The following is a 144179-nucleotide window of genomic DNA, read 5'->3' on the forward strand; positions in this document are numbered from 1 at the left end:
TCATTCTCTCATCTCTCTCTCTCTCTCTCTCTCTCTCTCTCTCTCTCTCTCTCTCTCTCTCTCTCTATCTCTCTCTCTCTTGCTCTTTTGCTCTCTTCCTCTTTCCCTCTCTCTCTTCTCTCTGGTCCGTTCAGTCTTGGCCATGCACGAGAACGTCCTCAAGTGTCCCACTCCCGGCTGCACGGGAAGAGGCCATGTCAATAGCAACCGCAGCACCCACCGGAGGTAAAAATGGAATATATATATATATATATGTACTCCATCCAAAGGAGAATAAATAATTATATCGCCGCATGGGGAGCCATGAGAGTATCAAGGAGTGGCTTACACCATGTCTGATTGTCTTCCCAGTCTGTCGGGCTGCCCCATCGCCGCTGCGGTGAAAATCTCCAAACCTCAGGACGAGAGCCTGAAAAACAGACAAACGCCCGATCGCTCGCCGAGGTACGCGCCCGCGCCAGCCGGCGTTTAGGGCTGTCAAGTGATTTGCGAAATAATTAGCGTTCACATAGTCTGGACTGAAGAGGAGTTGGGGGTAGGGGAAGATCGTGGTGGAGGGGAGTTAAGGGGTGGTGTCCCCGTGCAAGTTAAGCTCTGCAAAAAAGTGATAAACACTCGTGTTTTTTGAGCGATCCCTGCAGAACGTGCAGTCTGTTGTGAGCTCTATCCCCTCTATTAGAAATGATAAAAGAGCAGAACTCTTTGTTCCCGCTGGTTTTATTGTAGGCAGGATGCCCACTGCCGCTATATTAATTAGTCTGGCAACCTGACTGCCGTATCGACAGCATCAAATCCCAGACTATGTGTACAAAATAAATAAAGAAAAAATAATGATTAAAAATACCAAACAATTCCAAACAATGTTTTTTTTGGTTATCCAAGCCACAGCCATCTTTCATGGCCGTTTAATGATGGATCTGGTCAAAAAGTCTTCACTGATCCAGCTCCACTGGTAAGATCCCAATTATGAAGGAATAAGGTCGTGGGATTCAAAGGGGTTAAATCAGAATTTTAGGAAGACGCACCACAACAGGGGTGTCCTAGCTTTTTGCAAAGGGGGCCAGTGTGTTACAAATCTGGGGGGGGGGGGGGGGGGGGGGGGGGCAATGAACGTTCATTACATATAACAGAAATTAATTTACGGTAAATAAAATTCAGCGAGCCATTCTTTGTTTTAGATTTATTTTTTATTTTAATTTCAGCTATCTTAAATGTGTGTTTTGGTTCATGAGAAACATGCTTATCAAAATTTTATTCACTTAACGTCACTTTTTTAACACAAACTTTTTTGAAACACTTGAACAGAAGTATTTTTTCTTTTGTTGATTATCACCATTTTAGATGTTTTTTACAAATTGAAAATCCCCATTTTATAAAATTGAGGGGCTCATTCAGCCGATTACTCATATATTAATTTGCCTTTCCTAATTGTGCCTGTAGATGGTAGCACTTAGCACACGCAGGTAGCAGCGCTACTGCCCAATTTATTAATTCTTCATGCGGGCCAGGCATGAATTGCTTGAGTTACTGTAATGAGGATTTTAAAATGATTAAAATGTATCTCTTATTTATTACATATGAGAAATTACAATTTTGAGAGAGATTTAGCAAGCTTCAAGGAAGTTGGTTTGCTCTTGTGGTCCACATAAAATGATGTGGTCGATAGCATCGATTCTGAGGCTGTTGACAAAAAAAAAACAAAAGGGGGGTTTCGAAAAAACACTTTTTTTCATAATCAAACCTCTTAAGATGGAGGACACTGATTGGCTGTGGTGACCCATTAAGGGAAAAGCCGAAAGGAAACGTAGATATAACTGTTTGTGTAAACAGCCTCAAGCCCCATTCGTTTTGTGCTCCCTCGCAGGGTTGTGGGCCTGGTCAAGAAGTTTGACCTGAGCCAGCTGAACTACCGCCTGGCTCATCCAATGGCCGCCCTGCAGAGCAGCCTGGCAAAGGACATGGACAAATACAGCAGGATCCGCTTTGACTACGCCAGCTTCGACGCGCAGGTTTTCGGAAAGCAGCCTCTCAATGGCATCAGCCACAATGTGGAAGTCTCACGTTATCCCGACTGTGAGTTGCCTCAGTAACGCGAATGCACTACACTTCTGGCTGTGCCTCCACAACATGAATGCGTCTCAATATACAAGCCGAATCCACCATTCTGCATTCGTAATCGCGAGCCTGCTCACGTTAGTGATTCTTTTATTTATTTATTATCCATCCATCCATCCATCCATCCATCCATCCATCCATCCATCCATCCATCCATCCATACATCCATTCATCCACCCTGAATTGGTTGCCAGCCAATCGCAGGGCACACAGACGAAAACAAGAAGTCACACTCAGACCTTGGGACAATTCAGAGTTCATTCAGCCTGCCATGCATGTTATTTGAACGTGAGCGGAAATTATTCATTCATCCATTCATTCATTGTCACATTATCCAGCTCATAGGAAGGTTAAAAAATAAACAGTCCAGCATTTTTTATGGCAGATTATTAGGATAACCCCCATCCCCATAAAAAAGACCACTGAATCTGCAGTTCTGCTCTTAGTTTTCATGAGTGGCCGAGGATCTTGCATTTTACAATAATACTTAAAGGTATCCATAACTTATTATGAACCTGTGACTGACTAGTAAAGCATAGGGTTCCTTAGTCGACTTGGATAGAAGTGATCGTTAATAACGCCACATGAGCCCGTTTTGGTGGTTTGTCGTCCAGCATCTTATTACTACATTTGCTTGGAACACCTGCTGTCCGCGCAACTGAATTATTCACCGTCCATTCTCACCATTTATTCCTTTATTTATTCCGTTATTTATTCATGTATTTTATTTAAGCACCTCAGCAGTATCATCCTGGCTTCTTGGCAGCTCCAGGCGGCCGCTTGCCGACATCCGGCCGGCACAGCCCACCAACTAGTCACTTTAAGCAAGAAGACGACGGCCCCCCAAGCGCCGCCACAGCTGCCATCCTCAACCTTTCTACTCGCTACCGAGAGAGCGGCGAGACGGTGGCCATGCGGCCCCTGGCAACCTCAACAAAGGTAATCAAATCAGACCACTTGGAAAGGAGGTGTTTAATGTGCTCATTCGAAAGCAACACTGATTTGTGCATAAAACAGCAAGACATCAAGAGAAAGATATTGGCAAACAGTAAGAGAGGGGTGGGGGAGGGGGCCTCAGGTAACAAAAAAAAAAGAAATCAAAAATACATTCGGAAAAAAGGCTTGATTGCACCTCAAGCTTTAATGTACACACATGAAAATTGGTGTCATGGTATCAAAAGAAAATTACAGCCACTCATCATTTCTTGAAAAATAACGTTATTAGGACATCAGCTGGCCTGGCGATGAATACAAGAATCACCAATATCAAGACATTACACACGTACTTTTACAAAGAAATGTGTTGGAAGATATATGTTATTTCGTTAAAAAAACCATCAGGAGATCGAAGTCATTATCATACCATGACAAAGTCAGGATATCATAATCTAAAAGTCTAACTATTCTGAGAATAATATAATACTATTAGAAGATTACATCCATGATATTAAGAGATAAAGGCAGGAATGAAAAGATTTGAGTCCAACGGTTGCATGGAAAAAAAAGTCACAACTATGACTCAATTAAAGCCAGACTGTTTTACATTAACACAAGTTCGGGGGTCATTATTTTATTTAAAAAAAACGTTACAACTGCATTTAACATTCCTTGAAGAAACAAGTAACCTTATTATCAAAAATGCTGAATTTTCTAATATTCAAAAAATAACGTTGCAAATTGCACCAAATTCTGTAATGCAATCCAGTGATAGGATATGAGCGATGTGTCTCAGCTGCAAACCGTAGCTAGGCGGCTTTCAGTAGTCGTCGTGGACGACAGGTAACACTTGGAAAAAGTTGTCTTTTCACACATGAGGGGTAGTTGCGTAACGTCACTGTCACCTTCCATACTGGAGGATATGTTGATGATTCAAAGTTGTTGTTGCACACCTTACCGACACTGCGCGCCACGCACACACGTCCTCGCTTCCCTGGCCTGCTACCCAGTTGACTACAACGTTCCTCCCCCGCTCGCGCTCCCCCATGTAGATGAATAAAACAGTGTGAGCGAGTTGATCATCTGCTCCCATTTTGCAGCTTCGTCGTCTTGTCTGCTGGCGCAGCAAATAAAGAACAGCTTTCCTGTCTGGAAGGTTTGACGAAGAGGAGCAGCCATATTTAGAGCGCGACAATATAGGCGACACCATATCTGCATATGTACGTTACGGCGCGAGAATATGGCGCCGGTACGCTTTGAAGTGCTTTTCAAAAATGATTAATAACACAAATGGTCATGTCATATCATCAAGATGTGATTGAAATGTTCACTTTTCATTCATTCTGATGCAAGGGTGTCAAACTCATTTTTTGTCCCGGGCCACATTGTAGTTACTGTTTACTCTCTTATGAATTTGGGGAAGCCTTTAGAATGTTTAATCCCTTCCACATATTACAAAACAAATTAATGAATAACTAATTTTCAAATTTGAAGTCAAGACCATTGACAGTTATTGTGGTTTACAGCGGACAATTTCAAATTCTGGTTTGGACTTCAGCGAGCATCATGGAAGTTGTGTTAAGTTCATTCTGTTTCCTTATTATCCATTTTCTAACGGATTCATTTATTACTGACAGTGGTATTAAAACCCCTAAAACATCACTGTCTATAATAAAAGAACCCGTTACAAATTAAAAAATAAGCATCATGGAATTTCACAAGTTTGATTTGCTTTCACGGGCCGAATAAAATGATGTGGCGGGCCAGATTTTGCCCCCGGACCTGGACTTTGACACAGTTCTAATGGATGGATATTACAAGAAGTACTGTATCGATATTGTAGAGTGAATTTTGACATGCTTGACATTGTAATTTTGTGAAGTCAGGATGGAGGGCAGGGGGCCAAGTTAAACGAATTCAACTTTACAAGAGAAACATTTTCAGTGTATCATCATTGTGGTAATTTTACAGGATTGACATGTTTTAAAATGGAGGCCAAAGTGGGACGTGAACCGGCGACCTCTGCACTGTGAAGCCGGTGTGCTAACCACTCATCTACCGTGGCGCCTAATGATAATAATAATAATAATAATAATAATAATAATAATAATAATAATAATAATAATAATAATAATAATAATAATAATAATAATAATAATAATAATAATAATAATAACAATAATAATACATTTAATTTACAAGCACTTTCGAAACACCCAAGGACACTTGACAATCAAAAAGAACAATGGAACAATAAACCTCAGAACAATACAACCATAAAAAAATTCTAAATAATAAAAGAGCTGATTAAACTTCAAGGGCAACCGACGTCTCCGGACAAGTTGTGTCCATAATTTGTAAAATGGCTTCAAATGACTTCTACTGAGCGCATTTTACAAAGATTACACCGTATATAGCGAAATTTTACGTTTTAAGACTTGCGCTGAACATTCAGGAAGTCTTGTTTTTGAGTTGGTGACGAGTCCTCACGTGACGTCAGAAAAGGACTGTCTCCTGACGTAAAAATGACGCATTGTAGCGTCTTTTCATCACGTCAATATATTTTGCTGTACTGTTTTTTTTGAAAACCGTGTGTTACATCCAAAAGCCGCCAACAGAGGGAGTCCAAGCTCCATGGAAGGAATCTATCAGCCTGTGGAAACGGGCTGATTCATTCCTCACAGCTTGGTGGCCATTTTGTTGCCTCTTTTTGGGTGAGACGTTGTCCCTGCCCGTTTGCCTGAAAATGACACGGAATAAATTCTTTAATTGATTGCAAACATGTATGCTTTCCTCTTCAGAGCTATTTGAATCATATTCATAACTGGATGTGTAACAAGAAAGCATATTCTCCGAATCTGAAGCCATTGTTTTGATTCTCCAGCAATGCAAGACGTCTTGGCGTGACGTCACGAACTGGGGTGGGACTTTCTGAAAATGACCAATTCGCAGCTCAATTTCTTGCAGATTTTGGACACTTTAAGTCATTTTTATTGGTGTTTTGCATTTTTATAAAAATATCATACTGCGTGTTTTGGGTATTTTAGATGCTATAAAACGTTTTTCTGATGTCGGTTAGGAAACAAAAAAGTGATGTCGGTTGTCCTTTAATTCACACTCTGAAATCATGTGGCGTCACAGGTGTGCACCGCAGCTTTGATTTCTTTCAAGCCTTCTGAGCCCTTTGATGTGCTTCTCAGCCTGACACATTTCCCACATTTGAAAATGGTATAAAAGCGCAGCCGTCGCGGGACGGAAGATCAGAATTCATTCGGACTCAGACTCAGCCACATGCACGACTTGCTCGACTCCACGCCACGATAAAGCTCTGTGCTACATCTGCGTGTCAGTTCCCTCGGAGATTTGACAATTACCAATTTACAAAATAAAGAGAAACATCCAACTCTTAATACACATAAATCTCATCGCTATTTGGCAATATCCATTTTCCGTAGCGCTTATTCCTCATTAGGGTCGCGGGGGTTGCTGGAGCTGTCTTCGGGTACAAGGTGGGGGACACCCCGCATTGGTTGCCAGCCAATCACAGGGCACACAAAGACATACACACACTCTCACACTCACACCTCGGGACAATTTGGAGTGGCCAATCTGCCTGCCATGCATGTTTTTGGAATGTGGAAGGAAACCAGAGGACCCAGAGAAAACCCACGCGGGGAGAACATGCAAACTCCACACAGGGAGGCCGGACCGGGACACGAACCGGCGACCTCTGCACTGTGAAGCTGGCGTGCTAACCACTGGACTACCGGGCCGCCGGCAATAACCTCAACTTATTCTCACCACAATGTGTGTGAAGTTCAGTGATACACATTGGTTTCCTCAAATTGGTTCCTTTTCTGGGGAACGTAATTTTATCTGCTCATCTTTAGCCGCGAACAATTAAATCAACACATCTGTCAGTGGAGATAAATCTTATGTCACATTCAGGCTTTTTCATTTGATCTTTAAGAATGACAACCTACAAACTGACACAATACACACACATGCATATAACCCCCGCCCCCTTCTACTATGTCCTAGAAAACACAATGACACCGATGTACATGTAAACACACGCACACACACACACACACACACACACACACACACACACACACACACACACACACACACACACACACACACTCTCACGCACACGCACACACACGCACACACACACACACACACACACACACACACACACACACACACACACACACACACACACACACACACACACACACACACACACTGATCATTGTTATAATTGTGTGTATGCTGTGTTTGGCTTCCTTTTCTGATTTATTTCTTCCTGCAGGACATGCATATAGAGGTGGATGAAAATGGCACCTTAGACCTGAGCATGAAGAAATGTAAGGAAGGTGTCCATTCCAAAGCGCCTTCAGACGACCCAGTGCTCCCCAAGCAAGTGGCGGCCAAAAGCTGTGGAGGCGTGCTGATAAGCCCCGCCTTCTACCGTCAGTTGTGCGACCGGGACAGCTGGGACAGCTCCGTTCCCATTGACTTTGGTCAAGCTCATGTTTTACATGAGAGTGAGGTAAATTAATACCAACCAGTCTATGAAGCAAGTTTACTCTTAATACATGCTTCCTGAGCTGCACCTGCAAAATGTAATGAGATGCAATACAAATTGTACCTTTCAATCCAAAGTGATTAAATTAAATTAAATACGAACTTAATTGGTTCCCAGAAAGTATGTTTAAGGCGAAAAGTTTGTCTTCCAAACATTAATTTCCCATGGGAATAATCCGATTGCAGGTCCGCATAAAACATAATTTTCCACTAAATAAGCCCTAAAACTAAAAATGTATAACAAATGTGCTATTGGATTGTAATGAAATAAATAAAACTGTACTATATATTAAAGTCATTTTATTTACCTTTGTGATGGTCGTTGATGTAGTTGCCTCCGAGTGAAGTTGCTGGGTCCCCTGCGAGCTGCTTTTCATTAATCCAAATCAACAGAAGTTTTTCAACCTCTTCCATTGCTCGAGACCGTTGCCTAGACAACACAGACTTAGCATACTGGCACTGGGACGCTAAGTCCCACAAACGCACACCTCCTTCTTCTGCTCGACCGTAATTTAGTTTCGTGTCCTCTTCGGCTGAACACGAGCCTGTGGTGGGGTCTTTTTCGGTCCCAAACAAAAGCCCAAAAGTATCCACTCGAGAGCAAACCACGTATGCACTCAGAGAAAGGGTGTGTGGAAAAGTCGTTCGACAGCCTTGGTGGCGCTGTTCTGCCATGTGGTTTGGTGTTCTTCCGCCGAAAACTAGTCTGCCAGCCATTGTGGCGCACCGTGTGTTTCCCAAAAAGTAGTTCGTATGCAAAGATTATATTCTTGCGAATTATTGTTCATAAGGTTAAAAGTAAGTTAGCTAAAGCGATCGTAAGCCGAGGTATCACTGTAGTTGGCGGGCTGGTGGACGACAAGATAGCATGTCAGCCTCATAGTAAAGAGGTGCGGGGTGCAGGCCTTCCTGTATGTAGTTGCTATGTTTTGCATGATACTCCGTTTTCCTCCCACATTCCACGGCAGGTTAATGGAACACTCTAAATTCTTCACAGGTCTGAGTGTGAGCGTGGATGGTTGTTTGTCTATGCGTGCCCTGCAATTGGATGTAACCAGTTCAGGGTGTCCCCTGCCTGCTCACCAAAAACCGCTGGGATGGACCCTAGCATGTCCGCTACCTTTGTGAAGATTGGAAAAGTGATTGACGGATGGAGAATGTTGACCAGACTCTTCATTAACCCAATCACTGCCAGACATGCAAAAATACATCCACTGTCGTGCCAGGGTTTTTGTCATTTTCACTTAAATTCCAGGACCCGCAGATTATTGAGTTTTAGGACTACATAAACATTGAATGCAATTTAAGAAACCTTGGACTCTCTTCTTTCATCAGAAAAAAATAGTTGATTAATAAGTTATATGAGTTTTGAGTAATATGAGGTACAAGTGGTGGCGGGTGTACGAAAGGCAAATGCTGACCCCTTGTGGAAGGGGAAAAATATTGCCATAGGTCTGACCAGCGCTTCATAAAAACCAAAACCCAAATAAATTCGGGAATGACTGTGTATAAGTGAATTCTTGATAAACAAACAAATGCAAAAATACATAAATAAGTAAAGGAAAATGTCTCTTCCTATTTCAAAAAAATAAAAAGAAAAACAGAGAATATCCAATGCTTTTATTGTCCATTTCATTGTTGAAACTAAAACATTCTAAAAGAACTTCGATGCTCATTGGCCTCAATGTTTCTTAATCTCAGCTTTCAGGCTTTTGTTTCCTTTTAATTTAACTCTTTTGTTGATGATATCAAGCACATGTGACCTGCTTTCTTTCTATACAACATCTGGTGACTTCTGTCTGGAGGGATGGTGGGGCGGGGGGGTACATACGTCATGATAAATATCATGTGGGTTAAGTGTGACTTTAAATGGATGTGTGGTTTGCTGGTGCGCAAGTATCCAAGTACGTAATCTCTTTGCCTTGCACTAACCCAGCGATTTGTCTTTAAAGAGTATTAGAGTGCAAAAAAAGGAGGGGTTGGTGGCTTTGATTAATTAGTGACTTATAGGTCATCACCGAATGACACCGATATCATGTTGTCTTCTGTGAAAAAGCAGGAGGAGTTTGATCAAATCGGCATGGAAGAGCAGCATTACCAAGGAGAGGCGGGCATGATGAAGGCCAAAATGCTCCTGCAGAGAGAGTCCAAGAAAGAGCTTCTGAGGTACGCCCTTGATATCGGCAAACAACTTTAGTCAATTAAGCCGCCATGCCTAGCATGACCTTATCTAACAGATGGCGGCTGGGAATAAATAGGTGACTTCCCAAGCCTCCAACAGCAGAAGACAGATAGACACATAGACACATTTGATATTGTTTGAGGCCACCATGATCTTTTGTTTGAACCCCGTTTTTTTCCCCCTGGCACTCATAATGGCTGCAGTTTGATGAGAGTAGGCGAATTAAGAGCAGAACTCACACAGTTAGCTGTTGAGACAAAAATTGGACAAGCACAAAATTGAGTGATGATCTGGAACGTCAACTAAATAAAACAAAAATTAGGTTACAATTTCTTGTTCTCCTCACATGACAAAGTTCTACTCAAACTCTTCAATCTGCTAAACTCGATTAAAATAAAATGAAATCTTTCATCTTTAAAAACTATATTAATAATAAAATGTTATCTTTTATTTCTTTTTTAATAATTACCGGTATAACTGCTGTTTGTAAGATTCGTGTTTATTTTTGTCATAAATGGAAACTTTTTGATTTTCTCACTATGACATAACTTTCAAATAAATACAAACTCTATATTTTTTTTATTATGACAACTTGGTTATCTTAAAATTCATGTTTCCTAAAATTGGGACTTAATTCTTTATAGTTGGATATTGCTAAATCATTTTTAATTTATAGTGAGAGCAAGCCAACCTCCCCGCTGCCCAAGTCCTGAAAGATTCCCGCAAAATTCTGGTAACTGTAACTTTGGAAACAAATAATTTAAATATCAAATATTGTTTTTAATATGTTAATAACAATAATTGATGATTATATGATTTGAAATGTATTAATAGTAATTCTTCCTTTCTTGTAAAACGTACCATATTTTCCGGTGTAGTATAAGGCACACCCAAAAGCCTTCAATTTCTTCCAAATGTATCTTTGCCGGTGCACCTTCTATGTGAAGTAATATTGAGCCACAACAGGTCTCGCAACTACTGTCAGCAGCCGCCGACTCCATTTCCCCCTGTAGAAGAAGTAGTGCGTTACGCCAGCCTATACTATAGCACAGGGGTCGGGAACCTTTTTGACTAAGAGAGCCATAAAAGTAAAATATTTAGAAATGTTTTTCAGCGAGAGCCACACGCACGCGCGCGCACATACAAACGCTCGCGTGCACGCGCGCACACACACACACACACACACACGCGCGCGCGCGTGCGCGCACACACACACACACACGCGCACGCGCGGCCACTTTTCAACAAAATATCAGAATGTATTATTCAAAATAACTTTGTGATAGTACTCACCGTTAACATGGATGGTTTTCCGTTCCTCGTGTTTGGTAAAAATCCAGGCAAACGATTGGAATGAATTTCAATTTGCCGGTCCAGAGGCGAAGTTACTGCTAGCTAGCCTGCACACGGCTCATAAGCTTCCACACTTGCTATCAGCAATCTACTTCTCGCAGAAGTATGTCGATGCTAACGTTAACATGGGGCTTGTTAAAATGTCACTGACATTCGACTGTTTCATCGATGGTATTGTTTCATTGCAAATTAGAATCAGAACATTTTCTCTCCTCTAATGCTCCGGTGCATTAACGCTGACGTGCACTAGTTGGGCTCATTTAAAGGGGCGTTTACCTGTTTCAACATGACGGCCACTATCATCCAATCAACATGGCGCTTTCGGCCATTCTAGGTCAGTGTCATCCAATCAAAATTGCGCTTTCCGCCAACTGCAGCCCCAACGGGAAATGAATGACGAAAAAAACGACAATATGTATTATAATATGTAATATTTATCGGCAAGCCATATGCAATCATCAAAAGAGCCATATATGGCTCGCGAGCCATAGGTTCCCGACCCCTGCTATAGCACCTTATAATATGGTGTGCTTTATATCTGGAAAACTATTCATATATTATACATGTATTTGGAAGACCTATTTCATTCATTGAAGGTGTGCCTTATAGTCTGGTGCGCCTTATATATGGAAAAAGTTTGAAAATACACCACTCGTTGGGGGTGCGCCTTATACTCCGGTTCTCCTTATAAACCGGAAAATATGGTATATATTTTTGCTAGTGGATTGGATTAGATTTGGATTGGATTGGATATGCCTTTATTAGTCTCACAGTGGAGAAATTTACATTTCACAGCAGCAAAGTGATGAAAGGAATGAAAGTAGAAAAACAAAATACAGGAGCTGCTGGAAAGGCAGCCACTCTCACAGTGCCATCTTGAAGTCAAAAGAACAAACAAATACAGTAAATGATATAAAATAATTGACAACACAAAGACAAAGTTATTCAATCTCAAGCACTTTCTGCACCCTGTTTGTTGTATGAAGCAGTTCTAGATGAATGTCACGTTTTGCGAGGTGGTGATGGCGGGTGCGGATCCCAAAAAGCAGGCAGGAGGGAGCAGGAGGTTGTTTGACAAATTGTATTAAATTAAAGGTCAGCAGGAACAAAATGTAAAACATCAAAATCAACTGAACAGGAAAAATACAAAGTATCAAAAGAAAACCAAGTGTAAAAGTCCGCCAAGGTTAAACAAACACATGCACAGCATACAATGCATGCGATTGCAGACAAAGCATGCAACAAACATGCAGCAAACAAACAGCAAACAATGAACCGACACCGGATGGTCGTGCCGGGTGTCCTTTTAAGTGTCAGTGATTAAAACGACCAGCACCTGCGAGGCTGCAGGCAGGGCTGACGTCGCTACCCGTTGGTCGCCAATCTGATCGGGACGACCAGCACCTGTGCAGGTGCAGACGGGGCCGACAGCGCCCCCCGTTGGTCGCCAACCAGATCATGACAATGAAAGACAAGAGAGGATCAAACGATCATTTACACCAGTGGATCAGGGACGTAATGGTAAAATGTGCACATCTGCGATAGGCGAAATGTTGATAGCAAACATGAAGCTGTACCCTCTATTGACGAAAGAGATTTTCTAACCTCTGCTCCACGTAAATCCGCTTCCATTCCAAGCCGCGACACTTCCACATACGCATTGGCGCTCTGCACTGACGCTCCTTTCTTCTCATCGCGGGCTCCTCAAGCTAACCATCCATTTCAGCGCAAACTGCCCAACAGCACCAACCTTTCCCCTGAACAGAACGGGGCTATGAAAATGCTGCCCACATACTGTAACCAGAATCTTTTGTTGAGACTAGTGGGGCCGTGTACGACATGTTCTTATCAAGAAAATGTTTGAATTGATTTCGAAAATGTCTCCCTTTTCTTTTTTCATGTAGATTTGTGTACAATTGTGACATAATTCTTGACAAATTGCAACTCTTAAATTGGAGCCTTCCAAATTTTGTAAGGGTGCCGGTTATTTCTTCTCCTCAGACTGCATCTTACACTTGATATGATGATTTGACTCCAACAAAACGTTGAGTAAAATCTCCCTGAAAACCGGCAAGAGGCAAATAGGGGGGTAGTGTGGGCCTTGTGGGCCTCACGTCACGTTGTAACTGGTATGTCCGCAGGTTCATGTGGCCTAAGAGGAAATGTGTCACTTTGGGAAGTGAGTTTTTTTTTCTTTGCGCCTCTGCTAGTTGGACTGCATGCTCGGCAGAGCCATGACCAGCGTCAGTAGGACCCTATAGTACCGGACCCTCACTGACACTAGCCAACGCCATTAAACAAACATGAGAAATTTCTTACTAAATGTACTAACCCAGTACGGCACTCCACCAGCCTGCTTCCTTTTCCTCCTCCTCCTCTTCCTCCCCGTTAATGCTCATGGGAAGCTTCTGCCGATCGGCGGGAAGTCATCCTAATCTGTGTATGAAATGTTGTGTGCCCTCCCGCAGCTGTCCGACCCCGGGCTGTGACGGCAGCGGCCACGTGACGGGGAATTATGCATCGCATCGAAGGTAGTGTAATTAATCACGCTCTCATTAGCATTGCCTGCCACCTAGCACGAGACACCGGGCGGCGGCTGCACTTTCAAGAGCAAAAAGAACAAAAAACAAAGGTGGGGGGGGGGACACTTTTTTCAAGTAACAATATTAAAACAACTATTGCATTTTCTTAAAACCATGCAAAATAATTTTAATCTCCCTAAATGTCTCTGGACTTTTTAATGTTTTTATATTTTATTTTTTTTTTGAATAGCCTGACCTTATTTATTCCAAGTTATGAAATTGTAACAAATGCTCTCTCGATAAAAAGTTAGTACGTAGGCTTTATTTATATAGCACCTCTCATAGGTAAAACCACAAGGTGCTACACAAAATTTAAAACAGTCATCATAAAAACAATACACAAAAAAATGCAAGTGGAAAAATATGCAAGAATAGAACATAACAGTTGATGAAACGCCTGTTTGAGTAAAAAAAATCTTGAAATGTTTTTTAAAAGTGTTAACTGACTCCATACAGCATAGTGATAGGGCTCGTGCATTCCATAGCCGACGGGTTCCCGCTTGAAAAGCTCTGTCACCTCAAGTTTTAAATCTGGTATGGGGGACAACCAGCAACCGTTGGTCAGATGATCTCACACTGCGGGTGGGGGAATAAAACTGTATAAAATCAGACAGATAAGAGGGAGCTTGTCCCCAAAAAATCTGCTTTGTCCTTGTGTTCATTTAGTATTACAACTAAAATATCTTGAAATGGTGACTTTGTTCCTCAACTTCTAAGACGTTTTTTTCTGGACTTGACATTTTTTTTGTAGTCATGTGATTATACTAAGAAAAATATTAAAACTATTGTGAAATTCGAACTTTATTATTCTCAAATCAGAAAACTTTTGGACTGTAGCATCAAATCTTTTACCTAATGTCACAAGTACATTGTAGGAAAATTGATTTTAATGTTAATATTATTACTTAAATTAAATAATAATAATTAAATTATTTTAATCTGTTTTAATAATATTTTTCCTGATAGTTTTGAAGAATTAGTCATATTATGACAAATTGCAACATAAAACTCAAAGTTCATCTCGGACTCAATCCGAAATTGAAAATGGTGACTTTTTCCCCGATAGCTGTTAAGGCAATTCACTATACAAACACATTATAAATAAATATTGTTTTATTTTCTTCACATCATTTTATTTTCTCGGACCTCCGTTTTTACTATACATCCGGTCAATGACATCACATCCTGCCGTTTCTTTACAAAAGCTCTCCCAAACAGCTCGGCTATGCACTTCTCCACCATCTGCGAGAGCCGGCCTGCACCCACTGGTGCAGGCCGGCCGAGTATGTGCCAATTAAAGAATCTTTTAGGTCTTACTATTGATTACCGCTTGATTTTTCTATTGTTAAACAAACCTAACAATGGCCCTCACACAATTTTGAATGTGTATGAACCAAAAGAACCCAAATTTAAAAAGATTTGCGTTTTGATGGCTTCAATTTGGTAACACCACAACAATTTTAAAGTCACATTTGACGAATGTGACTTTATTTGCCGCTTTTTTTTTGCTGTTTCCCCATAAAACGTTCAGTTGTTATTCCTTAATAGTGTACATGACTCTTGTAAAATTGCAAGCTTTAATAGCTGACTTTTGTTGTGATTTGACTTAACTTTGGGTAACCTATCAATAGCTTAGTTAATCACGCTTGACTCCAGTTGGTCTTTATTTACTTATTTTTTTCTTTCTTTATTCTTTCTTTATTTTTATTTTTCAATTATTATTTGTTGCTGTAAGACTGCACCGTGTGGCTTTATCTTAAAAGCGGGGCTTTTCTTGCAATATGACTTTAATTAAAACGACAACAAATTTCATAAATAAGGTCTGACTAACATGACTGCCCCTAACACACACACACACACACACACACACACACACACACACACACACACACACGCATGCACACACACACATTTTTTTAAACCTCGCAAATAAGTTATTTCTTGCGAAATTGCACCTTACAATTGTGGACTGTTGTTGAAATAGGATGACTAGGGTAAATTAAAACTTCTCATCGCTGTTGCAATATTGAAACAAAATAAAAAACACAATGAAAACAACTGCAGCAGACTGTGAGCAACGTTACTGCAGGGTTTGGAAAAGAAACAAACACAAAAAAATATGAGGGCTTTGTGCATATGTGCATACAAATAAAATCATGCATATGTGTTTAAGATGCTTTAATGCAGCAAGCAGTGTGATCAAAGTATTCCCTGAGATGACTGTTAGCTCTTTATCCTCACCGCAGTGTGTCTGGATGTCCCCTGGCTGACAAGACACTCAAGTCGCTGATGGCAGCCAACTCTCAGGAACTCAAGTAGGTATTTAAAACATATCCATTGTTGTTCTTGTTGTTGTTGTTGTTCGAGGATTTGACATCCCAGAACAAGCTGGTTCTGCCCCGCCTCTTGCTTCTCCAGGATGCATATTTCCACGTACTTATGGGATGAGTTTCTTTGGCATTTGCAGCGGCGGCGCTGGCTATTTGCATGATGAGCATGATGTGTGTCTCGGCTGTGCAGGTGCCCGACACCTGGTTGTGATGGATCGGGACACGTGACGGGGAACTACGCTTCGCACAGAAGGTAGCCGTGGCTGAGGGGTGGTGGGAACACAAATAGCAACCGCCTCAAAGATTTGTCAGATGCTTGACATTGGAGCAGACGGTGAAAGTCTCGCTCTGTGGTTTGCAAACACGCTGGACTTATTCCATTTCTTGTCTTGGGTTGTTGGTTTTTTTGTTTTATTTTTTTTTCTTTGGTGGAGGACTCTTATAGTCTTGTTTCTCAAAGTATTATAGAAAAAAAGCATTTCTCCTGATGAAGGCCTGACTCTTGTGTGAGGCATATGGCACAACAACTCAAAAACTGGACTGACCAATCAAGCATTTTCCACTTATCAGAAGTCAGCCTTGTTAACTAACACTCGACAGCTGAGCGCAGCTCTGCTTACCATTTGGCTTGGACATGGGTTTGAACGACAATTGGTGTGACGCACACATGGGTGTTGTGGGTGTTGCTTCATGGTAATGTCGCAACCGCTGGAATCCAGCTGTTGCTTGAAAGGAGCTTTGGAGATTTTGCTCAGCCCACCTATCATGATACGGCCCAGGAAGTTAACTGTGGGAATGGTTGTTGTGTACATTTGTATAAATACAGAGACAAAAAAAATATTTAAGCTGAAAAATAAAGAAAGAAAATGCTGTATTTTCTGTACTATAAGGCATAGCTAAAAGCAATCAATATTCATCCGAGCTTTGGAGATTTTGCTCAGCCTACCTATTGTGTTACGGCCCAGGGTGTTAACTGTGGGAATGGTTGTTACGTACATTTGTATGAATCCAGAGAGAAAAAAAATATTTCAGCGGAAAAATTATGGAAAAAAATGATGTATTTTCTGCACTATAAGGCATACCTAAAAGCAGTCAATTATCACATTATTATCTGATACACCTTAAATACGGGTGTATATTTTAATATCCTTGATGAAGTATTTTAAATGTGAAGTAAATCACTTTCTTACAGCTGCATAGGTTGTGAAAATGCAATATTAATAAATCTGTATTGTATTCATTAAGCGTAGCTCCATCTAGCGCACAGGTGTCAAAGTCAAGCCCCGGGGGCCAAATCTTGCCCGACACATCATTTTACTCGGTCTGCGAAAGCAAATCAAACTTGTGGAATTCCATGATGCTAGTTCAAGTCGGAATCAAAATTTCCCCGCCTCCAACAAGATTAAGAACCACTGATCTAGTGGATGGGTAATGCAACTCCAGCCCCTGTTGTAACTTCTATTCTATGCACCTTATAATGCGGTGTGCCATATATCGGAAAAAATAAAATAAACAAGCGATTCTTATATTCCAAAGTGCCTTATAGTGAAAACGATGGCACTTTATTAATTTTACAATTGACGACTTGTCAGATCGGACTGCTTATCTGTACATGAAAAAGTAGCCACTTGCCATAAACCCCCTTTAAATGTTCAAATGTGCTTGGCTGTTCTTTCTTCACAGCTTGTCTGGATGTCCACGTGCCAGAAGAGGAGGTTTAAAGCTCACCCCGAGCAAGGAGGACAAAGATGAGCAAGAGCTTAAGTAAGACATTTCTTTCTTTAGTCCCTCTTATTTTGCTGTCTGTCACAAAATAGCAAAAAAGGCAAAGTAGCAGCCTTCGTATACCTGCAGGCCATCAAGTTGCGTAAAATACAAAAAAAAAAAAATCAGCAGCTTTTGTGCTCACATTAGTGAATTACTTTCTTCGGATTAGTACGCTGTGATGTGTTTTGTGGGATTTGAAAGAGAATATCAGGCTTATCACTCGCTCGCTGGCCCTCCCTCTTTTGCTTTCTCTCTCTCTCCCGCTTTGAGTGCTTTCTTTGTAATTATGTGAAGAAAACGTCGCCACCGGCCTCATCATCCAAAACAATAATGTAATTGACATGTGAGCCTTTGTGGACGTGTACATCTGGATGCTGAGTTTTGGTTTTTTTATGTATTTATTTTTTGTATTATTTTTAATTACTAATGCATCAGCTTATGAGTATGGATCTCATACACTATTAGAGAGGAAGGATGAGGACACAGGGGGCCCAGATGGCATGACCCTTTTGGGTCTACCATTCTTTGGTCAAATACAAAATGTGGACCGTAATTCTCTTTGCTTTACATTTTGTTACATAGTAAAATACTTTGTCTGTACAAATCAATTCATTTTCTAATTTTTCTATCACCGCACTCCCATTAAAGTTCAGCGTGGATTAGTTACTTCTACTTAATGCGATTATTTGAGTTCATTTCCAGTTTTGGCCACTTCTTTTTTTTTAATCAGCATTTGGCTGGATTAATCAACTTAATGGTCAACAAATCTTCCGGTCCAGTTATTGAAAGAGATTGTTTTAATGATGATCTGAGACCCCGTTTCGCTCCAACAAATATAAAAATATAAGAAATGTGATATAGTACTTTATGTATTGATTTATTTTGAACCACAACTTTTCAAGCTTGCAAAGGATTTCTTCAAAAGAAGGTGTTTTCTTTCAATTCTGACATATTGCAAATGTATTCTGTGGAAATAATTTTAGCGAGTGGATTTCTAATTTCATTCATTCTACAATAGTAAATTTATGATTGCTTTTTCTGTCAGATTTTTTTTTTATTGTATTTTTGGTCCAACCTTGTGCCAAGTTGACAAGAAATACGATTTTTTTGGGTTGTCCTTGTACTAAACTTTAGTACTTTAGTACTTTTAGTACTTTGTTTCTTTAGTAACTAAAGAAACAAACAAAGTTGGGATGATAAACTCATTGGATTGGCTTCCAGGTAGACCTTTGGTTGACTTCCTCTTCTCAATCAATAACTCAACTGACATATTTTTAAAAGATGTGGAAAGAAACTGACCAAATGCTTTATCCCACCAATGAAAATAATTCCAACACGGTTGTTTATCTTTCAGGTGTCCAGTTTTTGGCTGTGAGGGGCAGGGCCACATATCGGGCAAGTACACATCTCACCGTAGCGCCAGCAGTTGTCCGCTGGCTGCAAGGAGACAGAAGGAGGCCTCTTCGCTCGACGGGCTCCCCTTTGCCTGGAAGAGCAACAAGCAGGAATTGCCACACTGCCCTCTGCCCGGCTGCAACGGCCTTGGCCATGCCAACAACGTGTTTGCCACGCACAGAAGGTGAGAATCATCTTCACGTCACAATACCACGTGAATCAGCTTCATGCTAAGTTTCCCTGTCTTGAATCAAAAAGCTTATCAGGTTGTCCGCTGAATGCGCAAAGTATCAAGAAAAAGCACTCAGAAGAGGAGATGATGACCATCAAACTGAAGGCCAGTAGCGGTAAGTTTATATATTCTACACTGAAAAAAAAAACATGGTACTGTTGAATTTACTCAACTTTATTTAATCAAGTGGTTGACCAAAATAAAATCCTCTGTATCCAGATACATATTCAAAGTGGATGGATAATCTGACAGCCAGGTTGTTGAGTGGTTAGCACGTTGTTGTCACAGTGCGGTGGTCCTGGGTTCAATTCCAACTCTGGCCTTCCTGTGAGGAGTTTGAATATTCTCCACAGGCCTGTGTGGGTTTTCTCCGGGTCATGTAGTTTCCTTCCAAATTCCAAAAACATGCTTGGAAGGCTGCTTGAATGCTCCAAATCATCCCAAGGTGTGAGTGTGACCATGAATGGTTGTTCGTTTCTCTATACCCTGATTGGCTGGCAACTGGTTCAGGGTGTCCCCTGCCTCCTACCTGACAATGTTTGGGATAGGCTATGACCCTAGCCAATTCACTGAAATTCTCGAATTAAAAAGCATGACGTGACATGCCATTCACGAATTTGTTCAGGTTTTGTTTTCTCTTGGGGGGTTCCTATCTAGCTCTGGTCAGACCTCTGGCAATGTTTTCTCTCCCACGAGGGGGCAGCATTTGCCTTTTGTACAGCCGCCCCCACTTCTACTGCAGATAAGTCAATAACCAAAAAAGCTTGACCTAAACATAAACTTTTTTTTCAGATGAAAGAAGAGAGTCTAAGGTTTCTTAATCTGCATTGAATGTTTATGTTGTCCTAAAAGTATCCTGTATATTCTCTACAATTTGAGTGAAAATGACAAACTCCCTGGCATTGGAGTGGTCACATATTTGCACATCATCTGGCAATGAATGAAGTAGTAAAGATAAAACGCTGCGGAAAATGAAGGAATGAATATATACATATTTTCGTTATTGTACGATTCTGCTACAATGTATCGCTCTATTGTTCTTTTTGATTGTAACGTGTCCTTGGATGCTTTGAAAGGCGCTTGTAAATTAAATTATTATTATTATTATTATTATTATTATTATTATTATTATTATTATTATTATTATTATTATTATTATAACCACTCGACTACCAGGGCGGCCCGGTAGTCGAGTGGTTTGCACACCGGCTTCACAGTGCAGAGGTCGCAGGTTCGCGTCCCGGTCCGGCCTCCCTGTGTGGAGTTTGCATGTTCTCCCCGGACCCGCGTGGGTTTTCTCCGGGTCCTCCGGTTTCCTCCCACACTCCAAAAACATGCATGGCAGGCAGATTGACCACTCCAAATTGTCCCTAGGTGTGAGTGTGAGAGTGACTGTTGTATGTCTTTGTGTGCCCTGCGATTGGCTGGCAACCAATTCAGGGTGTCCTCCGCCTCGTGCCCGAAGACAGCTGAGATAGGCTCCAGCAACCCCCGCGACCCTAATGAGGAATAAGCGGTACGGAAAATGAGATGAGATGAGATTATTATTATTATTATTATTATTATTATTATTATTATTATTATTAAATGATAACTTTCTTTTCAAATATCAACTTTGCTTTTTCATTGCAAAGCAATTTTATTGAAATAACTCCTGGTAACATAACAATTTTATTCTTTCAGCGCTTGCAAAATAAACTTAGCACTCTGACCGACAATAAACACACCTGAACTCTGGCTGACTTATCTTGTGTCTGGTCCACGTAAACCAATAATTTTCCAACACTGTTATAGAAGCAGAGAACTTTGTACATCTGTATTACTATTGACAACAAATTAAGATATGGTTAAAACATTGTAATTGAAATTGTCTACAACCAATCATCATAGCCGGAAGAAAAACGGTTTTGTTTTTTGAAGACGTATTCATAATGTGTGACTGGTAGGCATTGAAAGCAAAGAGGACGGTCAACATTTGGAGCAGGACATTGAGCAACTGAATGAATCCAACATGCAAATGGAGGCGGACATGAAGCAGCTGCAGGCGCAGGTAAGCATCAACTCTTTTGTGGAGAAAGGAAAAAATGACGTCTTTTTAACTGGGCTGTTGTCGTGTTTCTACCTGAAAGCAGATCTCCTCGATGGAGTGCAACCTGAAGAGCATCGAAGAGGAGAACAAGATGATGGAGCAGCACAATGATGGCCTTCTCAAGGAGTTGGCTCGCCTCAGCCAAGCGCTCATCAGCAGCCTCACCGACATCCAGCTGCCTCAAATGGTACCGCGCGCACACACACACACACGCACATACACACGGCCAATTTCATTTCAACAGCAAGCTTTGGTTTTTGCCATGCACAGGGGCCCATCAGCGAGCACAACTTTGAAGCCTACGTGAACACGCTGACGGACATGTACAACAAGTCGCAGCGCGAGTATTCTCCCGAGTGCAAGGCCCTGCTGGATAACATCAAGAAGGCCGTCAAAGGTATCCACGTTTGAGCTTTGCCGACTGGGCGCAAGTGCGACGCGTTAATGTCAAAGGCCTCTTTGAAAGACGGCCACGTTTGTACTGCTTTTCACTTTGTTTCCTTTGATCCTGCTGAGCTTTCCACTTCTCTTGCACTTGGTTTTCTTTTTATGACAGTTATTTATGATGATGATGATTCTTATTATTCCATGATTATCAATATTCTATTTGTCCATCGCTGTATTTATTATTATGATGAGCATTAATATAATTTGGGTCATGTGTATTTATTTCCAGAGATGTAAATGATTCAGAATTCACCCCCTGAATAAAAAAACAATGTTCCAATATTGTGACGTGCATTAGTTAGCTGTCCCTTGAAGAAAAACAATACTAGTTACACCAAAAGTGAACCTATTTTTATGAAGCTTTTGCTTTCTTTATTGGAACGTGAATGTATGCTAGATGATGTGACAATACTGCACTGTACCATTTTCTTTATTTTTTAATTGATTTCAATTTTAACGGCAACAATGCATCACAAAATTCCACTTTTTCCATTCCTATCAAATATAATTATAAAACTGCCTTCTGTGCACACGCACACAAACACACACACACACACACACACACACACACACACACAAACACACACACAGGTGAGGTGTGCATGTCGTACGTGCCTAAATGTATATGGATCAGTTTAAAATATTTAAAAAAGAAAAAAAGACTACAAGTTGTTTTGTTTGTGCTAGGCCAGTATTACGTGAATGATGTTTATTCACAGTATAATTATTTCCGTAAGCAGAGGACTGACGTTCCTGACGACTGTTTCTATAGCTCAGTAGCTGATTGCAATTATTTCTGATGTGATCCTTTTTCAAGCATTGTGAGGTCAAAGCAAACACAAATGGACTCCTGATTCACATTTTTACAAGTGCTTCAAAAAGCCTTAACAATCCTTCCTTAAGACACTTGTGATATTCTTGTACCACTTAGGATAGATTTGAAGCTTACTTTAAGAAAGAAAAAAAACAATCTTGAACGTTCATCAAATTATCCCATAACCCCCAAAATGGGTAGCAAAACAAAATACGGTGCTGATTAATCATTTTTTGCAGTCTTGCAGACTTTACTTTGAAGCAGGTGTACCACAAATGTTCACGAGACTGTACTTCAAAAGATTGATATATTTTGCATCACAAATGTACTGGTTCGTGGAGATTTATAAAAAATGGAAACACTTTACCAGCCTTGCTTTAAATCTTGTTTTTTTTCTCTCACTTCTGATCTCTCACAAACAGCAACGTATATTTCTGTCACCATGTAGCCAAGGTTACTATTTTCATGAAATAAAAGCAAGAGCCAAATTATCTCAGCATCACTCCTATTTTATCCAAATAATGTTTTTTTAAATTAATCCTGAAGAAAATATCCCTCAAATGTAATGTTTTCTTTTTATTTTCTTATATGTAATTCCAACCACACGCATTGTTTGCTCAGGAAGCTCTGGGAATAAAATGTATTTGTCCCCCACCCTACAATCTTCCCGTTAGTATTTGATGTTTTGTAATGTGAAACGCTTCTTTTCGGGGAACGATTATTATTATTATTAGTATCATAAGAAATGGTATTGTTTTTGTTGTTGTTGTTGTTTTTTTTTTTTTTTTTTTTTTGTTTCCATTTTTCTTATTGGACAGGATGGTGTCATGATTTAAATTTCCGTTGAAGTGTGTTTGTACATTCAAGTTTACTTTTACGATTTCATAATTTACAAACACAAACACACAAAAAAGATGTGCGCTGTGTTGTACAGTTTGTGTATGGTAGAAATAAACTTTTCAAGCATTTTTGTGTGTGTTTGCTTTCTGGTGCAATTTGAAACATGTCCATTCTATATCGGCGACCGCCGGCAACGAAGAGGCATCAAATTATAGGAATGGGTGTAAAGTTTGAAAAATCTTCCATCTGACAACCTTATATTCCCCCATATATGGGGAAAGTGTGTCTCACCACACAGTGAAGCGTCTTCAACGAACGAACTCCATTTGCCACCAAATTCAATTTTTGCGTGTTACCTTGTCTGTTAGCCCCCCTACGTGGTCAAAAGCAAGCATTACATTCACAAAGCCGGGAAAACCTGAAGGGCAGAAAAAATACATTAAATATGTAATAATATATATTTAAAATATATAATAATACATAATAATACATACACAAATAAATATAAAATAATAAACAAATACACAAATTGAATGAATATTCTTTTTTTTTTCGATCCCCAGTCGTCTTTGGGCAGTAGTCGGGAGACACCCTGAACCGTATGCCAGACAATCAATCGCAAGGCACACATAGATGAACAACCAACGGGATCCACGGAACAATTTTGTGTTCAATCAACCAGCCATGTATGTTTTTTGGAATGTGGGAGGAACCCGGATTACCAGAGAAAATTCAGGCAAACACCAGGAGAAAAACTGCAAACACTGCACATGTGCGTTGTGAGCTTGACGCGCCAACTACGACGATATTTTTTTTTACTTGTCCGACACAAACATAAAGTGAGAGGTGAAAACTATAAGAGAAATGTTCGAATTAATAATTGACTGAACCTCATTTGGCAGCAATCACCACAAAACAATTCCTGCACAACATCCAGAATCAATTTGGGGTTTCTTTGGACAAAATGTGATCTCTTGAGGCGTGGCTCAGTCTTTCAAATAGGTTGAGGTGTGACTGTGAATCTCTTGCAGTCTAAATATCTTCTGTTAAAGCTATTCCAAGTTGACTTTTGTCATTTTGTTTTTTTAGTGTGATGGGAGAAACTGAGATGTGGAGTGCAGGACAAAGGCCAAGTCTGGCTATGGCAGTAGTATTGATGCGCAAGATGTCTTGTAAGTGAGAGTCCAAGAGCCATGTCCTCACATGGCTTTTACTTAGGTTCATAACCGAGAATGTCTTCTCACACAAATACGTCGACAAGCTTAGCATTTTCTTACCAAATGCTCGAATCTCTGGAAACTTGTCCTTATCCAGCTGTCGGTAAAATTTGGCGAGAGAAAGCTGCTGGTGCTGACCGTGGATGTCTGCGTCACACTGCAGCTCAATGATCTCCAGCTGCAAATGGTCAGGAACGTCATTTGTGTCAATGGAGAAAAGTGAGGATAAAGGAGTGATTTCCTTCCTGCAAAATACTGAAAGCATTGTTTAAACTCTTCAGCCAGAGATTCTTTATCTGATGCGTACCTCCTTGTTTGCGCACTGAAATTTCTCTTTGGGAATCTGGCCATGACTTCTTGCAGCGCTGGAAAGTGTGCAGTGTTGGGCTGGGTCGACAGCAGGTGTCTTTCAAACAGTTGCAGCCTGATTCCAAAGGCTTTGACATGTGAATATAGTTGGCTAATGACTGCATCTGGTCCCTGGAGACTGGTGTTGAGGACGTTTAAAGGACAACCGACGTCACTTTTTTTTTTTTTAACTGACATCAGAAAAACGTTTTATAGCATCTAAAATACCCAAAACACGCAGTGTGATATTTTTAGTCAAATGCAAAACACCAATAAAAATGACTTAAAGTGTCCAAAATCTGAAAAAAATTGAGCTGCGAATTGGGCATTTTCAGAAAGTCCCGCCCCCAGTTCGTGACGTCACGCCAAGACGTCTTGCATTGCTAGTGAATCAAAACAATGGCTTCAGATTCGGAGAATATGCTTTCTTGTTACACATCCAGTTATGAATATGATTCAAATACAGTAAAGTCTCGTTATATCGATATTCTCGGGAGTCGGAAAAAATATCGATATAACCGGACTATCGATATATCCGATCAAGCGGCATGTAAATTTTTCTCCTTGCGTTCATAGAAATAGTATCGTAATAAGCAGTACTATCGATATAACCGATATCGATATAATGAGACTTTACTGTAGTTCTGAAGAGGAAAGCATACATGTTTGCAATCGATTAAGAATTTATTTGTGCCATTTTGAGGCAACATTGGGGGGAAATCTCTCACCCAATAAAAGGGGAACAAAATGGCGACCTCCTGTGGCCACCTCCGTTTACACAGGCTGATAAATTCCTTATGGCGCTTGGACACCCTCTTCTGGCCTTCTGGCTGCTTTTGGGTGCAACACAAGGTCCCCAGACCAAACAAGTACAGCAAAATACAGTGACGTGATGGAAGGACCACTACAATGCGCCTTTTTTTACGGTCAGGGGCGGTCCTTTAGTGACGTCACATACGGACTCGTCACCAACTCAAAAACAAGACAAGTCTTAAAACGTAAAATATAGCTATATACGGTGTAATCTTTGTAAAATACACTCAGTAGAAGTCATTTGAAGCCATTTTACAAATTATGGACACAACTTGTCCGGAGACGTCGGTTGTCCTTTAAGATGCTTTGTAATGTCAACTAGAAACCCCAAATCAGCCAGCCACATAGGGTCACTTAGTTCTCCCGTAGGTTATCCTTTTTCAGCCAAAAACCCACAGATTTCTCACCTAAATGAGTAGAAGCGAGATGCAGAATCGACTAAGTTATCTCACATCATTGTGAAAGACAACATCTCCATATTCCACATGAATCTCACTGAGAAACTGTTGGAACTGACGCTGGCATAGCGTCCTGGAGCGGATATAGTTAATTGACTTCATCAACGGTCCCATAACATGTTCGTATCGGTGCTGTTTCACATACAGAACTTGTTGATCAATGATGCAATGGAGTTTTACAGCTTTCCCTCCTTCTTCACTTACTTTGTTACTTATTCGTGTTGCTAATCCGCTTTGTTTGCAAGTCATCGATGGGGCACTATCCGTAATTATCCCAGAAATTTTATTCCACCAGCGTTTCATGTCATCCATGGCAACAGAAATAGAACAGAATAAATATGTTCCTCTTGTTTGGGTTTTCAGGCTTTTCAGATCAAGTAGTTGCTCAGAAATATTCATTTAGTTGTCCACTCCTCTCAAAAAATAAGTAATTGAGCAGTGTCAGAGTGTGCTTTCGTCGCAAGGTCGTGAAAAAAAGTCAAACTCCTTTCTTCTGACTTCCAATTTGTCATTTGATGAACGATAACACTGCCTCAATCCTGCGTGCCACGGTGTTATGTGCCAGGCAGACTTTGACAAAATCTGCCTGCTTCTCAGGACATATATTTTTTTTACCATTGTCATCATGCAGTCTTTGATGAATTCACCCACGGTGAAAGGTTTGTAATGCTTTGCGATCAGCGCTGCTACCTCGTCACCAGCCTTTGTAGCATTCTCATTTGACTCTCGAGCCCTTGTATAATATTGCTGCTGTGAGATTCACTAGCTTCAAGGTGTTTCAGTTTCTCGCTGCGTTCATCAGCTGTGATCTTGTCATAAACGTCAGCATGTTTTTAGTAATGTTGCTTCACATTGGACTCTTTAAAAAAAACAGTCTCTTTACAAATAAGGCAGACGCAGTTGTTACGTATTACTTACATAACAACTGTGAATTTCCACCCATCCTTGAACCGGCGGCCTTCGCAGTCAACTTTCCTCCTTTTGTTGATTGTCGCCATTTTGAAAGTTGGTGGGCTCATTCAGTCAATTACACATATATTAACTTGCTGTTCCTAATTGAGACTATAGATGTCAGAATTTAACATTGCTACTGCCCAATGTATAGTATTAATTCTACATGCGGGCCAGACGGAGGCTGCTGGCTGGATGAAAATTGGCCACGGCTGCATTTGGCCCCCGGGCCAGACTTTGGACATGCTGGGTGAGAGAAACAGTGGTACACTTTGAGCAAATAAGATCTACCCCCTCAAAGCTGAGGTACTTGGTATACAGTATCTTAATGCAAATCTTTGCCAACGACTGGCTAAAATGTTTACCTGGATGCTGCTTTTTTAATTTTACTAATTTTAATTCTGAATTGGTAATCAAAGTTGTTTCATTGTAAATAGTCAAAAGTTTATAAATATACACAATCGGAGATTGGACATTATTGTTGGCCTTGTTTTGAGATAAGTCTTTGTTTTTGTATTTGTTATTTTTTTGTTGCACTCCATGTGTTACTCCATGTTGAGTATGTTCAGAAGATAGAAATTTAAAAAACGATATATTGTATATTTTTTACATTCAGAATTTGTTTTACTTATGATTATACTGTAGCAATAGAGGAAGGAGCACACACGACTGACTGTAGACATGTCTTTATTTCAACTGCTAACAAGTGGATCTGGTTCCAACATCAATAATGCAGTAAAACATTCTTACTTTATACACGCGCCCCGCGGTATACCTGCTGGGTGAGATGCATGGTCCTAGTGTCCGCTACAATACATTACAGTGATACCTTGGCTTACGAACTTCATTGGTTCCCAGACAGAGTGTATAAGGCGAAAAGTGTGTATACCAAAAAAATAATTTCCCCATGGAAACCATTAAATGAGAATAATCCATTCCCAGGCCCCCATAAAACATAATTTTCTACTTTCTAATTTTTTAAGCCTTAAAACTACACAAAATATACCTTATTTTTTGGATAATAAATGTGCTATGATATTATAATTAAATAAATAAACTGTATAATAAAGTCATTTTATTTACCTTTGTGATGGTCGTTGATGGCTTGCTGGAATGGATACCTTTTTGCATAAAGTGTCTCAAGGAGCTCTAGGTTGTACATCTTGGAAGTTGTGATATTGCAACAGCAACAGATGCAAGCAGACACACTAGAAACATCATTAATAGCTGGTTGCCTTGCTTGTATTTTCATTTCAAATTGAATTGATGGCTAGTGCGGGATATTTGTGGAACCTGATTGATGGGAATTTTAACCTTGCAGTCTACACTCTGCCTTTGAACTATCAAAGTTGAAACGAGTCAAATGTTGTCTGTCTGTCTGTTGTCCACCTCCCCTCACTGCTGCGTTCTTGACCAATCACGGGGCTTTAACTGACGACTGGGGACAGGGAATAGAGGACCAAAACAAGCCGGCTGCCATTTTCTTTTAGGAGAACGGGCTCGTTCGCGAACGACACATCACTCATTGTGGAAGCTCCGTGTGTATCCCGAAAAATAATTCATATGCCAAGGTAAAATTTTCATAAATTTAACGTTCATAAACCAAAAATTTCGTAAGCCAAGGGGTTTGTAAACCGAGGTATCCCTGTATTTTTTGTAATAAATTAGCTTAGCAACAAAAAAACAGAGGAGCCATTTGGCAACCGAAAAAGCCAGAATTTGCATCACGTGATAGAAATAATACGGGAACAAACACATGTGCATGCGCAAAGGGTACTCCCTCCTTTCCCGCCTTTTTGTGACATATGAAACCCTGTGGTTTATATTCCGCCAGTTAAATCAAATGCTCCTCAGGCACCGGAAGAAGAGCAACACCCGAAAGACCACAGAGCGCGTTGTATGTGTTGCGCCAGAAAAAAATGCATTCAGTTGTAAAGTTCAATTGAGTTGTGAACTCACTCGATGTTGTGACACATCTGTGCGTTGCTTTGGTGTATTCGGTTGCACTGTTTCGTGCGTAAGCTTTTTGTTTTTGACATTGTCGCCTTTTGGGGCTCGCCTCTGCTGTTTGCCTCCGGTGCTTATCGAACCGTCAGTTTCGACAGGAAATTGTCATTTTGTGTTTGGTTATTGCATTTGTGTTGTGTTGCATTGTTCATTGAGTTTAGAAAATGTGGACACAGCCATCAGCGTTTGGTTGGCTGTTTTGATGTTGGTAGTTTCAAACGGATAAAGCGTTGTTGAAATAATACGAAGAAAGCACTGTTTTCACTTCAACCTGGTACCTCCACTGTGAGGTCGACGCGCTAGCCACTGGCCCACCAGGCATCGCTTGCCCTGTTGTCATTTTGTATTTTGTGTTTTAAATGTCCTACGGTGAGTGGTCATTGAACGCTCACTGACTTGTTCTTCCGCGACAGGGTAAATACGAAGGGGGCCCAACAGGTAACGAGCATCGCGTTGTTCTCAGTTTTGCGCATGCGGTTTAAAACAATCGGGTGAAGGACCCGCTCGGACCTTCAAGGGTTGTTTGTAAACATGGGCCTTACATGTTTGTTATTTGTGACGATTATTAACTGAGTATGTTTCCATTTTTAGGTGCTGAAATTCGATCTGTTGTCCAGCAACACTTTTGGTGGTAGTTTTTTTAATGGGCTAGACAAATAATAACAATAATACATTTCATTTAGTGCCTTTCAAAACTCTCATGGTCATTTTACATGTATAAATTTAAACATAGACTGTTAATTCTCAATAATCACATGTGAAAAAAAACTGGACACTTGTAAATATGGGTTGATGCAATACCGCTACATATATCAATATGCCTTTCTTGAATGTAGCCACAAGGGGGCACAAGCCAGTGTCTTATTGTGCCGGTCCCAAGCCCGGATAAATACAGAGGGTTGTGTCAGGAAGGGCATCCGACGTAAAAAAATTTGCCAAAACAAATATGCGAATCAAATCTCTGAATCCCATACCGGATCGGTCGAGTCCCGGGTTAACAACGGCCGCCATTGGTACTGTTGACCTTCAGGGTGACAGTGGAAAATGGACTACTGTTGGTCGAAGAAGGAGAGGATGGAGGTGTGCCCAGAGGAAAAAAGAGAGAAATGGAACACCAAGAGTATACAACTAAGAGTAGGAACTTTGAATGTAGGAACAATGACAGGTAAAGGTCGAGAGCTGGTTGACATGATGCAGAGAAGGAAGGTAGACATACTGTGTGTCCAGAAGACCAGGTGGAAAGGGAGCAAGACTAGAAGCTTAGGGTCAGGGTTTAAGTTGTTCTATCATGGTGAAGACAGAAAGAGAAATGGAGTTGGGGTTATCTTAAAAGAGGAGTTTGTTAGGAATGTCTTAGAAGTAAAAAGAGTATCAGATAGAATGATGAGTCTGAAGCTAGAAATTGAAGGTGTGATGTTCAATGTTGTTTGTGGGTATGCCCCACAAGTAGGATGTGAGCTGGCGGAGAAGGAGGAATTTTGGTTGGACTTTGATGAAGTCATACAGAACATCCCGATAAGTGAGAGGGTTGTAATTGGTGGAGACTTCAATGGACATGTTGGCGCAGGAAACAAAGATGATGAGGAGGTGATGGGCAGGTTTGGACTCCAGATGAGGAACGCTGAAGGACAGATGGTGGTTGACTTTGCTAAGAGAATGCAAATGGCTATTGTGAATACTTTCTTTCAGAAGAGACGGGAACATAGGGTGACCTATAAGAGTGGAGGTAGAAGTACACAGGTAGACTACATTTTGTGTCAACGGCGCCATCTAAAGGAAATCAGTGACTACAAAGTAGTGGTTGGTGAGAGTGTAGCCAGACAGCATAGGTTGGTGGTGTGTAGGATGACGCTGGCAGTGAGGAAGATGAAGAAACCAAAGGCTGAAGTGAGGACAAAATGGTGGAAGTTGAAAAAGGAAGTGTTGCATGACATTTAGGAAGGAGGTAAGAAAAGCACTGGGTGGGCAAGAGTTCCTTCCAGATGACTGGCAAACTACAGCGAACATAATCAGAGACACGGGTCGGAAAGTACTTGGTGTATCGAGTGGTAGAAAGGTAGATAAGGAGACTTGGTGGTGGAATGGGGAGGTGCAGGAGTGTATACAGAGAAAGAGGTTAGCAAAGAAGAAGTGGGACACTGAGAGGACGGACAAGAGTAGACAGCAGTACAAGGAGATGCAGCGCACGGTGAAAGTAAAGGTGGCAAAGGCCAAACAAGAGGCCTACGATGACTTGTATGCTCGGCTGGACAGCAAGTAAGGCGTGACTGGTCTTTACAGGCTGGCGAGACAGAGAGACAAAGATGGTAAGGACCTGCAGCAGGTTCGGGTCATTAAGGATAGAGATGGCAATGTATTAACAGGTGCCAGTAGTGTGATGGCAAGATGGAAAGAGTACTTTGACGAATTGATGAATGAGGAAAATGAGAAGGAACAAAAAGTAGAAGACATGAATGTTGTGGACCAAGACGTAGCAAGCATTAGCAAGGATGAAGTGAGGAGGGCGCTGAAGAGGATGAAGGGGGGAAAGGCACTCGGGCCTGATTATTTACCAATCGAGGTATGGAAGTGTGTTGGAGAGGTGGCGGTGGTGTTCCTGACTGGGTTATTCATCAAGATCTTAGATGGTGAACAGATGCCTGAAGAATGGAGACGAAGTGTACTCGTGCCCATTTTTAAGAACACAGGAGATGTGCAGAGTTGTACTAATTACAGAGGAATAAAGTTGATGAGCCATACAATGAAACTCTGGGAAAGAGTAGTTGAAGCTAGACGAAGAGCAGAAGTGAACATTTGTGAGCAGCAGTATGGCTTCATGCCAAAAAAAGAGTACGGCAGATGCAATGTTTGCTTTAAGAATGCTGATAGAGAAGTACAGAGAAGGTCCGAAGGAATTGCATTGCATGAGGAAGTCTGGAGTGACGGAAAGGTATGTCAGAGCGGTGCAAGACATGTATCATGACTGTAAGACAGTTGTGAGGTGTGCTGTCGGTGTGACGGAGGAATTCAAGGTGAAGGTGGGACTCCACCAGGGGTCAGCTCTGAGCCCCTTCTTGTTTGCTATCGTGATGGACAGGCTGACAGACGATATAAGACAAGAATCTCCTTGGACCATGATGTTTGCAGATGACATTGTGATCTGTAGCGAGAACAGGGAACAGGTGGGGGAGAAACTAGAGCTGTGGAGATATGCCCTGGAAAGGAGAGGAATGAAGATCAGTCGCAGCAAGACGGAATATATGTTTGTGAATGAGAGGGATCCAAGTGCAAGAGTGATGCTACAGGGGGAAGAGATGATGAAGGTGTAGGATTTTAAGTACTTGGGGTCAACTGTCCAGAGCAATGGAGAGTGTGGAAAAGAGGTGAAGAAGCGTGTCCAGGCAGGCTGGAGCGGCTGGAGAAAAATGTCAGGTGTGATGTGCGATAGAAGGGTTTCAGCGAGGATGAAAGGAAAAGTGTATAAAACAGTGGTGAGACCAGCCATGATGTTTGGACTGGAGACAGTGCCACTGAAGAAAAGACAGGAAGCAGAGCTGGAGGTTGCAGAGCTGAAGATGTTGAGGTTTTCTTTGGGAGTGACCAGATTGGATAGGATCAGGAATGAGTACATTAGAGGGACAACGCATATTAGAGGCTTTGGAGAGAAAGTCAGAGAGGCCAGACTGAGATGGTTTGGACATGTCCAGAGGAGAGAGAGTGACTATATCGGGAGAAGGATGCTGAGTCTTGAACTGCCAGGCAGGAGACCGAGAGGAAGACCGAAGAGGAGGTTTATGGATGTGGTCAAAGAGGACATGAAGGTAGCTGGTGTGAGAGAAGAGGATGCACAAAACCGGGATAGATGGAGGACATAGATTCGCTGTGGCGACCCCTGAAGGGAAAAGCTGAAAGGAAAAGAAGATATTGATATGCCTTTCTTGATACTTGCACTATATACAGTTTTTTTTGTGAAACAGTTTTGCACATTTACAGTATACAGTTGACATTTTTATTTTGCTATGCTTAGAATATCTTGTTCTCTATCCTTTCACCCCCGCCCACCCCATCCCCTTTCAAATTGCTGCTGTGGACTACAAATTTCCCCGTTGTGGGACGAATAAAGGTTTTCTGATTCTGATTCTGATAAAAAGCCCCCATCTCAATGACCAAAAATTTTTACGCCTGCTGACATTTGTTGATTGCATTTTTTGTTTATTTAATTTATTTTAATTTATTTTTTTATCTACTTTTTATTTGGTTTTATTTTTAACTGCATACTGTACTGGGTGATTGCATCATTGCTGTTTGATTCATGTCTTGTGTATTATTGTTCATGATTTGCTGGTTGTCAAGAGTGGGACAGAAAAAAAAAAAAATTCAGGCTTGATGTGCAGGTAAGTCCTCATTATGTAGGTAAATGCTCACGTATAGATATTGCTTGCATTGAAAGTATTTTATTGTTGCACACACTGTCGGTGGTACATCAGCCAAGGTAAGTTAAACTGTTAGCCTCTTTTAAACCCCCCTCCCCCATCCTTCAATAACCTCAGACCTCATCACCAAATCCAATAACTCTTCCTGTTATTTATTCCACACTATTCACTGGAATAGTCCCTGTCTCCTTCAAAACTGCAGCTATCACCCCAATACAAAAAAAAACAGTATCTTTGCAATAACCTACACCCCGTTGATCAATTTCCTTTCAACTCCAAATTCCTTGGAAAAAATGTTGCCTTTCACAAAATACCCGAGTCCCCTCACCCCATCCCTTCCCACATTAAAGGACAAATGACGCCTCCAAAGTTGTGTCCATAATTTGTAAAATCACTTGAAATTACTTCTGCTGAGCGTATTTTACAAAGATTCCACCGCATATAGCTATATTTTATGTTTTAAGATTGCGCTGAATATTCAGGGAGTCTTGTTTTCGAGTTGGTGACGAGTCCCGACGTGACGTAACGTCTGGAACACCCCTGACGGAGAAAGCGACACACAATGCATTTAACTATAAATGCAAGACGCTTTCTCAACTGCAATAGTTCAGTAATTTTAATTTATTTGACATTTTCATTTCACAGCAGATTTAAATTATTATCTATTATCTGAATCTAATGGTCTCATAAAGCTTACTGATATTGGCTGTTAATGTGTATAGCACACTCAACACACTGGCAACACAGTAAGTGCAGTATTGTGATGATTAAACATTTGAAACTTTCACACTTATTTGAATGGTTCCGACTGCATCAAGTAGTACTGTACTCTGAATGCCCTGAACTCCTGTTTACATGCCAGTGAGCAGTGGGTGCAGTCAAGTAGGACATTTATTCCTCACATTGTACAGTAATTAATTGTACTCTGATAAGACAGGACAAGACAAGACACCGGTCGCTCTCTCTGTCCTGGGCTAAGATGCGACCTGACCATTATACTATGGGAAAATGAATAGCTGAAGCCGTCACAGAGTCATAGAAGGTCTCCAAGAGTGACCCATGAACCCCAAAATATCTCCGTTTTCTGAGTAGGAAGAGACAGTTCTGTCCTTTTCTGATCAAAGCATCTGAGCCCATTTGCAGCTTGTTTGATTCTGCATTATAATGTAATCATATCATTGAAAAGAAAAACTTTGTTCACTTTTTGACAAATGGGACCCAGTAAATATATTAATCACCTTAATAGGACGTGCTTACAAGTGGAAGTAGTCTTTTAAGCTCACGCACAAATCACATTAAGTAAAACAAATGATGACATTGTGCCTTCACACAATAAATGCTGATGATGCCCTTAATGGGTTTGAAAATTAGCTTGAAGCTGACTCTTCAGGATCTTTATGTGGAACAAAAGAGTCGATGGATTATAGTTCCATTATTTTGAAATAGAGGTCGGGAAGCCTCAAGCATGTGGACCATTTTGGGTGTACAAAGTGCATTTCATCAATGCACTTCTGAAAAGGGGAGTAGCTGGAAAAGGTGGTGCGGAAGGTCCAGTAGGATTTTCCGCACCCTTGTTTGGATTCTTGCAGTGTGCAAGTCCTCGAGAGTGGGGAGGGCGGTGCCAACGATTTTTTTCCCGTTGAAGTCGGATTTTGTCCATTTTGTGGCGGCTCCGAACCAAACGGTGATGGAAGAACACAGGATGGATTCGATGACAGCCGTGTAAAAATGTCGCAGCAACTCCTGTGGCAGGCCATGCTTCTTTAGCAGCCTCAGGAAGTACATCCTCTGTTGGGCCTTTCTCAGGATGGAGTTGGTGTTGACCTTCCACTTCATTTCCTGAGAGACTGTGATTCCCAGACTATAAGCCTTGACTCGACTGTACGGCTAAAGTATTCATGTTAAGGGAATGCTAGTCAGACGAGATAGACAGATCATTCGCGAGAGGAATGTTCTTTTTTTAAAGTCACTGAGGTAGCACTGAATGTTGGGCTCACCGTCGGTCGAACAGACTGACAGATAATTTTATTTCAGAATGTACATGAAGGTAACAAACGACAGCGCGTTTTCCATCTCATTAAACAAGGGCACATGCTGTATTTTTGATGTACTGGAAAGAGCCACACACACACAATGCATGCACTCACGAAATGCGCGGACGCGCGCACACACTCTCACAATGCTTTGGCGACCGACCCCCCCACACAAACACACAAATACACGTTCGCACACCAACAAAGGTGAGTTAAACCGAGCTGCTTCACACTTTAATAATCTGAGACCGTTAATGTGTTTGTTTATTTCATTGTGTATTCTTTTTACTATTTTGTGTTTGGCAGCCTTTTGCTGAGCGAGTTGCTTGTTCTGTAGCCACAAAGGGACATATGTCTTCTTGTGCCGGTCCCAAGCCCGGATAAATACAGAGGGTTGTGTCAGGAAGTGCATCCGACGTAAAAGCTTGGCCAAAACAAACATGCGGATCAAACCTCGAAAGATGGAGGACACTGATTTGCTGTGGCGACCCCTTGAAGGGAAAAGCCGAAAGGAAAAGAAGACCTGCTGTATTTTTGCACGAACAAAACTCTCACTGCGCACAGTTCTGCGCTCGATGATAATTGTTTCACTCATTGGCGATGTGCTCTAAAATCTACATCGAGTAAGCCAATAATAGACCATTGTTACTCTGACTCTCACAAAACTGTAGATATGCAACTCGGGACACAAAGAAAAAAACAAAATACGTGACTTCCTATTTCTTGAAAATTGTATCATTTTCACAATGAGAGAGAGAGGGGAAGAGAAAGAGAAATAAAGAGAGAAAGAGAGGTTGAGAGAGAGAGAGAGAGAGAGAGAGAGAGAGAGAGAGAGAGAGAGAGAGAGAGAGAGAGAGAGAGAGAGAGAGAGAGAGAGAGAGAGAGAGAGAGAGAGAGAGAGAGAGAGAGAGAGAGAGAGAGAGAGAGAGAGAGAGAGAGGGAGAGAGAAAATGTAAATATCAACAGTGCGAGCCTCTCTGTGGACTCGACCGCTCACCACGTGACGTGGTGTGTTTACATCTTCTCTCAGCTGTTCTTTCTACCAACACGACAAACCATTGCTCATTTTCACTTTGTTCACCAGTCTACTTTCATCACACATAAAACAACTGTTATGCTGAGCTGTAAATGTTCTAATTGCCTCCATGAACCGCCGCATTGCACCCGGAGATGAGCAGTGACTAAATGCGACACGGCATCGTTGTGAGTATTGTTCCGTTTGTTGACACTCACACAGGTTTTCTGCCTTTAAGTATAAAGTTTGACTATCTTAGCTCTGTCTTCTGTGGTTGTTACATGTGTTATTCGTGGATGAAAAGTGAAAGTGAATGGGGGTGGGGGTATCATCGAAAGCTGCTTTGTGTGTTTTTAGTGATGGCGCACTCAGGCCCTCCGAGCTAACGTTAGCATGCTTGCTACCCCATAATTACCTTGTCATATAACTCCAGGTTAGCCGTCACCGGTCCTAGGCGATCTTTAAATGCCCATTCGCTTCCTTGTTTTTGTCACGGTTTAAAAAATAGGAGCTCAGTTATACCTCCGGGATTACTGATTTTGCAAATATGGTAATGCTTATTAAAGTCTCCGTAGGTGAGATAGCTATATTGATTGCAAACCGATTGATTTCGTCAGTCGCTGCTTACAAAAAGATTTGGGTGACTCGCATTGCCGAGAATTGGCAGTTGTTGCTGCGTTTGTGATCAAACAAAGGGACAAAAGCTACATGAAAATGCAAAACATTTTTTGTATGGCTATTTATGTAACCAACGGCTTGCTCGCCATGCTCATCGCACGGAAATGCTGAAATAAACTATAAAGCAGTGATTAAAAAGTGCTCTAATGTGGATTTGGTGCGACGAATGCTGTTGTTTTGGTTTCGTCGACACACTGTGGAACAACCCTTCGGTGCGATTCGATTGGTCGAATTGTGATTGTTTCCTTGGCAACTGCGCTACGTTATTAACCGGTACACTGATTGGCTAATGATGGTGTCACTCAAAATGAAACCCGGAACATAGTAATATTTAACGTGACAAATTTAACGACATTGAGGAAAATGGCTTAGGATCACATTTGAGTACATCTGTATAGCTTCTACACAACATGGGAAAAATGCTCCATATATTTTTTTAACACCTCTATTGTTATGGTGATGGTCGCTGATGGCGTTGTTTAACATGACAAATAACGTACCTGTGTACGGATATCAGATGTAACACCATCATTTAGTACAGCTTCCACATGTCATGTAGTCTTCCAAGGGTATAAAATTCGCCACTTAACCAACCTGTGCACCGATTAGCTGATGTAGGCCTCACTTGGGCCGGTAATCCTAATCATAAAAGTTAGTGATAAAACAAAGCAAGCTGGTACACTTATCCCTTGCTTGTTTCTGGACAGACCACCGCCATGAAATATGAATTCTGTCAAGTAGCCACCAAATATTAAATTCCATTATTTATATAAAATTTTTGGCGGCTCTGTTTTTCAGTGGTTAATGCATCAACCTCACAGTGCAGAGAGGTCTTGGGCGCAATCCCCACTTCCTGTGTGGAGTTTGCATATTCTGGACAAAACCCGTCTGTGTGGGTTTTGTCCAGGTACTCCGGTTTCCTTCCATATTCCAAAACATGCATGGCAGGGTAATTGAACACTGAAATTGTCCAGAGGTGTGAGCGTGTGCGTGGATGGTTGTGCAAAAATTGTTCTTCCCATATTTTTCATTAGGGTCTTCTAAATATTTTAGATGAACTTTGAGTTATTCAGGAAACATACTTATTTTTTAACTTGTTAAAGTTATTGTTATTATTTTTTTGTTAATGTGTTTACAATTTAAGTCATTGTGTCTTCATCGTTATTTTTGTTTCAATGACTTTGCTTCTGAATAGCTCAGACACTTGAGGAAAATTAAGTTTTAATCTCAATAATGATTTACTGGTTTAAATGAAGGATGAAGGTGTGTGGGGGACGCCGTTAGCGGCTGAGTTTGTAAATGCTTGTTCGTCTTGTGTCTTTGCTTGCGTGAAGCACACTGAGTTGCCTTGTGTATGAAATGTTATATACAAATAAAGCTGCCCTTCTTTTCCTTCAGAACACCTTTGACACACCATTTATTCTACAAACCATTTTAAAACAATGAAACACAACCAAAACATTTAGCCAAGGCAGCTGTCACTCTGGCAACTCTGTAAGGTGAACAGTGGAGGCGTTGATTAGCTGAGTTCTTTTCACTCAGTTGGAACCAGGATTACCTCGTAACCATAGAAACCTAAAATTAACTCGACAAAATGAGTGACAAAATAAGATAAAAACAAACCTTTCTTGTCAAAATCGATTGCATGTCTCGAAATTACACTAATGTACAATATGTGCTTGCCCAGCAACCGTTTCGATGGGAACTTTAAATCTCACATTTTCTCACAGAAGCACACTCATGGTTAATTATAGCTAAATTAAAGACGTGAGAAGGGCTCTATTGGTAATTTAAAATGAACAAACAGGTCTGTACTGCGGTGAGATGTTTCCATAGGGGAAGTACAGACATAATAGGAAACGTAATATACAAACAGCACCTGTCAGCACATGAAGTGGCTCAATAAATGACAATTTGGATAATCTTGGAAAGAAAGGTTTTCTCCCGTCATGAGCTTGTCCCACCTTGTTTTGGTCCACTGACGGCGATGGAATACATACAGAGTACTGTATATATTTTTGAAGCCCATAAAGTTTTGGTTTTAATGGCGGGATAAATTCCCAATTTGATACTTTGGTTGGTTCACCGAGGCCTCGTTGGTACCTGCAATATTGAGTTTTGCACCTCGTTGGGAGCAGGGAAATTGCAGCAAACATATTCATCCGTGCTGTGTCACACTATTGTGATGCCAAAAGAAGAAGGATTTTCCCATCAGGGGGTCGCCAGAGCGAATCTGTCCTCCATCTTCACATGTTAAAATTGGATTGGATTTACCTTTATTCGTCTCACGGTGCAGGCATTGATTCGCATGATTGTTTTGGCCAAGCTTTTATGTCAGATGCCCTTCTTGACACAACCCTCTGTATTGATCCGGGCTTGGGACCAGCATACTTGAATGAATAAATAGTGCTGCAGGTACCAGTTTCGTTAGAATTTTAGCAACACAGGTTTGTCATCTTGTTCAGAACGCATCGTTGAATTCAACACACACTGAGACACCACCGTCTCAGAGCACAGCAGGTACGGACAGATTGGCAAATATAACGGGAGGAAGAGGGCAAAAAGAACATATCTGATGTCATGCATGGCGTTTCAAGCTATAAAAAAGTGAAAAAACAAATATAAGGCGTATTGCTCAGGACACGTACTCCACCAACCAAACCGAATGTCCAGGTGAGACCCAGACATCTCCTGTCCATTGTGAAACTTTGTCATGATTTTAGGATTTCACTCATGATTGGAGCATAAAGACACCTGATGCTCATGCTAACCGGCACATGTGTTATCACGTCAATGATCGGGACGCAATTGCAATTATCGTCTTTGAAAACTACCATGATATGATGCGCAGTCAAAGTCCAGCTAGGCACCACTCGTTTTAAAGGAAATGCCTGTGTATTTAAATAAGACATAACTTGCAACTGGTTGTCACAATTACCACTTTGTTAACGCCAAAATGTGTTAAGCATGAAAGTAAACATTACGTACTTGGGGAAATTGGATCGTATTGAGCATATAAAATAGCTGACATGGACACACTTTGTCAGCGCACGCACGCACACACACACACACACACACACACACACACACACACACACACACACACACACACACACACACACACACACGCACACGCACACACACACACACACACACACACACACACACACACACACACACACACACACACACACACACACACACACACACACACACACACACACACACACACACACACACGCGCGCGCGCGCACACACACACTCACACACCAAAAGTTATGTAAGTAGTGGTAAATTAGATAAGCCTTTTGGATGATCAGTCTTGTGGTGTTAAGTTGTTGTGAAGAGTTCGTGTTTCATAAAGATCGGTTTTCGTAATTCACTGTGGTGTCTCTGTGCGACCCGGCACTGTCAGAGGTGAGGGCAATTCACATCCGATCACCTTCTCCTTACATGGGTCAAATGAGGGTGTTTGATCACCATGTGTTAAGGTTTGTTTCAGGCTTGATTTACACGTCATGGTTTAGAGGACAACCGACGACCCTGGACAAGTTGTGTCCATAATTTGTAAAATCACTTCAAATGACTTCTACTGAGCATATTTTACAAAGATTCCACGGCATATAGCTCTATTTTACATCTTAAGACTCGCGCTGAATATTCAGGAAGTCTTGTTTTCGAGTTGATGACGATGCCTGACGTGATGCCCCTGGAACCTCTGGAACGCCCCTGACCGAGAAAGCGACACACAATGCATTTTGGGTACTTTGTTTGATTTGAAAAATTCGTGTTGTTCCGTGTTGATGGCGAAATTAGAAGGAAAACACATGAATAATGCGATGGTGAATGGTTCTGTGTTGCACTAAGACTACTATTTGATACTACTAGTTGACACAAATTCCCAGCAGACAGATCAGCCCATTTCCAACAGAGCTTGGGGCGCCATCTTGTGTATTTTCCGGGATGCTACATTGGAGTCCAGACGCCTCAAAATGATCGGGAAGGACTTCTTTAATCGATTGCAAACATTTATGCTTTCCTCTTCAGAACTCTCATAACTGGATGAGTAACAAGAAAGCATCCTCTTCAAATCTGAAGCCATTGTTTTGGATCTAGAGCTAGGCGATGACGTGGCACGTCACAAACAAGGGGCGGGACCTTATGAAACTCGCCATCCCGAGCTCATTTTGAAGTAGTTTTGGGACATTTTTACTCATCTTTATTGGTGTTTTGCATTTGACTAAAAATATCAGCCTGCGTGTTTTGGTTTTGGGTATGCTATAAAATGTTTTTCGTTTTTCTGATGTCAGTTGGGAAACAAAAAAATGGTGTCGGTTGTCCTATGAGTGATATAATTGTCATTTGGAAAGTACAATAACCTGTTTCCCCACCAACATGAGAACCATTAACTTTTTGTACCCTACAAATACGTAGCTACAGCTTAAAAGAATAAAACATTTCAATCTTGCTCTTGACTAATGTCACTGGGTTAGAACAGTCTGAGAAAAAAGTTGGGGACAACAACCATCGTATGATTTGCTACTTTCTGAACTCTTGTCACCCCAGGTGGTGTGACAAGAAGCAGTCTGACAAGCTTTGATGCCTGGCAGTACCTTAAGGTGGTTGAATTTTTGTTGAAGTGTTTTCCATATACAGTAGTCTTTAATGATGCTTATCTAACAATGCTTCAAATAATGCATTCCCAAAATTAGTATTTACCAAGACCCGAAGTTTTCTTATGTAATATGGCATAACGAGAAAGGACTTTGAAGTTCTGTTCGATCCCTATTTCAAGGTAAGATCAGAGCATTGTCATTAAATGTGAGCAATTTTATTAATGATGATAATAATACATTTAGGGCGGCCTGGTAGTCGAGTGGTTAGCACACCGGCTTCACAGTGCAGAGGTCGCCGGTTCGCGTCCCGGTCCGGCCTCCCTGTGTGGAGTTTGCATGTTCTCCCCGGACCCGCGTGGTTTTTCTCCGGGTCCTCCGGTTTCCTCCCACACTCCAAAAACATGCATGGCAGGCAGATTGACCAATCCAAATTGTCCCTAGGTGTGAGTGTGAGAGTGACTGTTGTATGTCTTTGTGTGCCCTGGATTGGCTGGCAACCAATTCAGGGTGTCCCCCGCCTCGTGCCCGAAGACAGCTAAGATAGGCTCCAGCAACCCCCGCGACCCTAATGAGGAATAAGCGGTACGGAAAATGAGATGAGATGAGAGAATAATACATTTAATTTACAAGTGCCTTTCAAAAGTCTCAAGGACACTTTTCAGTCACAGGATAAAGTGTTTCTGGGATTATTGTGCTGATGATCATTTTATATTTGAGTTACTTCCGGGTTGAGTGAACGCTGGCGTGTCTGGCTGCCGCTGCTCACCCGCTGTGCACAATGCACATGCATTCAGCCATGCCTATTTAAAAAAAAAGGCACGCCCACAAACCATTGAGTGCTACCATTTCACAGGAAAACATTTCAAGAGCCAAAATAAAAATAAATGATTACAAATATCACTCACCATAGATGCCCTTCAACGAGTTCATGTTTGTATTTCAACGACTATAACGCTGAGTGTGGCGTAATAATGTTTGCTGTCATCCACTCATTCATTTTCTGAACCACTTTTCCTCAATATAAGGGATTAGTTAATTTGTACTGCCATCCAACGTTGACAAAATCCACTCCATCAACAAAAGTACAAGCAGTGTCAAACAGAAAAAGTAATCGGTCTGTGTTGTGGCAATATAATGACAAAGAATCATGGCACAAATCCGTGTCAGCTCCAACCATACATACACACGTTAAACTAACATGGGCTAGAACTCTAAACTTCAGCAAAAACAGTGACAATTAAATCCAGTGAAAATGGGCTTGATCAGGGGTCGTGAACCTATGGCTTGCGATCCATATATGGCTCTTTTGATGATTGCATCTGGCTCGCCAATAAAACTAAATACATGTTCTCGCTTTTTCGCTGTTCATTTCCTGTTTGGCCTGCAGTTGGCGGAAAGCGCAATTTTGATTGGTTTATACTGGCCGTTCATATTTAAACAGGTAAACACCCCTTTTAAATAAGCCCAACGAGTAAAAAAAAGACAAGTATCGTACACTTCAGGTTGAATGGACCGAATAATTCGCCTTGCTAGTGGCACTTTGACAAACCCCGTGCTAACGTTAGCATCAATATACCTCTGCGAGAGACAGCAGAAAGCAAGTGTGGAAGCTAAGGAGCTGTGTGCAGGCTAGTTAGCAGCAATTTCGCATCTAGACCCAGCTAGTTGACTTTCATTCCGATCGTTTGGCTGGATTTTTACCAATCATGTGGAACTAAAAACCATTCATGTCAATGGTGAGTACAATCACAAAGTTATTTAAAATAATACATTTTGACATTTTGATGAAAAGTGGTTGTGCGTGCGTGTTTGCGTGTGTGTGTGTGTGTGTGTGTGTGTGTGTGTGTGTGTGTGTGTGTGTGTGTGTGTGTGTGTGTGTGTGTGTGTGTGTGTGTGTGTGTGTGTGTGTGTGTGTGTGTGGTTCTCACTGAAAAACATTTCTAAATATTATGTATACTTTTATGGCTCTCTTTGCCAACCCCTGGTTCATATTATAGGGGTGGCTCTCAGCTTCTTCTTCTTCTTTTCCTTTCGGTTTTTCCCTTCAAGGGGTCGCCACAGCGAATCAGTAACTTCCATCTTCAGAGGTATGATACGCATGTTTGTTTTGGCCCAGCTTTTACGTCGGATGCCCTTCCTGACACAACCCTCTGTATTTATCCGGGCTTGGGACCGGCACAACTGTATTTACAGCAAAAATGGTAAAAATTACACAATTAAAAACTGACATGATCCAAATGATACACACGATGTACAGCAGAAAGCTCTCATGAAGGGAACAAACTAAACACTGAGCATGGCCACTGGAGAGGATACCTTCATTGAAATTATTGGCGGGAGAATTACCCCTACCAACTGAAAGTGTAATGTAACTGCTGGTAGATATTAAATATAGTGTCAAATGTATTTTTTTGTCACGGGGAATAGGTAACAAGCACTGCTGAGCATATCATGACACATGTGTCATGCCTTGTCAAAAGGTTTATAATTGTCTTAGAATACAACAAGATGGCCGCTAAGCATTACAATGTTGTTGCATGACTTTTCATTTTCAAAGGTCCTCCCTTAATTTTGACATAGTTCCTTGGCGGAAAGATATCCTAAGATGTTGCCAAAACATGACCTTGCCACAAGACATGGCTTCATTAACATATTGAGGCTATTTAGAAGAAGCACCAAAAGATGGAAGGAATGTGACAAATTGACAAATCAGCACCAGCATTGTAGATAAATCCAGCCTTATCGAGTTGCAGCTGTATTAAGACCCCTGTGGAATTAGTCCTGTAAGACTCTACTGCAGTGGGGCAAAGGCGCTTTATTTGTACAAGATTGTCTCTGACCTACTTTATCTTCTTTGGCTTTAAAATGACCAAGCAGGGAAAGCAGGAAGCAAAACTTAAAAATACGCAGCGGCTAGGCTGATGGCAAGGAAAATAGCAATGTGCAAATGTACTGCCGATTGAGGCCCACTAGTATTATTATCCCTGCGATATTGACAAAGTCTTTTTTTGAGAATGTGTTTAGTCTCACCAATGTACTGCTCTTTACAATTTTCATTCTTACAATGTATTGAATAAACTACACTACTTTGTTTTTCATTTGGCATCCTATCTTTTAATAAAGGCATATCCAATCCAATCCAATCTTTTGGATGCACTAATTTTTGCCTTAAAGTGTTTATCAGTTTGAAATAAGTAGGAATTTTGTGTTGCCAAAGGACTCTTTGTAGTTTTTCAGAAACTCCTGCAATATAAGGTACTACTACTCCTCTCCTTTTTGTATCTTCAGAATTTTTGGTTTCATTCCCTATTCTTTCTTTCTGACATTTGTTAAATGACCACTAAGGGTACCCACAGTTTGTGAGTGCTCTCCTGATATTTTTGACTCCTTTTCTCTACCTTCAATGCTTGTTGGTATTAGTTTAACCCTATGTTGGAGGGTTCTGATAACTCCTAGTTTGGGTTGTAAAGGGTGGTTAGAATCGAAAAGTAAGTATTGGTCAGTGTGCGTAGCCTTCCTAAAAGACTTGTGTTTTTAGCGCTCTGTCCTCTTTTATAATTACTTTACAATCCCAAAAGGCTAGTTGGTTCTCTTAAATGTCCTCACGAGTAAATTTAATGTTAGATAAGATAAGATAAGATAAGATAAGATAAGATAAGATAAGATAAGATAAGATAAGATAAGATAAGATAAGAAGTGAAACGTCTGACACCTTCAAAGAAGTACAGATGACGGCTGAAGAAACGTTTTCATCGATCTGGTTCTTTCGATTTTACAACACATTTTTGTGAAGGGCTGCAGCATACAATTATTTTGAGAATTGATCTGTCTATTACAGGGTTGATTATTGATACATTGAATGCAAAAAAAAATATAGCATGTTCAAAAATGGGGACAAATGCCGATCGTCATTTCTTCACGTAAAAGCAGATTTTTACAAAGGTTTTATTTTGATACAATACAAAGACACTCGGTATGCTCTTACGCGGGACAAAAATAATCTGAGAAACACTGATTGTTATTTCAAAAATAATTGATTATTTTGACTTTGACTTAATTAATTTCAGACGTGCCCAGAACTACACAAATAAAAAATTCTAAACAGGGCAGACACTTCTGAATACACTCCCCAATTTCCTGTGCGTCCTGTGGCTGTCATAGGAAGTACATCTTATTTAAAGGACAACCGACATCACTTTTTTGTTTCTTAACTGACATCAGAAAAACGTTTTATAGCATCTAAAATACCCAAAACACGCAGTATGATATTTTTATTCAAATGCAAAACACCAATAAAAATGACGTAAAGTGACCAAAATCTGCAAAAAAAGGAGCTGCGAATTGGGCATTTTCAGAAAGTCCTGCCCCCAGTTCATGACGTCACGCCAAGACGACTTGCATTGCTGGAGAATCAAAACAATGGCTTCAGATTCGGAGAATATGCTTTCTTGTTACACATCCAGTTATGAATATGATTCAAATAGTTCTGAAGAGGAAAGCATACATGTTTGCAATCGATTAAAGAATTTATTCCGTGCCATTATGAGGCAACATTGAGGGGAAATGTCTCATCGAAAAAGAGGCACAAAATGGCGACCTCCTGTGGCCACCTCCGTTTCCACAGGCTGATAAATTCCTTATATGGAGCTTGGACGCCCTCATCTGGCGGCTTTTGGGTGCAACACGAGGTCCCCAGACCAAACAAGTACAGCAAAACACATTGACATGATGGAAGGACCGCTACGATGCGTATTTTTTTGCGTTCCTTTCGTGACGTTACGTACGGACTCGTCACCAACTCAAAAATAAGACTTCCTGAATATTCAGCGCGAGTCTTAAAACGTAAAATATAGATATATGCGGTGGAATATTATTAAAATACGTTCAGGAGAAGTCATTTGAAGCCATTTTACAAATTCTGGACACAACTTGTCCGGAGACATCGGTTGTCCTTTAAGTCTGCCCCTTCTCAGTGTCTGAAACTCATGACAAAGAGTTACCGGACGCCAGGGGATACAACTTTGAAAAGTTGCCTGCCCAGCCATAAAGTTACCTGCCCCATCATTTACAACTTGAAACACAATAAGACGACTAATCGCAAAAAAAAACATTGTTGCAAAGGATTGTTTTTATTAAAGATGTACCTACCACAAATGCTCCCTTGCTTTATTTATCGTATATATTTGTTGCTGATGATTTTGCTCCAGTTTGTCGTTTGTCAATGCACTCTTCGTCATTTTCCACAATGTTGCGTCGTCTGCTACAAGCCACGTGAATTCTTCTTTCTACGATACTTTTAATGTGCGTTCAATTTGTAAGCGGCTTTTAAAACTTCCAAGTACACTTTACAGTCATGGGATAATGTACGTTTAGGTTTTGTAGCGTCACAAATTTTGTTAGCTTCTTTTGAATCTTTTTCTGGGGGTGAGGGTCTGTCCATCTACTTTGGAAAATGATATGCAAATGCACGACCTTATAACACTCGGGAAAGACGGAAGCACGAAGCAGGCTTCTGATTGGCTTCCATGCCAAGTATGCAAATTTCCAAACGAACCGAAGTTCAGAAATTTCCGAACCGAATGAGGATTTCTAAATCGGAATAATTTATTCTGATTTCGGAGTCTTCGTTCAAGTGTTTGCTTATTAAATAAAGCAAACATATGATTTGAAAAAAAAAATACATTTTGCGGGAGGATACATTTTGTAAGTTGTACGCCTTACGGAAAAGTTGCAGATGCTATTTCAGACACTGCCCTTCTCCAGTGTTCATAAATGTGTGTTTTCCCAGCACATGTTGATGTTACCTGTCTGCGATTTGCCTGTCATGAGTCACAAAGACTCCTGTTGATTTTACTGTCCTAGACACAGTTGACATTGAAGTGCAAAGCTTTTATTTCCATTTTCTTCAGCTACCATCAAATGTGGGCGTATTGCGTATAATCATTTGATCTCTTTACCTGTGCTTAATACAATTTGCCACAGGTCACTCGCTACCTGGAGATGACTTTAGTGTGAGGAGACAAAGCAGCTGGATCTTTTTTGGGCACAAAGCAGTTTTTGTCGGAATGGGGGGAGCGGTGAGTGCCGGCGAGGACAACGACGACCTCATCGACAACCTGAAGGAGGCGCAATATATTCGCACGGACAGAGTGGAGCAGGCTTTTCGTGCCATCGACCGCGGTGACTACTACCTGGATGGCTTTCGGGACAGCGCCTACAAAGATTTAGCTTGGAAACATGGCAACATCCACCTGTCGGCACCGTGTATCTACTCGGAAGTGATGGAGGCACTCAAGCTGCAGCCAGGACTTTCCTTCCTCAACCTGGGTAGCGGGACAGGCTACTTGAGCACCATGGTGGGGCTCATCATCGGTAAGTTTGGCATATGGAAAAAAACAATGATAATCTCCATTTCACAGATTGATCAGGATTCATGTTAGGTACAATAGAATCAAATGTATTTCACCACAAATAATGCTAAATATTTAATACCTTTAATTTATCGATGAAAAGGTTTCTTCAGCTGTCATCTGTACTTCTTTGAAGGTATCGGACGTTTCGCTTCTTATCCAAGAAACTAAGTCAGCAAACTAAAGTCTTACTGGTAGTTTAGGCCCTATATATATATATATATATATATATATATATATATATATATATATATATATATATATATATATATATATATATATATATATATAATCCTCATCTCACCCACCATGGGTGGTGTCTGTCCCCCATTTCAGCTCGGGTCCTCTACCAGAGGCCAGGAAGGTTGAGGGTTCTGCGCAGTATACGTGCTGTTCCCAGCACTGCGCTTTTCTGGACCAAGATATCCGATGTTGTTCCCGGGATCTGTTGCAACCACTCGTCGAGTTTGGGGGTCACTGCCCCTAGTGCTCCGACCACCACAGGCACGACTGTCACCTTTACCTTCCAGGCTCTCTCCAGCTCCTCTCTAAGCCCTTGGTATTTCTCCATTTTCTCATGTTCCTTCTTTCTGATGTTTCCATCACTCGGGACCGCTACATCCACGACAACGGCTTTCCTTTCCCCTTTATCTATGACCACGATATCTGGTTGGTTGGCCATTACCATCTTGTCGGTCTGTATCTGGAAGTCCCACAGGATCTTTGCTCGGTCATTCTCCACCACCTTGAGAGGTGATTCCCATTTTGACCTTGGGGTTTCCAGTCCATACTCTGCACAGATGTTTCGGTAGACTATGCCAGCCACCTGGTTATGGCGCTCCATGTAGGCTTTCCCTGCCAGCATCTTACACCCTGCAGTTATGTGTTGGATTGTCTCAGGTGCCTCTTTGCACAACCTACACCTTGGGTCTTGTCTGGTGTGGTATATCCCTGCCTCTATGGCTCTGGTGTTCAGGGCCTGCTCTTGGGCAGCCAGGATGAGTGCCTCTGTGCTGTCCTTTAGGCCAGCCCTCTCTAGCCACTGATAGGACTTCTTGAGATCAGCCACTTCTGCTATGGTTCGGTGGTACATCCCGTGTAGGGGCTTTTCCTCCCATGATTGTCCCTCTTCCAGCACCTCATCCTCTGTTCCCCATTGTCTGAGACATTCTCTGAGTACATCATCCGTTGGAGCCTTTCTGATGCCTTTCTCGACAGACACCACCCATGAGGGGTGAGACGAGGATCTTCTATGATAGGTCCCTGCTCTCAGTTTGGGGGGAGGAGCAGACTACTGTTCGGTTTGAATTCTTGCTTGTTTCCTGGTTCGGTTTTCAAAGAAGTTCAGTGATAAAAATATCAGTAACGACGATAGATGGTGAACAAAAAACTACTTTATTCTAATGAGACAGAAAAAAACACTTCTCGTCTAAGTAGGGAGCGAAGACATGAGCACACGGACAAAGATAGGAAACAAAGAGAGCGAGCTCCCGCTCTGACAAGTTTTTGAATGTCCACAGCAGTGATCTGTTGTCCAATCAGCTACGGACAACTCAGTGTTGGGAGGGTCTTAGATTGAAGTTGGAGCTGTTGCTTCTTTGCAACGACTATTGAACTAATAAGATTGATAATGCTATTAGACTGAAATTAAACGTGCAATAATCATAATGTGTACTAAGCTAAACATGAAATAACCTAATATGTTTACTAATGTGCATAAAACACTCTATCATTCCCTCCTGTTGTACATTTAAACATCAGTTCATACATTTCCAAAAGTTTTCATGCATGCACGTCATACTAACTGCACGGGGAACCATTCTTTATTCTTGCTTTACTCATCTAATCTAATCTATCCTATCTAATATTATTTAACTAACACCATGGAGAAGGCGAAAAACCTCTATCACAACTTTGCTGCTGTGATATGCAACCTCTCCATTTTTTGAGGGTTTTTAAATTTTAATGAGGAAAACTCCTTCTCGGCTCTCCGTTTCTTTTTTTTGCTTTTGTTTGTTGGAGCAACCACACTCTGGCCATGGTGTACTATTCCTAGCTACAACACAGGGTCCCCTTCACGCATTTGTTGATACAAAACCTTTGCGTAATTCACCTGAGAATTAGTTATCATATTCATTAGCATTGCTCTTAAGCATGGAATAATACAACCAATGACTAAGAAAATAAATACAATCACAATTGCGAATGGGATAAACATTCTGAGCAAAGTCCGATACCAAGAGCCCCCAAAGAGCCCGTCAAAGATCCACGGGTGATCAGTCCGTCGATCTTTGGCCATGGCGTCTCTGAGATTCCTGACAACAGACAAAGCATCAGTCATGTTTATGCAATTCGCTTCTTCGGGTATGTACGTACAACAAGTGTCACCCACCATAGCACAGACCCCCCCTTGTGGGGCCGTCAAAAGGTCCAAAACCATTCTATTTTGCAGCACCATTTGTCTAATTGCTGCAATTTCAGTGTTTTGCATTTCATCTACTTCCAAACTGGCATTTACAAACACTTGAAATCTGTAGTCAATTGTTTCAATTCGTAGCATGTTTTTAGCCACTCCAATTTGTGGAAAAAGAGCTAACATTACCTTACTTCCCGTGCTATGGTGTTTGAATTGTTCTGGAACATCAGTTCCCCAGATCGAATCATGGGGCTTAAACGACACTCTTCTTTTCACATGATGGTGCGCTGGACGACTGGTAACGATGAAAGTATTGTCAGTTACAGTAACAGATGCGCACATACCGTAGGCTCTCGGAGGAATAAAATAATATACTTTCCAACCACATAACCACCAAAGATGTGAAGATACGGGTAAGATGGTGACATTGGTGTTTAACGGTAGCACATATAAACATTTATCCTCATCTATAAAACCTTTTGACCTGTACCGTATATTGCAACGCATACTGGTAATCGCAATCCGCTCTCGGTCATAACCTGATTTTCAGTTTCCAAAATGGTATCTAAACTTGGAACAATCTCTCCTCTCGAAGCATTGCGAAGAACTGGAAAATGTTGATCAGGTTTATGCGAAGATATTAACATATATGCAGCTCGAGCCATTTTATCTCCAAATACCTTTGAATGCACTCTCTGTTGCATCACCGAATGTGGCATTTTGGAACAAACGAAGCAATTACTTTTCCTATTTTGTTTAGCAATTAGTGTAGCATAACGATACCACATGTTTGATAACGATGGATTCCAGTCATGTTTTTCTCCTGCAAACGGTTGATATAATGCGTCCATGACACCTGAATTTTGGGCTTTTTTGTCAGGTGTTTCCATCCAGGCTGTCAGTTTGATGTGTGGTTTGCGCTGGAAAGGCGATGTTACGACTGGTGATGTCACAAATGACATCATGCATATAGTTACGGGAAAACCAATGTGATGTTCACGAAAATCAGGACAGAGTCTCAAGTCCATGCATCCTGCAACCTTGTGGGTTACGATAACGAGTTGGATATCTGTCATTGTGCCAGTTCCAGTTCCTAACCAGTTCCCTCAAGTTATCTTTCTGACAATTCGTTTTGCTTCTTGGGCACAGCTATTTTGAACCCATTTTGTTTTGGGCTCAGAATGGACCACAACAGAGTCCCAACCAGTGGTTCAAGCCTTCCCTGACTTGATGCGAGCGTACCAAGAACCATGAGGATAATCACTTCCATTTTGTCGTGCTTCGTTCATGAGGATGTTAAGGGGAAATGAGATGATTCCTGCATCTTGTAGTGGTAAGCAGGCTACAGGATGTGCCATGCTAGGGCACTTTTCTGAATTTGTTGGATGTATTAGTGGAATTTCGCAGGCTGATGGAATGGGAGGTTTTACGTGCATCATCTGGATTGCCTTCACGAATTCGTACAGCAAGATGATGTGGACCAAACCCATGGCTATTGAGTAGTTTGGCTCCGTCTCTCTTCCACCTGCTCAGGATCTGGTTGGTGAGCGATCTTGCAGTGGCTTTGATGCACCCAGGTGGTTCTTTCGGCGATCTTGATCAGCACGGTGAATGGCCTCTCCGACTTTGGTGCAGACCTTGATCAGCGCCTTGCCTCCGGGGCACAGCAGTCTCTGTTCCTGTGGAGGGAACACAGGACTGCGGCAGTACACGTGCTGTGGACCTCTTTCGTTGTAAAAATTTTACACGATTTTGCCAACAAAACGCTTGGATCGAATTCATTCTTTTGCCCAAAGTTCACCTTCCCATAATGGGAGGAAGAATGGTCTTCCATTGCAATATCTCAAAAGGCGTTAAGGTATTATTAGTGGGCATTATTTTCATATATATATAATTTAATCAGAAATAGACGTTCAGGCCATAATTTGACTGTTGCCTCCATCGTTTTTCTGAGTCGATTTTTTTATCATACCATTCGTTCTTTCAACTAATCTTGCACTCTGTGGATGATGTGCACAGTGTTTTTTAATTTAATACCTAAATGTTCAGAAATTTTGGTTATTACGTCATTAACAAAATGTGGCCCATTATCACTCCAAATTATTCTTGGTATGCCATGTTCTGGAATAATATGTGTGCATAATGCTTTTGCAACGGATAATGTATCGGATTTCTTTGAAGGCACAATTTCCCCCATCTGCTGAATGAATCAATTAACACCAAACAGTATTTATACGAATTACTTGTGCTTAGTTCAATGAAATCCATGTGGACCACTTCAAAGGGGTGTGACCCCTGTGGAAATGTTCCTCTTTTTGGTCGCATGTTACCTTGTGGATTGTGTTTACAGCAAATCAAACAACTCAGACAAAAGTTTTTTGCATACGAGTTGAAACCTCTGCTTAAATGGAATACTTTCCCTGCTATAAACACCATGCCCGCTGTTGATACATGTGAACTACCATGGCTCAATCGAGCCACCATAGGGAACATGTTTCTCGGTAAACATGGTTTTTTGTCTATTTTATACAGCTCATCAACGAGCTTAGCACCATCGGCAAGCCACAAATCTTTTTCGGATTTTGTAGCTAACGCTTGCATGTCCTTCAAAACTTGTGTAGGCACTAATTCACGCATTTCTTGATTTACCAAATTGAAAGTAGTCTGAGCAGCCTTCTTGGCGACTGCATCTGCTCTTGCATTACCTGGCCTAATTCTGTCTTTAGCCCTCGTGTGCGCTGCACCTTCGCATACAGCTACACTTTTTGGAAGGAGGCTAGCCTTCAATAAGCCTCTCACGAAATCTGTATGTTCAACAATCTTTCCTTCTATCCATTTACGCTTCAGTCAATGCAACAATTTCTGTTGTTTGTGTTGAATACGTTTTTGGTAATGAACCATCAGCAGTGTGGATGCTGCCAGATAAAGGTATGTCATCCAAATCAGGTTGTAGAAATGTCATCATCTTTTTTCTTTAGAAGTTCAACTTCTTTTTGGAAAACTGTAATTTATCCAAAGAGGCTTTGTTACCTGTATTCGCTAAATATTGGAACAAAGCTATTGACACAGTCTTGTTCTCATCTTCAGTCGGTGAAACAATTAAGATGTCGTCAATGTATAATAGTATTTGAGAAGTCACCGAATTTTTTAAGGTCAGCAATACATGAAGACATTTCTTGTGAGAAAAAAATTGGTGTAACGACTGAGTGTCCCAGTAGGGGACGTGTGTTCCAATCTATTCTCATCCTGACCCACATCTGGTCTACATAAAGCAGTAAGGGGGGGAAGAGTGAATGTGGGGGAACAAGAGAGGGCAACCTTCTCGAGAAAGTGGCGGAGTGGACCCCGCGCGAAGATCCTCCCCACCCCTTTGACCTCTGACTCCCAAGCTCAAATTCCCCATTCCACAGCTCGCCCCGCCTACTGCATCGGTTAATTCTCTGTCTCAGCAATGGCGATTTTAAGAACATTAGCTCCTTTGTCCTTCTAAGGCAGGAGGTACTTCTTCAGCGGCCATCTTTGAAGACATAGCGTTTTCATTCTTTCCAATCTGCTTGAATTGCTCAACATATATGGAATCCTCATCATGTCAGAAAATAATACAGTTGGGGTGTCAGAAAAACACACTGAAAGCGTCCTTTCAGTATATTTTTACTTGTATCCCATTTTTTTTTCTTTGTCTTTTTTTTATGTTGAATTTCCTACTCCGGTGGATTTTTTCCATAATCTCCGGATGTTCTCAGAAACCAATCTTCGTTGGGTTGTCACCTCCTCATACGTCATTTTTGTTCCAGTCGATGTTTTCCCAGAATAACACCTTTTCACCCGATTCCAATGATGTCCCAAGCATCTCCTGAGAACCTTCAGCGTTTCTTGTCCATTCGACTGATAAGAAGCACACGATTCCTTAAAATTCTCAGTCCAACTTTCCACATTCTCAACAAAAATCACCTAGTCCTTTGCATGCTTGAGCGACATCACTGTCACACCACGATGCGACATCACTGTCACACCACGATTGTTTAGTCCTGTATGCTTGAAGAATTAGCCAATTGAACAAGTGGAAAGGCTTCACAATCACTTTCATTATTCATTTGAATTTCATTCAATTCTTCAAGCGGATACAACAGACATTTGGAGTCATCACAGGGGGGGGGGTCTGAGGCGCTCGCCTAGGGACAGCCCACAGCCCCTCCTCATGGTCTCCTATGGGGGTGTTCTGCAGTTTGGATCAATGACTGCATCCGATCTGCCATCTTTTTTAATTCGTTTCACTTCCAATTCATGCTCTCTGATTCGCGCTTGTATAAGTCATCTATCACAAGCTAAACTCTCATCACGGATCTTTTGGAGAGATCTGCCAACCGCAGAGGCCTCTTCAACTGAAACATAATCTCGTCCAATGGCTGAACTTGCAAAGCACCAGAATATTCACCATGTTCCATCCACTTCTAGCAATAAAGTTCGCTTCCTGGAAACTTTTTGGACATGAATTTTTTTTAGAAAAAAAAAATAGCACCCATTTTCAATTTTCCAACAAACAAATTCCTTCAGTGACTATCACTCAGAAAAGAGGCACACTCCGTGATGTTGATTCAAACCCAAGAACAAAGGGCGTTCTCGCCAATCCTCAGTCACGATGCGCGTTCACGCACACACAAGGAATGCACTTACACACACACACACACACACACACACACACACACACACACACACACACACACACACACACACACACACACGCACACACACACTAACGGCTCAAATGACTTCGCCCCCACCTTTTTTCTCCTCTCTGAGACAAAGGACCCTCTCTGTGTCACTATTCTAGCATAGAACAAACCATTTTAAATGCATTAATTTTTCAGATAACCCAGTACTTTTGCAGCTGCTCTTTAAAATAACATATAACGTCTGCATCAGAATTAAAAACCTTTCGGTTTTGTCAACTGAAACGGTCCTCACACACACTGATTTCCAGATTATCACCACCTTGTGATCAATTTCTTTCGCTGGAAAACTTCCCAACCATAAGTCGGCGTGTGGAACAAAACCAGACACTCTAGTCCATAAAAGCACTAGGATGTCGCGTACACAAGTCCTTTGTGCACCACCGGTCCCGTCTTCTTATTGGGCTCACCTTAGTCCAAAGAAAACCGCGTTACACCGGCATGTACATGGGTTAAATGAATAAGATACCTCTGGCCAGGAGGAGTCTCACAATACATTCAAATAATGGCTGCTAGCTAGCGCGTTACTCACCTAGTGAACTTTTGAAAAACAGCCGTGTTGTCCTCCAGCCAGAACGTTAGGAGCCCCCACAGCCACCGGAAAGGAGTGATATTCTTTCCGTCTCTCGTGCGGACTTCACAAGCAGGCTTCAGCGAAGAGGGAAAAAAAACTTTTTCTGCGCTCTTCCGCTCTTTCTGCGTCAGTCAAGAGGCAAGTCCAGTGAAGGAACTACTTTCCTCCGCTCTCACCCGTCGAATTTTTTAACGGGCAAACCACCGGGAACACTCCCTGTCTCCTGTTGACTGGGCAAGCAGGTGGTACTCATCAAACGCTTAGGCTGGCAGACTGGCACGGGTTTCGACGCCAATTAATGTTCGGTTTGAATTCTTGCTTCTTTCCTGGTTCGGTTTTCAAAGAAGTTCAGTGATAAAAATATCAGTAACGACGATAGATGGTGAACAAAAAACTACTTTATTCTAATGAGACAGAAAAAGCACTTCTTGTCTAAGTAGGGAGCGAAGACATGAGCACACGGACAAAGATAGGAAACAAAGAGAGCGAGCTCCTGCTCTGACAAGTTTTTGAATGTCCACAGCAGCGATCTGTTGTCCAATCAGCTACGGACAACTCAGTGTTGGGAGGGTCTTAGATTGAAGTTGGAGCCGTTGCTTCTTTGCAACGACTATTGAACTAATAAGATTGATAATGCTATTAGACTGAAATTAAATGTGCAATAATCATAATGTGTACTAAGATAAACATGAAATAACCTAATATGTTTACTAATGTGCATAAAACACTCTATCAACTACTCCCTGCAGCTCCACTGAGACAATGAGACAGACTGATTGTCTGAGTCAGACAATAGGAGTGTTCCTATTGTCTGACTCACGACTGGCCAGATTATTATAATCAGGCCAGTCATTAGTCAGAACAATAGGAACAATCAGTGGAGCTGCAGGGAGTAGTCCTCTGCTCCCCCCAACCTGAGAGCAGGGACCTATCATAGAAGAGTCCGGCACCGCCATGGCTGGACAATAGGGATATATATATATATATATATAGGGCCTAAACTACCAGTAAGACTTTAGTTTGCTGATGAAGTATCTTAGTTAAGAAGCGAAACGTCCGACACCTTCAAAGAAGTACAGATGACGGCTGAAGAAACTTTTTCATCGATGGACCACTCCTGTACGACTGAGAGTTTACACAGATGTACATTTTATTTAGTGTCTTTGATTTTAATGTGTGGCGATTCAGTGTTCAGTTTGTTGCTCCTGCAGGTCCATTTGGTGTGAACCATGGTGTGGAGCTCCACATGGATGTGGTGGAATACGCCAGGGACAAACTAGAGAGTTTCATCAAGACCAGCGACAGCTTCGATAAGTAAGTGTTGAATTTATACATTGCTATTAGGTGTGTTGTGAAAAACAATTTCATCCGGAAAATTGGTTTTAATTGGAAAGGTGAGCCACATACAGTAAACTAGCGCTGCCATGCCCAATGCTCGTGGCAAAGCATTTTAAAGTTAGGGTGGAATGAAAAATCAGATTTCAGCATTTTGGTACTAAAATGACTCACTCACTCACTCACTCACTCACTCACTCACTCACTCACTCACTCACTCACTCACTCACTCACTCACTCACTCACTCACTCACTCACTCACTCACTCACTCACTCACGTATTTATTCGTTTGTTTGTTCGCCCATTTATTTATTCATTCACCCATTTATATATTCACCCATTTATTAGTTTATTCACCCATTTATTAGTTTATTTAATCGTTTATTCATTTATTTATTTATGTATGTGTTTATTTATTCATGTATTCGTTTGTTTATTTACATGTTTATTCATGCCTTTATTTGTTTATTAATTCATATATTTATTTATTCAGGTATTTATTCATTTGTTTATTTATGTTTTATTCATTTGTTTATTCATTTGTGTATCCATTCGTTTGTTTGTTTATTCATTCATTTATATATTTCATTCATTGATTCATTCATCTAATATTCCTTTATTCATTTGTTTATTCATTCATTTATGTATTCATTTATTTATTTATTTATTTTTTATTTGTCTATTTATGTATTTATTCATCTATTCATTCATTTATTCATTTACTTATTTATTTATATTTATATCTGTATGCCTTTATTTATTTATTTATTTATTTTTTATTTTTTTATTTATTTATTGTTTATTTATCAGTTTATTTAGGTGCTTATTTATTTATGTACAGGTAAGATCTGATTTACAACTGGGTTCCGTTCTGACAAAACGGTCGTAAGTCAAATGGTCGTAAGTCGAAATGCATTAAAAATGGTCGAGGCACGGTTTATATGACAGGATGGCATACAATGTCAATCTGTTGTTTTTAAGCAACATTTTCTATAGAATACTATTATGTATTAACATGTTGACAGTTCATTTATAAATCTTCAAATTTTTAGTGTCATTTTTATCATTTTATATTTCGTATTAGCGATTTTTATTACTGTGTCGGCGCACACACTTTCTGTTGACCCAAATACGCATGACTTACCACGCATGCGCGAAATTGAAAAATTGCTCTCCCTGCTAACGGAGAAGCCAGAAGAGGTCACCCAACACACACGCTTGGACTCAGGCGGATGCCGAAGCAAAAAAGTTTCCCTCTCCCCGGCCGTACCCCGCGCCGACATGCGGCCCGACCCAGGGGCCCTCTCTCCCAACCCGCCACTTCGCTGCGAAGCAGAACAAACTGTTTCAAAGAGGCGGCGGCAACCGTGAGCTCGACGTGGCGTTTGCCGGCGTCGGTGGACACCCCCAACTCCACAATTGCTGTGCAAGTGAGATGCTGTCTGGCTGGAGAAAATTGTTGTACGTGTTTGTTAAGAAACAGTTATTTTGTATCCTCATTTTGTGCAATGCTGTAATATTCTCTGTTAAGATAAACGAGACATAATGCTGAATGTACCCATCCATGCGTACCAAATCCAGCAGACATTTAAACAGCTTCTTCCCCCAAGCCATTAACTCTTTGAACTCTTTCCACAGTAGCCAAAATGGAACTGTATAGTGCCACTTAGCAGTTTTTTTGACGACGATGCTAGTGCAGCGTGTTCGACCGGAAACAAATTCCTTGTGTGTTCTACATACTTGGCAATAAAGATGATTCTGATTCTGATTCTGATGTTGAGCGGATCTGGCAACCGAGCCACAACGCTACATATGGTCCTTTGACAGCAATTAAAAAAATAGTTCTTATATAATGCTGAGAGAAGCGTTTGCTCTCGATGGTCCGGCAAATAGACATCCTTCTTGTTCGATATTGTCACGTTCGGATTGACAGCTGGGGGTGGGGCCTCACCTCCTCGCTTCCACCACCTGCTGTCAATTCCTTCATCAGGAAACCGGGTACTAAAATAGGACGCTGTCAACTTGTATTTGTACTTTGTATTACCCTGGACTTTCTGTATCTTCGGTGCTTGTGTTTTACCCGGTCTGAGGTTCCCCCCACATCCCGTAAGTAATATTATCTTAGTATTATCTTTCGGGATTGTTCTGCACCACCGTGTGCGAGTTGCTTTTCGCCATTGGCGTAGTATGCGGGTCGGGTTTCCATTTGCGCCCCTACTCATCGTTTTTGGTATTTTTTATTTTTTATTATTCTCCTGGTCCTCTTTTTGGGACCAGCACTTTGTTTTTTTCTCTTAATAAATCATCTTGCACAGACCTCTGTCTCTGTTGCTTGCTTGGGGATCCACACATTCAATTTTGTTCCGACGATTCGGCTGCGCTCTGCCTCGTTCGGAACGTGACAGATCTAAACAAGAAGGACCATCTCGAGTCTTTATTTTACCAAATGTATCGCAAACACACTGCAGAGTTCAACAGCGTTGCCGGGCTGCATAGCGGTGGCAGCCATAGAATTTTAAAAAAAAAGGGTCTGGTGGTCGTGGTGGTAAGTCCGAGTGGTCGTAACCCGTGCCGGTCGTAAATCGGATGTTACCTGTATTTGTTTGTTTGTTTATTTTAGTTATGACAAATACCTGTCTTTGTTCAAGTATGTGTACTAGTGGTGTATTGTACCAGCCTGATGAGTTGGCATAAAACATAAAACTTTCGCAACTCACTTATTGTTTTAACTTTGCGAATCACTCTTTTGAGGTCTTCAAAATACTGAACTGAACACCAACTCAAAAACTTTGCACATTTTAAACGTAACTCACTAGTGCCCCGTGAAAAAAAAGTGAGTCTAAAAAAAATTAGATCCAGGATTTCGGAAAAGTCTCAAGAACATATTGCCTGTATGTTCACAGGAAACTATCCATAAGAACATATTGCTTAAATGTTCACAGGAAGCTATCCGTTACCATGGAAAGGGGGCGTTTTTTGTGGATTTTTCTCTATCGAATGCCTCCTACTTTGTTGTTTGTCCTACAACAGATATTATGGTAATTTATTCTTTTTTTCACCATGTTCCTATTCATTGTGGCGTCATAACAGCTTTATCGGGCTCACTATAATTTGGCTTAGTCATTTTGTATGTTTCCATCTGATGTGATGTAACCCCCTCCACTCTCCCCGCAGGTTTGAATTCTGCGAGCCTGTCTTTGTTGTGGGAGATTGCCTGGAAATCTCCACAGACAGCCACCAGTACGATCGCATTTACTGCGGGGCTGGGGTGCAGAAAGTCCATGAATATTACATGAAAGTCCTGCTCAAAGTCGGGGGCATCCTGGTGCTGCCTATCGAGGATCAGGTGAGACTCGTAGACTCTTTTTGCTTCTTTTGAAGACTCTCATGTATATCAATATTTCAGGGGGTGTTGGGGAGCTCACTCAGAGGGGCTTCTGCTCTATTTCCGGATGCTAACAGACAAGGTCACGTTTGAAGTAAATGTGGACAACCATCTTTTGTGTAATACTTAGAGCTAAAACTATTTCAAGCATATTTCAGTTCATATTTTTTTTAATATTTTTTGATACGAATAAAGGTTTTCTGATTCTGATTCTGAACCCAACTAGGTTCATAGTTAGACCCGCAGCAACACAATTAACTCATTCGCTGCTTTCCAGAATTCAGGAATTGAAAAGCATGACGTGTACTGCCATTGCCTAATTTGTTCGGGTTTTGATGTTTTTTCTTGTGCGATGGGGTGTGGGGGTTATAAAGCACTGGTCAAGTCACCAGTAAGGCATTAGACTGTGTTGTTCATTGTCTCGTGAACTGCTCTTTGCCATTGTTATGGAGTTATTCGGCAAAATGCCTCCGTGCTGTGTGGTGATGCACTGCTAATATTCAGGCGGATGGTTTTTCAATTGACCAACAGAAAAGAATAGGGCACATAAATGGACCAGAAAATCTGAACCATACAGTTTGTTCCCACAAAGTGAAAGCATTTCACGCCCCTATCGACGAACATTCTTGTTACATGCACTTAGAAAACTACTTCTGTGTAAGCTCTCAGTCGTACAGGAGTGGTCCATCGATAAGAAGGTTTCTTCAGCCGTCATCTGTACTTCTTTGATGGTGTCGTACATTTCTTATCTTTTTAGTTCGCTGACGAAGCCTCTTGGATAAGAAGCGAAATAATCAGACACCTTCAAAGAAGTACAGATGACTGCTGAAGAAACCTTCTCATCGTTAAAAAAACTACTCTTTTCCCAGCTAGATTTGCAACAAAAGTTAGATATGCCAACCAATGAATAACTCGAGATGTTGTTAATGAAAACGTTGGATTCAAAGTAAAATATGTGGGCAGGGTTATAATCCTGTACAAAAACATTCAAACTATGTGAGTGCATGAATGGAATCCTCTAATGGTTTTCAATTTACAAGACTGCCGACACAATGTCCGGAGTGACCGACAACGCAGCTAAACTTCCTTAGAAATGACAATATCGGGCAGCAAGCAACACATCAAAAGCTGTGGTCTCGGTGCTCGCAGGAATGCAACGACTAAATTTGTAATCTCATCATTCGAAATTTACAGGACGACTCAAATTCTAAACAATAACGCTAGGCTAAGAACCGCAGCCAAAATACAGTAGCTTGCAGTTCTTTCAGTCCCTAATTCCCTGTCCGTCCATTGTCAACATTCTGAGCATCTGGCTCGCACATGGTTGGTCCAACATACGACATATACCTAGCCAAAATCCTCCTCTTCCTCAAACCGTGATCCCTCAGATCAGTTTGAAATGTCGCTTTTCTGAATCGATTTCTGGCTGGCTTTGTGTGGTTAGCATAGAGAGCCCCGTTGTCTCAAAGTGACATCACTCTTCAGAATCAGAATCAGAATCAGAATACCTTTATTCGTCCCGCAATGGGGAAATTTGCAGTCCACAGCAGCAATTGAGGAGGGATGGGGTTGGGGTGGGAGTGAAAGGATAGAAAACAAGATATTCTAAGCATAACAAAATAACACCTTATATCGGGAAAATTATTATTTTGTCAAATTTAAGAAATGTGCATCTATATTTTCCCCATTTTATTCCATATATTTTGTTTCAAAACATTTCATTTGGGATTCTCTAAAATTACTTCACAGTTGACTTTCGTAGATGCACCCACCAACTGACTGGTACATGACACATCAGAATCAGAATCAGAATCAGAATCATCGTTTATTGGCCAGGAATGTAAAACACACAAGGAATTTGTTTCCGGTAGAACATGCTGCTCTCGTATCATAAAAAAAACCATGACAAGTATGGAAGGTAAGTGGTACCTCTCAGGAACAACTGTGCAAAGTATAAAGCAGAGCTCGAGAGATCAGTGGTAGAATGAAATATGATAACAGTTGAACAGTTGGTGCAGAAAATCAGTGAACCATTTTAAAGTGATCAGTCGCTGTATCTGTAGTACAACACGTGTGCAATTGTCCTTGAGCGCCTTAAAGCGTCTGGTGCTGGAGATTATATTGGTCAGTAACTTCAGTTCAAGTTAGTACAGAGCTAGAGCTACAATGATTATCATGGGATGCTGTTCCACAGGGTTGTGCAAAATTGCAAAGAGGCACTACAAAGTTTTATTTGGGTTAGTGTTCAGAGAGTTAATGTCTAGGGGGAAGAAGATGTTTAAATGGCTGCTGGACTTGGTGCGCATTGATCGGATCGGAAAAGGTGGTGGGAAGGGTGCGGAGGTTCCAGTAGGATTTTCCGTGCCCATGTCTTCGTTCTTGCAGTGTGCAAGTCCTCGAGAGTGGGTGGGGCAGCGGCTTTATTTGGGGGTTGTATGAAGGTAGTGTGGCATACACTAGGTTGAGGGAGGAAAATCCCCAGTGTCATTTTGAGCACCTCCAGCATCTACGAGCAAATGCACAGTGCACACAGTTGGATGTATCCATTTTATCACAGTGCTAATTCAATGGAAAATGGCATTCCTTAATTGTGGCACAGCATCAATCTGAGGGAGCAATGAATTTCTCTTGAGTGGAAGGATCACCACCAACTAATTGGCTTTGCCACATATCTCAGGGAGGAGTTTCGTTAGTCGGAGCAGCTGAAACACCTGCCTTTTGAATGAAGCACAACATGTATTTCAAGGACTCCTTTCATTGTCTGAAAAGATATTACCTGTCAGCTAATTAGGCCATGGTGTCTAACTCACTATTTGGGGGAGGGTCTGTTTGAGGGAGATGTTTCATATTCGGAAGTGTAGGAATTCATTTGTCCAAATTGGGGCACAGGTTGTATCACCATTTGAAGAAATAAACGCATGATTACACTCGCTCCTTTAGGTGCCCATTATAATCGATGAAGAGGCCATCTGGCAAAATGCTTAAAGGGCAACCGACGTCATTTTTTTGTTTTTTAACTGACATCAGAAAAACGTTTTATAGCATCTAAAATACCCAAACACGCGGTATGATATTTTTATTCACATGCAAAACACCAATAAAAATGACTTAAAGTGTCCAAAATCTGCAAAAAACGGAGCTGCGAATTGGGCATTTTCAGAAAGTCCCGCCCCCAGTTCGTGACGTCACGCCAAAACGTCTTGCATTGTTGGAGAATCCAAACAATGGCTTCAGATTCGGAGAATATGCTTTCTTGTTACACATCCAGTTAGGAATATGATTCAAATAGTTCTGAAGTGGAAAGCATACATGTTTGCAAACAATTAAAGAATTATATGTGCCATTTTGAGGCAACTTTGGGGGAAAATCTCACCCCCAAAAAAAGAGGCACAAAATGGCGACCTCCAGTGGCCACCTCCGCTTCCACCGGCTGATAAATTCCTTATATGGAGCTTGGACTCCCTTTTCTGGCGGCTTTTGGGTGCAACACGGTTTTCAGACCAAACATATACAGCAAAATACATTGACGTGATGGAAGGATGCTACAATGCGTCTTTTTTACGGGCAGGGGGTGGTCCTTTCATGACGTCACGTACGGACTCGTCACCAACTCAAAAACAAGACTTCCTGAATATTCAGTGAGTCTTAAAACGTAAAATATAGCTATATGAGGTGGAATCTTGGTAAAATACGCTCAGTAGAAGTCATTTGAAGCCATTTTACAAATTATGGACATAACTTGTCCGGAGACGTCGGTTGTCCTTTAAATGGACCCATTATCCACAATTTTTACAGTTCTTTGTTATAACACCCGCTTCAACTGGATGTAACGTTTCCATCCGCGCATGTCAATTCTGGGGACATTCTGAACTGATTACCAGTGAGTCAAAGTGTTCAAAAATGCAAATGTTTAGATTTTCGTGGAGAAGATTTATTGCAAAATAAATGTAATTTGAGAAAAACAAATGAACTGTGTGTGTGCTTCTGCCCCACACCCCGACAGCTGACCCAGATTACCAGGACGGGCCAGTGCACGTGGGACAGCAAAAACATCTTGGCAGTGTCCTTTGCGCCACTGGTCCAGCAGAGCAGAGCTGACGGCGACAAGCCGGACAGTGTCCAGTTGCGTGAGTTCCTCCTAAGTGTCTTCTGAGTTCGAATGTGCAGAGAGCTCATGTGCTCGCGGTGTGCGAGGTCACCTCAATGAGCACTACACCGTGTTCAACATGGAACTGCTTCTTAGTTCACAGGTGTCAAAGTCAAGGCCCGGGGGCCAAATCCGTCCCGCCATGTATTTTTTTCCGGCCCGCGAAAGCAAATCAAACTTGTGAAATTCTATGATGCTTGCTAAAATCCTAACCAAAGTTTCATATTTGTGGATGTAAACCACAATAACAGTCATTATTCTTGACTTCAGATTTGAACACTGGTTATTCATTAATATGTTTTGCGCTCCATATATAATATGTGGAGGGGATTAAACATTCAAATGGCTTCCCCAAATTCATAACGGCCCTCGAGAGGAAACCATCACTACAATGTGGCCCGTGGCAAAAAAAAAATGACTTTGACACCCCTGTCTTAGTTGGTTACGATGTCAATGTCTGATTCACTTAGGCTTTTATTTTTCTTGCTTAGCAGATGCACCTCAGTCGACTAATTGGGACATTGACTCTATTTTGAGGGACGCTTTTACTGCGGCAAACTACTAGCTCGCCCCAAAGGGGTACAGGGTGTATATTTGGGAGACCTGTTCATTCATCTAGAGTGCAGATGTCAAAGTCAAGGCCCGGGGGCCAAATCTGGCCCTCAACGTTATTTTATTCGGCCCGCGAAAGCAAATCAAGCATGTCAAGTTTCAGAATGCTTGCTAAAGTCCGAACCAAAATTCCAAATTGTAAGCCACAATAACAGTCATTATTTTTTACTTGAAATTTGAACATTATTGATTCATTAATTTGTTGTGCACTGTATATGCAATTTATGGAGGGGATTAAACATTCAAATGGCTTCCCTGAGAGGAAACTGTCACGACAATGTGGCCCGTGGCGGTATTTATTTGAGTTTCCAAATAATTGGAGCATGAGTGTCTCAATTGCACCTAATTGAGGCATGGCATTTATTTGTGGGTAGCATCCATATGCCATCAGAGTTTGACTAATTATGACACTGTCACTTGAAGGAGGAGGTTTCTTTGTCCCGTCTTTTTTGGCCATGGCCTTTATTTGACTTGAGCAGATGATGTGCCCGGCAACTTATTGCTGCATGCTTGCGTCTGTTTGGGGGAGGCATTGATTGAAGTTGAAGTCTGGTGGCGACTGTCACAGCTGCCGTGATGGCACACAACAGTTGGTGTCCAAGAATAACCTTGTGCCATGAACCACATGCTTTTCGCCAATTTGCGACATCCTTTTCGCACCTTGCCCCGATCAGCATACAAAACGCGTTTGTGTTTGCGCGTTTCCCCTCTTTGTCCTCAGCCCCTGTGACCGTGCGCACCCTCCAGGACCTGTGCCGCATCTACATCCGCCGTACGCTCCGTGAGTTGTCGGGCGCCGGCGACGGCCAGGCTCTGCGCGCGGGGGCGCAACGTGTGCCGCAGAAACGCAAGCGGCGGCAATGCCGGCGGCGCCGCGTCAACACGTATGTCTTCGTGAGCAACCAGCTCATCCCCCAGATGGTTGAAAGCGAGGAGGAGCGCGGCGATGAGGAGCGCAAGTACGGCGAGGCCAACGCCGAGGAAGAGGAGGAGGAGGACAAGGAGGAGAGGGACCTCGTCGACGTGGAGATCCTCATGCAGGCCAACGTCTTTAGAAACCAGATCATGGCTCTCCCCTTGCCCGAGTCCCTCAAGGAATATTTACTTTACTACCGCAAGAAGTGACTGAGCTGCACACGTAGCATTATTTCCACACTATCTTGATGGCAGAACTCAACGTCACAGATCACACTGGAGAATAATTGTCATTTGTATATGTTGCAATCCTTTTCAGATGTTTTGTTTTTTTAATCGACCCACCATGAAAATGAGAATTTCACATGAGCGAAAATTCAGTGGACACCAGAACCTCCAAAGTGGAATACCATCGATCCCCTTTGAGAGTCATGTTCAACAAAACTATTCTGCCCATTATTGTTAATTAATAGATCGACATTGCAATAGCAGTGTTTATGTCACATTAACGTTGCTGACAAATGTAAGCGTAAACTCTGATACGAAATGTCTAAATTCCAATTAACAGCTATTACTGTAATTATATTTATCTCAAGTGTTATTTCAATTAGATCACCTGCCTCACAGGATGTTGAGTTTGCATGTTCTCCATTAATGAGTACTCTGACCTCCTGCGTTAAATCGACTGACAAACTCATTCCCAAAGGGAGGACTCGCGTTTCAGGGGGGCTATCTTCAACTTATTAGAGAAATTTATGAAAAAAAAAAATAAAAAAAAATGAAGTCCGACTGGCGTTTGGAGATTGTAGGTCAGTTTACTAAATGGCATTATACATTGTGACCTTTTTGTTTCTGTTTTGCACTGAACAAATTCTGTATGTAAAAAAAAAAAAAAAACAATCCTATGACCTCATAAAACCGAAAGTCAAGTTAAGCATTTCCCCAAAAATTATAAGACGGAAAAAGAAACAACAAGCTCTGAAAACTAATTAGAATGAGTGAATTTAAGAAACGAAGCCAACCATCGTGACAAATCCAAAATAGTTGTGGTGCCCTTGAGCAAGTTGCCTATCCCACACCCCATATCGAGAGTTGCAGCACTGTTTGGTGTCCGAATAGCTTTTGAATTACTTTCACAGAGTATCATTTGATAGTGTTCCTTATGTAGTCTTTGGATCTTTGAACATTTAGAGAATAGTTTTGGAAATCTAATTGGACTGATTAATTAATAGGCTGACCGATTTCATTAGACGTTTTTTGTGTCTTTCAAATTGGCAAAAATTGCCCCAATTTATTTTCTTTATTTTAACCGCACATGAATATTACATCAGAAATACACAGTCAAACAATCTCTTCTGCCAAAAAAAAAAAAAAAAAAAAAAAAGAGTAATTCATATTATCGTCACGAATGTTCAGGGGTCAAGCAAGAATGCAATTATTTGACTCATACTGAAATAAAGGTGTGTGCAAAATCCCTGTCATAAAACCATACTTAGCAATTGTTTAGCGGCTAATGTATTATTTATTTTTAGTGTTTTGGCAGCAAATTCCATTTGTTTTTGGTGAGTGTAGCATTACAACACCAAAAAGCCAAAGAAAAAGCATCCTTTTGTTGCTCACTAATACCATTTTTTGTTAACTTGAAATGGTCCCACTTTCTACTTTGGAGGTTCTCCTGTAGAGGAATCGTTATTATACGTAAATGGTTGTTTTTGTAATTATTCATGAGAAGAGACCTGGTGGGTTTTTCTACCTAGGATGTGTCATAACCTTTTTTTTTAACTAAGGGGACATCTTTTAGCACAACCTTTTCTTCTAGGAACCGTAACTTGGCGTGATGTGGGATACTTTGCCGCGAGGAGCCGAGGCTCTTTTGTGGAGCGTTACTGATGCATGATCACACTCTTACATTGAGTCATTCATGCCAATCAATTGAGATGAATCTCAAGTGATTGTTTTACTTTCTTTTGTATGAAAAGCATTGTAAATTTCAAAGCCTTTTTGGATAACAAAGCACCTTAATGTGGTTTGGGGTGAGGGGTGTTTGAACGTGTGGTTGTTTTTTACTGCAGAGTTTCTGATCAAAGTATGATTGGTCTTCGCCACTTGTATAGTGATGATGTTTTTTTTTAAGTGCCAACGTCACATGTAGGAGATGACATTCCACTTTTGTTTGTCACGTATACTCTTGACTTTTACCTTGGTCTTACCTTGAATGCATAATTTAGTGTTTTTTCTTTAAGCTGAAATGAAAATGATACATAAAGACATATAAATATAGTCTGTACAGTTTAATTTGGGGTTTGTTGTAGCACCTTCTTGCTGTACTGTAACTTGACACTGTTGTCCACCAAAATTCCACTGCTGTCTTTTCAATAGATGAATATATACAATAGTCTTCATTTATTGCAAATGTGAAAACAAATTATTTGTTATTTGGGTGTGTGCGCTCATGAGTTGACTTTTTCCCCTGCCTGTGTTTTTACTTTACATTCATCGGGAAACGTTTCACGTGAGCAATAATTACTCGTTACGCAAATATGATTGGCATTAAAACTCTCATGCCTCATCATTTAAGAAAAAAAACGGAACCTTCAAAGCCCAACACAATCCAAACTGTGATGCCGGTTGACTCAACCGCTGTATGATCAAACAAAATCAAATAAAATCCCCCACGCAAGTCAGAGGGTACAGGAAAGTGCAATACAGCACTATCGCCAGTGTTGTTTACATCTTTTGCTGGAATAACTACTGGTGAACAGGGAAACCTTGCATATTTGCAGCTTTGCATTTGGAAATTCATTAGCAGATATTTTCTTGTTTGGAAACCTTTGCTCTGATGCCTGTTAAATTTCACCACTTGTATATTGTTATTCATGGTAAAAACAAGACAGGTGTTGCTTTAACACCACCTTGTGGTAATTGCAGAGAAACCGGGTTGAACCAAGCTGAGCAGCTTGATTTAAATTAAAGTAGTGCTTTCTTGCTATCTCGTGGCATGCCAATACCCTGAAACAAGGTTGAACTGAGTTGAGGAGCTACATTTATACGAAAAAGTGTGAGTTGCCACTATCTCGTGGCCTCCTGGTGCCCAGGCACTATGTGAAAGTGAGGTGAGGAGCTTCAGTTACACAATAAAAGCAGTGCTTCATGGGCATTTTATGGCATCTATAACTAATTGGACATGTAATGTTTTTAAATATTTACTTAAAACTAAAATGCAGTTTAAATTAATTAATCTCACTTTGAAAATAATTGGCATCATTTGTAGAGTGGTACTGTCTCCTCTTGGTGGTTTGTAGATAGGTGGTATGAATGCCGTTTTTGAAAAATTAAAGATTATAATGACGATAATTTATTGATATTACTGCTAATAATAATACTGTGTAATAATACGGAAACTATCCACACTTTGAAGATGCCGTGATGCTCAACATGGTCACTGCTTGGTGTAATTTCACAATTGTTCCCGAACCCTATCACGTATCGTGAAAAATGGCAAATAATTGCCATTGTCTTATTGAGAGTTTCAAACAAAAATATGCTCCAATCTAAGATCCCTGAGCACGTTAAAAATGATCTCAAACTCATCTGACTTGTGGTTTTCACATGATTTTTGAAAACAGTTCTTTGTAATTGAATGTAAATGTGGTGTAGGCTCTCCAACCCTTCCACTGACAACCCAGGCTAAATTTAGACATACAATAACTTTCTTGTTCAAGATGGGTCACTTCAACATATATTTTTGACACAGCTAGCACAACTTTAGTATTTACCTTGTGGAATTTCAGAGCATTTCAGAAAGAACTCTATTCTCCGGCCCTTAAGAAAAAAAAGAAAAATGACGCAACTTGAATACGATTTGGTGACTATGAATACGTTGGGCGGTATAGGGGGAGCAGCTAGACAATGTCGTTGATGGGGAATTAATTCTCATTCCATATTTCACTGAGCAACCATTATTTCCATCATGTTTACCCTTTCAGATCAGTTTTTTTCTCTCACACAAAAGAAAAACAAGAACGACTTGTGCAGCCATTGTTATCTTGCATATTGATAAGTTGACATTCAAAGACCTATTTTTCAATGCGTTTGACTTTGGGGGTTCTGCAGTATTATGAAACAATTGAATCAAGGCAAAAATGGGGTTTGGCAGCAGAGCTAAAATGAATCCACTTCTGGAGGGTGATAGCCTGCTGTTCTTTTTGAAAACGTGTTGTTTCTCTGTGGCGGTTTGGCCCCAGAATAAAGGTCACAATCAGAATCTCCTGCCCCCACTTGTCCCTTTAACTGCGGCATTTCAGTTGGTATTTTAGTGGAGAGAATTGAGAAGGATGGAAAAGATCCTGAACCGGTGCCCTCGATGCAACACACTACAAACAACCATGTGGCGTACGTGTGCGCACAATCCTTGACAAAGAAAGGTACAAAGTGCCTTTGTCACAGAATGTTTTGATGCCTCTGTGTAAATGTTGTCAGTGTTCCTTGAGATTTTTCTCATCTCAAAATGAATCTAATATATGGTATAATATTTAATCAATTTTCATAGTTGAATTCACCTCTGTCGTTTTTGTATCCGTATTCTTCGTATTCGTATTCTTGTTTTATGTAAACATCTGTGTATTTTTGTTTATGATGTGCCCTTCCGACTACAGCTATGAATATATTTTAAAATGTTTTTTCTTTCAATACCAAAAGCCAAATTTACATCATTTTGCTCAGTCACCCAGTAAAAAATGTGGATTTGCTAATCACAGAACAGTAAACCAACTCCAATCCTCACCATAAACACAAGTAGACCCACCAAATATGTATATACCTTTCACTTTCCTAACCCCAAACCCTTACCCAACCTGAACCATAATTTAACCTTAAAAATTGCTCAGACGAAAATGGCAATGTTATGCTTCTAGCATGAGGCTCCCAATATGAAACAATATTCAGATTTTCTTCACCAAGACTAAATGGAGCATGTGAAGACTGTATTTGTGGTAGTGTTTAATTGTTATGTGGATAACATAGCAACTGATTATCTTTATTATTTTTATTTGAGTGCGTAGAGCAGCAAACCCTTCAGTCCTTCACTTGACTAAAATGGCAGTGCCTGTACAATGCAGAAAACCGCTCACCAGAGAGCACTGTTATAAAAGGTCTCTTTTATTGATTCATGACACAGTATAGTTTTGTTAATAAAACATCTGCAAAAAAATAAAATCAACTCCTCTATCTCACATAAATCTTCATTTGTTTGCCAGCACCATGTTTTGTAAAACCCATTAATCTGACTTTGTCTGCCATAGACCGTTCGTGTTATCCCCTTCGAGGTGCCCCCACCGCTGTATTTCATTCACTGCCACAATATCATTTTTCATATTTACAAACTACAACCCAAACTCATGAAACTAAATGAAAACATCGTAGCTTTCTTTATATAGTGTTTTAAATCGGTCCAAAGAGTGAGTTAATAATGGAGAGCAGATGCTATGAGCTAACTTAGCTACAGTACTTTTGAAACGAACCCCGCAAATCATACTGGCATTGTTATTTAGCTCATTTCATGGTTAATGCTTATTTACACAATCATACAAATTTGAAGGAGGCGGAGGGCTGCTGGGTGGATTCAAATTCCTGTAATCCATTTAATACTGCCCTAAAAAATGATATGAATGCAGAATCCTCCTGCGGATCTCATTCTGCTGCTACTGTTGTGTATGTGGACAAAAGCATTGAGACACAACACCTGGAAGTGATTAAAAAGAAGAAAAATGAGTGCGGTGAGCTGCCTACCACCCACTGCCTTGATGACTCACAAGTGAATCCTTCCAAAAATCATTCGTAGAAAAGCTTTTTCAGAATTTGAAGTGTGCAATCCTAAATGACCAATACCATAATTTGTCCTTTTTGTCCATATAGTGGCAGACTGATGGTCTTTGCCAAAACACAGGAAGAGTTTGAAACCCTCAATAAAGGTTCATATAAAATTACCCATATTTTATGTATCAATTATATTAATTTTAATACCGATATCACAGAAGCAGAGTGCCTGCACTTAAAAAATGAATGCACACTTTGTGTCCATAGAGTCTTTTTGTGTGGCGATTCTTCCCAGAAAGGCTGTGAATGAGATTTCAGGCATTTTCCAGAAGCCATGGAGGTTTACTGTCCCTCTCATCCAGCATTTGAGGCTATGTTCACGTCTAAAGCAGAAACCTTGCGTCAAGTGTTCTTGTATTTCAGCATGGGCGTGTGCGAATTGCACGAGATGCTCCCCAGCGAAGGAATGCCAGCATCAGCCGCTGTGGCCCGGCTCTCCACAAACATGGGGTCCAGGCACGCCACCTTGGCGGCGAAGAAAGCATGGATGCAATGAAGAACCGCAAACAGGTTGGAGAACTCCAGCTCCTGCATGCAACAAGAATCAATAAATCGGGGTACACGTACACTCTTACAAACGTTGGCTTGAAAGACAGCCAAGTGCAAACCCAGAAGTGGGCGCCAAAGGTACAAAATTTACTTACCTTTGCTTCAATAGATTTGGAGTCTTGATTTTGGAATAAGAACTTGATTTTGCTTTTTCCATCATCTGATGAGCCTTTCAGCTGAGAGAACTTGTATCTCCAAAGGACAGCCTGGGAATGTACAGGATCACTAGGCACATATCGTTGGTTTTGTGTTTCGAACGGATCATGAATAATGCATGTTGGACTCTGCATGACATTGCGCCATGCATTTTCTATTTTCTTTCCACTTGGCAAATAATAGCAGTGGAGAAAAGAGTATGAATATTTATGAGCAAGGCCAACACAAACTTTATGTTGGTGAATTCATCTGGAGGTGGGGTATCATAATCAGTGCCGTGGTTGACAATAGTACAATACAAATCATAATGGTCATGCCCGAAAAAATGGAATTGCAAAACGAGGAAGGACAGTTTTTATTCAGTTTTTTTTTGCATGTGGATCAAATGGTTTTTATCAATGTTCCTTGCAATTAGCTGGTGACCAGAACGTGGTTAGGACAAAAACACCCTTCAGCCAGAACTTTCCAGATTTACATAAATCATAACATACACTATTGTGACTACTCCAACATATTTGACTGCTCAATGGCCCTCGATTTCCAGTTTTTTTGCAATAGTTTATTGTGACACACAGGCTACGTAGCGTACACTCGTTGATATCATCGTCACACTTCAGTCAGCCAGCGATTCATTTAATCTGACTCAGTCATTTAAGTCCTCAACCTGTCCCTATGGGACATAATAGAAACCTTCAAAAATTAGCAATGATTGAAGAAGAAGATGAATTTGAAGTCATGTTTGGTCTCAAGTTCGCAAACACTGTTTTTTTTTTTTTGAGTGATCATTTGGCCATTGCAACATGACATAATTCAAAATTGCTGCAGTCGATGACGTTGAACTGGCTTTGTAATACCTTTATGAGTTGAGTCACATTTTTACTAAACACGCTCCCATCCGGAATTAAATGGGATGGGATGGACAAGTCCTTGTTTTTGTGCTGATTTGGGAAAACTTCTCAAAGCCAGTGACATTGTTTTTGGCAAGGGCTTGAAAATTCATGTCGGAGGCTGGCTGCTCACATTTTGTGAGATGTACCAGTGTTTTTTTTTTTTTTCAAACAAGGCTAAATCTTTTCTTTTTTTAACCACAATGAATCTAAATGTCATCCATCCATCCAATTTCCCATCCGCTTATCCAGACAAGAATCTGGAGAAATGCTGGAAGATTGGAATATCAATTAAAACCATCCAGATTTTCAGCATATCATGCATTCTCGTTGTCATCATTACATTGCAACAACACACCTACCATGCTTTTGATTTGAGGCAAAATGATTGTCGTCACTTAGCAAAGGACAGAACGTCCTGGTCCTTCCAACACATTTGTTGATTTATTTAAAAGCACAAATTGAACACATCAATACTAAGTGCTCTTGGTCCATTCGGAAGAGTACACTATTGGCATCACACTAGGCCAAGGAAAAAAAAAACTGGATTGCGTTTTGCTTTTATTTGCCATAAATTACAGTGAAATCAATGTGTTGTTGCTTTTTGATTGACGCTCTAAACAGGAAACTGCAGCTGATCATATTGTGATTCTAACGAGATTTTGGTTAAAATCACTAGTGAGTCTTGTTACCTTTGGTGTAAAAGTTAAGTACATCATTAGTTTGTGAGTCCACTATTAGGAATTAAACAGCAATGACTACGTGGAAGCATGGAGGAAGCCATTAGATATAAGTACCCTTGAAGTTGATGGCACGTTGTCAATTGGGCCATGTCCAGTCAGTAAAAAATCTTCTGACACGGTGTACTGTAGCCATGGCCAAGAATTATTCACTCACATAGAATATTTGTACAATTATCTATTTATCTCAGTGACGCACTCTGAGGGCAGCCCGGTGGACGATTGGTTAGCACGTCGTGCTCAGAGTGCAGAATTCGATTTACGCTCCCCATCTTCCCTGTGTGGAGTTTGAATATTCTTCCCCTGTCGGCCTGAGTTTTATCTGGGAACTCAGGTTTACTCCCCCATTTTAAAAACATGCATCATAGGCTGATTAAACTCTCTAAATCAAAGGTGTCAAAGTGATGGCCTGTGGACCAGATCCAGCCTTTTATGTCACGGGAGCAAATTATGTGTGCCAATTGTCATGATCTTTGCTATAATCTGGACTGAAATGTCAAATTGTCATGGATGATAAACTGGCATACCCACGACCCTTATATGGTAAATGGACGACATTTACATGGATGATGATAATAATAATAATACATTTTATTTTAAGCGCCTTTCAAAGCTCTCGAGGACACTTTACAGTCACAGACAAGCATAGGGACTATAGAAACGGACTAATTGTCAATAGTGAGAGAGAAACTGTTAGCTTTGCTCAAGGTGGATTTGGTACCAATGAGGAGAATTTCAGTTTTTTTCACTGTTTGATGAAGTTATGGGTAAACCAGGATTTAATTTCAGAGAGGCAGAGTGAAAGGGAAGAAGGTGGAAGAGAGGCGTCGGGTTTGCTGGAGAGATAGAGCTGGGTGTCATCCGCAAAGCAATGACATTGTATACCAAATTTACGGAAAATATTGCCAAGGGGAAGAAGGTAGGTGATAAAGAGGAGCGGTCCCAGGACAGAGCCTTGAGGCATACCAGAAGATACAGAAGAGGACTGTGAAGTGAAGGAGTTAATTTGGAATAACAGAGCGGCCAGAGAGATGAGAGTGGGACGTGTCGGTCATCCCTATGGAGGAAAGTATGTCAAGGAGGATGGGATGAGAAAGAGTGTCAAAAGCTGCAGTGAGGTCAAGAAGTACGAGGATGGAGAGTAAACCGCCGTCAGCTGCCAAAAGAAGGTCATTCGTGACTTTTAAGAGAGCTGATTCTGTACTGTGGTGGGGGCGGAAACCAGATTGGAACGGTTCGTAGAGATCATTCTGGGAGAGGTGAGAGTGTAGCTGGGAGTACACAACTTTTTCTAGGATTTTGGAAATAAAAGGAAGGTGAGAAATGGGGCGAATATTCTTGAGTCATTGGGATCAGGCTTTTTAAGAATTGGTGTTTTGAGGGGGACAGGGACGATTCCTGAGGACTGTAGGGATGATTCCTGAGGATCTAGCAAACATTAGCAAGGATGAAGTGAGGAGGGCGCTGAGGAGGATAAAAGGGAGGAAAGGCACTCGGGCCTGATGATTTACCAATCGAAGTATGGAAGTGTCTTGGGGAGGTGGCGGTGGTGTTCTTGACTGGGTTATTCGACAAGATCTTACATGGTGAACAGATGCCTGAAGAATGGAGACGAAGTGTACTCGTGCCCATTTTTAAGAACTAAGGAGATGTGCAGAGTTGTACTAACTACAGAGGAATAAAGTTGAGGAGCCATACAATGAAACTCTGGGAAAGAGTAGTTGAAGCTAGACTGAGTGCAGAAGTGAACATTTGTGAGCAGCAGTATGGCTTCATGCCGAAAAAGAGTATGACAGATGCAGTGTTTGCTTTAATCAGAATCAGAATCATCTTTATTGCCAAGTATGTAGAACACACAAGGAATTTGTTTCTGATAGAACACGCTGCACTAGTACCATCGTCAAAAAAAAAAGTGGCACTATACAGTTCCATTTTGGCTACTGTTGAAAGTTCCATTTTGGCTACTGTTGAAAAAGAATGCTGATAGAGAAGTACAGAGAAGGTCAGAAGGAATTGCATTGTGTCTTTGTAGATCTGGAGAAAGCGTACAACAGGGTGCCCAGAGAAGAGCTGTGGTATTGCATGAGGAAGTCTGGAGTGACGGAAAAGTATGTCAGAGCGGTGCAAGACATGTATCATGACTGTAGGACAGTTGTGAGGTGTGCTGTCGGTGTGACTGAGGAATTCTGTCATGAGCCAGTTGACAGCTGGGCGGGGCCTCCGCTCCCGCCGTTCGCCAGCTGCTGTCAATTTCCTCCTCATTGACTGTGGACATTTAAACCCGACGCTGGCACTCACCCAGCGTCGGAAGGTACTTCGCCTCGTGCCATGCCAGTACGTGGAACTTGTAGCCAGTATATAATTTGCTTCGCCCGAGGAATAATTTTAGCCACGAACGCGTTTGTTTATTGCACCGCGTCGTAGGTTATTTTGCACCCCCGTGTGCCACTTTATTTTCTTAGTTAGTGTGGTTGGGTGGATTGCCGCCACTCACCCACTAGCATTGTCAGTTAGTCATTCTTGGTTTTGTCTCACAAACTTTTTACCGGGTCCGCGTCTTTTCGGACCCGCGCTTTATGTTAATAAATCCATTGCCTGCACCAACGCCTCTGTCCTGCTTAGCGATCCACCGCCAATCCCACACGTTCCTGCTCGCCAGCTGCCATTGTCGCCGCCGGATCGTGACAAATTCAAGGTGGAGGTGGGACTCCACCAGGGGTCAGCTCTGAGCCCCTTCTTGTTTGCTATCGTGATGGACAGGTTGACAGATGATGTTAGACAAGAATCTCCTTGGACCATGATGTTTGCAGATGACATTGTGATCTGTAGCGAGAACAGGGAACAGGTGGCGGAGAAAGTAGAGAAGTGGAGATATGCCCTGGAAAGGAGAGGAATGAAGATCAGTCGCAGCAAGACGGAATATATGTGTGTGAATGAGAGGGATCCAAGTGCAAGAGTGATGCTACAGGGAGAATAGATAAAGAAGGTGGAGGATTTTAAGTACTTGGGGTCAACTGTCCAGAGCAATGCAGAGTGTGGAAAAGAAGTGAAGAAGCGTGTCCAGGCAGGCTGGAGCAGCTGGAGAAAAATGTCAGGTGTGATGTGTGATAGAAGGGTTTCAGCTAGGATGAAAGGAAAAGTGTATAAACAGTGGTGAGACCAGCCATGACGTTTGGACTGGAGACAGTGCCACTGAAGAAAAGACAGGAAGCAGAGCTGCAGGTAGCAGAGCTGAAGATGTTGAGGTTTTCTTTGGGAGTGACCAGGTTGGATAGGTTCGGGAATGAGTACATTAGAGGGGCAACTCATATTAGAGGCTATGGAGCGAAAGTCAGAGAGGCCAGACTGAGATGGTTTGGACATGTCCAGAGGACAGAGAGTGACGATATCGGCAGAAGGATGCTGAGCCTTGAACTGCCAGGCAGGAGACCGAGAGGAAGACCAAAGAGGCGGTTTATGGATGTGGTCAAGGACGACATGAAGGTAGCTGGTGTGAGAGAAGAGGATGCACAAAACTGGGATAGATGGAGGACATTGATTCGCTGTGGCGACCCCTGAAGGGAAAAGCCGAAAGGAAAAGAAGAAGAGGAGGGACGATTCCTGAGGACAGTGAGGAGTGAATAATGGCTGAAATGAATCGAAGCAGAGATGGCAAGCAGGATTTGACCAGAACTGTTGGGAGGGGATCTAATTGACAGGAGGATTTTTTGGGATTTAGTTATGAGGTTCGAGATTGTAGAGGGATGAGGGAGATCAAAAGAAGATAAGAGATGAGAGGGGGTAGGAAGGTTGGGGGAGGGGTACAAGGAGACAAGATGCTGGTAGATTTTGTTGACTTTTTCAGAAAAGAATAGAGAGAGAGAATAGCAGGTGTCACAGGAATAAAAGTGATGGGGGGAGAAACAGTCGATGGATATACATTAACTCATTCATCTGTGTAAGCTCTCAGTCGTACAGGAGTGGTCCATCAATGAAAAGGTTTCTTCAGCCGTACTAGAAGTAATCAGTCAGGACAATAGAAGCAATCAGTGTAGCTGCCATTCAGTGCTCTTCTCCCCCCAACCTGAAAGCAGGGACCAATCATCGCAGAGTCTGGCACTGCCACGTCTGGACAGTATGGATATATATAGGGCCGAAACTACCAGCCAAAGACTTTAGTTCGCTGACGAAGCCTCTTGGATAAGAAGCGAAAAGTCAGACGAGAGAAGTACAGATGATAGCTGAAGAACCCTTTTCATCGATTAACTCATACACTGCCATTCCCAAATTTATTCGGGAATTGAAAATATGCCGTAGAGCGCCATTCCCGAATTTGTTGGGGTTTTGTTGTTTCTTGCTGGGGTGCTGATAAAGCGCTGGCATATGTTTTTCCCTTCCTCAAGGGGATAGCATTTACCTTTTTTCCCATGTTAGCGCTTTGTTCCACCTTCAGCTGTTGTTAAAGCGCTATATGAAACAATATGTCAGTATTGCATTGTATTTTGGAAAGCCACCCTCATTTCAGGCTCATATAACTCCAGACCCATTTTATTTAGGAATTAACTTTTTTTCTGATGAAAGAAGAGAGTCTAAGGTTTCTTATGTCACATTGAATGTTTATGTAGTCCTAAAAGTCAAAATTCACTGGAGTGGACACATTACAGTGATCCCTCGCTACTTTGCGGTTCACTTATCGCGTCTTCAGTGCATCGCAGATTTTTTTGCAGTTCACTTGTTTCCATTTCAACAACACTAATCATGAAATGATGAGATACTGTATTTCAGTCAATGTCTTTCGCTTAAAGTGGTGGTAGCTTAGTAAAAGCTGGGAAACACTATGTTGTGTGAATACCAATGTGAATGCTACGTTTCAGGAAATGTATTACTCATGCTACACCCTGTTGAGATGACAATAACAGAACTACAGTGTTGATGTTAGCATCATGACATTCATTTACCTTGGAAGCAGAGTCAAAGCAAACAAAGCCCATGCTGAAGTCCACAGTTAGTCCCATCAGGTGGCTCTCCATGATGCAGGCATATGTTTTACACTGTAAACAAGAGCAAATTGAGTTTAGCAGATAATGTTAATCTCTCTGTCTCTCTTTCTTTGTCACTTCATTCAGTCACATGTGTATCCTCTGACACCGACAGCTCAAATTGTTAATCTACCGTGCAAGGCATCAAAAGAGAATAAGAATAATATCACAAATAATTTTCTTTTCACACATCTTACCAACAAGCAACAGGCCTCCACAAAGACCTGACAATTTGCAATTAGCAGCTTACAGGCTTTCATTGATGTTTTGCTCACACACACACACACACACACACACACACACACACGCACACGCACACGCACACGCACACACACACACACACACACACACACACACACACACACACACACACACACACACACACGCACACGCACTCTCTCTCTCTCTCTCTCTCTCTCTCTCTCTCTCTCTCTCTCTCTCTCTCTCTCTCTCTCTCTCTCTCTCTCTCTCTCTCTCTCTCTCCTCCCTTTCTCGCTCTCCTCATCAGTCTTGGCCACACCTGTATCCGCTCTACTTCCAGATAAGTGGCCATCTGAAAGGCCTTTTCCCAAACGAGCAGCTCAGACTCCAGCTCCACACTAAAGAAGATGTCCTCGCCAGTTTCTGTCTGCACGCTGAAGCAGTGCCTCCTTTTGTCCACCAGCTCATTGTCCTGATCAAAGAAAGTAAACGCCGGGCGTGTTGTTAGCTAGCACAGCATGAGCTATGCCACCGATTTTGGGCCATCTCAAGATTAAAAACCTCTGATATCATGAAAACTGATGATACATAACCACCCATGACCGGGCTATGCAACTCCAGTGTGTCGAGAGCCATACCCTGCCTGTTTTATATCTCCCTCTACTTCAACACACCTGACTCAAACGATCATCCGTCAGCTCTATAGAAGCCCAAAACAATCATGATCAATCGAATCAAGTGTGCAGGATTAGGCAGAGGTCTAAAACAGGCAAGGATATAGCTCTCAAGGAACAGAGTTCGTTACCCCTGACCTATGACCTGTGTGGATGGCCATGATTTTAAATTGATATTGATGTTTCAGAAACAGCAGCACTTTTAAAACTGTACTACAGGAATGGGGAACTAGCACAGTGTGCAAGTGTATATATTTAGCATAAAAGGTTGGTGAATTGTCTTACCTTTAAAGTCTTGCACATAACTTCATAAATGGTAAAACTTTTCTCTGCTCGTGTCCAGTCCCACGTTGTCACCTGTAAATAGAAGACAAATTAATGAGAGTGATTAAAATAAATATTTGTTGTCGTCCGTTGCCTCTAGATCATTCTTTCATCGTGAAGAATCTGAAATAATACAGCAGCTGGTCTCAAAGCCTCCTACTTCATTCCACCATCTGCATTAAAATATTCAATTAACAACTGTCTTTCCGACATTTCAATTACCGTGCTTGTCATGATCATTTTACACAAAAACGTGAGTTTTCTCCTCTTTAAGAAAGCACCTGATAATAACAGTGAAGAAAAAAAAAAAAAACATATATATATATATATATATCAATCCTACCGGGGGAGCGGAAAACTTGAAGAGAGAAGAACCCCTCAAAGCAAGGAACTTTGGCGAATACATTCGGTCCTGGACGCCATCCTGCTCCTTCTCGTCAGCCCAGCCCATGTAGATGATCTGTGCCATTATTGGAAGAAAATGTCATATTTATCAGAGATAAATCATAAGATGCTGCCAACAGTGCAAAACATTGAACTTTTCAATCAAATGGCTGACAGATTTGATTTTGAAAAAAAATGTGAAAGGGCACATCTGTGGCGAAGACTATGTAATTTCAATTTACAACCTATAAGCTTCTGTATTTTCCCTCTCTTTTGTTTTCTGGGAAAAGGGATATTGTCGCTGCGTAATGTTTTGAGCTACTGCACATTAAGCTATTTTTTTCTCACTTTTATTAGCACCAACCTATTTATATTATTTATAATCTCCAGGAAAGCCAGTAAAACCGTCTGAGTGTCATGTCATTTTATGCACACAGTTCTTATTTTTTTACTGTACATTTGGTGGGCCATTGGACAACTTGTTCACGCATCAGCCTCACAGTAGTATTAATAATAATACATTACATTTTAAGCGCCTTTCAAAGCTCTCAAGGACACTTTACAGTCACAGACAAGCATAGGTACTACAGTAAAGTCTCGTTATATCGATATTCAAGGGAGTCCGAAAAAATATCGATATAACCGGGACTATCGATATATCCGACCCTGTTTGCATGTAATTTTCTCCGTGCGTGCATAGAAATAGTATCGATATAACCGGGACTATCGATATATCCGATATCGATATAACGAGACTTTACTGTATAATAAATAAAATACAATCACAAATAGAATACAATAAATAAAATACAATTATAAATAGAAACAAGAAAGCGAGCTACACAGAAAATGCAATTTTAAATAGGTGGGTTTTGAGATGGGACTTGAAGGTGTACAGATGTAGAGTTCAATTCTGGCTCTGGCCTTCCTGTGTGGGTTTTGCCTCTTGTCCCTGTGTGGGTTTCCTCTGGGTACTCCCGTTTCCTTACACATTCCCAAAACATGCGCGAGAGGCTAATGGAACATGCTGAAAAATTATCGCTGAGTGTGAACGCAATTGTTTATTCATCTATGTGTGCCCTACGATTGGCTTGCAACCAGTTCATGGTGTGCCCCACTGTCTGCCCGATGACACACAGCTGCAATAGGCTCCACACCCCTCTTGTGAGTAGAAGTGGATGAAAAGATGGATTTGAGCTGTTTTTTGCACTCTCGCTCTGGAAGAGCCAGCGAACCCGTCCATGTAAAACATCCCCTTTTATGCACACTTTAGAAGATACAACCATTCCGACACATTGGAATAATATATGAACACAACTCAGAGGAAATCACCCCCCTCCCACTTCCTTCTCATGATCACGATTATCCCCATGCAGTGGGGCGACTTCCTAGCCCATGTAATGATGTGTGCCTTCACGGTCTTAATTGGATTCAACAAGTGTGCCAAAGAGCCAAAGATCAGGGTTGCTAGTACCACAGTAAAGGTCACAGTGACACAATGGCCTAGCTGTAGTACTTAACCTGCCCGAAGCCACTAATCATGTATGCTAATGAGGCCTAGTCTAACCCTCATAATTAAGATGTATCACACAACACACTTTCTTGTTATTGTGTAACGCAATTCCCCCATTGACTGGAGGAATTGCTAGACGCAGATTTAACAGGAAAAAATAATATGGATATGTGAATTGTGAATATGTAGAGGATTACTGTATAATGTAGACAAGAATTTGAAAAGTTCTCAAAGTTCAAATAAAAATGGAGCAAAAATGCAACCGGGGCCATGACAGTCACCAAGAGATGACATAGGAAGGTTGCCAGGGAACTCTAGGAGATGTTGATCAGACAAACTATGACAAGTAGAAATGTTAGAAAAAAGGGTGATTTGATTACATCAAATGTTTCTCTGTGGCCGTTAAGCTCACTCACGTGTTGCTGCTGTCGACTGTTTGATGATGACAGATTTTTATCTATCATGTTAGTGAACGCATGTTAGTTTTTTTCCCCATCCCTGCAGTTGATGTAAAAATGTAACTTATATTGCAATAGTTTGGTGCCACTGAAATGTGTCTCTGAATGGCTGACCTGCTTACATTTCTAAATAATACATTCAGAATTTTTTAATTTTTTTATTTTTTTTACCTGCTGGTTGACTGGAAAATTCCGGTTGATCTTCTTTACCTGTAGAAAATAAATGCATCATGAAAAAACTAAGTACAGTGAGACCTCAACTTACAAACACCTCAACTTACAAACTTTTTGTCTTACAAACGTCAAATTTATGAAAATTAAACCTTATAATAAGCACTATTTTCATAATACACACCCACCACGGCTGGCAGAGTGATCTTCGGCGAAAGCACACGACCGAACAGCACCAGAGGTTAAGTTACCAACAGTCCTTATGGAAGGTGACTCTCCTTCCATAAGCCATCAACGACCATCAAAAAGGTAAATAAAACTTTATTTTACAGTACAGTTTATATCTTTAATTACAGTCGTCATGTAATGCGCCTCTCTTTCCAAACAGCAATTCCCTTTGACCTTCGACCTCCAATGCCATTCCATCAAGCCATAAATGACCATCACAAATGTAAATAAAGTGACTTTATGATACAATGCAGTGTATTTCTTTCATTACAATACAATAGCACATTTATTATACATAGAATAAGGTATGTTGTGTGTAGTTTTAAGGCTTATTTAGTTGAAAAGTATATTTTATGGAAACCCGGAAACGGATTATTCCCATTTTAATGGTTTCCTATGGGAATTTTTTTTGAGATACACACTTTTCACCTTACACACTCTGTCTGGGAACCAATTAAGTTCGTAAGTTGAGGTCTCACTGTACAGTATCAAGAGGCTTCAGCACACCATTGTGCGTCTGGAGGAATGCTGTCCTGCTTGTTTTCCAGCTTTCCCAGCTCCAACACACCTAATTCAGGTGATCAGCTCATCAACCAGTTTGGAAGCAGCATGAAAACAATCCTCATTATTTGAATCAGGTGTGGGGGAGCTCTCGGAGATCTGGAAAGTAGGCAGGACATAGACCCTTGAGGGCCAAGGTTGGAGACCCCTTTCGTAAAAGGTAGTTAATGGCACCTTCTAACATCAGTGATTTGATTTAGTCTGTTTTGTCAAGCAAAATGAAACACAAATTCTATGAAACTTTCGCTGAAGGTGGGACCCATGCATATGCACAGGATTCGAAACAACACGTTGGTCAACTGAAGAGGCTCTTCTCACCATTAATGGAACATTGTGATTGTCTAGGAATAATGTAGAACTGATTGAGAAAAATTAATTAACAGATGTGTTAAACTAATACTGATGGTAACTGTTTTACTGGAAATCCCATTCTTAAAATATGTTGCATATAACTGCTCAGATCAAATTAGCTTAAGTATAATGCCAATGCTAACAACACAGATAAAAGTCCAATCAAAAACACCAGAGATAGAGTGAACTTTTTTGAACTCTAATTCTAAAGCTAGCATCTGTACTCAATTGAATCAAGTTGGTGTAAGATGTTGATGTGTAGTTATTTTAAATTTAAAAATCAACAAGTCATTTCATCCATCTACAATGGTACATGGACAATATATGCATGTGCTTTCTTACTTTATATTGGTTTAAATTCAGAAACCCTTATCTGAATAAAATGCTGTGATGATGTATCGTATCGAATTTTGGAGTAAAAATGTACTTCATCTACAAAAAGACAAGATGATATGTCGTATTTCAAAAATGGATGGTAATATATGCTTTCACGTTAAAAGGCGCTTATAAATCATTTTCTAGTCTGATTTCATAACACCACTTTGAATCCACAGAGGAGTGATTCAATGTGTATTTTTTTTCAATGGTATTCATCTGCTTCTCATCTTCTCCAATACTTATTAAATGCTCACTCTCATGCAAATTGCTATCATTGCGGCACAGGGACACCCACTTGCCTTTCCATTGCTCTGATTGTTATCCTTTAGTTCATGCTGCAATATCGACCATACATCAGTGCAAAGGTTTCTTCTGTGTGATGTTTTAATTTTCATGCAGGTGCAGATGACCCCCAGCCCCCAAATTCCATAATCTATGCTACTTTTCATTGTGAACGGAAACACAAAGGAAGTTACTTTTTTACTGTACTGGGCAACCATGCACCTGTATTCACTGGATCGCGATCCACTCCGAAGGCATTCACATATTAATAAAAACCAATGACATCCTTCCTTTGGTACATCTCAAAAATAACATGATAGTGCCGTCAATTACCTCTATACAGATTTCACTCTAAATCAACGGTTCATCCTTTGATAAGGAAGAAAGGGGCAGCTGACTCTCATATTCCATTCAAAATTCTACTCAAATGTTCCCCTTTGGATCCAAATCAAAACGAAAAGTGAACAGGGCTCTTTAACATGGAGCAAACCGACCGTGGTGGTAAACTACAGTGGTGGTCAGATGTCACTCAAACCAAGTCAATGCCATTGGTCATAATCAACTGGGTCTGTCCTTTGATTCAGAACACAACAACCCTGTTATTCAGATAGGGTTGAAAATCAACATGGCTCAAGTACAACAATCAATGACAGCTGAAGGACAACTCTTGTGTTGTCATGGCAACATCGTTTTCATTTAATGAAAGGGTTACAGTGTGTGTCTGCGTGAGTTCAAAATGTCGTCTTCCTCGAATGGACACTATTACCGGACGGTGTTGTCCGTGCTGGTATACGCTCTACACACTGTGCACCTTTTTGGGTTGCAAAAGGCCACACGCTCATCTGTTTGGTGAGTCATCTCCGTTTGTGCCACGTCCACTCCAATTAATCAAGGCTCACTTATTTATCCACTGGACCCATCACACACACACACACACGCACACACACACACACACACACACACACACACACACACACACACACACACACACACACACACACACACACACACACACACACACACACACAGACTCATGATAATTACACATCTCTATTTGTTGACACTCCTGCAGCTCAACCTCCCTTACTCAGTCGCATGTATAAGGCACACGCTGACACATGGAGCATTTGTATTACAGCCCCCCCCCCAAGCCCAATCGCTAGAAGAAATACAATATTCATTTTGTGCCGTCGTGATGTGACGGCAACATAAATAGGCATTGCTGACATTTGCACCATTACCAGTCTCACTGGGAAGGGAGGAGAAAAGGCCAGGAAGCTCACGTTGTGCTTAGTGAGAGCTGAGATGTTGCCACCGACAGCCTGAAGCCAGTCCAAACGGTCCTCATCTGAGGGGAACTGGAGGACACCGCTGTACACTCCGTCCACAGCCACAACCTGGAAAGCATTTTTCCTTAGGAAGGAAAAACATGGGGATGTGAGACAGGATAAAATTGCAGGCACACCAACGAAACGATCCAGTGATGACAATGACAATTAACAGAGAATAAATCCATCCATCCATCCATCCATCCATCCATCCATCCATCCATCCATCCATTCATCCATCCATCCATCCGTAAGACTTGGACTTTGTCCAAAATGATTGCTTCTTTGTTTAGTTTTGAACATGGGTCTATGGCCAGCATCCGGAATAGCTTACAGTTTACAGTTTCAGTGACATCGTGGCTCCGGATTTTATTGTATTTTTTTACGGACTCGGATGCCCTTTTTGATGATGACACACATACTATACTCTGGCAACATGAGATCGCTCAGTGGTTCCTAACTTGGGCTCGATCAAACTCCAGGGGTTTCGTGAATCAGTCTCAGGGGTTTGACGGAAGCTCTACAATGGAGGGTAAGCGACTCATCACATTAGTTGTCCAATCAATACTGTGGGAAATTTTGTTTTCTTTGTAGTCGAGGTGTGGCTGTCCTGCACGTGAAAAAAAGTAGATACAATTTCAAGAGGTCTGCTTTTGTATAAATTGTATTTACTTTTGTGTAAATGTCACACCAGTGATTACACACCAATGGCGACCCGTGGATTTCATCGCAAGGCCTTCAATAATGATACGTCTGAATCAATCTAGAGCCTCGAGTGTGGTGTGATTTACTACGCGTCCACTATAGGGTGCCGATAGCAAGGAAATAACTTGTGATTTGTAGACACTCAAGATATACTGTCATTAAACTGTTTGAATTTTTACTATGAATGTGTGGATTCATGATAACCTCATAAAATTGCAATATTATGTGCTATTTTTGCTAGATTCGGAGTTGTCCACCATTTCTGAATGATGTCCATCTATTTTTGAAAATGGCTTTAACAATAGATCTGCAACCAAATCCATTTCTTCTCTTCCGTCAGCCATTGTGTCTTGACAAAACCTCTATTGTATCAACACAACAACATATTTGCTGATGCAGCGCGCTACAGATACAGTGTGCTAGCTCTGGCCAGTATGCTCTTATCTCTAGCGGCTCGTGATGCTATGATTGGCTTGTTACTTAGCAATCATGTGACTAGCCAATCATAGTTTGAGAAAGCACCTTCCAGCACCTTCCAGCAGGCCTTGAGTGGCCAACTCGAAATCTGATTGGTTAAAGCAACAGTTTCATTGACATTTATTTTCACGTTCCAGGGCCCGCAGAACTCATTGTGAAGGCGTCCAGATAGGTTTCTGATCAAATGATGGCTGAAATGTGATTGGTTAAAGGCTTAAATACAAAACACACATCTGGAAGAGCACATCAGGGGAAAAGCAAAGATAATACGCTGAAAAATAATTTGAAATTATTTAATAAGATTTGATGGACAAAATATAATTAACTTTAGGCTGTGATTCAGATATTTTTAAGCAAGCAGAGAAGGCCTTGCAGGTCCTGACACTCCACAACTGATATACACAAAATTTCTGACGTCAATGGATTTTAACTGTTGCCTTTTTGCAACTGTTCATAGTGAACACAGATAGAAATCATCATGTTTTACACCAACATGAGATATCAGAATACTGTTCATTTTTGGTTTAAAATGTCCTCCTTCAACTTTCAGGATCCCTTGTTGTCACTCTAGCCCATGATAGACTCCGGGATACTTTTCTTACCTTCGTCCAGTAAATCCTTCAATTTTCTACTGTTCCAGCTAACAATCACTACGCTAACCTGTCACCTCTGGTCACTTTTTCTGATAAAGTAACAGTGTTAGAGGCCAACAGAAAAATAACTAAGATGTTGATACACTGACGAGCTGGGCTGTCTTGACTGCTGAGTTAACAGTTGAATTTAATTCCCATTAGCCGGCCAAATATTTTTATTTGGGCGCTGCGCTCGAAAGTGGTGCGATGTCCAGAGGTCACATTGAGGCTTGAGTCAAACATTCCTCTGTGATAAATCACGCGCAACATGCTGTGACCTGTTCTGACTCAAATCCAAATACCCTTGATTCATTTGCAGTGGACAATTTGCAACTCGCTTTCTGTCATCAATTTGTACACAGCCCAAGCGCTAACACTTGCTTGGCATCTGCAACTTGGCAACCCACGCAACACTTTTTCAATCCACATTCGTCAAATAAATACAAAAGTAAATCATTTTTTCTGAAACTGCACACATTTGAGTGACTTACCAAAAAGTCTCTCCAATTTGATTATGAAATTAAGGTTTTGATATCCCTTAACATCTTAACTAATCTCCAACGTAATGGTGGAGTGAGGTTCAATTTGGATCATTCGTACAATAGACTGCTTAGGAAACATAGGATTAGTCATGATGATGAGGTGATACCGGTGGAAGTGGTGCATTCAGGCCAGTCGTTAGTCAGGACAATAGGAACAATCAGTGGAGCCGCAGGGATTATTTCTCTGCTCCACCCAACCTGAGAGCAGGGACCTATCATAGCAGAGCCCGGCACCGCCACGTCTGGACAGTAGGGATATATATATATATATATATAGGGCCGAAACTACCAGTAAGACTTTAGTTTGCTGACGAAGATTCTTGGATGAGAAGCGAAACGTCCGACACCTTCAAAGAAGTACAGATGACGGCTGAAGAAACCCTTTCATCATCTTCAACACTTCTCTGGCAGTGCAATCCTCCTTCATGTTTATTAAACTCTAACCGTCCCTGCAGACTGCTTACTATACGGTGTATTTAGTATTTCAAACAAACAACTGTGCTCGATTAAGAGTCAAGACACATTCCTGCTGCAGTGTATCACAGATAAAAGTGTATTCCAAGGACAGCTTAATGGAATCGTAAATCAAGCAGCCTGCATTTAATACATCCATCCAGCAGCAGATGGTCACGGTCGATGTGACATTAGCTCGCTGTTTAAAGGCACATACAGTAACACGTGCAAAGCAGACCAGAGTGAACGCCCCAACGCCCACCTGCACTCATCAGAGCCCGGCATGTGTTGGGAGAGGCGAGAGTGCAGCAATGGTAGAAGGCGCAGGTCCACCCATCTTTTTTCCCAGCGGAGGCTCGGGGAAGTGGGCCACGATGAACAGGACAGTGTGTCCTGCAAGGGACGAGGGCCAAAATAAAGCGCAGAAGATGATTTGATGACATTTTAGTGTGTATTAGTGGCAAAATAAATCGCTTTATTTGAGTCATCATCGTTGGTGTTTGGCATGTGAACTGAGCCCTTATTTTCACTTGTTCAGAGGATGTAGACATCATTTGATATTTGAGTTATGTCCATTTGATGAATTCATGAGGACAAAAAATAGTCATTATATATTGTCAATATATGTAGAATTTTAAAGCCAATTTTAAATGTAATTCAGTGTCAATGAGGTTGTAATATACATCACGAAAAAGGACTTTAACTTATAATAGATAGATTGTTGGTTAAAAAAATTCACAGACTAATTTTAATTACTTTTTGCGTTTGTGGAATATTGAATATTAAAAGAATTTGCTTCAATATACAGCACACACGTGGAACTGCTGGGTCAAAACGAGGACATCTAGCTATATTGCTAGCTATATATTAGCTATCTATCAAGCTAGCTATCTATTAGCTATCTATCTATCTAGCTATCTATTAGCTATCTATCAAGCTAGCTATCTATTAGCTATCTATCTATCTAGCTATTTATTAAATAGCTATTAGTTAGCTAGCTAGCTTTCTATCTATTTGAGTTATTTTGGGTTGAGTGAATGCTGACATGTATAGCTACCGCTGCTCAGCCACAGAAAAAAAAAACTTGTGACTGTAAAGTGATGTTGAGGGTTTTAAAAGGTGCTTATTAATGAAATGTATTATTATTATTATTATTATTATTATTATTATTATTATTATTATTATTATTATTATTATTATTATTATTATTATTGACAAAGTTAAGATACATTTATGCTGGGATAAAAATCATTTTGGGTTGTTTTTAGCACATGGGGGTTTATATTTAATAATACGTATGTTTGAACATTATTTTGGATTATTTTGAAAACCTTTGTGTATTTTATTTTTGTTGGCTTCTTTTTTAAACTTTCTATTGTAATTTACTACTTGGGTAGCAGGGTGTGCTGGAGCCTTTCTTTGGCTTGTTTGGGCAGGAAGTGGGGGCACCCTGAACTGGTTTCAGGCCAATCACAGTGTACATAGAGTTGAAAGACCATCTGAATTTTCACTTACACGTAGGGACAATTTTGAGTGTTCAATCAGCCTGCCGTGCATGTTTTTGACATGTGGATTGGAAATCAAAGTACACGGCGAAAACCCATTAATGCCCGGGGAGAACATGCAAACTCCACACAGGGACGCCAGAGTTGGAATCGAACCCAGGACCTCTCCACTGTCGACGGTCTAGCGGCTAGACCGTCGACAGTGGAGAGGTCCAGGGTTCACTCTAGCCACTGGACAACAGGGCCGCCCAACATTTCAATTATTAACCAAAACATGTTTTTCTAATGAATTTAGAAACACAAATAACCCATTCATACCGTTGATACTTTTTGATTATGGAGAATTTTGTGGTTTCAGGGATATATAACCTATTCAATCCATTTTGGATTATGACTGAGGACATTTTATTTCCACATTTTACTAAGCTTTGATAATGACAATGAATCTTATAAACACGGTTGCGACTTGGAGTTGAAGTGGATTTATGTGGGACAGGAGATGTGAGACAATCTCTTTTCGTCAATGGAGGCTACAACTTTGTGTTTGCTTTCAACATTTAGCTTGTAGTAGCACATTCCACCATGATGTCCCTGATCCACTGCTGAAAAGGATGTTTTGATCCTCTCCTCTTTCATTTAGAACGGCTTCATGTCACAAAGAGGGTACAGCAAGTGCTGAAGAATGAATGACTTTTTATGTCTTTGTGTTGTCATATTATTTGTTACTTAGTTTTTTTTGTTTTTTTGACTGCACTGCCTTTCCAGAAGCTCCTGTATTTTGTTTTTCTACTTCTTTCTTTCCTTTCCTCTTCCTTCCTCCAACTTTGCTGCTGTTTTACTTCCGGGAAGAGTGAACGCTGGCGCGAATGGCTGCAGCTGTTCAATCGCACAAAAAGAATGTTCTTATCCTGTGACTGTCAAGTGTCCTTGAGTTTTGAAATTAAATGTATTATTATTATTTATCACTTACCTTCTTCCCCTTGGCAATATTCGCCGTGAATTTGATATGCAATTTCATTGCTTTGCGGATGACACCCAGCTCTATCTCTGCAGCAAACCCAACGCCTCTCTTCCACCTATACTTCCCTTTCATTCTGCCTCTCTGAAATTAAATCCTGGTTTACCCATAACTCCCTCAAACTTAAAAGCGAAAAACTGAAATTCTCCTCGTTGGTACCAAATGCACCTTGAGCAAAGCTAAAAGTTTCTCTCTCACTATTGACAATTCGACCGTTTCTCTCTCCCATCAGGTCAAAAACCTAGGTGTCATCCTTGACAGCACACTATCTTTCCACTCCCATATAAATAACTCGATCTTCGCCCGTCTCTCACCCCTCTCACCACTGCTCTCCTCGTTCATAGTATTGTCACCTCCCGGATTGGCTCTTGCAATTCACTTCCCCTTGGTGTCCCTCAGAAACTTCTCCACAAACTTCAACTCGTCCAGAATTCTTCAGCCCGGATCATCATCAGAACCTTATCCTTTCACCACATCACCTCTGTCCTCCAAGCGCTCCACTGGCTCCCGGTCAAGTATAGAATCAATGCTAAAATTCTTCTTTATACATTTAAAGTTATCTATAACCTTCCCTCCCCCCATACCTATCTGACCTTCTTCAAATTTATATTCCTTGTCGTTCCCTCAGATCCTCTTCCACCCTCCACCTCTGTGTGCCCCCCCTGCCCGTCTCAGCTCGATGGGGGGCAGGGGTTTCAGTTGCTCTGCCCCCAAACTCTGGAACTCACTTCCTCCCAACATTCGTAACATTGATTCTCTTCCCACCTTCAAATCCCATCTCAAAACCCACCTATTTAAGATTGCATTTTCTGTGTTGCTCTTTCTGTTGTTTGTATTTATAACTGTATTTTATTTATTGCATTCTATTTGTGATTGTATTTTATTTATTATAGTACCTATGCTTATTCTGTGACTGTAAAGTGTCCTTGAGAGATTTGAAAGGCGCTTAAAATGAAATTTACTATTATAATTATTATTATAAACACTATTTCTTACACCTGCATTTTTTTCAAGATTTCTTTTTTATATTGAGATGCAGCACCTGCTACTAGGCTGAAATGATACCCACAAAGAGGTTGCAGATCAAGATAGACAAATACCGTGTTATTTGGATGGTAGTTCAAGTGGAGGCCGCTATCACACAAAGGAGACGAGGTCCCACTGCTCTGGTCACTGGGAATGCCTGCAAGAGATGGGTACAAAAATACAATAAACACACAATGCCATGAACAAAAACTTTTTTTCCCTGCGTCGATTTGTATGCAGTCAAGTGGCCAGTCAACCTGGCCTATATACAATTATGAAATGCATTTGGAAAGGCTCGCATGTCTGATGACAGCCTGAGACTTCATTGTGCAAGAGACAAATCAAGTGCAGCACAATGAGCAGTGTCATTTCCTTTACTTCACAGTTCAGACATTAGTCGCCTTGTGCCAAAAGTGTCTTTTTGACGTTTTGATCCGTGATAGCACAAAATCTACAGGTATATTGCGCTGCATCCCAATGAAAGGCACTTTGGAATCATCAGGTTCTACATTTTTCGTCTGAAAAGAACACATTTCTTTGCTAGTTGTGCATTCAGAAAGGTCAAAACAAAAATGGAATATCTATGTTTTTACCCACGGTGTGCATTAAAGGGTTAACACTGAGCAAAAGTAGTTGTCCTCCTACAGGTTGCTTTGTTGGTTGATCTGCACTTCATTTTTTCCAGTTCTTGGAACTTTTTTTAAATAAATCTATCACAGGCATTTGTTTTCCAATATAATGATGACATCGTCTAAAAATTGGTGTGGACAGCCTGAACCGGTTCCCAGCCAATGTGCAAATTCCACATTGAACCCATGACTTCTGGACTGTGACGTCAATGCGCAAACGACTGGAAGACCGAGTTGCACATGTTTTTTTTTTTTTAAATTAAATTTAAAGAATATGTCTGAATATATTGATTTGGAAAGGTTAACTCCTGACAAATTCTCACAAATTATTAATATAATAGTAATTATTGAAATACTTACACATACAGTCCTCACTCAGAGGCAGTTTAAGGAAAGCCGGAGTCTTTTTGAGAAAAGAGACTGTGAGAGTAACTTCTTCTCCAGCATTCCTCAACACCTGAACCTGCAACATATACTTAATATTTTTATTCATGCTTTTTAAGGTGTTTCCACAAACATCATGATAAAAGCTAAAATAATATTTTAAAAACAGTTTAGCTAATGCGAAAGGTAAATAGAAACAGGAACTGACGGCTTACCACTTCCTCGTGACGATAGCTTCTCACATTGATGCCGTTTATCTGCAAGCAACAGTCGTGTGGAAGTGTTCATATATTTGCGATTGTATTGCTGCTGGCATTAGATATATGATGAATGGAGCCACTAAAATGAATGTATCTTATGGTAGACCTACAATGGAAATTATGTGTAAGAAATGCATGTACATCTTCCACTATGTAATGTTATTTTTTGCCATTGCTATTTTTGCCATCAGGGGGTTGCCACAGCGAATCAGTGTCCTCCATCTCACCCTGTTTTGCGCATCCAATCTCTCTCATCAGCTACTTTGTTATCAAGTTAGATCATTTTAAAGACTAGCATATTGTGTTTGAACTAGTCCTCAGCTTGTTGTCTTGCTAAAACCAACTGTTAACATAATAGCATTTGATTAGCGGTAATTCATGTTTGAAATAGTACCCAAATAACAGGTGTGCTGCATAAGCCTTGATCAAAGTGCCTTTGAACCTTTTCTAAGCAGCTTGCTCTCTTGTTAGCGTGTCAAATGTCATTGTGTTGAGGATATTGAAATATTATCCATCCATCCATTTTCCGTACCACTTATTCCTCATTAGGGTCGCAGGGGGTGCTGGAGCCTATCTCAGCTTTCTTCGGGGACGAGGCGGGGGACACCCTGAATTGGTTGCCAGCCAATCGCAGGGCACACAAAGACGTAGAACAGTCACTCTCACACTCACACCGAGAGACAATTTGGAGTGGTCAATCTGCCTGCCATGCATGTTTTTGGAGTGTGGGAGGAAACCGGAGGACCTGAAGAAAACCCACGCGGGCCCAGGGGGACGGCATCATAATCTGTTCTTTGCGCCCTGTCGTATCAAATGTGTCGATCAAACTGCTGCTCTAACCAATTAGATTTCGAGTTGGCAACCCAAAAGGGGTACCAACGCCTACTTGAAGGCGGTGCATGGTCAACGTTGGAGTTTTGGCAAACTATGATTGGCTAGTCACAAGCCAATCAGAGTTTCCAAAAACTGGTCTAATTACAAACGGCTAGGGACAAGAGCAAACTGGCCAGTGCAAGCTCACTGTTTCTGTAGCGAGCTGCATAAGCAAATACATTGGTGTGTTGATTTAATTGCGGTTTAGTCAACTCACAACAGCTGAAGGAGAAGAAATGGATTTGTTTGGAGATTTACTGTTAAAGACATTTCCAAAGTGTCCTTGAAAGCTTTGAAAGGCGCTTGAAATAAAATGCATAATTATTACAAAATGGACTTTTCGAGAAACAATGGACATCATTCAGAAGAGTCAGTTATTTCCTGGCTAATTGTACCCTCTAGACTCTAGAGAACTTGTAGCAAATGACATCAAACTTTTTTCAGTCTGGATTGATTGAAATGTAGCACTACTGAATGCCCAGAGATGAAATTGATGGCCTCGCCAGTGTTTCAGTGCATGGTATAAATTGGTTTACTCAGATTGAAAACCTTGCTGTGTTAGCATGTCGACTCTTAGCCTTTTAGCAATTCCAATTTAAACTCAATCAGGGCCATCAAACTGGGCACCGGTTCGCCACAAGGATGCTAGCCCACGACTTTGAACCATTTACGAAGCAGATGCAGTAGCAGAAGCAAACGGCAATTAATCTTGAAAGTCACACATTCAAGATGTGAAATATGATTTTCTAAAGCCAACCCACTCAAAGTTATCTTGTTGATTGCTCTAATTTATTTTAATCCGGACGGTTTGTCATACGTTAATAGAATAATCCAGTTAGTTGTTTACTGAGGACAATTACTGGCTAATCATTCAACTATCAGGGTGTTTAATTGTGTTTGATCAAAACAATAAAAAAGGCTTTGGAACTTTCTGCAATTCTTCCTCACTGATCCAACTGACAAGTGACTCACTTTTAGTCAGATGAGCACAATCACATTACCACGTGCCATTAAGTTAGTCAAATGAGATGCCTCTAATTAGTGCCAAGAGTACCTGGAGGATACTATCGCCAATGAAAAGCAGCCCGGAAAGTTCAGCTAGAAAATAGGAAAACACAACTGCAATTAAAAACAGCACTTTCAGAGCAAAATGGCAGAGATCAAAACAACTTTATCTATAAAAACATTACTTACCTTTTTGTTCTTTGGATATTTTGGATACCACCACAGGTATTTTATGCTCGGCACCACCCTGATAAACATGTAATGAGTATCAACAAAAGTCCAAGTGCCCAAGTTAGTTTAATCAATGCATGTCGCCGTTTTTTTAACTTTTCATGCATGCATACAATTCTAATGACACATATCCAACAGTAAACAATAATACAGAAATAACCTTGATGCTGAGGCCAAACCCTCCGATGGTCTGTCTCCGTATTGTTACAGTCCTTTCCTGGAAGACAGGCAGTCGGCAGTGAGACATGGCATATTCATTTAGTCGTGCGTCAGTGACATTTTCACATTCCATTACATCTGTGCCTTGAACATCTCACTGCCTTTATTGTCTTCTAGTTGAGGGCTGCTCGAATAGAACTAAATTTCATATCTCGACATTCATCACAGGTATGTCAAGGACAATATGATAATGGTTTTATGATGGAAACTACGCTTTTTTAAGAAGGCTGACTGAAATGTGGACACCATTCATTTTACACATAAGCAATTGATGAAAAGTGAGGGTACACATTTTCTTGGCCTAACCTCCTGTGACACTTATTCAAGATTTAGTCAGAGCCCATTGTGACACCAACATGAATTTGAAGTATTTTCCCCACTCCTCTACTGTGCGTGTATCATGAGCTCACTCACAAGTATAGATTACACAACTCTATGTATTATTAAAAAAATGCAAAAATAAAATTGTCCTAAATCTGTAAATGCATTGCATGTTTTCACAATTATTTCTTGTTATATACATGTAGATATTTCCAACTGCTGTATTTTAGTTGGAAACTTTATTGGCGCCCGATGAGCAGTTGTCTCTGGCGCACTAAATCTTAACTTTACACAAGCCCGCTCCCTGCAGCTTCTTTGAGATTTACAAATCTCAAATCAGAATCAGAATCATCTTTATTGCCAAGTATGTAGAACACACAAGGAATTTGTTTCCGGAAGAACACGCTGCACTAGTATCGTCGTCAAAAAAAAACTGCTAAGTGGCACTATACAGTTCCATTTTGGCTACTGTAATATAAATATATATAAAGCAAATGTTTGATTTGAAAAAAAAAGCTCCCCGCAGCTTCTTTGAGATTTACAAATCCCATCTTGCACACTGATTATCGTGGAATGCCACTGAGGACATACCACTCCATATTTTGACGGGAATTTTCTGGAAATATATACGTGTCAAGTCATACAGAGTCTGACAGTGCAAACCGTTGTCACGCACTCTATCCAACGCCTCAAGATCTCAGTTCAGCAAGCATCAAGATAGTTGCCTTTCTGTTTTTTTTTCTTTCCCTTGTGTGCGAAAGGACAAATTGAATGAAGCAGAATGCAGTAGAGGACAACGTGACCAAAGCCACAGTGGCTATTTTATCAAAACAGGACAACATAACTGTTTGATACAGTATATTGTCATGAAAAGGTATATTCATCGTCATCTGATCACTGTTGCTAGGGGCAACCATTCATCTCTTCCATTTATTATCTGTCAATCTCATTCTCATTAGAAGCATGCGTGAGCTAGAACCTAACACAGCAGACTTTTACTAGTCCTGGGTCAATAGTAGGCTATATGCACTGCATTCAAATAGTACCCACTTATCATAATACTAATGTAGAATTTATAGCTTTCAAAGGTAGTTAACATATTTTTGAAGAGTATTCAAATGAATGTCATTTATTTTCCTGATGATTAAAATTCAACAAACAACCCCCCAGGACCTATTCACCAGTATTTTTTTAACAAACACAAGCAAAAAAATTAACATGTATTAGAACCAGTGTCCGAAACTCATGACAAAAAGTTCAACTGAAAAGTTAGCTGCCCAGTCATAAAGTTGCCTGCCCCATTTTTCACAACTTGAAACACAATAAGACGACTCATCGCAAAAAAAAAAAACATTGTTGCAAAGTATTAAGGATTGATAATGAGAATATATCACACAACAACACCTTAAAATTAAGTACTAATTGATATACCTACCACAAATGCTCCCTTGCTTAATTTATGGTAAATATCCCTTGCTGATGATTTTGTTGCAGTTGTTATTTGTCCATAAGTTGTTCGGCATGTTGCACATTGCAATGTTTGCGTTGCGTCGTCTGCGACAAAACACGTTAACTCCTCTTTCCACGATGCTTTTAATGTACGTTTACGTTTTGTAGCGTCATAAATTTTGTTAGCTTCTTTTGAATCTTTCTTCTGGGGCTGAGGTTTTGGCTTGTTCTCTGTGCGTCGACTTTGGAAAATGATATGCAAATGGACCTGGGAGCACGAAGTTATTCGATGCAGGCTTCTGATTGGCTGCCGAGTATGCAAATTGCCAAACGAACCGAATTCCGAAATTTCCAAACCAAACGAAGATTTCTAAATCAGAATAAAGCAAATGTTTGATTTGAAAAAAAAATCTTTCTTGTTGTCGGTTGTTCTAGTTGGACGAGTTGGACGCCAGACGTAAAAGTTGCACGGCCCGGGCGTCTGGCCAGACCTTATTTCAGACACTGTTATAACAAACAATACTAGATTTATTACACTGTTATGGAGATCTTATAGGGTACGTTTTTGCGAAAATAACAGCAGATGAACGATGAATGAATGTGGAAAGCGGTTTAATTCCATGCAGTAATGTAATTAGTTGCGAACTTGCAGTCTTTAAAGTTTTCTGAATGATAAATTGGACCCTATTGTTTTACTAACTATTGTGGAACGATTCTAAATCAGTAAAACACAAACACACACACACACACATACACACACACACACACGCGCATACGCACACACACACACACACACACACACACACACACGCACACACACACACACGCACACACACACACACACACACACACACACACACACACGCACACACACACACACACACACACACACACACACACACACACACACACACACACACACACACACACACACACACACACACACACACACACGCATAGCCTTCAGTTATCATTTGGTTGTAGTAGTTGAGTGCATTACGTGTGAGTGTCAGCGGTTACTTACGCTTGAATAGAAAGGTTCTCCCGACACGCAGATGACATCTTGCTCCTGAATGGTCAAAATATCTTTAGCCAAGTGCAGTCGGATATTAAACGGCTCCTCATTACTTTCTTGCATCAAATAAATCCCAGTCTTTGTCTGCGAACATTGGAAAAGATAACATCGTTCATCAGGACTGAATTAAGTGGCTATGAAAGGAAATGTCGGCAAGACCGCTGGTGGCGAAATGAACATTGCAAATTAGACGGCTTTTCCTGTGAGCGTTATTGCCTTTGCTTGGTGACGCGCATACCAAAAAAATCCTGAAAAGAAAAACTTTTCCTTGCCTTCACACACATCAAGAAGCAGTGGAAAGCAAGCAGGCGGCGCTCTCTCATCTCTTAGCATTAATACGAGCAGCAAGACTGTGATTCCAATCACGAATTTAAACACGCTCGTTTGCATCAATTTGCATGGCGACACTGCTTCCCCTCCCCGGCTAATTACGATGCCTGTCTGCCCTTGAATTGAAAAGGTCTAAATAAAGAAGGCACCTTCACCTGACACGACTGCTAAGAGAAAAGGAGCCACCCGTGTCAGCGTGTTTGTCACCCATCATCACTTAACAAGGCTGCACCATGTGCGTGCAATATGTTAGCTCCACTGCAGGTCAGTTAACTTTCACTGCTAATGAGGAACGTCGAGGAATGCGGCCCCCGCTCCTCAGCTCGCAGCTGCGGGGTGACAGATAGAATCAGAGAAAGACGGTGTGTTTTCTTTCGCCTATCTCAAATGCACGCGCGTGTGAGTGTGTGAGAGAGAGGAAAAAGAGGACATGGCTCGACACGGGCGCGGTCAGGGAACGCCGCACGAGGATAATGTCGGTGATCTCTGCCCAGGCTCAGATTGTTCTTAACTGGCCTCATCTCTCCTCCCCTCTCATCGCACGCCTCGCTATTCCGTAACTATTCCATTCAATAATAATAATAATAATAATAATAATAATAATAATAATAATAATAATAATAATTATTATTATTATTATTATTATTATTATTATTATTATTATTACAAAGCAGACAAAGAATGGTAATTGTTCTTCATCTTCTTCTTCTTCTTCTTCTTCTTCTTCTTCTTCTTCTTCTTATTATTATTATTATTATTATTATTATTATTATTATTATTATTATTATTATTATTATTATAACACACTGTGATTGACTGGCAACCCATTCAGGGGGTAACCCACCAACTGCCCAAAGCTGGAATTGGCTCCGACACCCCCCACCATCCCCATGATGAACAAGCAGTTCGGAAGAAGAAGAATTAATTAATGGACGAATGGCACACTGGCAAAAAAAAAAGCTAAAATGTGAGGATATTAGCCAATTTAATACCTACCATTTGATACAGGAGTGATCCTAATCCAACAGTCGCATCTGCCTTACGTTTCTTCTTTTTTTTTCCGGATCCAACAACTATAAATGTATTCAACATAGTTTTAACTACAAAAATGGAATTCAAATTAAAAGGCACTCTGCCCAAATGTGGTTAAACCATTCTTTAAGTGGGACTAATATAATCACAAAAGTCGATGGTACGACTCCTTTCTCACGCCTAGAGGGAGCATCTGTTGAACCACTCACACAAGTTGTTCGTTCAGCAAAACAAACAACATGCTTGCTCAACCCAGTCCCCCTCGGAAGCTCGTTAAAACGCTATTTCAAATCCTTGATTTTTCTTTTCTATTGTTAGTGTCTCTCCCCTTGATGCGTATACCTGAAGCATTGAAGACATCTAGTTGAACAATTTCAGTATGTTCAGGTCAAACCATTCCAGTGAGATGGCCCTCAGAAAAATGCTAATGGATTTTTTTATTAGCTTTGGACTTCGAGAGCTCATCAATATTATTATTACCTGACTTCTGCCCTCCCTTTGTTTCCGTCGATCATCATGCACTGCTAGATGACCTTGTTATTAAAGGCTTAGAACTTCCTTGTTTGAAATCTTATATCTTAGAGACTGTTCACCATGTATTTCATTGTAATGTGTCATCAAAGTACTATATTGTTACCGGAGTGATCGATAATTTACGCTTTGGTGTTCCACTGTAGATGCTGCCACTCGGTGATACAAATCTTGGGGAAATATGACTTCAGCTTTCACTGTCATTCTGATAGGATTCAATTTTGCCTCTGGAGCAAATGACCCATGCAGCAGCGGCATGCCTTGTAGAAATTAAGCCCTGGATGTTTTGAAATGCCTGGCCTCTGGACTCTGACAAAACCAAAACGATTGTTATTGGTCTTTCCAGACCAACTAAGGCTGCGTCTCTGGGCTTGGACAAAAGTACCCAAAAGACTTCAGCAAAACAAAAAGAAATGGTGTTGGATTTGACCCAACTTGCTTCCTTCAACTGCATGTGGAGAGTATTACTTGACATGTGTTTTTGCACCAACACCATATTTTTCAGACACTGCCCATTGTATTCATGAGTGATGAATTTGGCAGCTCGCTTTGACGATTGCATTGTATGTTGCTTGTTGGTCTTTCCATGTTTAGTCATAAAAGCCGCAGTTAGTACGAGATGCAGTAACAATTCACCTCTATTTTTAGAAACATAGACGAGACTTTAGACCTGATGAAACTAGATCTAAACTAGAGTTGTGGCATTGCTGGTGCGACGTCATTTTGGTGAAGGCACAGGCTGACAGACGCTGAGATTTGCAGACATGTCGTGGTGAATGGCATCGGAATTCCTTCATAAATATGACAACGGCATGCATCAACCTCTCTAAATCGTTGCAGGAATTAATTAATGAAACAAAAGATCACATTTATTTAAATTTAAATGTTATCATTTATATATTTTTAAATGCAACCTTCTGAGTCAGTTTATCTTCCATCTTGGGAACCATGTTCCTCTTCTGCAATGAATTTGTAGAAATAAGGGAAGCTCAATCCAAGTTCTAATCGGGCCACAATGTTCAACGGGGTGCTGGAGCTTTTATCCCAGCTGTTTTCGGGCAGTAGGTGGGGGGTACCTTGAACTGCTTGCGAGCCAAATGCATTGACAAACATCCATCCGCCCTCACAGTCATCCCTAGGGACATTTTTGAGTGTTCTATTAATCTGACATGCCTTTTCAATGTGGGAGGAAACCTGAAGAAAATTCACGCAAGCATGGAGACAACATGCAAACTCCAGACAGCATTGCCAGAGCGAGAATCTAACCCTGCACCTCTGAACTGTGCGGCAAATGTGCTACCCAGTGATTTACCGTGCTACGCAGAATCTGCTTCTACTGGTTGGGAAACAAGCAGACTGTGTTCACTTTCATAATGACCAAAGAAAGAAAACTCATGCAGAGAGTTAGACCGTGCTTTGCACCAGACTCGCGGTGGTCATGAAAATAGCACACAAAGATTACAACACTATCCTCGTATGGGACACACTGCAAGGGGTCCCGTTCTACCTATGAAATTATTCTAAAGTTTTCCCTACGTGAAATACAACACGTTAGCAGCTTGTACATCGTGGCACCTCATGCTGCATGTCTGGGCTATATCACTGACCCCACTGAAGGTCACGCTAACAAGAAACAGACTTGCTATTGGGCACCGTAAGGTCCAATATTTTCTCTGGTATACAGTCCCTTAAATGAAAGTGAATATTATTATTTCAAGAATGACACGAAGAGCCCATTTGAACCCAGTTTCCAACACGAATATTTCCACTTGCTGAAGCACATAAACGCGCTTACAGATAAAGTAAATCAGTATTAAACCTGATCCTACATTTGGGCATCTTTACCAAAAATACAGTTGACTGCGATGGGATGTGGTCATGCCACAATATTTTCTCCACACATTTGCTTATTTGTTTTGCCCAATTTAACTGGATTTTGAATACCTTTCTTTATTTCTTCAGCGCAGTCTTTTTCACTGTTACTTGACATGAATTGTAAAAGACCACTAAAATTGTCATTAAATATGATAACGCCATAGTTGAATCAATGAACGCTCCCCCCCCGGCAACTATTTGCAGGAATAAGATATATATTCGCTGCCCTGCATTAGCCGCTTGTAAAAGCAGAAGGGGAAAACAAAATAAATGCTTTCCATTTCCAGAGATTGATGAAATGCTACCAACCTCTTCATTTGAGGTCTTGAAATCCATGTGCTAGCGCGCAGTGAGGGATTCTGCAGAGGGAAGAAACACAACTGAGTTATATAGTGGCAGCAGCAAAAGCCCACAGCCAATTTAAACTGACTTTGTTACGAGCAAAAAGCACTTTCAAGAGGCTAGACCTTCAAAGAAATGCTTTGTAATATCTCAAGAGATGTCTTATTCCAGGAGCAGTGGAGCAAAGGTGGTTAAAAATAGTTAGATGTGACGCAATATCTACAACACTGTATATCAAAGCATTTAAATGCATATAAATTATGCAGATACAGTATATCTAAAAAATAAAATCAGTATGTTTTTTTTAGCTCAACTACAAGTGAAACACATTTCATTATAGAGGTTCAATTGAAATAAATGACAGCATACGGTGAACCAAATTTCCTATCTCAAGATATATAATTATAATTGTATATCACAAATTAGATATTATTATTCTCTGTGTAAAATGTATATTTGGATTTTTGGCTTTTTGGATTAATCTGCCGAACTCAGTTAACTATTCTATTATAGTCAAAATCATTCCAAAGTACCTGTTCAAGAATGGATTGAAAGATTGCCTTTTGAACGAATAACAACGCTTAAAAGATTAACAGTGTAGATAACTACCAAGGGTTTGACACTTTTTTTAAATATTAATATTTTAAAGTGATAAAGTCCTCTTCAACACAGAAATCACTCACATTTTTAAAGGCCCCGTGCTGTTCATCAGTTTAAATGGAATAGCATGCTATGGTAAACTTTCGCCTGAACCACATTATATTTGTTTTGGTTGTAGCACAGCCATTTGTCCATTCATACTCATTTATGAATGAAAATTTAAAACTGAAAAGTGAAAAAGCTAGCACATCTACTAGTCCATCTATACTTTATCCTTTTTTTGAAACTTCACTCTACAGCAGGGGTCGGGAACCTATGGCTTGCGAGCCATATATGGCTCTTTTGATGATTTCATATGGCTCGCCGATAAAACTAAATACATATTGTCGTTTTTTTCGCCGTTCATTTCCCGTTGGGGCTGCAGTTGGCGGAAAGCGCAATTTTGATTGCATGTCACTGACCTAGGTTGGCCGAAAGCGCCATTTTGATTGGATGATAGTGGCCGTCATGTTGAAACAGGTAAACGCCCCTTGAAATGAGCCCAACTAGTGCACGTCAGCGTTAATGCACCGGAGCATTAGAGGAGAGAAAATGTTCTGATTCTAATTTGCAATGAAACAATACCATCGATGAAACAGTCGAATGTCAGTGACATTTTAACAAGCCCCATGTTAACGTTAGCGTCAACATACTTCTGCGAGAAGTAGATTGCAGATAGCAAGTGTGGAAGTTTATGAGCCGTGTGCAGGCTCGCTAGCAGTAACTTCGCCTCTGGACCGGCAACTTGAATTTGATTCCGATCGTTTGCCTGGATTTTTACCAAACACGAGGAACGGAAAAACCATTAATGTTAACGGTGAGTACTATCACAAAGTTATTTTAAATAATACATTCTGATATTTTGTTGAAAAGTGGCCGCGCGTGTGTGTGTGTACGCGCGCACGTGAGCGTTTGTATGTGTGCGCGCGTGCGTGTGGCTCTCACTAAAAAACATTTCTAACTATTTTACTTTTATGGCTCTCTTAGTCAAAAAGGTTCCCGACCCCTGCTCTACAGAATGAGTAACCTCTGGAGTTAAGCAGCAAGAAATAATTGATCATCACAAAAGGTGAGAGTAAGGAGCGCTAATAAATGGTACAATTCACCTCTCCTTTATATAGAGAAGAGCTTTTCTTCTGTACTCCAGTGCGAAAGAAGGCTCCACAGACTCCATATCTGAGCCTTGCCTCATTTGCACAAAAGCAGACTGCTCACTTTTAATCAGACATAACAGCACTTGACTTGGCGGCCAGACGTGGAATACAAAAGGTGGCTCCCGTGACACCAGGTGGAGGGGAGACTCACTTCAACTACAAAGGCCACGGTTGTTGTCATGTGGCGATCAGCCTATCGAACATCCAGCTGATCCCAGATCAGAGTCACAATGGTGCGAGCCGGCCTGTCCGCATCCCCAAAGGACGCAGCAGTCAGGGGCTTGGAGGATGGCAGGAAAGGGCATATCTCAGGGTGTCATCCCGGGGCCACTCGCAGGCGCAGAGCTGCCAGAAAAAGAACAGTGTTGGGAGAAAAGTAAATTCTCCAGTGAGGAAACGAGAGTGAATGTTGCTGATTAAACACTTGAAAGGGGAAGGGATCTGGACCCAGATGCAATTGGCGGCCGTTATTCCTCACATAAACAGGAGATTTGAGAACAAGCTCACATTCTGGAGTACAATGTCTGGCTTGTAATACCCCGTCAATATGCAATTAGCTCATATTCTTGCATGTTGTCAGAACAACTTGCGCCTCTTGTTAAGATGCCTTGCTGGCTGCAGGCCACCTTTCTGATGAGAGAGGCAGTGTTGCCACCATCATACAGTTAGTGCTCTCCAGCATGAAAAAAATTAATTAAACACGAATATACTAGGTGATTCACAGCTGCATTCTCCAGATAAATTACCCACCGCTGATTATCATAAAGAAAAAAAAACTCTTAACAGAATCTGAAAATGTATAAGTCTGAGTCCCATCAGGAAAAGTAGTGAGCCATCCGCGGAGGATCTGAGGAGGATAAAAGCTGAAATGTAACGCAATGACCTTCATGAAATACCCAGGGATGCACTGAAATATTAATGGCGTATTTAAGTCCAACTCAAAAGCTTTCGTTGATGGAGGTTATATATCTGCTCGTCCACTGGAAAAACATTGCTTGCAGTTTCATCAAAGCTTAATTAGGACAAAACAATACCGCAACAAAAGCATGTGACTACTTTTAGTCATCCAGTGTGTTTTCTGACCTACATTCATATACAGTAAAAGCCGGCGGGTTCCATGTTCACTCTTAGCTGTTTAGTTTTTTCGCCAGTTAATAACAATATATAGATAGAACCACATATGGAGGCACAATTATTGAGCTGAAAATGCTATAAAAAAAGAATGAAGAAGTTCAGCATTGTCATTTTGGTTGATCATTATTGAATGTCATCGACCAAAATCCTGCTTTTTTTGCTGTTTTTTTTCCAGTATATATAGAAAATACATGACATTTGTATCAAACCAATCACAAATATGTTTGCGGACCTTTCATTTGATTTCTGGCACAAAGCAGAACCTTCATTTTGCAACCCAAAATTGAAGTTCAAAGTATTGAGCTGAAAATGCTATAAAAAAAACTAAATACATATTCTCACTTTTTCGAATGAAGAAGTTCTTGTTGTGATGCCGGTAGTCATCTTCGCCTCATTTGTGGAGAGAAAAGATTCTGATTCTAATGTGCTATGAAACAATACCATCGATCAAACAGTCAAATGTCAGTAGCACTTTGACAAGCCCCATGCTAACGTTAGCATCAGCAGAAAGCAAGTGTGGAAGATAATGAGCCGTGTGCAGGCTAGCTAGCAGTAACTTTGCGTATGGACCTGGCAAGTTGACTTTCATTCTGATCGTTTGGCTGGATTTTTACCAATCATGAGGAACGGAAAACCATTCATGTTAACGGTGAGTACGATATCAAGTTATTTTAAATAATACATTCTGACATTTTGTTGAAAAGTGGCCACGCATGTGTGTTTGCGTGTGTGTGTGTGTGTGTGTGTGTGTGTGTGTGTGTGTGTGTGTGTGTGTGTGTGTGTGTGTGTGTGTGTGTGTGTGTGGATCTCACTGAAAAACATTTCTTAGGCAAAAATGTTCCCAACCCCTGCCCGAAAGCCAGCCCTATGCCTTAGCTTAATCCTTAGCTGGACCCTACCTTCAACAGGCCTAACCAGTCAACCAGTCAAACTCACATGCTAGCCGCACCCATGAACTCTCGGCCTGAACGCTTATCTATAGCTCTGACCCAAATCGTAGCAGTATAAATAGCCCAAAGCTAAAGATGAAATACGAGCACAAACCCCTTTTGAGCTGGTTGACGAACAGAAAATATGTGTTTCTATTGCCCCATTAATGAGTCACCGTGTGTTCCATTGCTCTATTAAGGGTTAAAAAGTAATTTGTTGTAATCCTGCCAAGACAAAGCTCTCGAATCATTTGACCGTAACTTGGACTCAGCTGCTCAATAATGGGATTGTATTTCGATGCAACAAAACAACAACGGCCCCAAATTAGCATCGGCTGAAGTTTATAATGGTGTATTGATCAAAGTCATAATTATCGGATTGCTGTGGGAATACCTGGCAGACAAATCAATAAGTAACTTCCCACTCTGCTGTACTATAATGTATAGAGAGTGGAAGAGCAACAGTGATGGGGAGAGCCGGTGATGTGTGTTAGTGTGCTTGAAACGATTTGCGCGCAACATCTTAAGATTTGAGACAAAGATCCTATAAAAAGAAATATCCTGTCTGAAAAATGTCACCCATTTCTCAATTTAAAGGTTGAGACCCTTTTAAGATGAGTCAGCAAAAGTGTTTCTGTTTGTGTCTTTTAGTTTATTCATTTTTTTATTGTGTACAGTTACTCCATTATATATTTTTGCATTGCCACCAACTTTGCCAGATCCATGTTGCCTCTGACACAATGAAGAGGAGATTGGCTGAATGAGGCAAAGATGACACACGGGACATTTCCATCTCTAAGACCAGATGACATGTTGCAGCTGCCGGCGGCGTATGCTCCTGAAAATTGAGTTTTACTGGAAAATGGATGGCAGCGTCACATCCATTTCATTTTACTTCCTGGAACACGCACAAGAGAGAACTGACAGAATCTATCTGCTTGTTTGTGTATGATGAACAGGTGACACACATATCTACTTTTTGAGATCAACAAAGGGTAAATAGCAAATAATAGATGAATACATGAGCCCTGGAATACAGAGAGTGTTCATGTAGAGTATTTGTACTGTACTGTCGGAGAGAGATGGGCAAGTTGAACTACGGGTGGCTCAAACTAAGCAATTTTAAAAGTTGACTTTATTTGGGAAGTTGCAAAGACCCGATGGTGACTCCGTTGAGCTGCAGTTGTCCACTTTGTAAGGAGAAACTCCTTCCAGGACCACTATCTCTGCAGACATCTACCAATTAGGGCTTTGGAATACATTTACAATATAATAGGAGTGGGGGGGAGCTTTTTACATTTTTGAAGCACTACGAGTAGACTTTGTGAAATTGATTCTATTTTGGAATATGGCTACAATACAACACTGTAGGGGGAAAGGTGAACACATTCCTTTTGGACTCTGCACAGCCAAATAGTTTATGTATGTATGTATGTATGTATGTATGTATGTATGTATGTATGTATGTATGTATGTATGTATGTATGTATGTATGTATGTATGTATGTATGTATGTATGTATGTATGTATGTATGTGTGTATGTATGTGTGTATGTATGTATGTATGTACGTGTGTGTGTGTGCGTGCGTGTGTGCGTGTATGTATGTATGTATTTATTAATGTATTTATTTATGTATGTATGTATGTATGTATTTATGTATTTATTAATGTATGTATTTATGTATGTATGTAGGTATGTATGTATGTATGTATGTGTGTGTGTGTGTGTGTGTGTGTGTGTGTGTGTGTGTGTGTGTGTGTGTGTGTGTGTGCGCGTGTGTGTGCATGCGTGTGGGTATTTATTTATTTAGTTAGTTTATAGTGCTGCATAGTTTATGTGTGTGTATGTATGTATGTATGTATGTATGTATGTATGTATGTATGTATGTATGTATGTATGTATGTATGTCATTCAGCTCACTTTTGAGACAGCACTTTGAAGGGCATACTGTGTGCCGATCCTTTTGCTGCCTTGATTTGCGTGGACGTGTTTCTCTGCAGACACTCGGATCGATCGATCGCTAGAAATGGCGATGCGGCTCATCGTGTTTTCAGTCCTCTGAGAACATTTGTCCAAATAGGAGCTGCGGGCCCCACGTACACGATGAGTGATCGGCACAGTGGTAAATTAGTGCACTCATTTATAGGCTGTGCTCTTGGCTTTCCTGACTGTGATGCATGTCTTCTGCCAGAAGATATCAACTTGTCGCTCACTGAACACACAAGGTGAGGACACGCCGAGTCAGCATTTTTCCATAAGAAGATGCCCTAACTCCCTTTGATTTTATTGCTCGACGAAACTAGAATGATTTTGCGCGATTCCAAATGGATTCATTCATCTTCCGATGACCTTTTTCTGTACAGCTCCAGCGCTGTTCATCTCTAAATCCGGCCCATTTTATTCAGAGTGGTCAGAATCTGGAATGCTGTGAGTGCAATATCACGCTGATAGTTCCTTGATATTTCCCAGTGATATTTTTAAATTGCAACTCTTATTGATGATAATCCTTTATTATACAATGCTTAGACAATTGCAGTTTTGGAAACTACCTCATTTGTTAAGTGCGTTTGATGAATTGACCAATGACACTTTGATAAACATTTACAGTATTTTCCATAATGTAAGGCGCACCACCAATGAATGTTGTATTTTCAAACTTTGTCCATACACTGCATAACGTGCACCGGACTATAAAACACACCTTAAATTAAATGAACAAAAGTTTTCCGAATATAATATCTAAATAGATACAAGTGTTCCAAATATAAGGCACACAACCTTATCAGGTGCTTCAGTAGAGGCTGGGGTTATGCAGCACTTTTACTACAGGGAGGGGGGGGGGGCAAATGAAATGGCTTGTGCCTCAATATTGCTTCACGTATAAGGGGCACGGGCATATAAGGCACACGGTCATCTTTTAAAGAAAATCTAGGATTTTGGGTGTGTCTTATACACTGGCTAATACGGTTATCAGTAGCTTATCAGTAGTACCGTTTCACTGCCGCGTCACAGGTATTAAAACTTATTGTTATTGTTCATCGACACCAAGATGCCACGAGTAGCACTCAGTGAAGCTCCTCAGATCAGTTCAATACAGTTCATTGCAAGCAAGATTCCAAAAAGCAGCATTCATCAGTAAAACTCCTGCTTTCAGTAAAACTCCTCATCTCACTCCAATATAGGCCCCTGGCAACAAGATGTGACTATCTTTTGGATGCGTCTGTGTAAGCTCTCAGTCGTATAGGAGTGGTCCATCGATGAAAAGGTTTCTTCAGCCGTCATCTGTACTTCTTTGAAAGAAGTACAGATGACGGCTGAAGAAACCTTTTCATCGGTCATCAGTAAATGGACCATCAGGCCAAAAAATATCATAATCACAGACTGATGTTAATTATATGTGAATTCTTATTAAATAACTCCAAATTGTCTTTCGGATTCTTCTCATTGCTTTTCCCCTATTGTGCAGCTTCCAGATGTATGTTTTCTTAAAACCTACCTATTTAAAATCACATTCTCTGTTTAGTTTTATCTCTTGTTATTATTATAATGTTATATGTGTCCCTGTTTTGTGATTGCAAAGTGTCCCTGAGAACTTTGAAAGGCGCTTATAAATAAAATGTATTCTTATTTTATTATATTAATATTTCGTATTTAAGCATTTAACCAATCATTTTTCAGCGGTCATTTGTGATGAGGGTCAGAAATCTACCTGGACACCTTCACAATCTGTTCTGTGGGCCCTGGAGCATAAATCATAAAACTGTTGCTTTAACTAATCGGATTTCGAGTTGGCAACACCAAGTCCTTCTCGCAAGTGTTATTTTCTGTCTAACTTTACACACCACACCTTTTATGAGTCGCAGTTGCAGCTGTAGCTGCAGTAAAGGTTGTATAGTCATAAAATAGTAATTAAGGGTTCAATTGATTCAGACGTATGACAACTGAAGCCTTATACTGTAGTTGTGAAATGGATGGCTCGCGATTGCATTTAACCTTTTGTGCAGCTTCGCTAATGCCAACTGTCATTTTTCCTTTTTCTTCTGAGCTGGTGTTGCCAAAAATGGCTTCTGCCTGTGCTTACTCCGTCAGTGTTTGAAAGCTACCATCAGTTGTCCTTCTACCAGTGAACACAGGAGTCCATCAATGACGGACCTTCCAGTGATCCTTACCGACGGTCGTAAATGACCACCTCTGATATTTTTCCTCGTGTTCAACATACACTGGAAGCGTCTGACATTGTGACAGATGACGATCCATGGCTAAGCGGATTGGGTGTCCTAATCAGACACAAATGAGCACGGAGCCTTGTAATGTCCCACTAAATAGCCATCTAATTAGTACACTGCATCTGTGCAGGCAGATCCTGAGTGTAAATACACGCATGGAGCAATGAGGAGCAACCCGTCCCGGGAGGCGGAAACTCAAAACCTTCCAGGCCACACCCATCCCGCCAATTAGTTATGAAGTGGAACTGTGCAACGGGTTAGCCGACTGACTGGTCTCGTGAAACTAAATGTACATTTTATTGCTGATTAAAGCAGCAAGCGTGAAGTTGAACCCGAAGAGCTAAAGAGCTCAAATATGCAGCAATGAATGGCTGTAACTCTTAACCCTCAGGAGAGCCATTTTAAAGCATCTATATTTTAAAATCCAGCATGAATACTTTATCCTGATTTAGAAATGGGATATAGCACAGTGAAAGCTCTCAAAATGAAAGCTCCTGAGTTCAGTCTGAATTTTTTTTAAGGAAATATACATGTATTCCTCTAGAAGTTCAAGTTTGATTCAGAATTATGTACTTTGTTTTTTCAACCTTTTTGAGACATTTATTCTATAAAAAGTAGCAATCTCAATCGAAGTAAACAGGCTCATCGGGTAATCGGCGTCGGAAACCCTGAACTTATCGCAGGGCACACAGAAACAAGCAACCATCCATGCTCACACTCACAATCACACCAAGGGACAATTTTGAGCCTGCCATGTATGTTTTTTGGTATGTGGGAGGATAATCCACGCAGGACCAAGGAGAACAACAGACTCCACATAGGGAGGCTGGAGCAGGGTTTGAACATTTGCACCGTGTGGTGGACGCGCTAACCACATGACCACCGTCCCTGCATGCTTTGTATTTTACCAATTTAATGAAGCCAACAAAAATAGAATAACATAGATACTGTGCAGACAAAACGCAGACAATCGCTAGAAGTCTATTTCTCCGAGCTGTGCTTGGAAATATAAAAGCTTTACGGCTCTCATCCACCCGAAAGGAAGATCGTGTCAAAGTTGCTCACCTACAATTATCATGTGTGCATGTCAGGGCACAGGTGCGCCGTCTGCCACAGAGGAGGCCAGCAGCACCTGCGGGCACTGGGAAGTAAGGCTGGGCAAAGATCAGTGCTGCAATTCAGTGCTGTAAAAGACTAAAAACCAACATGCATGACTGTTTTTTTTTCTGCAGTCATCTTTTCTCTGTGTGCCTGCTTGGGGGTTCTCCGGCTAATAATAATAATAATAATAATAATAATAATAATAATAATAATAATAATAATAATAATAATACATTACATTTTAAGCGCCTTTCAAAGCTCTCAACACTTTACAGCCACAGACAAGCATAGGTACTATAATAAATAAAATATAATCACAAATACAATGCAATAAATAAAATCCAATTATAAATAGAAACCAGAGAGAGAGCTACACAGAAAATGAAATTTTAAATAGGTGGCTTTTGAGATGGGACTTGAAGGTGGGAAGAGAAGCGATGTACGAATGTTGGGAGAAAGTGAGTTCCAAAGTTTGAGGGCAGAGCAGTTGAAGGCTCTCTCACCCATCGTGCTGAGACAGGCGGGGGGGGGGGGGGCACACAGAGGCGGAGGGAGGAAGATGATCTGAGGGAATGAGAGGGAATATAAATTTGAAGAAGGTCAGATAGGTATGGGGGGGCAAGGTTATGGATAGCTTTAAATGTATAAAGAAGAATTTTAGCATTGATTCTATACTTGACCGGGAGCCAGTGGAGCTCTTGGAAGACATGGGTGATGTGGTGAAAGGATCAGGTTCTGATGATGATCCGAGCTGAAGAATTCTGGAAGAGTTGAAGTTTGTGGAGAGGTTTCTGAGGGGTACTCTGCTTTCTTTCCACATTTCATTATTGATCACGCAAATTTGATTGTGAGTTGTTTGTCACTGCCGTGCGATTGGCTGGCAACAAGTAGAAGATGTATCTTATATGTGTCACACATACACGCACACATACACGCACACACACACACACACGCACGCGCACGCACACGCACACACAAACACATATCTCGAGTATGCGTATGCAACATCAAGCATTAACAAGGCGATCATCAAACAAAGCTTTTACTCAACAGGCCACACGCAGAAGCTGTGTTCTTGTTCTGTCATTATAAGTACAACTACAATCTGGGTTAATTGCCGCTCAGGGCTATTTGACTCTTCACAGGTTGAGTGAATTGGCGAAGTTCCGAGGCAAACAAGCGAGTGAGACAATTTGCAGCACACAATGCTCACCGTCAATCAAGCTGTGAGTGGGTGATGCTACTTTCGCCAGTGAACTCTAAACTCTTGGCCTTCATCGTGAGCCAATTTACTGTAAATTCCGGACTATTAGCCACTACTTTTTCCCCAAACTTTCAACCCTGCGTCTATTTCAGTTATGCGGGCAATTTGTGTAATTTTTCTAACGGCCGCCAGTGGCGCTCGAGTAGAAAAGGTAAAATTAAGACCGGTGGAATATATGCCTCGAGGAAGACTGCAACTTCTCATCGTGTGCATAAATGAAATTAGCGTGAACATACCCTCATCGTGGAAAATTAAAAAAAGAATGGCATATGACGAAGCTTTCAAGCTAAAAGCAATCGAGCTGTCCGATAAAGAAGGAAACAGAGCTGCTGCACGTAAACTTGGCTTAAACGAATCGATGGTGAGACGCTGGAAATGGCAGCGGGAAGAACTGGAGCAACGTAAAAAGGTGAAAAAAGCTTTCAGAGGTAATAAAAGCAGGTGGCCCGAACTTGAAAATATTCTAGAAGACTGGATGAACACACAGAGAGCAGATGGTCGAGGTGTTTCGACTGCTGTGTGTGTGATCAGACTGAAAGCAAAAACAATCGCCACTGAAAAGAAAATTCCGGATTGACAGCAAGAGAGAGGCTGAGGTAGTTAGTGTGTGACGACGTCTATACTACAGTCTCATTCCGACACTGAGGACGATGACTTGGATGGCTTCAGTTCAAAGGAGAAAGATGAACATGGCTTACTGCGATTTTCACCAGTATGTTATTTTACCAGACCTGTGTGGCTATTGTGTTGCTAGCGTGTTGTTACCATGTTGCTACCGTTTCACTGCCGCGTCACAGGTATTAAAACGTATTGTTATTGTTCATCGACACCAAGATGCCACGAGTAGCACTCAGTGAAGCTCCTCAGATCAGTTCAATACAGTTCATTGCAAGGAAGATTCCAAAAAGCAGCACTCATTTTGTTTCAGTAAAACTCCTCATCTCACTCCAATATACGCCCCTGGCAACAAGATGTGACTATCTTTTGGATGCACCTGTGTAAGCTCTCAGTCGTACAGCAGTGGTCCATCGATGAAAAGGTTTCTTTAGCCGTCATCTGTACAAATTTGAAGGTGTCGGACGTTTCGCTTCTTATCCAAGAAACGTACAAAGTTTCTTGGATAAGAAGCGAAACGTCCGACACCTTCAAAAAAGTACAGATGACGGCTGAAGAAACATTTTCATCGATGGACCACTCCTGTACGACTGAGAGCTTACACAAACGTTTAGGATGTAAAAAAAACATTGCATGTGGCCCACTTTAGCAACTGCGTTTAATTGATTTCTTAATTGCTTCCCGCATCGCTGTCACGCACCTCAAAATCAGTGACTCCATGCCAGGCGCATGCAAATGGGACCAGTGCTTTTCAACAGGGTTGCCGCCTTTTCTTTATTTAAGAAAATTTGTCAAATACACCCTGTTCATCTCTCCTGCCTGCCTTTTTGGGGTCCACCACCACCTTGCAAATTGTGACATGTCAACAAGGTCACAATGTCCTGCCTGTTCCACCACTTCATATTGCAGCACACCTGATTCAAATGATAGCTTCTACACAGCTTGCTGACTAGCTGATCCTTTTTTTCTTTACTATTTGTAGCAGAGCTTGGATCTTCTCAATTTTGTATGGGAAACAGGTCAACTGCGGTTTTCCCTTTTTCAGTTTTCCATCCATCCATCTATCTATCCATCCATTTTCCAGACCGCTTTTTTCCTCATTAGGGTCGTGGGGGGTGCTGGAGCCTATCCTATTTGTCTTTCGCTCTCACACTCACACCTTGGGACAATTTGGAGTTTTCGATCAGCCTGCCATGCATGTTTTTGGAATGTGATTGGAAATGTGGCATAAAATCCACATGAACCCAGAGAAAACATTCACACTCCACACATCAATTCAAGCCCCAGCTTGAATTGACGACCTCTGCATTGTGAAGTCGGCATGCTAACCATTTGATACCGGGCCACCCTTTTTCCAGTTTTCTTTATCACTTAAAAGCAAATGTAGCAGTGCACCATTTGAGCCACAGGCGTTCAGTCCATAGAATGATCTCGCCTGAGGTGGGTAACAGTGCATGGGAAGACGCTCCCTCCTACAACTGATGTACAGCAATCAGCATTTGCTCTGACTCTTGCCACCACACAATCTATCATTCTTGTATATTTAGCCAATTAATGTAGTCTCTACTTTAACAAGCCAGTGGGGGGTCCAGGCAAACGAGCAGAGGCAACAAGAGTTTATCGATTCTGTGAGCAGGAAAAGATAAAGTGCGGAGAAGCTCTTTTGTCCATACGAGGCGGTTGATCACGGCAGTCGGCGGGGAAACTGTGGGACTCTCTTTGGGCCAATTACTGTTGAATTCACAATGTGACACATTTTGGCCCATCATCTCATTTTCTACTTATCCAAAGTGCTGATAGGATTTAGATGGGGCGACAATCAGAGATGGGTGTGGAAATGGTCAACTCTCTGCTAGATCACACTGCTGCTACTGACCTATGACCACCCCAGTGCTCAAGCTGCAGTTCGTTGAGGGAAGCACGAAGGGGAGATGGCAGATTTGCGAGTCTAGCAGGGCATCTTAAGGAGCAAACCCAGTCAAAATGGATTACTGAAAGGACAGAATGAGCCTTTTTTCCAGGAGGCAACATACATTGTGTGACATAACACAGAATTCAGCAGCTTTGGACCCCACATCAACCCCTCCATTGAACCTCCCTGCTGCCCTCGACTGTTCCAGCGCATGCAGGAGTGCTAAAGCATTGCTGTACATTGCAAACAGCCCACATCAATGGCAAATTACAAATGCAAAAAAAAAAAAAAAAAAAACTGGAATCTTTTCTATTGGTGCATCAAGAAGACATTGTATAAAATGGATTCATTTTAGACTTAATAATCAGAAAGGGCAATCGAGTGAGCGATTTTACCTGATCGAACAGGTGCTGAAGTCCTACGAAGCTGCTTCCCCTCTTGAAATCAACACATGCAACGGGTGTTACAGAGCATCTCATCCAGCGCCACAATGCATCCCCTGTGACAGCATCGCCCACATGCCGCTCCACTCGTCTCAGTCTCCGAACACAACAGGAGAAATGGAAGGATAGAAGCGGCGGAATAAGTAAAGGCAGGGCAGGAACCTGAGCGCCGCATCCGATTTTAGCGGATATCCGCCGGCTTTTAAAAGCGCTCCCGAGAACTCGCCATCTTCGCTCAGCGCTACCTTCTCGTTGCTCGCGCCGCCGCCAGGCGACTCAAGCCCGGCATCGACGCCTCACCGTCCGTCCACTCGTTTGGCTTGGCCCACGCTGATGCGTAAGCTCAATCGGAAGGAGGTGACATGCGCGGGTCCACTTTTTGCCCCCTCCTATTTCTTCTTGTGGAAAACTGCGCTGTTCGGGGACGTTTGGCGCTCGTCTCGTCCCGCATCACAGACGCACTGAGGGCGCGCAAAGATCTCAGTGCACGCGCGCGCACGCTCGCAAGCACCGCTTGTGCGCACAATGCGGCTATACGATTGTGTGTGCGTGCACGCGCGCGCGTTTGTGTGTGAGTGTGAGCATTTGAAAACATCATGGCTGTCTGTCTGTCGATCTCTCTCTCTCTCTCTCTCTCTCTCTCTCTCTCTCTCTCTCTCTCTCTCTTTCTTTCTCTCCATCCATCCATCCATCCATCTATCTATCTATCTATCTATCTATCTATCTATCTATCTATCTATCTATCTATCTATCTATCTATCTATCTGTCTGTCTGTCTGTCTGTCTGTCTGCCTGTCCGTCCGTCCGTCCGACCGTCCATCCCCCTCTCTCTCTCTCTCTCTCTCTCTCTCTCTCTCTCTTTCTTTCTCTCCATCCATCCATCCATCCATCTATCTATCTATCTATCTATCTATCTATCTATCTATCTATCTATCTATCTATCTATCTATCTATCTATCTATCTATCTATCTATCTATCTATCTATCTATCTATCTATCTATCTATCTGTCTGTCTGTCTGTCTGTCTGTCTGCCTGTCCGTCCGTCCGTCCGACCGTCCATCCCCCTCTCTCTCTCTCTCTCTCTCTCTCTCTCTCTCTCTCTCTCTCTCTCTCTCTCTCTCTCTCTCTCTCTCTCTCTCTCTCTCTATCTATCTATCTATCTATCTATTTCGCTAACTAGCTATCCATCCATCCATCCATTCATCCATCTATCCATCCATCCATCCATCCATCCATCCATCCATCCAATCAACCATTCATCTATCTATCCAAGCAATACATTTAGCAATAATAAAGATTCTTAGCCATGTGTGCACGTGCAATGTTTCAGTGTGTTGAACGCAATTGCTGCACGTTAACCGACACTTTGAAGTCGACAAACACACTGACTTGAAATAATCCCCCAAATCAACAAAAAGCCTGCGGCGCTGTCAGGCACACGCACATGCATCTGGATATGCCATGGCTTTGCTGCCTTTTATTTATCTTTCATTATATTCTGAGTCCATTCGATTTATCCCATGCAAACACAAATCACAAAAATAGGCTGTGTGTTAGGCAGAAGTGAATCCTCTATATATTGATATACATATTCATAATCAATATCGCCTCATTTTATAGAAATAAACTGAACGACTTGAAATAATCCACAAAAAAGTCATTTTATTTGTTCATTAATTCTAGTCAATGTGTTTTTCTTTTTATGTCTCATTTTTTATTAGCCGTGATTGTCTTTACTATCAGTGCAGTCTATGACACAAACACTGAGTAGCTGAGTCTACGGTGATATTTTTTTACTTTGTGGACTGTTTTTCTGTTTGTTCCAATTCATTCTTGTTGTGCAAAGTTGCCTCAGTATGTAAAGGATTTTTTTTATTCTGTTGAATTTGATTTTGTTAATTATTTTGTTGACTTTGTTGATTCTTAACAGTCTATTTTTGTTCCCATTGTGTAAGGCAACAGTCATCACAAAGGTGGGTCAATCACATCATCATTCGAATACATTGGACTGTCGTCTTACCTTGTCAATTATTTATTCAGTGATTGGGTCTTTTCTGATTGTTCATGATGATGTCGTCATGGGTGCCGTGGAATTCCAAGGGACTTTGTGAATTTTCCATATATATTTGTTTTTTTCTATTAGGTTGTCATTTATCCCAAGAAGCTATGACATTATGTCCAAAACATGTGGACATTGAATAATTATATGACTCAAGTGCACTTGACCAGTTTTGATTTTTTTTAGTCATTGTGATTATTTCTATTGTGCAAGGTGACAGTTCGCACGGATCCACTTCCAGCGATGTTAACGTGTCGTACTTGGAGTCCCTATTGGAAATGCAATGGATGATGCCAAGGACGAGGACTCCTCTGTTGTGATGTGTCAAAACATTTGGAGCATTACTGGTCTGACGTGCGGTGCGTACTTGCTCATTTCATTGTCACTCCAACATTTTTACGTCGGAAAACACTGACTCGCCGAGAGATACATGATATTGATTTTGAAACATTAATTTCAATGGAAGCCTGGACTTTTGACAAACAGATAAAGTTCCCAAGCCTATGTTATCCATGCGAGGAAAAGCTCTTGGAATTGTGCAATTATGTCGGAAAGATAAGCAATAAGGGTCACAATAAACGTAACCCGACATCAGAGGGGTTTTGGAAATCTGCCACGAATCGCACTGCTTCACATCAGCCAAGCCGCTTTCGATCACAACTCAGCCACTGCTGTGATGTTCATCAAACGCCCCCACAAGTTGAACACAAGGGGGCGTCGATTGCTAATTTTGCTCCACTTAAATGTTCACTTCCAGCAAGCAGAGTGGGATGGGCAACGAAAGTTATCGTGGTCGACCTTGAAAGGGGAAGGGACTGGGTGATTTTTTTATACATTTGCATTTCAATGCACCTGATTGCATTAGTGGCTGGGGAAAGTGCTCCATTAGCTGAGGGCACACGTCGTTCGAGCAATATTTGAATGGTGGCAATGTATAATGTGGCACTGTGCAGTTGGCATGTCAACAGTTCGCACTTACACTCACAATCGTTGCACAATCCACTGTATGCTGAATGAGCTGAAATAAATAAATAAACACCCCCAAGAAAAATAAATAAAAAGGGGTCCGGGGCCTGGTGGATGACGGTATAGCATGTCACAGTGCAGATGTTGTGGGTTCAACCCTGGCTGTGGCCTTCCTATATTGTATTTGCATGTTCTCACTGTGCTGGTGTGGGTTTTCTCCGGATGCTTCGTTTTACTCCCATGTTCCAAACAAAATGCAGGGCAGGTTGATGGAACACTCTAAATTGTCTCTGGGTGTGACAAGTGTTTCAACATATGGACCCTGTGAGTGGTTGGCAACTGCCCAAAGGCATTGCAATAGGCCTCAGCACCCCCTGCAATCCTTGCGAGGAAAGGCAGATCAGGTAATGGATGGATGGATGGATGGATGGATGGATGGATGGATGGATGGATGGATGGATGGATGGATGGATGGAAAAAATAGATATAAATACCAGAGGCTTTTCATGACAGCAATCATTCAGAGCTGGAGTACTCAAAGATTCCCCTCTCGTGTATTAATAATAAACCCAAAAGTGTTTATAAATATACTGAAGTCAGTTTTCAGGGCAAATGGTATTTTACTTTAGTAGATTTCATTTTTTTACAGTTGTTAAAAAAATGATTATTTTTTTACAGTTGTAAAAAAAAGGAAAAATCTCTCCATTCATCCATTCTCTGAACCGTTTTATCCTCACATGGGTCACGGGGGATTTTGGAGGCTATCCCGGCCAACCGTGTTTGTGAGTGTGCGGACGACACCATTAACCGGTTGTCAGTCAATCACAAGGCACCCACAGCGGAATACACTCACAGCTCGGGACGACAGTTTCAATCAGCCTACCATGTATGTTTATGGAATGTGGGAGGAAATCGGAGTACCCAGAGAAAACCCAGGCAGGCATGGTCTCGAACCCATTATCTCTGCACTGTGAGATCAACCACTCTTCCACGGGCTTGCCCGATAAAAATCTACTTGAACAAAAGTTGATGAACATGAGTGCAAAGGACATAAAAATGACAGCAAAACATTTTTAGACCCTCACATTTAAGTAAATTCTACTCTAAAGTACAATTAATGTGATGAAATCTACTTGGGCACAATTGTATTCATATATTTGTCCTTCCAGAAAATATCAAGAAAGTAATTGTCCTTTGAGTTAAGTACAGTAAAGTCTCGTTATATCGATATTCTCTGCAGTCGGAAAAAATATCGATATAACCGGACTATCGATATATCCGATCCTGCGGCATGTAAATTTGCTCCTACCGTTCATAGAAATAGTATCGTAATAAGCAGTACTATCGATATAACCAATATCGATATAACGAGACTTTACTGTATAAGTAAACGTGTCGAAAAACATAAAATTGCACGGAACTTCAAAAGTGTACTTGCATTGCGATCTATGAATTTCTAGAACGCAAAACCAGTAGATTTTACCGTTACACATTTCCTTGGACTTGTAAAAGTTCAGTAATTGTCTTTTGAACTTCAAAATGCAGACAAATTTAGTTTAATTAAAGCACTTTTAGGGGTGAGTGAATGTGCTGACTTATCAAAGTAAAGGTAAATTATAGAAGTTATATTGAATGAAAAGAGTCATAGACATTCAACCAGACATTTAATTGAACATCGTAATTTAAAAAGTTAACGGATTTCATATTTAGATATTTGAACAAAAATTATTTGTACCGTTTGTACATTTTTAAGGCACATTTACGATATTTTAATTATTTTTTTCTAAACTACTATCAAAATTTTATGAACTTTTGCTTATTACCTCCACTAAGCAATTTATTATTTATTTTTACTTCAAAAGAGTGGCTGCCTTTACAGCAGCTCTTATATTTTGTTCTTGTACATATTCGTTTTCCTTTCATGACTTTGTTGATGTGAATTGTGAATTTCTCCAATGTGAGACCAATAAAGGTTATCTAATCTAATCTCATCAGTCATTTCACTTTTACTCAGTGATGGGCCGACAAGGCAAGCAAGGCATTCTCTGCTGGCCTAGAAATATCTGAATCCCAGGCTAAAATGAATTAGATTTTGTCCATGGATTATTATTAAATAATTCCAAATTGTCTTTCAACCTCCTATCATTGGCACATTGTATTGATTTAATAGGGGTTTTGTCAACCCACAATGGCTGAAGGAGGAGATGAAATGAATTTGGTTGCAGATATACTGTTAAAGCCTGGACGTTTCAAGAATAGATGGACATCGTTAAGAAAGGTTGGACGGCTCAGAAACTAGTTAAAATAGCAAATAATATTGCAATGTTATGGGGTTATCATGAATCCACACACTGATCGTAAAAATTGCAACAATTTAATGACAGTATTTTTTGAGGTTCAAGTCACAAGTTATTTCGTGGCTGACCGCGGACGTGTAGCAGCTATGGATTGATTCAGACATAGCACTCCTGAAGGCGTAAGAGTGACACACACTGCCCGCCACTGCTTTTACTCGAGTACAAGTGAAAGTGCCTGAAAAACCCAAGTGACAGGGGAATGATGTGAATGTGATGAAAATAATTACTTGCATCGAATTTTGTTTTAATTTAAAAACTTTAAAAGTACGTTTTGCTTTTATTTTTGAAGCTTCAGCTCTCCAAGCTTGCACCAAGCAACTTTTTGCTGACACATCGGCTAATAAAAAAGTTGCACCTGTTTCACTTCTCTAGCCCCGCCCATTTCTTCCATATAGAACTCGTCAAACCCTCTTCCACATTACGGCCTTTCAATTGGTTCAACGCCTGCGTCGTATGCAAATGAAAAAAACCCAAAGTTCCAGCCCTCGCACCTGATAGAATGACTATTTACTGCTCTTGAGCGTAACTCTCTGCACTGCACTCGCCTGCCTTCCAATATGACTCTCATCCGCTGGACTTGAGCAAGCAGGATTTCCGTCTTTTCAAAAAAAACTGCCTTTCTCACGTCCGATTCACATTTTTTTTTCGTACAAGTTGGAGGACAAAACAAAAAAGAGTTGTGTTCAAAATGCCTCGCTCCTTTCTGGTCAAGAAGAACATCAACTCCGCCAAGAAGCCCAACTACAGCGAGCTGGAGAGTCCAACAGGTTGGGGGAAATGTTTTGCAGAGCGAGTTAGTGGGAAACTTTCGCTGACTGACTCGTCTTCTTCCGTTTCAGTTCTCATCATGCCGCACTTGTATAAGGGCCTCCCGCTTCCCGTCATCCCCCAGCCAGAGTTCCTGAGCCCGGCCGCGTACAGCCCCATCACAATGTGGACCACCAGCAGCCTTCCGCTCTCCCCTCTGTCCGGATACCCTTCCTCGCTCTCCTCGTCGTCCTCGTCCAAGGACCACAGCGGTTCCGAAAGCCCGCGAAGCGACGACGAGGAGCCCGGCCCGCAGCAGCCGGACCCGGACAAGTTTCAGTGCGTCCAGTGCGCGAAGTCTTACTCGACCTACTCGGGACTCGTCAAGCATAAGCAGTTGCACTGCGACGCGCTGCAGGCCCGCAAGTGCTTCACGTGCAAATACTGCGAGAAGGAGTACGTGAGCCTGGGAGCGCTCAAGATGCACATCAGGACTCACACGTTGCCTTGCGTGTGCAAAATCTGCGGCAAAGCCTTCTCCAGGCCTTGGCTGCTGCAAGGGCACATCAGGACGCACACTGGTGAGTTGGCTTCGGGACACCCGCGGGCGCGAGACAGAGCGTTCGAATGAGGAGGTCTGGGGGGGATAGTGCTGGGGGCCTGTTCTGTTGTTCTAAAATCAAACAACCAGACACTCTAAACGCAGCCAGGCCAAATATTGGCCAAATTAGGTCCAAAGGGGATTAATCAAACTTTTGGATGAATTCATTTAACCCTCAAAATTGGGTAAAATAAAGACCCATCCATTCATTATTCTAATCTGTTTATCTGCACAAGGGTTGCTGGCGTGCTGGAGCCTATGCAAGCGGTCTGGGGCAGTAGGCGGGGTACACCCTCAGCTGGTTGGCAAGCAATCGCAAGAGAGATACGTTGACGAACAACTATTCGCTCGCAATAATACCCACGAAACAATTTAAAGCGTTCAAGCCACCTACCATGCATGCTTTTGGAATATGGGAGGATGCCAGAATACCCGGAGAACACCTGCACAGGCACAAGGAGAACATGCAAACTCCACACTGAAAGGCCGGCGGTGCAATGGAAACCTGCACCTCTGCACTGTGTGACCGTGCCGCAACAAATGAATGAATATGTGAAAAAGAATAACTTAGATAAGCAAACCAATTTGTCCATTATTTTTTTGACGCAACTGTTTTTAGAGTGCAAATCTTTTTTGAAGAAATATTTCAGTTTACATTTAATTAGTTTAATTAATAAACAATGTGGACACACTTCTACTACCAGGCAATTACTTGTTTATAATACACTGTTCAAAGTTCTGGTTCATTAATTTAGCCCATTTGGATTGAAAATTGGACCGATTGATTGAACACAACAAAAATTGGGGATGTTTTATCCAAAACCCAGAAAGAAAGGTCATAGTGTAGCAGTTTTGGGGGATATATAACATATGCTAGGAAGGAACAAATCTGAAACTGTCACGTTTTGCAGGGTGGTGATGGCGGGTGCGGATCCCAAAAAGCAGGCAGGAGGGAGCAGGAGGTTGTTTGACAAATTGTATTAAAATAAAGGTCAGCAGGAACAAAATGTAAAACATCAAAATCATCTGAAAAGAAAAAAAATACAAAGTATCAGAAGAACACCAAGTGTAAAAGTCCGCCAAGGTTAAACAAAAACATGCACAGCATACAATGCATGCAATTGCAGACAAAGCATGCAACAAACAATGAACCGACACCGGATGGTCATGCCGGGAGTCCTTTTAAGCGTCACTGATCAAAACGACCAGCACCTGCGAGGCTGCAGGCAGGGCTGACGTCGCTACCCGTTGGTCGCCAATCCGAACGTGGCAGTCCACCACTGATCGGGATGACCAGCACCTGTGCAGGTGCAGGCGGGGCCGACAGCACCACCCGTTGGTCGCCAACCAGATCATGACAGAAACATTATCCACTGATACTTTTGAAAGATGTCCACCTGCTTTGACAACACATCAGAGATGGTGCTCAGTTTAGGGTCCACGCACAAAATATATTCAAATGAATTTTAGGATTCATATTGTCAAAATGACCCCCCCCCCCCATCCGCCAGACATGCAGTAGTTGGAAGCCACGTTGTCCCTCTCGATTACACATTAATAGCCTTTATGTGGTGTCAAATTGTGTTTTCTTTTAAAATTAAAGTGGTCCACCCCCATCAATATCCAGACAATTCACACCCCTTTCGGGACTATATTTTACTCTGCTTGATTTCAAGATCTATGTTTTTTTTAATGCTGCACCCCTTTGCATACAACTGGAGTTGACATATTGTCTTTTCCAACACTGTACAACATTGTAATTTGTCACACTTTCATTCAAACTCTGGCTTGTTTTAATCCATTACCACCCTTCAACATACTAAAAGTGGGGTACATCCCATATCCATTGCACACAACAGTTTCAAGCCACGTCATGCTTATTGGTCGATGCACTACCATTACCACAATCACACCCTTTTGTCGACAATTCAGGTATTCTTTGAATCGTCATTCGTCATGCATTCATTTTCAAACCTTTTATTTTCAGGATGCACCCCATTAAATAACACCAACAAACTGAATTAATTATTGATGAAAACAAAGCTCATTTTTGATCATCTCACACACTCGCTCAATAAGAATGACTGTAACATCAATAAAATCCTCATTAAATGTATCATGTATGCAGAGCTTCATTTTAAAGCACTTTTGTATTGAAAAAAATGTTTGCAAGCAAATGGTGGACCACAAAAAAGGCGGTCCTGGGCATGTGAATGGCCACGAGCCTTATGTTGCTTTCGCCTGCGACTCTAACAAGGCTTGATGTTTGCATGCATGTGTCACTGTGTGTCTTAACTTTGCCTCCTGTTGTGTCACTTCCTTTCAGGCGAGAAGCCCTTCTCGTGTCCCCACTGCAAGCGGGCGTTCGCCGACCGCTCCAACCTCAGGGCTCACTTGCAGACCCACTCGGATGTGAAAAAGTACCAATGCAAAAATTGCTCCAAAACCTTCTCGCGGATGTCGCTGCTGCACAAACATGAGGAATCCGCTTGCTGCGTAGCACATTGAACAAGCAGGATACTCGCTTCCACCACAGCAAGACTTTTTCTTTCTTTTCTTTTTTTCTATTTGTTTTCGAAAGCAAGTTTCTAAGCAAACCCGGGAGATTCGTCAGGGAAGGGTTTTTTTTTTTGCCTGGATAATGATTCCATTTTGGCTTTTTTTGCAATCGCTTTTTGTTTCACACCTAATGTACTCACCTACCTGTGCTATTCATGCACTTTTTTTGCATGTCCACGAGATCTCCTGTGTCTTCACTTTGCTCGAACACATCAAGTAGAAAAGGACAAGATGGGAATAGCAAAGCCATTGTGACTTAGGGAACTTGATTTTTTTTTTTTTTTGCACAGACATTACAAACAGATTGCCAGCACTCGCGTAGGGATCGTTTGCTCCCACCTGTTAAAGTGCCTCCGTTTTCACACAGCAATAATATGTATATTTTTACCTTTTATATGTATTTTTTATACTATATTGAATGTAAGCGTGACTGCGATGATTGTATATTATAACTGCAATGCAGGTTTGTTTTCGTACTCTCATGACACTTTGGGAAATAAAAGACTCATGGCATTTTTACCGATTTATTCATTTTTGTAGAGGTCCGCCATGCATGTGTCCATTTTAAAGATACTTAATCGAAGTGTTTTCAAAAAGAAAAGGGGGGAGGGGTCAGAGTCAGCTACCAAAATAAAGCCTGAACCCCTTTCCCTAGCAGACATCAAACCATGTTGAAATGTCACACGTACGAGCTATATTGATCGGCACACACTTGCTAGAGCTTTTGAGGACGCGCGAGGCCTCCCTGAGCCATCCTGTGTGCACTGCATGTTTCCACCTGACTGCGGCCTCACACACTATTTTTTTCTTCTCATAGGAAATAATGTAAAGTGAATTAGTCAGTCCCAGGGTCAACCTGTCATCGGGTGGCGTTTAAACACTCCTGGCTGTCATACAACTGTTAAAACAAGTTAACCCCCTATAAATTATGACTCAACTGAAGCAAAATACGCCCGATGCCCGAGCAAATATGGAGAGATTCCATCATCGATTGGAAGAGGAAAAAATATACATAACCCTTATTTGAAAAGTCCATACAAAAGTACGGTTTCCGTTCTTTTGAAGCCATCAAACCAGTAGGGAAATCACTATGAGTGAGGGGTGGCTATTTGGATTTTTCTTGCCGCAATGCTTGCTTGAAATTCCTCAAATGTTTCGATGAAAAGGTTTCTTCAGCCGTCATCTGTACTTTTTTGGAAGGTGTCGGACGTTTTGCTTCTTATCCAAGATTCTTCTTCAGCGAAGTAAAGTCTTACTGGTAGTCTTCTTCTTTTCCTTTCGGCTTTTCCTGTCAAGGGGTCGCCACAGCAAATCAGTAACCTCCATCTTCAGAGGTATGATCTGCATGTTTCAGGTTGGGGGGAGCAGAGGACCACTCCCTGCGGCGCCACCGATTGTTCCTACATTCCTGACTAACGACTGGCCTGATTGCCCCACTCCTTCCGGTATCCCCTCATCAGCATTATGAATGTTGCCTCACCTATGTTGCCTAAGCAGGCTATTGTATGAACGATCCAAATTGAACCTCACCGCACCAAACCGGTTTAATGAAGTTGTTGTTAGTTGTTTAATCAAAATCGCTTCTTTCGTTCTTTCGCTAAAATTTTAACCTCGTTGTCGTCAAATGAGTGGTTGCTAGCTTTTACGTGCATATGTACTGCCGATTGAGGCCCACTAGTATTATCCCTGCGATGTTGATAAAATCTTTTTTTGAGAATTTGTTTAGTCTCCCCAATGTACTGCCCTTTATAATTATCGTTCTTACAATGTATTGAATAAACTCCATGACTTTGTTTTTCATTTGGCAGTCTATCTTTTGGATGTACTAATTTTTGCGTTTATCGGTTTGAAATAAGTAGGAATTTTGTGTTGCCAAAGGACTCTTTGTAGTTTTTCAGTAACTCCTGCTATGTAAGGTACTGCTACTCCTCTCATGTTTGTATCTTCAGAATTTTTTGTTTCATTCCCTATTATTTCTTTCTGACATTTGTTAAACGACCACTGAGGGTACCCACAGTTAGTGAGTGCTCTCCTGATATGTTTTGACTCCTTTTCTCTGCCTTCGACGCTTGTTGGTATTAGTTTAGCCCTATGCTGGAGGGTCCTGATAACTCCTAGTTTGGGTTGTAAAGGGTGGTTAGAATCGAAAAGTAAGTATTGGTCAGTGTGCGTAGCCTTCCTAAAGCCTTCTGTCTTTTCAAATGTTTGCAACAAGTATAAAACAGACGACCTCGGCGACGCGGCATATTCTAATCGCCGCGCCACAGTATATGGACAGCACATACTGCGTGTATGCATGTGTCTGTTTGTATGTGGTGATTTGTGTTTGGGAAACTACTGACCTGAGACATGAGATGTGACAAGTTGATGCCTATGAATCAGTGCAAAGTGGTCATCAGCCTCGGCCAGGTGGCTCTATGCTTCTGTAGGAAGCAAAAGTTACTTTGATATTCATGATTCATATCATAGAAAGTAAAAGTGGCAAGAAGGGGCCCACTTCAACTTTATTTCTATTTTTAAGAGCCGTTTCACTCAAAGTCTCCACCAATCTGAAGTCTTTGATGAGATGCAGCCTCATCACGAAGGTGTCAGGTAAGGTGTGCAGACAAAATCTGACTCCATTTGACCAGACCTAGATACAGTGAGACCTCAACTTACCAACTTAATTGGTTCCCAGACAGAGTGTGTAAGGTGAAAAGTGTGTATCTCAACAAAAAAAAAATCCCATAGGAAACCATTAAAATGGGAATAATCCGTTCCCGGGTTTCCATAAAATATACTTTTCAACTAAATAAGCCTTAAAACTACACACAACATACCTTATTTTATGTATAATAAATGTGCTATTGTATTGTAATGAAAGAAATACACTGCATTGTATCAGAAAGTCATGGTCATTGATGGCTTGATGGAATGGCGTTGGAGGTCGAAGGTCAAAGGAATTGCTGTTTGGAAAGAGGCACATTACATGAGGACTGTAATTAAAGAAATAAACTGTGCTGTAAAATAAAGTTTTATTTGCCTTTTTGATGGCTTATGGAAGGAGAGTCGCCTTCCATAAGGACTGTTGGTAACTTAACCTCTGGTGTGGCTTCTCTTCTTTTTTCTTTGGAGACTCCTCATCATTTTTGCTGATTAAAAACCTCTTAATTGACACCTGTTGCTTTCTGACTTGTAAGGTCTTACAAAGCTGATTATTTATTCATTATTATTTATTGAATTATTAAATTTATTCATTATTGTTCATCATTACGTCTGTGTAAGCTCTCAGTCGTACAGGAGTGGTCCATCGATGAGAAGGTTTCTTCAGCCATCATCTGTACAAAAGTGAAGGTTTCGGACGTTTCGCCTCCTATCCAAGAGGCTTCGTCAGCGAACTAAAGTCTGACTGGTCGTATCGGCCCTATTTATATATCCCTAATGTCCAGACATGGTGGCGCCGGACACAGCTATGATAGGTCATAGCTACGCTGACGAAGCCTCTTGGATAGGAGGTGAAACATCCGAAACCTTCAAATTTGTACAGATGACGGCTGAAGAAAACTTCTCATTATTATTCATCATGTTGATGATTGTCATAGCCAGTCTTTTCTGAATGGAACTGTTCGATAAAAGCCTGCACATCATTCCATTTTGCCAACATTGCCTTTATGAGCTCACTTGATGCTGCAGCCATTTCCCCCTCGTCCTCAGATGTTGCAACACACAACAATTCACCATGGCGTTATTTATGTGTTTTCCTTCTAATTTCGCCATCAACACGAAGTTTTCAGACCAAACAAAGTACCCAAAATGCATTGTGCGTCGCTTTCTCGGTCAGGGGCGGTCCAAACGTGACGTCACATGGGGATCGTCATCAACTCGAAAACAAGACTTCAGAATATTCAGCGCAAGTCTTAGAACGTAAACTATAGCTATATGCTGTGGAATCTTTGTAAAAAACGCTCAGTAAAAGTCATTTGAAGTGATTTTATAAATTATGGACATAACTTGTCGGGAGGCGTCGGTTGTCCTTTAATGCTTTAGGTTTAGTATTTCCGGCCCAAACACTCCCTCCAACTGCTCCTGGCCCGGCCCCTCTGTCAAATTTTAGAACCCAATGCGGCCCGCGAGTCAAAAAGTTTGCCCACCCCTGGTTTAGCCCTATGCTGGAGGGTCCTGATAACTCCTAGTTTGGGTTGTAAAGGGTGGTTAGAATCGAAAAGTAAGTATTGGTCAGTGTGCGTAGCCTTCCTAAAGCCTTCTGTCTTTTCAAATGTTTGCAACAAGTATTAAACAGACGACCTCGGCGACGCGGCATATTCTAATCGCCGCGCCACAGTATATGGACAGCACATACTGCGTGTATGCATGTGTCTGTTTGTATGTGGTGATTTATGTTTGGGAAACTACTGACCTGAGACATGAGATGTGACAAGTTGATGCCTATGAATCAGTGCAAAGTGGTCATCAGCCTCGGCCAGGTGGCTCTATGCTTCTGTAGGAAGCAAAAGTTACTTTGATATTCATGATTCATATCATAGAAAGTAAAAGTGGCAAGAAGGGGCCCACTTCAACTTTATTTCTATTTTTAAGAGCCGTTTCACTCAAAGTCTCCACCAATCTGAAGTCTTTGATGAGGTGCAGCCTCATCACGAAGGTGTCAGGTAAGGTGTGCAGACAAAATCTGACTCCATTTGACCAGACCTAGATACAGTGAGACCTCAACTTACGAACTTAATTGGTTCCCAGACAGAGTGTGTAAGGTGAAAAGTGTGTATCTCAACAAAAAAAATCCCATAGGAAACCATTAAAATGGGAATAATCCGTTCCCGGGTTTCCATAAAATATACTTTTCAACTAAATAAGCCTTAAAACTACACACAACATACCTTATTTTATGTATAATAAATGTGCTATTGTATTGTAATGAAAGAAATACACTGCATTGTATCAGAAAGTCATGGTCATTGATGGCTTGATGGAATGGCGTTGGAGGTCGAAGGTCAAAGGAATTGCTGTTTGGAAAGAGGCACATTACATGAGGACTGTAATTAAAGAAATAAACTGTGCTGTAAAATAAAGTTTTATTTGCCTTTTTGATGGCTTATGGAAGGAGAGTCGCCTTCCATAAGGACTGTTGGTAACTTAACCTCTGGTGTGGCTTCTCTTCTTTTTTCTTTGGAGACTCCTCATCATTTTTGCTGATTAAAAACCTCTTAATTGACACCTGTTGCTTTCTGACTTGTAAGGTCTTACAAAGCTGATTATTTATTCATTATTATTTATTGAATTATTGAATTTATTCATTATTGTTCATCATTATGTCTGTGTAAGCTCTCAGTCGTACAGGAGTGGTCCATCGATGAGAAGGTTTCTTCAGCCATCATCTGTACAAAAGTGAAGGTTTCGGACGTTTCGCCTCCTATCCAAGAGGCTTCGTCAGCGAACTAAAGTCTGACTGGTCGTATCGGCCCTATTTATATATCCCTAATGTCCAGACATGGTGGCGCCGGACACAGCTATGATAGGTCATAGCTACGCTGACGAAGCCTCTTGGATAGGAGGTGAAACATCCGAAACCTTCAAATTTGTACAGATGACGACTGAAGAAAACTTCTCATTATTATTCATCATGTTGATGATTGTCATAGCCAGTCTTTTCTGAATGGAACTGTTCGATAAAAGCCTGCACATCATTCCATTTTGCCAACATTGCCTTTATGAGCTCACTTGATGCTGCAGCCATTTCCCCCTCGTCCTCAGATGTTCTCGAACCGTTACTGGCTTTAAAATCCTCAATAAGCGCCGAACTTCCAGGTTGGCGCATGACGATATCGGCGTGAATTAGCCGTGCTTTCTCGCATAAAATAGCTTTACTCACGCTGTCGCCGGATAGCTGCTTTTCGTTAATCCACAGAAGTTACATTAACAGAATTAACAGAAGTTTTTCAACTTATTCGATTGCCCGAGACCGTCGCTTTGAGAGCACGGAAACACCTTTTGCAACAGATGCACTTTTGATGGCTTTTCTGTTCCGGAGAATGGTAGCAATGGTTGACTTAGCATAGCCGTGCTCGGCCACTAAATAACACAAATGCACGCCTCGTTCGTGTTTTTCAATTATCTCCTTCTTCTCAGCGACGGTGATTTTATTTTGTGTCTTCTTGAGCTGAACACGAGCCTGTGGTGTTTTTTTTTTTTCGGTCCCATCATAGTAAAACTATCAGCAAAAAGCTCCAAGTAGGCGATCGGCGTGTGCATTCAATGAGAGGGGGTGTGGAAAGTCGCGCCGGCTGGAGCGCTGTTCGGTCGTGTGCTTCCGCCGAAGATCACTCCGCCAGATCCGAAGGTCGTGTGCTTGATGGACCAGCTTTGGTGGGTGTGTATTATGAAAATAGTGCTTATTATAAGTTTTAAGTTTCATAAATTTGACGTTCGTAAGATAAGGTGTTCGTAAGTTGAGGTCTCACTGTACACCTAAATACATTCCAAACATGTTTGAAGGCAAAATGCCTCGATTTTCTTCAAAAATGACCCTGCGCCTTGTATGCAGGTGCGCTTCATATTTAAAGTTATATTGAGCCACAACAGGTCTCCAACGACTGTAAGCAGCCACGACTCAATTTCCCCCTATATAAGTGGTGCGCAACCCCAGCCTCTACTGTAGCGCCTTATAATGTGGTGTGCTTTATATTTGGAAACATTTATATATCTATACATTGTATATTATATTTGGAAAACTTTTTTTATTCATTGAAGGTGCACCCTATAGTTCGGTGCGCCTTATATATGGAAAAAGTTGAAAAATACACCATTCATCCGCCTTATACTCCAGTGATCCTAGATATGATATTCACAATATATGGTACAAGTGGGGTCTGTGTCTTATAGATACAATACAATACATCTTTTTGTATAGGGTTTTCACAACAACCGCAACTGTAATAAAGCGCTTTTCAAAAAAAGTTTACAGCCAAATAAAAACAACAACAACAAAATGATATAACACAATACTGAACATAACATAAAACATGGACAGTTATGCTATCTAAACAACATTGATCGTCATCCTTGGCTCCTCCAACTGCGCAACTATCTCTGCTAAACTAAACAGGCTCTGAAAATAAAACATGTGGATGAGGAGACAGGAGCATTGGCGCTGAGTGTGGATGCATACCTGGAATTGAAAGTCTCCGCTCGGAATTGAAATACATTTACATGGCACAGGAGATGTGACTCAATCTCTTTTTTTCCATCAGTGGATGCTGCAGCTTCTTCTTTAAATTCAAACTTGGCTTGAAGCAGACATGCACATTTTCAGCATAACATGTCTTATCCCACACTCCAAAAACATGCATGGCAGGCAGATTGACCACTCCAAATTGTCCCTAGGTGTGAGTGTGAGAGTGACTGTTGTATGTCTTTGTGTGCCCTGCGATTGGCTGGCAACCAATTCAGGATGTCCCCCGCCTCGTGCCCGAAGACAGCTGAGATAGGCTCCAGCAACCCCCGCGACCCTAATGAGGAATAAGCGGTACGGAAAATGAGATGAGATGAGATGTCTGATCCACTCGTGAAAGGACACTTTGACTCTCTCCTCTTTCATCTAGAACTCCTTCAAACAACAAAGCGTATTCAGATAAAGTGGACAAGATTGCACGACTCTCTGTGTTTTATGTTATGTGTTGGATTTTTATTTGTTTCAGTGGCGGTCCGAATCAGTGCAAAGTGGTCATCAGCCTCGGCCAGGTGGCTCTATGCTTCTGTAGGAAGCAAAAGTTACTTTGATATTCATGATTCATATCATAGAAAGTAAAAGTGGCAAGAAGGGGCCCACTTCAACTTTATTTCTATTTTTAAGAGCCGTTTCACTCAAAGTCTCCACCAATCTGAAGTCTTTGATGAGATGCAGCCTCATCACGAAGGTGTCAGGTAAGGTGTGCAGACAAAATCTGACTCCATTTGACCAGACCTAGATACAGTGAGACCTCAACTTACGAACTTAATTGGTTCCCAGACAGAGTGTGTAAGGTGAAAAGTGTGTATCTCAACAAAAAAAAAATCCCATAGGAAACCATTAAAATGGGAATAATCCGTTCCCGGGTTTCCATAAAATATACTTTTCAACTAAATAAGCCTTAAAACTACACACAACATACCTTATTTTATGTATAATAAATGTGCTATTGTATTGTAATGAAAGAAATACACTGCATTGTATCAGAAAGTCATGGTCATTGATGGCTTGATGGAATGGCGTTGGAGGTCGAAGGTCAAAGGAATTGCTGTTTGGAAAGAGGCACATTACATGAGGACTGTAATTAAAGAAATAAACTGTGCTGTAAAATAAAGTTTTATTTGCCTTTTTGATGGCTTATGGAAGGAGAGTCGCCTTCCATAAGGACTGTTGGTAACTTAACCTCTGGTGTGGCTTCTCTTCTTTTTTCTTTGGAGACTCCTCATCATTTTTGCTGATTAAAAACCTCTTAATTGACACCTGTTGCTTTCTGACTTGTAAGGTCTTACAAAGCTGATTATTTATTCATTATTATTTATTGAATTATTGAATTTATTCATTATTGTTCATCATTATGTCTGTGTAAGCTCTCAGTCGTACAGGAGTGGTCCATCGATGAGAAGGTTTCTTCAGCCATCATCTGTACAAAAGTGAAGGTTTCGGACGTTTCGCCTCCTATCCAAGAGGCTTCGTCAGCGAACTAAAGTCTGACTGGTCGTATCGGCCCTATTTATATATCCCTAATGTCCAGACATGGTGGCGCCGGACACAGCTATGATAGGTCATAGCTACGCTGACGAAGCCTCTTGGATAGGAGGTGAAACATCCGAAACCTTCAAATTTGTACAGATGACGACTGAAGAAAACTTCTCATTATTATTCATCATGTTGATGATTGTCATAGCCAGTCTTTTCTGAATGGAACTGTTCGATAAAAGCCTGCACATCATTCCATTTTGCCAACATTGCCTTTATGAGCTCACTTGATGCTGCAGCCATTTCCCCCTCGTCCTCAGATGTTCTCGAACCGTTACTGGCTTTAAAATCCTCAATAAGCGCCGAACTTCCAGGTTGGCGCATGACGATATCGGCGTGAATTAGCCGTGCTTTCTCGCATAAAATAGCTTTACTCACGCTGTCGCCGGATAGCTGCTTTTCGTTAATCCACAGAAGTTACATTAACAGAATTAACAGAAGTTTTTCAACTTATTCGATTGCCCGAGACCGTCGCTTTGAGAGCACGGAAACACCTTTTGCAACAGATGCACTTTTGATGGCTTTTCTGTTCCGGAGAATGGTAGCAATGGTTGACTTAGCATAGCCGTGCTCGGCCACTAAATAACACAAATGCACGCCTCGTTCGTGTTTTTCAATTATCTCCTTCTTCTCAGCGACGGTGATTTTATTTTGTGTCTTCTTGAGCTGAACACGAGCCTGTGGTGTTTTTTTTTTTTCGGTCCCATCATAGTAAAACTATCAGCAAAAAGCTCCAAGTAGGCGATCGGCGTGTGCATTCAATGAGAGGGGGTGTGGAAAGTCGCGCCGGCTGGAGCGCTGTTCGGTCGTGTGCTTCCGCCGAAGATCACTCCGCCAGATCCGAAGGTCGTGTGCTTGATGGACCAGCTTTGGTGGGTGTGTATTATGAAAATAGTGCTTATTATAAGTTTTAAGTTTCATAAATTTGACGTTCGTAAGATAAGGTGTTCGTAAGTTGAGGTCTCACTGTACACCTAAATACATTCCAAACATGTTTGAAGGCAAAATGCCTCGATTTTCTTCAAAAATGACCCTGCGCCTTGTATGCAGGTGCGCTTCATATTTAAAGTTATATTGAGCCACAACAGGTCTCCAACGACTGTAAGCAGCCACGACTCAATTTCCCCCTATATAAGTGGTGCGCAACCCCAGCCTCTACTGTAGCGCCTTATAATGTGGTGTGCTTTATATTTGGAAACATTTATATATCTATACATTGTATATTATATTTGGAAAACTTTTTTTATTCATTGAAGGTGCACCCTATAGTTCGGTGCGCCTTATATATGGAAAAAGTTGAAAAATACACCATTCATCCGCCTTATACTCCAGTGATCCTTATACACCAGAAGATATGATATTCACAATATATGGTACAAGTGGGGTCTGTGTCTTATAGATACAATACAATACATCTTTTTGTATAGGGTTTTCACAACAACCGCAACTGTAATAAAGCGCTTTTCAAAAAAAGTTTACAGCCAAATAAAAACAACAACAACAAAATGATATAACACAATACTGAACATAACATAAAACATGGACAGTTATGCTATCTAAACAACATTTATCGTCATCCTTGGCTCCTCCAACTGCGCAACTATCTCTGCTAAACTAAACAGGCTCTGAAAATAAAACATGTGGATGAGGAGACAGGAGCATTGGCACTGAGTGTGGATGCATACCTGGAATTGAAAGTCTCCGCTCGGAATTGAAATACATTTACATGGCACAGGAGATGTGACTCAATCTCTTTTTTTCCATCAGTGGATGCTGCAGCTTCTTCTTTAAATTCAAACTTGGCTTGAAGCAGACATGCACATTTTCAGCATAACATGTCTTATCCCACACTCCAAAAACATGCATGGCAGGCAGATTGACCACTCCAAATTGTCCCTAGGTGTGAGTGTGAGAGTGACTGTTGTATGTCTTTGTGTGCCCTGCGATTGGCTGGCAACCAATTCAGGATGTCCCCCGCCTCGTGCCCGAAGACAGCTGAGATAGGCTCCAGCAACCCCCGCGACCCTAATGAGGAATAAGCGGTACGGAAAATGAGATGAGATGAGATGTCTGATCCACTCGTGAAAGGACACTTTGACTCTCTCCTCTTTCATCTAGAACTCCTTCAAACAACAAAGCGTATTCAGATAAAGTGGACAAGATTGCACGACTCTCTGTGTTTTATGTTATGTGTTGGATTTTATTTGTTTCAGTGGCGGTCCGTGCATTTCACACCTAGGCCTTCAGTGAAGTCCTGCTTAGTCCAACTTGAACAAATATCCATCGTAATACCATAATTTATGACACAACGGCTGGAAATATCATTTACAAAAGCACACGTACGCAGTACTGGGCGTGGCATCACCTTAATCGTCTACAACACAGGCTATTTTCCGGAGCAATTACACATCAATAAATCTGCATCATCAACTAGCACTTGTCACTATACGTGATACTGCAAACAATTAAAAATAAAAGGAAATTTAAAATCATTTGTCCACAAAGTTTTATTAAGTCCACCAAGAATATGCAATCTTTAACAAGATTTTACGCTAAATTACAAAATGTCAGTTTATTATAAGAAAAACAACAAGACGTTCACAAAACGAACTATTTGTTGAAAATAAAAGTAAACAAATATTTTTCATTTGTTCTTGAGAATAGGCCTACATGCGACAGCGAGTTGTCCTCTCCATGGCCTACACAATGGCAATGGAGGTCATCATCAGGCCTTCAAGGTGGGTGGGGGGGGGGGGGTGAGCGAACCAGGAATGGGATCCACCTCCCACCTATCCGGGCATACATGGATGACTTGACCACCTTGACCACTACTGCAGCTTGCACCAGGCGGCTTCTTGGAAAACTGCAGGAAAACATCAAATGGGCCCGGATGAAAATCAAGTCGAACAAGTCACGCAGCATCTCAATCGTCAAGGGAGAGCTAAAAAATGTGAAGTTCTGCATTGGTGATGACCCAATACCAACGGTGTCTGAGGAACCGGTCAAAAGCCTGGGCAGGTGGTACAATTGGATTTGATTGGATTTGCCTTTATTAGTCTCGCAGTGGAGAAATTTATATTTCACAGCAGCAAAGTTATGAAAGAAATGAAAGTAGAAAAGCAAAACACAGGAGCTGCTGGAAAGGCAGCCACTCTTGCGTCAAAAGAACAAAAAAAACTAAATAACATGACAACACAAAGACACAGAGAGACATTCATTCTTAAGCACTTTCTGTACCCTCTTTGTAACATTGAACCCTCTTTGTTACATAAAGCAGTTCCAGATGAAAGAGGAGAGGATCAAAGTGTCTCTTCACCAGTGGATCAGGGACATCATGGTGGAATGTGCACGTCGACTACAATGTTGAAAGCAAACACGCAGCTGTAGCATCCATTGACGAAAAGAGATCGTCTCACATCTCCTGTCCCCAATAAATGAGCTTCAATTCCATCCCGCGGCAGTTCCATATACGCATCGGCGCTCTGTGCTGACGCTCCTTCCTTCTTATCGCGGGCTCCTCAAGCCATTTATCCATCCAGCGACAGACTGTCCAACAGCACCGACCTTCCACTGAACAAAGCGGGGCTGTGAAGATGCTGCCCATTACAGGCGCAAAAAAGCACAATGGCCCCAGAGCTGAGCTATCTATCTATCTATCTATCTATCTATCTATCTATCTATCTATCTATCTATCTATCTATCTATCTATCTATCTATCTATCTATCTATCTATCTATCTATCTATCTATCTATCTATCTATCTATCTATCTATCTATCTGTCTGTCTGTCTGTCTCAGTCTGTCTGTCTGTCTGAAGAAATAAAACCAGCCAGGTGATTTCTAACAGACACGGAAGGATGAATACACAATAATCCCTTTTATGTCTTACATTCCGTCACATGTTGAGTAACTGCGATCACATGGCATATAGACGTGGCTGGAGAGGTCAGGGGGTGTCGAGGGGGTGTCATTTAGGGCCAAGCCCCCCACTGGCCGAACGATGAAGCAACAAGTGTGACTCCTTTGCAACCATCAAGGGGAACAAATGCAATTTCGACTGACGTCAAAGGTGTGATTGTCCCCAAGTACTTTCCCATTCCAAGACGCCATCTCAAAGAGGTTTTTGTTTTTTTTCCCTCCCAAAAATTGCCTGGAGGAATGCTGCTTGTTAAACACGTCCCAATTAAATTTCCAGGGACAAGAGTTTCCACACCAACCACTAATTGTGTCATGTTCTTTACATCAGAGTTCTGTTTCTCAATCGGAACGTAGCAATTTCATTAGCAGCGAGGGTATCTTCTTCCAAATCCAGCTGTGTCGGGTTATTAAGTAATGAGAATGAAGTGAAATGCTTTGAGGGGGCGGGTTCGGGGAGTGTAATTTGGCCAGGTAGGGGGTGTAATGTCACAATACATTGCACGTAATTACCCCTGTTGATTGAGGGGGATACACAGAAAAGAACTTCTTTAAAGTCACTCACTGCCAGTCAGCTATTTTGAGATCCAGATTATGTTGTTTTCAATGATTGTATAAGCCCATATAGGCACATATCAAGCAAATGAAAAGTGGACTCTTGCCTTTCACCAAGAAAAAAAAAACTACAATTCTGCCTTTTTTCATTTGTATCAACAGCAGTAAAACAGAAATATTCTGATAAAAATATGATTTTTTTCACTTTAAAAAGAAAAAAAATATGAAACGAAATTAAACCAAAACCCATTACAAATTTAAAAAAAACAAAAGTGTCACCGTTTGTGAGGTGGTGGTGGTTGTGGATCCCCAATAACCAGACATGAGGGAGCAGAAAGTTGTATTTGACAAAATGTATGAAAATAAAGTTAGCAGGAACAAAATCTAAAATATCAAAGTCATCCGAATAGAAAAGTACAAAGTATCAAAGAAAAACATCAGTAAGAATCTGCCAAAATGAAACAAACCTGACAGGGTGAAGCTAACGCATTCACAGTACAATGACCCGACACGGAATGGTCATGCCGGGAGTCCTTTTAACTGGCACTGATTGGAACGACATACACCAGTGCAGGTGCAGGCAGGGCCGACAGCGCCACCCGTTGGTCGCCAACCAGATCTTGACAAAAAGTTGAAAAAATTATAGAAAACGACACCACCATCACTGTGACTATGCCACATAACTTTTCATCTGAAATGTTGCAAACATCTCAAAATGTGAATCAAATACTGCGGCAAATATAAAAATGTATATATATATATACAGTAAAGTCTCGTTATATCGATATTCAAGGGAGTCCGAAAAATATCGATATAACCGGCACTATCGATATATCCGACCCTGTTTGCATGTAATTTTCTCCGTGCGTGCATAGAAATAGTATCGATATAACCGGGACTATCGATATATCCGATATCGATATAACGAGACTTAGATATATATATATATATCCGATCCTGCGGGCATGTAATTTTCTCCTTGAGTTCATAGAAATAGTATCGTAATAAGCAGTACTATCGATATAACCGATATCGATATAACGAGACTTTACTGTATATGTCTATGCGTGTGTGTGTGTGTGTGTGTGTGTGTGTGTGTGTGTGTGTGTGTGTGTGTGTGTGTGTGTGTGTGTGTGTGTGTGTGTGTGTGTGTGTGTGTGTGTGTGTGTGTGTGTGTGTGTGTGTGTGTGTGTGTGTGTGTGTGTGTGTGTGTGTGTGTGTGAGTTTATTACTTGTATTTGAGCCTCAACCTAATTGCCATTACAAATTACAGTTAAAAAAATTTGTTTTTCCTTTGATTTGTTCAGGTCAAAAGAATAAGGTTCTTGAAAGCTGTGCTCGCAAACCCATAAGAATCTTTCAAGGTCTTCAAACGGAAAGGCTATTGTTTGAAAAGGCAACTGCATACGGCAGGGACCAAAGATTCCGTTGAGTGGATAAGATGAGACAGATGAGTATGTTTTCGGAATCAATAACAGCTCATCTCTTGCTGCTGTCTCACTGAACAGAGGTCACCTATCAAAGTGTTGTGTTATTGATCAGATTCGTTCGGTCTGGTTTCCACATGACTGCCTGCAGTAAAATACCATCAACAAACATAGCGCGAACGTCTGACTTCTTTTATTTATTTATTTTTTTGACTGAGATTTTCTGTTTTAGAATGGAGCCTGAATGAGTCAAAACTTGCAATCATTCAATTTAATTTTGAAATCAAGGTGAGAAGGTCCTCAGGGTGCAGCTCTAGGTCTTTTTTTTTTTACCTCTGGCCATTTCTTTCGGACACACTATATTATTTAATGTGCGTCATTGAAATGGATCCGGAGATAAAAGAACATTAATTCACAGCCTCAGGCCAAGTCTTGACCTCTTGAGATGGCTGATGCTGCACCGTTTGAGTTGATTAAAATGCAAGCTGGTGGTTGAGTGGCTACGAGTGCAAAAACACATCAGAATCTCAGACACTTTTTGATGGCAGGGGAAATATTCCATGAATTAATAATTGTCAGTCAGTTTATGGTTCTGTTTTTTGTGCCACTTTATGATTGAAAGTTTTTATTTCTAGAAACTGCTCAAAGCGGTTTCTAAAGGATTGTGTTTTTGAAATACTCAGACATTTAGAATTTTCTTGAGTTTGCATACGATCTGCTTTCTTCCTCAAATTTTCCTTGTTCATAACCACAGGATTTTTTTTTTCACTTTAAAAAGGCCCCTTTTGGAAAACTAAATATGAATACAAGGATGAAATTAAATTAAACCAAGACACATTACAAATTAGAAAGAATCAGAAAATAACTTATTTAAAGTCACTCACTGGCAGTCAACTATTTTGAGATACAGATTATGTTGTGTTCAATGATTGTAGAGGCCCATACAGGCCCATATCAAGCAAATGAAAAGTGGACTCTCCATTCACCAAGAAAATAAACTATTCTAAATTCTAATTATGCCTCTATGTAAGATCTCAGTTGTACAATTCTGCCTGTTTTTCAGATTGTATCAACAGCAGTAAAAGAGAAATATGCTGATAAAAATGTGTTTTTTTTTCACTTTAAAAATAAAAAAATATATAAATATATAAATGGATGAAACTAAATTAAATAAAACACATTACATTTTTTTAAAAAAAAACTACATCTACTGATGTGGCATCTACTATGCCACATCACTTTTCACCTGAAATTTTGCAAATCTCTTAAAATGTGAATCGAATATTGTGACAAAGATAAAAATGTGAATAAAATACAAAAAAAAACCATATTGCTACTATTAAATAAACCACAACTGAACTGGATTAAAGTCTAAAACAAAGATGGGGAAGGAGTATTTTTCACCACTGCTGAGAAGTCACAGAGGATTACATGCATTTTCGAAACTGATGCATGTAAAAAAGGTCATTTTTTAATGCTCAAAATACATGCTCTTAATTTCATTTTTGAAAATACATTTTCAATAAAGGTCCTAACCCATCAACAAAGTATTTGAATCAAGCAACCAAATAAGCACACCCTGTCATTATTTTTAAATGACTCTTGCATGAAAATCTCAATTCAAGTTTGGCACATAACTGCTAAGCAAGAAACTAGCATTAAACCCAAGAACAAAATTTGGATTTTTTTTTTTTCACTAAAATAATCTCATTAAAAAAATCAATGTAATGGAGGCACTATGATTATCCTCAAATTCGTTCTCAATTTGAAGACACAAAAATATTAGACTTATTCATGTGATGCAGTAGTAAAGGGCATCATAATATCCTGTGTAAGACCAATACATGTCTGTCATCAAGTGGTGATTAGTGACATTACAATAAATACTACAGTCCAGCCTGAATATTCACAGTTTAGTACATGTGGGTTAGCAAATAGTTTTGATATTTTGGATTTTTCTTCAATGTTTTGGCCCTCCATTTCCTGTTTTTCCCCTCCCTGGAAAACGAAAATGTAATGTTTACAAGCATTTTTTGAGTACTCGGTTTGTAAAATAACTGATTGAAAATGAATGTGAATTCTCACATTGACACATTTTGTAATGGGATTACCGGTACTTAATTCCGCGGATGTAAAAAAATGTCCAATATAAACAAACATCAATAAACCAAGAATACAAGAAGATAGAATACAAAGCATGTACATATTACAATATAAGTATCCTGGAATATAAAAGCAGAATCTAAAAGACAAACAACTTTTTGTCAGGCGTGAGCAAAGTGATGCGTTGTTACCACGATCATGAGGCATGCGTATGAACACAAAAGGCGGTTGACAAGTGGCGCGATGAAACAACAAATGATTCTTTCATGAAGTGTCGTCACTTGTAGAGGCAGCGAAGAGAGAATGAAATATTAAAAATCTGATTTTCTTTTTTGTCATTTGATGTTTTGACAGATTCTGCGAGTCGTGTGTAAATTGAGCCCTCTGGACAATCAAAGCTCCAACAGACTGCCAGCATGATGAATTTTGGACAGCATTGTCACTGTTTAGTTAGGAGAGAGCTGGAATTGGGCTGCAGGGTCGGGGGATGTTGTGGCAATAGCAGCGGATAAACAAGCTTTCGAGCATTTGGATAATAAGCCGAGCTGGTCAAACGTTGATTTTCAATTACGACACGGGGTTTGGTCTATCCACGGGGATCTCCGTCCCAGCTTGAGGCCTCCAGGATGGCGATGAGGCAAAACACCCCGACTCTGATTTTAGGAGATGACGAGTCATTCCGCTTCAGGTGTGGCTTTTAAAACCCACCCGATCCCATAGACAACTTTGCTTTGTAATTGTCGCCAAGCTTCCACCGAGTCATTGAGTTGAATGAAAAGATCCATTGCTTGTGTTTAACTGCTACACTTTAATGTGTTGACTCGGTTAAAAAAGCATCACATTTATTTATTTATTTATTTATTTATTTATTTATTTATTTATCTCTTTTTATGATCCAGGGGTGGAATCAGAGACATTTTCACACCACTTGTCTGCCCATATTAGAAACACACCAGCCCAGCAATTATGTTTTAA

The 144179-nt window shown here is 41.0% G+C and overlaps 4 protein-coding genes and 1 long non-coding RNA gene across 11 annotated transcripts in view; 3 read left to right on the forward strand and 2 right to left on the reverse strand.

Moving 5' to 3' along the window:
* Window positions 1-23803, forward strand: part of st18 (ST18 C2H2C-type zinc finger transcription factor) — a 65257-nt gene extending 41454 nt beyond the window's left edge. The window contains exons 9-23 of one of the 4 annotated variants that reach the window (XM_089008393.1): window positions 135-225; window positions 352-444; window positions 1865-2073; window positions 2849-3054; window positions 7370-7609; window positions 9701-9810; window positions 13648-13710; window positions 16008-16076; window positions 16282-16344; window positions 17775-17855; window positions 19213-19437; window positions 19512-19600; window positions 21432-21535; window positions 21615-21761; window positions 21845-23803. In XM_089008393.1, the coding sequence (XP_088864519.1) occupies window positions 135-225; window positions 352-444; window positions 1865-2073; window positions 2849-3054; window positions 7370-7609; window positions 9701-9810; window positions 13648-13710; window positions 16008-16076; window positions 16282-16344; window positions 17775-17855; window positions 19213-19437; window positions 19512-19600; window positions 21432-21535; window positions 21615-21761; window positions 21845-21985 (1931 nt within the window). In that variant the 3' untranslated portion in view covers window positions 21986-23803. The remainder of the gene's footprint in view (window positions 1-134; window positions 226-351; window positions 445-1864; window positions 2074-2848; window positions 3055-7369; window positions 7610-9700; window positions 9811-13647; window positions 13711-16007; window positions 16077-16281; window positions 16345-17774; window positions 17856-19212; window positions 19438-19511; window positions 19601-21431; window positions 21536-21614; window positions 21762-21844) is intronic. The other 3 variants (XM_089008395.1, XM_089008396.1, XM_089008397.1) reach the window with 3 other exon arrangements.
* On the reverse strand, window positions 9644-13639 carry LOC148891865 (uncharacterized). The gene is made up of 3 exons (XR_016116450.1): window positions 13512-13639; window positions 12785-12936; window positions 9644-9778 (listed from the first exon to the last, which is right to left on the reverse strand). It is a non-coding gene; the product is annotated as an uncharacterized LOC148891865 (long non-coding RNA).
* Window positions 23804-36871: 13068 nt separating the features above from the next.
* On the forward strand, window positions 36872-69191 carry pcmtd1 (protein-L-isoaspartate (D-aspartate) O-methyltransferase domain containing 1). The gene is made up of 6 exons (XM_089007920.1): window positions 36872-37117; window positions 48206-48595; window positions 57565-57667; window positions 60864-61035; window positions 65078-65201; window positions 66555-69191. Exons 2-6 carry the CDS (start codon window positions 48289-48291, stop codon window positions 66956-66958), a joined length of 1110 nt encoding a protein of 369 aa, XP_088864046.1. The 5' UTR covers window positions 36872-37117; window positions 48206-48288; the 3' UTR covers window positions 66959-69191.
* Window positions 69192-71229: 2038 nt separating this feature from the next.
* Window positions 71230-117733, reverse strand: sntg1 (syntrophin, gamma 1). Of its 3 annotated transcripts, XM_089007918.1 has the most exons (20): window positions 117404-117733; window positions 117111-117255; window positions 105684-105877; window positions 103707-103756; window positions 99579-99713; window positions 96726-96782; window positions 96524-96581; window positions 96384-96427; window positions 94412-94453; window positions 94173-94275; window positions 93258-93340; window positions 89897-90027; window positions 86739-86910; window positions 83698-83736; window positions 81515-81631; window positions 81133-81204; window positions 80493-80645; window positions 79892-79984; window positions 73267-73377; window positions 71230-73150 (listed from the first exon to the last, which is right to left on the reverse strand). In XM_089007918.1, the coding sequence occupies exons 4-20, from the start codon at window positions 103731-103733 to the stop codon at window positions 72965-72967; spliced, it is 1623 nt and encodes a 540-aa protein (XP_088864044.1). In that variant the 5' UTR covers window positions 103734-103756; window positions 105684-105877; window positions 117111-117255; window positions 117404-117733; the 3' UTR covers window positions 71230-72964. The 3 variants fall into 3 exon arrangements, with proteins under 3 accessions (XP_088864044.1, XP_088864043.1, XP_088864045.1); XM_089007917.1 differs by having other exon boundaries at window positions 117111-117733; XM_089007919.1 differs by having other exon boundaries at window positions 86781-86910; window positions 117111-117729.
* Window positions 117734-123056: 5323 nt separating this feature from the next.
* Window positions 123057-128390, forward strand: snai2 (snail family zinc finger 2). Of its 2 annotated transcripts, XM_089008946.1 has the most exons (3): window positions 123057-123309; window positions 123382-123870; window positions 126217-127355. In XM_089008946.1, exons 1-3 carry the CDS (start codon window positions 123231-123233, stop codon window positions 126396-126398), a joined length of 750 nt encoding a protein of 249 aa, XP_088865072.1. In that variant the 5' UTR covers window positions 123057-123230; the 3' UTR covers window positions 126399-127355. The 2 variants fall into 2 exon arrangements, with proteins under 2 accessions (XP_088865072.1, XP_088865071.1); XM_089008945.1 differs by having other exon boundaries at window positions 123057-123870; window positions 126217-128390.
* The last annotated feature ends 15789 nt before the right edge of the window (window positions 128391-144179 follow it).

Source organism: Hippocampus bargibanti, linkage group LG11 (assembly GCF_051943395.1).
Source record: "Hippocampus bargibanti isolate YZ-2025 linkage group LG11, ASM5194339v1, whole genome shotgun sequence".
In the NCBI taxonomy this organism is placed as follows: domain Eukaryota; kingdom Metazoa; phylum Chordata; class Actinopteri; order Syngnathiformes; family Syngnathidae; genus Hippocampus; species Hippocampus bargibanti.

Coding starts and splice junctions, on each gene's coding strand:
- pcmtd1 (XM_089007920.1), top strand. CDS start 48,289: ATGGGGGGAGCGGTGAGTGCCGGCGAGGACAACGACGACCTCATCGAC. Junction 57,668..60,863: donor ACCAGCGACAGCTTCGATAA/GTAAGTGTTGAA, acceptor CTCTCCCCGCAG/GTTTGAATTCTGCGAGCCTG. Junction 61,036..65,077: donor TGCTGCCTATCGAGGATCAG/GTGAGACTCGTA, acceptor ACACCCCGACAG/CTGACCCAGATTACCAGGAC.
- sntg1 (XM_089007918.1), bottom strand. CDS start 103,733: ATGGATTTCAAGACCTCAAATGAAGAG. Junction 96,783..99,578: donor GAGAACCTTTCTATTCAAGC/GTAAGTAACCGC, acceptor CCTGTCTTCCAG/GAAAGGACTGTAACAATACG. Junction 79,985..80,492: donor TGGAAGTAGAGCGGATACAG/GTGTGGCCAAGA, acceptor TCTTGTTTACAG/TGTAAAACATATGCCTGCAT.
- snai2 (XM_089008945.1), top strand. CDS start 123,231: ATGCCTCGCTCCTTTCTGGTCAAGAAGAACATCAACTCCGCCAAGAAG. Junction 123,871..126,216: donor GCACATCAGGACGCACACTG/GTGAGTTGGCTT, acceptor ACTTCCTTTCAG/GCGAGAAGCCCTTCTCGTGT.